This window comes from Miniopterus schreibersii (genome assembly GCF_964146895.1).
Source record: "Miniopterus schreibersii genome assembly, chromosome: 5".
Lineage (NCBI taxonomy): Eukaryota > Metazoa > Chordata > Mammalia > Chiroptera > Miniopteridae > Miniopterus > Miniopterus schreibersii.
In genome coordinates, this window is record NC_138106.1 from 18,381,522 (window position 1) to 18,525,700 (window position 144,179).

Consider the following 144,179-nt stretch of genomic DNA (forward strand, 5'->3'; position numbering starts at 1 on the left):
AAAAGGACAGGGAAAGAAACCTAGACAGACAGACGGACAAACTGACACCAACCCGGAGCCAAGAAAAATACACACCAACACCGGGGAGACGCATATTGGGTTACTTTTTTCTATAAATTGATTTTGTAACTCTCTGTCACAACTTTTCACCTGTGCTGTGTTCTTCAGAAATAACACTTTTAACTGCTACTCTTCAACAAAGGCTATTCACAATTTATCAACTCTCTGTATCCTTAAAATTCTTACAGCATTTGCCACTGTTCAACAGAACTTTGATGATGAAATATTCTATATATATGTGTGTGCCGTCTTTAGCAACTTGTAATTACTGAGCACTTAACATGTGGCCAGTGCGGAAAAAAAGTACATTTTTATTTTACTTCATTTTAACTAAATTAAATAATCCCACATGGCTATCTTACTGGACAGTGCAGGCCTAAGGAACATTTACAGTGGGAGGGAAATTGGTCTCCAGGCCAATGTGGAGATGAGTAAGCACAGATGAAATTAAACCACAGAATAAATAAGCATGCTGCACTGGACCACTTCGTTGGCTCTCCTCAGCCTCCCCCAACCCTTTGTTCGGTCCTCTAATTAGCTTCTTTCACAAATGAAAAAAGATGCTCTCTTTGAGGGGGTATAAACAAAGTGGCTGGTAGGCACTGGCTAAAAAACACTGGTCAGGTTCAAGTGTCCGGGGTACATCTATTTACAAGACTTCCAGCGCTCTGAGGAACAAGGCTTTTAGAAGGGTTTAGTACTTGGTGCTGTCATTTTCATTAATAACCGCCATCAATCAGCAGTCTCACGACTGCTCCATCAATGTTCTGCATCATTTGACCACTTCTCTAAATCTACGTTTGAACTCATTTCCTTTGTATTCAACCTTACTTCATTCAGTAGTAGCAAGTCTCTTTCCCTGTCAGCGAGCAGCAGGTGTTTTTTCTTGGAAGAGCTGCCTTTTGTCCCTCATATAGCCTTCAAAACGGAGAGGTCGGCCTGTGACCGAGTGCCCCGCTAAGCACGCCCGCGGCTGCCCCCCGGGCGGCTGGCCGAGCGTCGCCCGCGCCGGTGCGCAGGCCCCCGCCGGCGGACTACCAGCGCACACGCGCTCAGGAATGGAGGGAGCGAAGCCGCGCGCGTGGGCAGGTGGGCGGTCTGCTAGAAATAAACACGCTGCGGCCAGGGGGCCTCGACACCTCGAGAGCTAAAGGCTTCTTCTTGGCTACTCTTGGACTAGGATGAAAACTTGACGAACGTCCTCCGTTCGCTCAGTCACTGAGACCACAGCTTCCCTTTTACACCCTTGACCTCTCCGGGCATCTCTCCCCCTCCCGCTCAAGGTCAGTCAGGGCCCACGGCGCTGTCCTCCACACGGGCCCTTGGGCGGGCTGAGGACCCCAACGCCGGTCACAGGGCCGGGAGGGCTCCCTGCGCCCCACAGCGGCGACTACGGCTCGAGCCGCCCTCCCCCGCCTCTCAGCGCCCGGAGTTCGGTGAACCCTTGGCTCGGACCCCGCCGCCGGCTCCCCGCTTCCGCCGCGCGCGGGGTAGACCGGCTTCCGCGTTGGCGAGAGGCGTGGGCCGTGACGCCACCGCGCCCTGACGTCACGCCGACGCGCAGCACGGTCTCCCAGGAGACTGGGAAAGCCGTTTCGCACCCGGCGGCGTCCTGGTCTAGGTGAGAGACAGAGAATAGCTTCCTAGAGCCGCGGGGGACCCGGTTCTCCGGACGCAGTTCCGGAGCGGAGGCGTGCTGGCCCCGGGAGCTGCGGGAAAGCGGAGCCGGAGCCCGGCGACGGGAGGGGGCCCGCGCCCCGGCCCCGCCCCTCCTGCGTCCCCCGAACGCTCCCCGCCAGCCGGCCCCGCCCGCTCGCCCCTTCCCCCCGCGGGACGCAGCCCGGCCTCCCCGCCGCCGCCGCCGCCTCCTCTTCCGGCCGCGGCGGGTCCCGAGGGAGCGGGGTTAGACAGGGACAGGACTCAGAGCCCTTCCCGAAGCTGCGCGGCCTTGTGGTCCGTTTCTGTGTGGAGAGTCCTGCCGCTTCGGGAGCGTCTCCGGGAGCACTCCCGCTTCCCGCCGGCCCTGACCTGCCGGCTCGCGGGTGACTCACGCCGGGGGGCCCGAAAGCGGAGCGCGAGTTAGCGCCCGTCGTGACGCGGTGTGAGGAAGGGAGTCGGAGGGGAGCGATCGGGGACGTTTCTGTGTGTGTGACATTTCCTTCGTGACTGGTAGAGAACAGGTTCGGAAACACCTCCGTGGCTGCTGCCAGTTGTCCCCGCGCCTCTCGCCCAAGGGCAGTCTACGCGTGTGTCACGTGAAAGAATGGAAGGGACTCATTTGATAAAACACGCAAAATAATGTAAGGGTAAATTAAAACTAACGAATTTCCCTGTTGCCAAAAGGGAAAGAGACCTTTCCCCTCCCTTTCCTGAGAAACCTCTTATTTGTTAACTCTCCCACTATTCCTTTAATATGTATGCAAAGCTTTTAAAGATCCAGAATGTTTTGTTTGAGGACCTGGGAGTCATTTCTTTAAAATGTAAATATCAAGGGAGATAGTCCCCCTATTTCCATATCTCCTTGGGAATTTTAGTTTAGGTACCTTCTAGCAACAACCCACTTTGTCACAGAGACTTGCTTTTCTTAGGACAAACGCAGTTAGCTGGCGTAGATAGCTAGTTGGGTTACCAGGCGACTTAAAATGAGCTGTGGACGAGTGATTATCAAGCTGTGTTGAGAACAGGCTACCATTTATCTTGAAAGCATGTATGTAATGAATTGTATCTGCCCAGCTGTATAAAAAGTGGGGTTTCTTTCGGTCTTTGTAATCTCATTAGCAGATTGATTGTGATGTGCCTCACAGTCTACTTAAATGCATATTCAATAATAAAATTGCCATCTTTCTGCTCTAGAGAGATTTTCTGAGTTGGCAGAATATTTTATTTTGACTTTTCCCTCGATAATTAGAACCTGCCAGTTCTTCTCCCTTGGTAGAATAAGGCCACAAAGTTGGAATAGATTTATAGACAACGAAGGTTCTAAATAAAAATGGTCCCACTGGTGCCTTGTTTATACTGTCACTAGATCCTTGCTCTCAAATTTGTGGGTGGAATTTTTTAAAAAGAGATTTAGTTGGTAATTTAGGAGAAGAAATTCTCCCAATAGAGTTTAATTAAGCCATGCCACCTTATTTTACTGTTGGCGAGTCCATTGTAAAATGGCAGAAATGAGAATAATGAGCCTTCCGTGAATAATGAGCTCTTGCCATGTCCAGGTGACAGTCTGCCAAACATCAGATTAGTATGTACTTGGCCATGTGGACCTATGTTAACCATGTCAATTAACTTGACCAAACACACACACGTATTGCATTTACATGGGAAGACAGATCATTAGTTATTTGCTATAAACAGCAGCTCATTAAAACAAGGGGTTTTGTGTTAACAGGATAGGGAGGGAATCCTCTTTTCTACCAATGGTTGCATAATTAAAAAAAAAAATACTGCCCCTACAAGAATTTTTGTCATCTACAATGTCCCTGCTACCTTGGCAAGGCTGGGGTTGCTGCCTCTGATAGAGTACTGTTCCTCTGCTGTCTCTGTCAAAATCCTACCCTGATCAAAAGCAAATAACCTCAGGAAGCCTTCACTAGTAATCCACTCCTGGACTATTCCTTATCTACAACTTTTGGCCCATAGGCCGCCTTTCCTGCTGTGGAGTTGGCCTGTATCATCTTACTCGGCTGCCCCTCTTCTGCCCCTCACTCCTTGGGTATATATAAACATTTCTCACTCACGAAATTGGATTGTCCATTCTTTCTTCATATTTGGGAAAGTTAAAAAAAACAACCCAAAATCAAAGTGCTCCTCCATCCTGTTTGGTTTTATGAAAATAGTGATAGAGCTTTATATTGAATTGTTTTCTTACAAAATGAAAATCTATTAAAAGTAAAATAGCTGCATAAAAATTATAAAAATGTCCACTTATAGGTAAAATTGGCACTGGGCTTCTCAAGCTTTGATGATTCTTCAGGGCCTGAATGTCATATTGAATCTGTTAACTGAGTATTTTCTCTGTACATCATCATTTATACCAGTATTCATGTCACAATTGCTTTTGTCTGCTGAACTAAAATACCGTATTTAGACATTTTACTAGTAGCTTTTCAGAAAAACAATAACTGAACTAAATGCTTCCAGTTGAAATTGATCCTTATTTTGTATTTGCATAGCAAATAATTAATAGTAAGCCACCACAGAAGTTACAATTGGACTTAATTTCTAAAGAAAGAAAATGTTTGCAGCTACTATTAGTAGTCTCTCTTTATAGGTCTTTCCTGTTCTATTGGCCTAATAACTGAGAAAACCTCTCCTGTACCGTTTAACACTCAGTTGATGAAATGAACATCTGTTGAAAATTGTCAACATTCTTCTTCAAATACCCGCAAGAATTTGTATCTCAATTTGAATTTTTTTCACATTATTTCAATTCTGACTATTGCCATCAATATTTTTAGATTATTTTACTTCGGAGCTCCGTCAGTATATTTTGGGAAATTATGGATCGTCACATTCCCATGCACGCATTACCTGAAGAAATCCAAAAGGTATGATATTATATTGTGTTATTACAACATACCATTAGAAACCTTTTAACAGGTAGATAATTCTAAAACCTGGGGAAGTAAATTCAGAGGTTTTGTATTTATTTTGGTCAGGGCATCTGGAATGAATTAATAGAGTGGGGAAGGGAATAATCCTAATGGTTAGAATTGTGGAATTCAATTCAGTAGTGTTTGACTTGCGAAAGACGACAGATAAACAATTCCAGCACAGTATTTGATCAGGTGTGTGTGGGCCTTGGGAAAAGAGGGCCCCAGAATGTCCCAATTGTATATTTAGATATTTTCCTAGCAGCTTTGTAGAAAAAGAAAAGTTTTTTCAAAAAAACTGAAATAAATGGGTCTGTTTAAAAATTTAAGTGATCCCTATTCTGCATTTGTAAAACAAATAATTAGTAGTAAACCACCACAGAAATTTCAATTAGTTTGTAGCTTTTTATGATGCTAAATTTTTAAGTCTCTCTCTCTATGAGGGTCTATTTCAATGTCACCTTGATTCTTGCACCAGGCACTGTTTTAAGTCCTTTCATGTATATATCAACTCATTTAATCTAGTTAACAGTTCTTCAGAGTTTCCATGCTACTCTCCTCCCTGTTAGCTCATATCTGTCCTCAGGCAAACGCATTTGTCCCATATTTAGTTTGGCAATGCATACATTGTTAATAGTATAATTTTAAAAATATCTCTTTGAAACTGATCAACAAATTGTGAATTAAAACCTTAGCTATCATCAGTCATTCCGGTTTTTCAGTAAATCTGCAGTCAACTCTTAACCAGCAGTCTGTTACTTTTTAATTTAAAAAATTGCAGTCAGCTCTCAGATATGCTTTTATCCTTTGTTCGTGTTGCTTTGGGCTACCTGTTAGCATTAACCATGCCATTGATTTAAGTTGATGCTTACTGTTACTGCATGTTCTTCAGATTTATGTAAACTGCAGCCTAGCAGGAACTGGAAGGGAAGTCCAATGACCAGAAAAGACCTTTTCAGCCACTGTGTTTAATTTGCTTCACCTTTTATGTTAGGTGTAAGAGAGAGACAGCACAGAGAGAGCTCAGCTATGCTATGCTTACCTAAGAAATGGTGCTTTTATGTGTGTGTAGACATGGAATGTCCTTCCTCTCTCCCTCAACTGAATTCCTTCCATATACCACCCTGTGTGGTAGAGGTTGAAAGAAACAAAACAAAACCATCTGCAAGAAGCAATACCTACACTTCAGATCCAGTCGTCTGTCAGGAAGAAGGTATATAAAGACCTGAAAAATAACTCTAAAGGACAGTGTGTGATTTAGATGCCATGTAAGACGGTAGCTTCTCTCCAAGAAAGGAGAAGGTAGGGTGAGGGATCCCCAAGTATTGTGACAGGCAAGGGAGGAGCTTTATGCAGGAGGTAGAACTGGGATTGGCCCTTAAAGGAGGAATATTTCTCTAGACAGATAGGCAATAGCGCATGCTAGACCAAAGGAACAGAAGCTTCCTGGTGAGAAAAAGCTGGTCAAGTTAGAGAATGTTTAGAATGTAAATATTTTGAATATATGAGAAAGCATGTATTTATTTTGACAAGGTTTTTATGAGAGCTGTAGAATGTTTTTTCTCATGTTTAAGGTACTTTATAAGTAAATTGTTTAAAAATGCTAAAACCAAGCATTTCATAAATCTGCAGTTATATTCTCAAAGCAGGAATGGCAAGCAGCTGTCCATACAGCGCAGAGAAGTGGTGACTCCAGGAGAAGGTCAGCTGCCTACGGCCCTGGCCAAGTATTCTGATTGTAGCCTTTGTCCTGCCGAATGTTTAGAATATAAAGTGCAGCTTTGCACTTCTTCAGACTCAAGTTAGATACATTTGTACAACAGATACCCAGTGCCTATATGTGCCAGACATTGTTCTGGGTACTTGGTTATAAAGCAACCAAAATGTGTACATGCACCCCACAGCTCATTAAAGCACGGTCTAAGAACAAGTCAGTTGTTTGTTTTCCATAACTTCTTACCTGTGTTTGATCCATCTAGATTGTCCATAATGTACTTGTTAAATTGCCTAGTGATCAGGCAGTATATCTATGTAGTCAGCTTGCATACATCATTCTATACAGAATCATGTTAAATAGATACAGGGCAGGGCAAAAGTCGGTTTACAGTTGTTGGTATGGAAGATAATACAATAATTAATAAACAATACAAGAGTAAACTCTGTGTTTTGCTTACTCACAACTGAAAACCGACTTTTGCCCCATCCTGTATATAGCTTATAATGGTAATAGGAATACTTTGGATTAGAATTACTTAATAATACTTTATTATTAAAATGAAGAAAACGAATCTTTTTTTTTTTCATAATGTCTTGGAAATTGTGCTCCATTTCTTTATTGGGTGGAAAAAGAACATGAGGTGGGTGGATCAGTGCCCACCGCTTGTTCTGTTAACTTTTTTTATGTTAATTTTTATGCTGGCTCTTCTTTCTAAGGAAGCCCTTGCTGTTTTCTTTTCTTTTTTTTTCTTTCTCTGTGTAGGCAAGGAAGGTTAGTATAGAAATCAGGGAAGAGAAGGTGAGGGGAGCCCTTCCTCTTTATTTCTTTCCATACTTTTGCTATGTGATATGGAAATGGGATGGTTGATAACTTACATGAAAGGTACTTGATAAAGGACATGAAAATGACTGCACTGCACTGTGCTATTAATAGGAAAATCGGTAGTAGTAGAAAAGTTGCAAGAACAAGTAGAGGTGGTGGGGCAGATGGCCACCAAAGGGAAAGTATAGAGAAGAATGCTGATGATAAGCTGTAATTAGAGAATCCGTTGCCTGACTAGAAGGCTAAAATTGTTAAATCAGCTGCTCCCTGGCCTCATCTTTTTAGGGAATCTTAGGGAAGCAAGAATAAGAATCTTTTGACTTTTGTTCTGAGATCTTTTTGCTTTTATCACAATTTCTGACTGAGCATAAAATATATCTCAAACTTCCATCTCCCCAAGTCACACAAAATGTAAAACAGGCCCGTGGGCTGGACAGCAAGACCACACTCATCCCCTTTGTCTGCTGCTAGACTCTACAGTTTACTTCTATATGTACTTAGATCATATCTTTACGTCTGTTCTCCCTCTAGATTGAGCTGACTCATACCTGTCTCTGACCTCCAAAAACCAGCAGCTTTGCTAGAATTTTTAGCTTTCTGAAAGCAGAATGCACTTGTACTGATAGTACAGTTCTGTGTTTAGGATTTTATTGCCACAATTTAAAATTAAAACACTTATAGATCAGCAAAGTAATAATTCTATATGTCTTCCCCTCCTGAATGTCAGCCTATTTTAGAGACATACGAACTCCCTCATTTTAGGAAAAAAGCAATGAACAACTTTTGTGTTTTTTTTTTCGCTTGGGAACATACACAGAAATCAAAACAACTGCAACAGATGAGTGGAAAAATCAGTTATTTTGCAAAAGTAAAGCTGATCTCTTTTTTTAAATGGTGACAAAATGAGCACTTGTAATAGGGTTTTAGCTCCAGAGAGGATATTTATTACCAGAGGACACAAAGTAAAATAAAGAGACCAGAGTTGTTTATTTTATAAAACAGAAGTGGTGGTGCAAGGGTTGGAGAGCACACTGTTCTTTCTGGGATAACAGTCCCTTTCTCTAGCAGTAACAGCTCATTTTGTCCTGTTTCAGTATAGTAATTTTAGTACTTTGAAACTTTGAAACTTATTCAGAATAACAGTTTTATATTTCCAAGCACAGGTTGTCATTGCCAGAAAAAATAAACCTAATTTTCCAGGTCATTTTGGGCCACTGTGGCTAGGGTCAGATTTTGTGTTGAGTTAAAGTAGAGGGGAAAAATAGAGAAAATGGTCACAGAAATGTTAACATTATTATCTGGGAAAAGTAATGATATGTGTATGTGGGTATGTATTTAAGCAATTGCAGTTTTAAAACCTAATGACAGAAGAAGTAGGAAGCTGTGTAATTCTTGGAGAGGTTATTCACTTAATATTGTTATCCAAGACAGTTCATTAGGAAAAAGTTTTTAAAAAAATGTTACTGTGAATCTTGAACAAAATCTGCATTTGTGAATTTGTAGTCCAAACTACTTTTGCTGGCTGGCCATAGAAGGCCATAGAGTTTACTTAGGTGAGGTTTCCTAGTGGAAAAGTAGGTATTGGAGGAAATATACTTTGGAAGTATATGTAGATAAACATATGTATAATTTATGTATGAAGCCAGCATTTCTTGAAATTGCTCAATAAAATTTGTTTATGGATTACTCTTTGGTATTTTAGTCCCAGATTGATTTATTTTTATTTTTATTATTTTCTTAGTAAATGTCTTATTTTGAGATCATTGTAGATTCATATGCATTTGTAAGAAATGACACCAAGAGATCCCATGTACTGTTACCCTGACTTACCCCAAAGGTAACATCTGGCAAAACTATACTATAGTATCACAACCAGGATATCAACATTGATAGAGTCAAGATATAAAAAAGTTCTGTTACAACAAGGATTCCTCCTGTTGAGCTTCTATAATTACGTTTACCTCAACCTCCCCATTCATACACCTCCACCACTTTATCCCTCACCCCTAATCTATGACCCCTGGCAACCACTGATCTGATCAACAATTTTGTCATTTTCAAGAATGTTATATAAATGGAATCATGCAAGATATAAACTTTTGGGATTAGTTTTTTCATTCAGCGGAATTCTCTGGAGCTTTATTCAGGTTGTTGCATGTATCAATAGTTTCTTTTTATTGCTGAGTAATATTACATAGTATAAATGTACTACAGTTTATTTAACCTGTTGAAGAACATCTGGGTTTTTTTCCAGTTTTTGGCTATTAGTTATAAAGCTGCTATAAATATTTGCTTATAGGTTTTTATGAGAACATATGTTTTCATTTTCCTGGGATAAATGCCCAAGAGTGCAATTGCTAGTTTGTACAGTAGTTACATGTTTAGTTTTTTAAGGTACTGCCAAACTTTTTCAGAGGCTGTACATTTCACATTCTCACCAGCAATGTATGAATGACCCAGTTTCTCTACATCTTTACCAGCATTTGATATTGTCATTAGTTGTTATTTTAGCCTTTTTGATAGGTGTGCAGTGATATCTCATTGTGGTTTTAATTTTCACTTTCCTAATGATGTGTTGAGTATCTTTTCATGTGCTTATTTGGCATCTGTATATCCTCTTAGGTGAAATATTTCTTCATGTCTTTTGACTGTTTTCTAATTGGATTTTTTTAAACTGTTGAGTTTTGAGAGTTCTTTATATAATCTAGATACTATCCTTTGTCAGATATGTGGTTTGCAAATATTTTCCCCCAGTCTGTAACTTATCCTTTCATTCTCTTCTCAGGGATTTTGTAGAGAAAAAGTTTTAAATTTTGATGAAATTTAGCTAATCAGTTTTTCTATTTATGGATCATGCTTTTGATATAAAGTATAAGAATGCTGCCTAGTATAGATCCTGAAGATTTTATCCTAGAAATTTTTTCTTCTAAAATCATAGTTTTATCTTTTATACTTAAGTCCATGACTCATTTTGAGTTAATTTGTATAGGGTGTAGGTTTAGGTTGAAGTTCTTTTCTTTAAACCTATGGATATCCAATTGTTCCAGCACTGTTTGTTGAAAAGGCTATCTCTTCATTAAATTGCTTTTGCACCTTTGCCAGAAAAATCCTTTTGGCATAGTTATGTAGATTTATTTCTGGGTTCGCTAGTCTATTCCATTGACTTTCCTTCTGCCAGTACTACACAGTCTTTATTACTGTAGACTTACAAGATGTCTTGAAATCAGGTAAAATGATTCCTCCCACTTTAGTCTTCTTTTTCAAGATTGTCTTAGCTCTTGTAGTTTCTTTGCCTTTCCCTATATATTTGAGAACAATCCTGTCTATATAAAAAAAAATCTGGCTGGAATTTTGATAGGACATTATATATACATTTGGGGAGAAATGATATTTTTAATATTTTGAGTCTTCCAACCCATAAACACAGTATGTCTGTCCACTTATTTAAATCTTTGATTTCTTACCATCTGTGTTTTTTAATTTTTAGCATACAAGTCCCGTGAACGTTTTGTTGGATTTGCACCTAAGTATTTAATTTTTTGAGGAATTATAATTGGTATTGTAATTTTAATTGCACTGTCCATGTATTCACTGGCAGTATATAGAACAATTGGTTTTTGTATGTTTATCTTGAATCATGGACCTTGCTGAACTTAATAGTTCTAGGAGTTTTATTGTGAATTCCTTGGGGTTTTCTATGTAAACAATCATGTCATCTCAAATAGGGTCAGTTTTGTTTCTTCCTTTCTGATATGTATGCCGTTTTTCCTCCTCTTGCCTTATTACTGTGGCTAGAATCTCCAGCATTGTGCTGCGTAAGAGCAGAGAGAGTGAGTACCTTTGCCCCGTTCCTTTTCTTAGGGGAATCATGTACTCCCTCACCACTGAGTGTGATGAAGGTGGGGGTTGTAGATGCCCCTTTACCAAATTGAGTGTTAAATTGGTAGTCCAGCAAGTTGACTTATTGATGAGGACGGGTCCTAATGGCCTTATGAAATGGTCAAGTGGTCTTTGCGACTCAAAAGATCCACTCTTCTGTCTCAAAATGTTTCTCCTAATTTGAATGAAATTCTCTAGCTAGACACTCATTGTTTTTGAGTAAAGTCATCTTTTTAATGCAGATCCTCTTGGAAGGGTTTACAGTTTATACGGCTTTACAGAGCATACAGCTGTTACTCTTACCTTTGTGGAATAGTTTACCTGTTCCTTTTCTCCTTAACCAATCATAATAAGCATGGGACAGGGTGGGCAAAAAAGGAGGAACAATTTTTGGAGCAGAGAATGCCTCAATTGGGCAGCAGGGGTTCCTGAGCGCCCTTTCTAGTTGAAGCACAGACAGGAGCTTTGTAAAGGACCCAAAGCCTAATTTAACCTTTAAAAGATTTTTGCATCATTTTAATATTGAATAACTGTAATTTAAGAAGTACAAATGCTGCAGTTGAGAAGTTTATTTTAAAATTTATTTTTAAATGGTTTCGCATTTGTTTAATATACTGCGTTTGCTAATGCCTCTTCCAGAGTACATTGAGAAAGCAGAGACATCCTGCTTATAATAGCTGTTTTGTCAAGAATGACAGCATGTCATTATTTTACTTACAAAACAAGGAGATGTTATAACACCAAGTTATAAGGATGAAGCACAAATTATATTGCACACCAAAAAACCAGATAACTTTTACTTACTTCATTTGGGAACATAATTATAGTATATCATATCTTTTCAAGTTTCACAGAAATGCCCAAAATAATTAGCCTGTATAGACAGACACTAAGAATTTGAAAGTGTTATTACGCTTTTTCTGTTGCAGTTTTACTTACAGAAAATTATTTACAATTTAATAGCATTGAAGACTTTTGTTCAATATACTTATTTAATATAGATCACTCAGTGATTCAGGTTGTACTAGATGAAGTCTGGAGACTTCTCATATGGACCTTTTATTTTGTAATTTGATTGTCTTGTTTCCTAGATCATAATGATATTATATTTTGGCTTTCTTTGCTGAACTTCCAGAAGACCTTTCCTATAAAATGTTTTACTTCACTTATTTTAGCTTCCCCCCCATAATTGCTAGGATGGAATAACATTCTAATAGCTTTCACAATTGTGAAGTTTATGCTCTTTGTGTTTTGTACATCAGCCTGCAAAGAAGCTTCACCCAGGCAAGAGTTTCCATTAGACTGGGGTTAGGGTGCTTTGCCCGAAGCAGGGCAAAAACTGTGATTAATAGGCAGAAGATTAAGGACGAAAGTGCTTTGGAATAAAGCAATATAATTTTCAAATTGATGAGAAGGGACCAAAACTCATGATGGGCAAAGGGATTGTAAGAAAATACCCATCTTCTCTGAATTAGTTTAGGTCTCTTGACATGGATGGATTATATTCCAGGGGACTGACAGTACCTTTGAATGGGATTGCAGAGCCACTCTTGGTGATCTTTGAGGACACACAAAGAGTAAGAGGATAACATACAAATGCCACTCCACATATAAAGTGACCATAAACTACAACCAGTGAACTCAATTTCAATTCCAGTCAAGATTCCAAATTTTTTATCAAAGGGAGATTTGTGAGGGTATATTAGAGAACCAATAAAATTGGGCCAATTTTGTGTTCATTAAGAGAACCAGCAGGTAGACCTTGCTGTATTCCATTTCGTGTAGAGTTACTAGATCCAGGAACTGTAGTAGGCATCAAATATATATGAACCTTTCAAAGGCATTTGATGAATTTCATTGTAATATTCCTGAAGACAATGTCAACAAATGTAGGCTGGTTACAAAGATAATTGGGTAGTTAGCCCTAAGGGTTTCGTAAATGTCTGGGTCTTCAACACTTAAGGGCTGGTTGGATCATTCCCAACTTAAGGCCTGGTTCTTCCAGGTGGGATGTCCAGTCCTTTTCTACCAGTCAGCCATGGATAGGGTGGATGGGGTTTTGGTCACATTACCACATAGAACAGCCAGGGCTGTGGCAGGTAGATCTCTAAAAAAGGTGGAAAGGAATGGGTTGGTATATTCAGTATAATGAAACTTGGTTTTGCACTGCAGTATTTTTAAACAGGGTCTTTATTTAACATAAAAGACAGTTACAGTACATAATAGTAACATAATTGCTACAAATGCAAGAGATCATTATAATCTAAGGTTGCATTAGAAGGTATTACTAACAATACTAACGAGATACTAGGATGTGGAAAGTTTGAGTACTCTTATTCACACTGAAGTATTCAATTCTGGGTACCATACTTTGAAACCGACGTAGAACCGAGGAACAAGTTCAGAGAAGATTATCTAGAATGAGGAAGAATGTCAAAACCATGTCATATGGGAAACAGCTGAAGGAATTGGAAGTGTTCACCTGGAGAGGATCAGATAGGGAGTGTTCCTGACTGATAGCTGTGTTCAAATATTAGAAAGAGCCTGTGGTGGTTCCACATGGTTACTAGGAGGTGTAGGACCAGTGGACGCTCCAGGCAGGCAGCTTTGGGGTCAGTGTGAGAAAAAATTTCCTGACAAACTTTAGAAGATGCAACAAGCTGCTTTACAAAGTAGTTTTCCATCATTTGGGATATTGAAATAGAGTCTGGGCAACAATTTGTCTAGGTTATAATAGACTCAGTGAAACCATCCAATGTTTCAACCAGGTTATCTTTATGATTTCTTTCAAATCTGTTGTTTTATAAATCTGTATTTTTGGTACCAGTGTCATTCATTGGCATTCAATGATGTAGTCATTCATTGGTTTTCCACAGTATTATATTTTGGTTTTGCATTTGAAAAATTTTTAAGTTAAATTTATTGTAGTATCATTGGTTAATAAGATTATAGAGGTTTCAAGTGTACAATTCTTTGATATATCAATTGTATATTGCATTGTGTGCCTACCACTCAAAGTCAAATAATCTTCCATCACCATATATTTGACCCCCTTTAACTTTTACTCTGCCCCTCAGCTCCCTGTTCTCTTGTAACCACCATGCTGTTGTCTGTGTCTATGGGTTTTTGTTTGTTTTTTTTGTTTGCTCATTTGTTGCTTTCAGTTTTATATCCCACATATGAGTGAAATCATATGGTTCTTAACTTTTTCTCACTTAATTTGCTTAGCATGATATTCTCAAGATCCATCCATGTTGTTGCAAATGGCAGTATTTCATCTTTCCTTATGGCTGAGTAGTAGTTCATTGTATATATTTTACCACATCTTTTTAATATAATCATCTATCGAAGGACACTTCTGTTGTTTCCATGTCTTGGCCACCGTGAATAATGCTGCAGTGAACATAGGGGTGCATATCTCTTTTTGAATAAGTGTTTTCAAAATTTTGGGGTAGATACCCAGAAGGGGGGTTGCTGGGTCATATGGTAACTGTATTCTTAATATTTTTTGTTTTTTTAAATCCTCACCCCAGGAGTGAGGATATTTTTTCCATTGATTTTTTTTTTTAGAGAGAGTGGAGAGGAGGGGGAGGGGGGAGAGAGAGGAAATGGGAGAGGAGAGGAGAGAGAAACATTGATGTGAGAGACATATCGATTGGTTGCCTCTGCTTGTACCCTGACAGAGGGCGGGGATCAAACCTGTAACCCAGGTATGTGTGCCCTTGACTGGAAATGGAACCCGAGACCCTCCAATACTCAGGCCGCTGCTCTAACCACTGATCAACACCGGCCAGGGTTGTATTCTTAATTTTTTGAGGAGTCTCATACTGCTTTCCATAGTGGCGGTACAGGTTTACATTCCCACCAGCAGTGAATGAGGGTTCCTTTTACTCCACAACCTCTCCAGCACTTATTATTACTTGTCTTGTTGATAATAGCCAGTCTGACATTTGAAATTTTTATTATTGAAGTTTAAATGTGCAAAATTTTACTTTATAAAAATTTATTATTAGTTTGCTTTAACCTACTCTTGTGTGATAGCACTGATAGACAGACATGGTGCCCTCACTCTTAGTTGGAGGAGCCATTTCTACAGTGTTAAGGGAGGTTACATTAAGAGTAAGTACTTTTCTAGTAATCCCAGTGTTGTTTTCATTTTAGTGCCCTGGAGCAAATATTTAATGAAGCTGTCTCTCTTTTTGTCCTTTGTGAATAGCAAGACAAGTAGAGGCTACTTGAAGAATATTTATGTACTTGAGACAGAAAAAATAATTACCTCTCTCTTGACTTTGCCAAAATTCTATTTTTCACTGCCTCAATGTTGTCCAGAGATATGTGAACATTATATCTGAAGAAAGTAAGAGGATTTAGCTGATGTACACATTGTAGATAAATATGGTACGAATGGCTACAGGCATGGGTATTGATTTTAAATAGACCTGGGTTTAATCCTAACTTCCCCATTTACCAGCTGGTTATTTAACGTCAGCGGCCTCCCTTTCCTCATCTATAAAATGAGTATAACCTTAACTCCCTGAGGAAAAGAACTAATTTAGGGAGAAGAGATTGGGTTCAAAGTGGTTTTCCTATTTATGGTTTTATGACAGAATGTAAAATTCTGTAAAAATCGTAAAATGTTAAAACTGAACAGGAACTAAGAGTTCAATGCCCTAATTTTATAAATGAGGAAAATAAGATCTGAAAAAGCCAAGAGGCACCTGCAAAATCACAGTGCAGTTGGCAGTGAAAAGCCAGTGCTTTCTTCCCACTCCATGGAAAACTTATCTTAAAATAAGAATTATAACGATGTTTTCATCATTTCTGTTTAATTGTATGGAAAAAAAATATTTTTAATATATCTTTAGTGATTTCAGAGAGAGGAAAGGGGGAGGAGGGAGAGAGAGAGAGAAACATCAATGATGAGAGAGTCATTGATGGGCTGCCTTCTGCACGCCCCCTACTGAGGATCAAGCCCACATCCTGGGCATGTGCCCTGACCACGAATCTAACCGCAATCTCCTGGATCATAGGTTGAACCTCAACCACTGAGCCATGCCCAGCTGGGCTGGAAAATATTTCAAGAGTAAGTTTTTCTTAGAGATACTGTGGAGAAATAATTACTCTGAAAGACCCTTTTCTAACTCCAAGATTTTGTGTCAGAGTCAATATCATACCAATTTAAAAAATTTTATCCAGATGTAAGCAATGTCATAATTATCACTCCATGATATGGAACAGTATACATTTACTTCATTTGACAACATAGTAGCAATAACATCTTCCATTGGACTTCATTTTTTCAGAATTTAAAAATATCATTTCAGTAATGCATATTCTGTTTTCTAGATGTCCCCTGATGAAAAAGTTTGTAAGTACTGTGGAGTCAGCTATTTAATTCTACACGAGTTTAAAGCTATGGAAGAAAAAGTGAAAGCGATGGAAAAAGAGATGAAATTTTATCAAGGAAGTGTAGAACGTGAAAAGATACTTCAAGAAAAGCTGCATTCTCTCAGCCAAGATTTTGAACAGTACAAAATTAACAATGACTCCAAAACAGAAAGGTGGGAATATGCTATTCTCTTCTGTTATTTGTTTAGTTTGAAAGAAAAGTACAGAAAATAGACTTTCAGTGTTCTTCTGGAATTTCTCTGTATCAGGTATAATTTATTCTTGAATACATTTCAGTTTGTTTCTTAATTATTAATAATTACTAATGTAATTATCAGTTATAGTTTGAGCATTCTTTGAGACATATATTTACTCTCTGAATAATTAGAAACCAGTTAATTCAGTAACTATAAGTCGAGATCCTGTTTAGTTTTATTTTTCCCCAGGTATATCTTAATTTTATCATTAGGAAGATTTGTCTGTCAAAAATCAGGTGAATTTTTGTAGTTTTTGATGCCTAACATTTGTTATAAATGGCCTTGAAGATTTAGATTTATAGGATAAGGTTTTCATGTTTTGAAAAGGATGCCAAGACATTAAAATTGGCATATGAATCTAAGTTACTGGAATTGGAAAAAAAATTAAATAATGGGTTCCTAATGCTATCAAATCTGATCAACAATTTAGTTTGCCTAAAGACACTTCAATGTACTTATAAAGGCACTTCTATGGAAGGGTTTTTTGCTGGAGTTTTATGGTGTTACCTTTTTCCTATGAATGAGTATTTCTTCATTTAAAATATCAACAGTTGATGTTAGTAAACCTTGAATTAATGAATTTAATGAATGTCATGTCTTTACAAAACTAGAAACTTTCTTAAGTCTCTCAGGATTAAGTACTTCTATTACATTTTATTACAAATTTTAATAATTATGTTAAATGTCAATTGGGTCCAATATTTCTTAGTCCTTTACCAAGAAAATTTTGTTATAGTTTTTAAAATTTCAAATCTGAATAATAAAGTATTTCATACTGTTCAAGTGGAAAAAATAAAAAAAACCCTGAAGTATTCAGTTTAAAATTTTAAATTAGGTGTTTTTTTTGCCTGTCAGAGATTCTTTTGTTTGGTGTTTATTTATACTTTCCTTAATAAAATGTTGTATTATTTAAGTACATAAACACACAAATATAGAAGAAGAGGCAAGAAAGTCCCCGTTGATCCTGCTGATTGCTTTCTTTTTACTGGAGATAAAACCACTTTTAATGGTTTGGTGTATATTCTTCATTGTGTCTTTACCTTTATTATAGGTATATTTTTAACATATGTAATATATATAAGCCATATAGTTTCAAAAATGTTTATCTTTTAATAGACTAGTTTTTCAACATAACCAATCTGTTAAATTTATTGTTGTGTGATTTTTGCCACTTAACTATATATCTTGAGAATTGTTCCGTGTTATTGCATATAGATCTACCTGGTTCTTAACTGCTACAACATTTTCCTTACTAAGAATATGCCAAAATTACTTAACCATTTCTATTTTCAACATTTAAATTATTTTCAATATTTATTATTACATGTAGTATTTAAATTTATATTTGTGTACACATTTTCCATAGAATAAATTCCTAGAAGTGAAATTGCTAAAGAGTGTGCCTTTTAAAAATTTTGATGTGTATATTATATCAAATTGTTCTTTCAGAAGATAGTGTTAACTTTATTTTTGGCCAACAGTTTATAAAGTGGTTATTTTCCTATAGTTTGTTAATATTGAAGTCTTCGCAATTTTTTTCAAATTTTTACTTTTTTCTTGAGTGAAAAAATGATACTTCATTGTTATTTCATTTGTGTTTTTTGTTAATGAGGTTGAAGATTTTTCATGTTTACTAGATATTTATATTTCTTCCTCTATTACCTATTCATATATGTTGTCCAAATTTCTATTTGGTTATTTATTTTTGTTTATTTATATGAGTTTTCAATATAGTATGAACATTATACTTTGTTTATATATGTTGCTAATATTTTCTCATGGTTGCTTATCTTTTTGTTTATTTTGTCTGTATTGATTTTTAATATCCTTTGCCAAATTCTGGTCAGAGTTCTATATCAAGTTCTTTTGGTTACAAGCAACAGAAGCTTCTCTGACTAACACTAGCCTAATGGTAGATTCAGGCAAATTGAAAAAACAACATACAGTACATTTGAGTTTCCTCCATTTCTTTTCACAGCTTGATAGCTCATTTCTTTGAATAATATTCCATTGTCTGGATGTACCACAGTTTATCCATTAACCTACTGAAGAACGTCTTGGTTGCTACCAAGATTTGGCAATTATGAAAAAAGCTGCTATAAATATCCATGTGCAACTATTTGTGTAGATATGTATATTCAACTTTCGGTAAATACCAAAGAATATAATTACTGGATCACATGGTATGCATAGTTTTTTAAGAAACTACCAAACTGTCTTCCAAAGTGGCTTTCTCACTTTACAATTCCAGTGCCAGTGAATGAGTGCTCCTGTCACTACATCCTCACCAGCATTTGGTGGGAGTGGTGTTTTGGATTTTGGCCATTCTAATAGGTGTGTAGTGGTATCTTTTAATTTACATTTCCCTGGTGATTTTTCTCTATTGATTTGTTTTTGTTGTTGTTAATCCTCACTCGAGGATATTTTTTCCATTGATTTTTAGAAAGAATGAAAAGGAGAGATGGGGGAGAGAGGGAGAGAGACAGACAGACATTGACTTGAGAGAGACACATCGATTGGTTGCTTCCCACACGTGCCCTGACCAGGGCTGGGGATTGAACCTACAACTGAGGTATGTGCCCTTGACCAGGAATAGAACCCGCAATCCTTAGGCCCATGGGGCAGCTCTAACCACTGAGCCAAACCAGCCAGGGCTCTATTGATTTCTTGTTTCAATTTCATTGATTTCTGCTCTAATTATTTATTATTATTTTCTAATCATCACCCAAGGCCTTTTTTTTTTTAAGAGAGAAGAAGGGAGGCGAGGAGAGAGAGAGAATCATCGATGTGAGAGACACATCCATCAGTTGCCTACCGTACACACCCCTCCTGGAATTGACCCTGTCACCTGGATGTGTGCCCTGACCTGGAATTGAACCTGCAACCTTTTGATGTATGGGACAGTACTCCTGGCCAGGGATTTGCTCTAAATATTATTATTTCTTTCCCTTTACTTAATTTGATTTAATTTGCTCTTCATTTTCTAGCTCCTTAAGGCGAAAGCTTAGATTATTGATTTTAGATCTTTTCTCTCTTCTAACAAATGCATTCAATGCTATACAGTTCCCTTTAAGCACTACTTTTACTGCATCACACAAATTTTAATAAGTTAAAAATTTCAATCCATTTTCCTTTAATTCAAAGTTTTAAAAATTTCTCTGGCATTTCTTTTTTGTTCCTTTTGTTATTCAAAAGTGTGCTGTTTATTTAGGTCCTCTTTTTTTCTTTATGAGTCTGGTTAAAGTTTTGTCAATCTTGTTTATCTTTTTAAAGAACCAGCTCTTGGTTTCATTGATCTTTTGTATTTTTTATTAGACTATTTCATTTATTTCTGCTCTGATCTTTATTATTTGCTTTTTTCTTCTCAAGTTTGGACTTTGTTTGTTATTCCTTTTCAAGTTTCTTTAAGTGTAAAGTTAGATTGTTTATTTGAGATTTTTCTTGTTTCTTGAGATAGCCCTATAATGCTATGACTATCCTTCTTAGGACTGCTTTCACTGTGTCTCATAGATTTTGAGTTATTCTCATTTTCATTTGTTTCATGGTATCTTTTGATTTCTTCCTTGATTTCATTGTTAACTCATTTATTGTTTAATAACATGTTATTTAGCCTCCATGTCTTTGTGTGTTTTTCAGTTTTTTTCTTGTGATTGATTTCTAGTTTTATACCATTATGGTCAGAGAAGTTGCTTGATATGATTTTAGTCTTCTTAAATTTATTGAGACTTGTTTTGTATCCTAACGTGATCTGTCCTAGAAAATGTTCCATGTGCACTTGAAAAGAATGTATATTCTGCTGCTTTGGGGTAAAATGCTCTGAAGGTATCAATTAAATCCATCTGATCTAGTGTGTCATTTAAGGTCACTGTTTCCTTGCTGATTTCCTGTCTGGAAGATCTATCAATTGATGTCAATTGGATGTTAAAATCCTCTACTATGACTGTATTACTGTCAATCCCTCCTTTATGTCCATCAATATTTGATTTATATGTTTAGATACTCCTGTGATAAATGATGTTGGGGAAAATGGACAGATAATATGAAAAATAAATGAAATTAGCTCACCTTCTTACACCATACACAGAGTAAACTCAAAATGGATTAAAGATAAATGTAAGACTCAAAACCATAAAAATCCTAGAAGAAAACATAGGCAGTAAAATCTTGTAGCAGTATTTTTTCTGATATATCTCCTCGGGCAAGGGATACAAAAGTAAAAATAAACTAATGGGACTACATCAAACTAAAAAGGGTGTTGCACAGCAAAGGAAACCATCAACAAAATGAAAAGACAACCCACTGAATGGAAGAAAATATTTACCAATGATACATCTGATAAGGGTTAATATCCAAAATTTATAAAGAACTTATAACACTCAACACCAAAGAACAAACAATCCAATTGAAAAATGGGCAGCCCAGCTGGCATGGCTCAGCAGTTGAGGATCAACCTATGATCCAGGGTATCGCCGTTTGATTCCAGGTCAGGGCACATGCCCAGGTTTCGGGCTCGATTCCCAGTAGGGGGCATGCAGGAGGCAGCCAATCAATGACTCTCATCATTGATGTTTCTATCTTGCTCTCTCTCCCTCTCCCTTCCTCTCTCTGAAATCAATAAAGACATCTTTTTTAAAAACATGGGCAAAGGACCTGAATAGACACTTCTCCAAATAGGACATACAGATGGCCAAGAGACATATGAAAAGATGCTCAACATCACTAATTATTAGAGAAATGCAAATTAAAACTACAATGAGATATTACCTCAGACCTGTCAGAATGGCTATTATTAATAAATCAACAAACAACAAGTGTTGGCGAGGATGTGGAGAAAAGGAAACCCTTTTGCAGTGTTGGTGGGAATGCAGATTGGTGCAGCCACTATGGAAAACAGTATGGAGTTACCTCAAAAAATTAAAAATAGAACTGCCTTATGGCCCAGCAATTATACTTCTGGGAGTTTATCACAAGAAACCCAAAGCACTAATTCAAAAGAAGATATGCACCCCTATGTTCACTGCAATGTTATTTACAATAGCTAACATCTGGAAGCAGCCCAAGTGCCCATCAGTAGATGAGTGATAAAAAAGCTGTGGGACATTTACACAGTGTAATACTATTCAGCCATAAAAAACAAGGAAATCTTACCCTTTGCAACAGCATGGGTGGACGTAGAAAACATTATACTAAGTGAAATAAGCCAATTAGAGAAAGACAAATATCGTATGATTTCTCTCATATGTGGAATCTAATGAACAAAATAAACTAACAAACAAAACAGAGACAGACGCATAGATAGAGAACATGCTGACAGCTGTTGGGCAGGGGCTGGGTGAGGGATTGAGCACAAAAGAAAAAAGGAGAGAAAAAACTCATTGACACAACAGTGTGGTGATTACCAGAGGGAAAGGGGGATGTGAGGAGGTAGAAGACGGTATAGGGGCATAAATGATGATGGAAGGAAACTTGGCTTGGGGCAGTGAACACGGAATACAGTGTACAGATAATGTGTTGTGGAATTGTGCACCAAACCTGTACACTTTTGTTAACCAGTGTCACCCCATTAAATTCAATAAAACAGAAAAAAATGTTTGTTGTTTAATCTCCAAATATTTTGGAAGTTTCCACCTTTCTGTTTGATTTCTAGGTTAATTTCACTGTGGTCTAAGCACAGGCATTGTATAATTTTAATTTTTTAAAATTTGTTAAGATGTGTTTTGGACCCAGAACATGGCCTATCTTGGTGAATGTTCCATGTGAGCTTGAGAAGAGAGTATATTCTGCTGTTGCTGGATGAAGTAGTCTTTAGATATCAATTATATCAGTTGATTGATGATGCTGTTGAGTTCAAATATGTCCTTACTTATTTTCTGTCTAATGATTCTCTCTGTTGCTAGGAGTAGAGTATTGGAAGTCCTCAACTCTCATTGTGGATTTGTCTATTTCTCTTTGAGTTCTATAATTTTTGCTTCACAAAATTTGTAGCTCTGTTATTTGGTGTGAACACATTTAGGATTGTTATGCCTTCTTGGTGGATTGATCCTTGTATCATTATATAATATCCTTATTTGTCTCTATTATTTTTCTTTGCTCCGAAGTCTATTTTATCTGATATTAATATAATCATTACTACATTTTTAATAAACTGTTTACATGGTATATTTTTTCTATTCTTTTACCCTCAACTTACCTATGTTATGAATTTGATGTCAGAGTCTTGTAGCTATCATATTGTCAAATCATGGGTTTTTTAAATCCACTCTGCCAGTCTCTTTTAATTGGTGTATTTAGAACATTCACATTTAAGGTAATTATTGATATGTTAGGGTTTAAGTATGCCATTTTATTATTTGTGTTTAGTTTGTTTCCTCTGGTTCTCATCCTCTGTTTCTCTTTTCTTACCTTTATGTTGGTTTCTTGAACATTTTTAGGATTATATCTTGATTTCTTTATAGTGGTTTTTAGTATATTGCCTTGCATAGGTTTCTTAGTGGTTGCTCTAGCTATTGCAATACAGGTGCATGACATCATAGTCTGTGGCTTAATTATGATGTGTCTTGGCATGAATTTCTTTGGGTTTATTCTTTTTGGATAGAATAAGATCTTTCCTATAGCTTGTTGGAGCTGTAGGTTTATATCTCTTGTCATATTTAGGGAGTTTTTCCAAACATATGAATGTTTGTTCTTTTGCTATTATCCCACAGGCCCCTGAGACACCGTTAATTTTTTTCTTTTCTGTTGTTCAGATTGGGTGAATTCTGTTGATCTGTCCTAAAGTTCAGTGGTTCTCTACTCTATCATTATACTCTGCTATTGAGCCCATCCAATTAGGTTCCCCCTCACCCCAATTACTGTGTTTTTCAGTTATATGATTTCTTTTTTTTAATGTAATTTCTGTTTCTTTTTGAGATTTTCTTTTGTTTCAAGAGAATTTTTAATTCCTTTTTAAAGGAATTTTCGTGATGGCTGCCTTCTGATCCTTGTTTGATAATTTCAGCATCTGATTCATTGCAGTGTGGGGTCTGCTGATTATCTTCTCTTGTTGATGTTGTGATTTTCTTGGTTCTGGCATGATGAGTAATTTTCCACTGAGTCCTGTTTATTTTGGAGGTTATACTATGAGACTTTGAATCCTATTTAATATTTTTTTAGCAGGTACTCCCTCTGTTGAGGTATAGCATGATAGCCAGATGGATATGTTTTTTTCTGCTTCCCACTATCCTGCCAATACTGTCTTGTATCAGACTGGTAGAGTGAAGCTCACCTATTCCCCTTGGCCCCACTCACATCTTCCCAGCAAAAGTAGATCACCAACTTACAATGCTGTGTGTCTGCACGGGTATCTAACATCAGCTCCCTGCTGCTGAACTCACTGTCACCAGGGAGGTGGGGATTCAGACAACTAATTCGCACTGCTTTGTTGCAGCCGGGTGAGGGCAGAGGCTTGGCTCCTGTCTGTGCCCCGCTGACACCAAGAGATGGGAGAATGCCAACCAGTGCTGCCTCCCCCTACTTGATCTGCCTTGCTGATGTCAGCTGTGGGTGGAGGCTTAGCTCTCTGCTGGTCTCACTGGCACCAGGGATAGGGAAGCAGAGTGTCAACTCCTGTCTCACTGATGCAGGGTGGGGCTGGAGGCTTTCTACCTAGACCCTCTGACACATGATGTGTGTGAGGAGCAGTATGAGGAGTGCTGCTAGTCCTGTTTTTCACTGCTTTATTTGGCCTCTTTGCTGCCAGTTGGGTATGGAGGTTTAGTTCCCCACTGGGTCTCCCTGACTCAAAGAACAGAAGGGAAGTAGTAGAGTACTTACTTCAACCAACTTGTACTGCTTTGTTTAGACTCAGTTGGTGCAGGGTTGGGGTGGAGGCTCAACTCCCCACTGGCCTCACTGATACCACCCTGGTCAGGGAGTTGGAGCATATCTTGCTTCTGCAATAGGAAAATGAAAATCAGCTCCCAGCTCACCCCACTGACAAACCAGCCAGGTGAACTGGAATGCACCACCTGTCTCTGTGGGGCAGGGGCCATAAGGTGTGGAAGATCACCTCTGCTCAGCTGCAGCCCTGATGAAGCTATGGAGTTTTACAGTTGATATTTAGCTGGAGAGTATGTTGCCAAGAATGTTTTCTGCTGTTTAGCCATACTTTCCCTGATAAACTAAGTAGATCAGACTTTTTGGGAGTTTGTTGTTGTTGTTGTTGTTTTAAATGTGGCTGTTGGTAATTCTAGGTTGGAGACTTTTGAAGCACCCTGTTTGGGACATAGGAGAGGCACTAAGGAAACTCAGGAATCTTGTTGTGTTGGTGTTTTTCAAGTCCCAAGGCCATTTGCCTTCTTCCCACCTTTCAGAGCCTTCCTTTGCTTGCATTGTGTTGTGATCAGGATTTTTCAGTTGTAAGAGGGAGAACCTGGGAGTAATGGGGCCACTTCATTTTAGTTGTGACCTTGAGTTGATTTTTAGCACATTAAATATTGCTTTGAATAAGAACATTTAAAAAAATCATTTGATTAAATTCTCACAAATGTCAATAGGTAGCTTACAAAAGTCAGCAGTTACATAAATGCTAAACTTTTCCTCTTTGACTTCTGCTCATGCAAAATTGAGACTGTGCATGGAGATATGTGCAGCAGGATAGACCTTTCCACGAGGAACCAGACTTAAGAGTTTTGTTGGTTATGGTTAGCTGTTCTCATAAATCAGGTGAGCCATATAAGTAAAGTATAGAGCAGTCATCCCATGGAAGGGGCACAGGTAGGTACTAAAGGTTCAGAGAGACAGATTGAGTCCACAGTTTGGGATAAAACAGAGAGTGTCTCTGAGTTTATAAATGAGAGTCGGAGGAAATAGGTGTAGCTGGCTGGAGTAGAGGGTGAGGGGGCAAACAAGGCAGATTGTGTTAATCATCATCTTCTCGTGCCAAACTTACTTTCCACATAGACCAGTTATATCAGTTAGGAACGCAGTCTGCAGAAAGAGGTTTAAATGGACAAGGGTTTATTTGTTTCTTGAATCAAGAAGGGATATAGGCAGCTCAGCCATGCCATGTCACCAGGGACCCAGCCCCTTTCCTCCTCTCACTTCATTTCTCAGTAAGTAGGCCTTCGGACTCACGCTGGTTTATCTTATGATCTCAAAATGGCTCATGCACTGCCAGAAGGCAGGAATATGAAGGGGGACAGTTGGGGAAGTGCCTGTATTGGGAAATCAAAAGCTTTCCCACAACTGCAGGGGAGTCTGGGGAACAGACTGCAGGGAGTTGGCTCACTGCTTCCTGAAATAACATCAGGCTCTGTTTGAAGGAAGAAGATGCTAGCAGGGCCTGCCTCACCTGAGCATTACATTTTCCTTAAGAAAATAATGTGTGCATGCTTACTGTAGTTCCTTGAGAGGAAGAAAAATAGTATCTCAAAAAAGGAATATATGTTTTCTTACATGTCTTTGTCCAGGCTGTGCTTTTTCTGCTTTTGCAGTGCTCTGATGTGTATGGAAGTAGTGTAAGAGGCACAGATGTTAAAATGTTTGGGACAACTGAATTTTGAATACTCAAGATTTTGTAGAACAAGGAACTGATGTAAAAGTTCTCATGGGGTGGGGCACACTCCTTAGGGAATCACTTCAGATCTCTTGGGGCCTTTTCAAACCCTTACCTCTCTTCCAAAATTCTGATTTGTCCCTTTTGGGGAAGATTGAGAATCTGCGGTGAAATGAGAGCTGCCACCGATGCGAGGGTGATGGGCACATGGGGAAGGCAGGAAAAAGGGTGAGTACTACTTGGAAAAGCATTTATTCTTTTTCAGGGCACTGAAAATTGTCTCCAGTGGACACGGTTGTTAACAAGTTATTTAACCCTAGAAGTTTATATCATATTTTTCTCAGTCTAGAAGTACAGATATGCATTTATTGTGTCGTATGTACTACTTAAACTTTGAGAAACCTAAGCAAGTTGTATTCCCACTGTGGAGCTCTGAGACCAGCTAGTCCTTTTACCTATTACCTTTTCCTTTTTCTCCTGCACCAGCACTAGATTACGTTACAGACCAAAGTTCTTAGGCATAGAGGATACTGTTTTCCTTTATTCCTTCTCTCTGTGGATACATGCAAACAGTAAACAGAAGTAGACAGATGTTTTTACTATTGGTACAAATAATGTTTACATGGGTTTCCTTGCTACTAGATAGGGAGATTGATATTTATTCAACAACACTGATAGACCTATGTACACATGTATATCTTTTATTACCAGTATAACTTTGAAAGCCCTTCTGTGTATCATTATGTTGTTCCTATAGCAACATGGTTACCAAAACAAGGTACATTTTTTTCTGCTTTGTATTTTTAAAGGAGATCTTTCCCCCTCCAGCTTTAAAATCAGCATTGTAGAGTTTCAGTCCCAGACATTCAGTAGTCTTTTTACTTATAACTCGTTATTTATCACTGTAACATAAAATACAATTTTTATTGGACTAAATCCTAGTGGGAATTATGAGAATGGATGAAGGGAAGCAGTGTATGGTATGGTATAAACAACAGAGGCTCTGCTGTTATTACCTAGCCCCATGACCTTGTCTCGTCTTCTGTTACTTCGTCTATAGAATGGTCAGAGAAGCAGCTACAGGAATGATATTCCCATTACTCTGTGCCTGGCAGGAATTCAGTTATGTTTCACCCTTTTTCCCGTTTTCATGCCTGTTAACTAAAGTTATTAGCATACAGTGTTTTCTTCCATACATATCATCACATTCCCACCTACCTTGGATCTCCAAATATTGCCTAATATTACAAGGGAAATTTGAGTCTAAGAAATATCCTGATCTCAGTGCTACCACAATAATTCCAGTTATTTCTTTCATGGGTCATGTCTTTGGTGTTGTATATAAAAAGGCATCACCATACCCTATGTTTTCTCTTATGTTATCTTCTAGGAATTTTAATAGTTTGCATTTTACATTTAGGCCTGTGATCCATTTTGGCCAAATTCCTTGAGGTAAATCTCCCAATATTGTTGAGGCCACACTATGACTGGTTTCCCCTGGAGTTTTTAACTCTCAGAATTGTCTGCAGTGAGCCTTCAGCAATTTGTAAACTACAGTTCATGCTTTCCTACTCAATAATTATTCTTTTCTTTTTTTTTAATATGCCTTTATTGATTTCAGAGAGAGGAAAGGAGAGGGATAGAGAGATAGCAACATCAATGATGAGAGAGTCATTGACTGGCTGCCTCCTGCAGCCCCCCCCTTGGGATCGAGTCTGCAACCTGGGCATGTGCCCTGACTGGGAATCGAACCAATATCTCCTGGATCATAGCGTGCTGGCTGGGCTCAATAGTTATTTTTGAACAATAAGGGCAAACTGGAACTATTCTAGGACTTATGATTAATTTTAAGAAAATAATATTTACATATGTAAAAAAAGTAAATAAATTTTTTTTTTACTAAGTCTTTTTCCTTTTATTACATTGTTTTGGGTGGGAGTTCTCCCCTCCCCCCAGCAATTTGTGATTTAGAAATCATTGCTTCCATGGTCAGATAAACAGATGATGAAGACCTGTATTGGTTTTCAATAACCTGTGTCCTCTAAAACGTCTTTTGGGTGACCCTCATGTTCATTTCTCCTCCTGGTCACTTTCTGCACAGGCAGTCCCAGTTTTCCTCCTGGGTCTGCTTCTGTGCATTTGTGGCTTCCCCTTTCCATGTAGAACCTTTGGTTCTCCTCTGAAAGTATTGTTTTCTCCAGTCCATGTCAACATAGACAAGTAAATTACATTTCAAGGTTTTCTTCAAATTATTGTGGTCTTTCTTTTTAACAATAAATTACAAAAGTGTTTAATGGTTAAACAATTTGTTGGTCTTATCTAACTTTCCTGTCGCTGTGGGCATGTGAGCTTCCTTTTTATATTATTTATTCCTCCCAGCAACCTTTTTTTCCTTTGACATGATTTTTATTTATTTATTTATTTATTTTTACTTTTTATTGAATTTATTGGGGTGACATTTATTAATAAAATTATATAGACTTCAGGTGTACAATTCTGTAATACATCATCTGATATTGTTTTGTGTGTTCACCACTCCATATAATTTTGATACAGATTTAAGTTAGTATAAGACTTTCTGAGGCCATTCTCATTTCATTGTGTTTGTATGTTGTTGTTGTTTTCTCCCCCTTAGCCAAACTAAACTGCCAATTTTATTTCTTCCTTTGTGGTTAGATTATTTTGATTAAGACCTTTCTTTTTTATGATGTTACCTCCATGTACTCTAGTCCATAGTGACCTCTTTTGGATATCATATAGCATTTATACTTTTTAAACAAACCATTTGGCAGTTGAGTATATACTGCCTTATTTGTGTTTTTGTTGGTGTTTTTCCTTAAGTCTTTCCTTTTTAATATGTCAAAATCCTTGAGAACAATAACTGTCTTTGTCTTCCCTTGTATCACCCATAGCACCTTGCACGGTGATATGTACATGGCAGATGTTTGCTAATCTACTGAGTGATTGAAACGTATGAAATGAATCTTGAAGTCGAGGTTTTCATATGACATTTCATTTTGATTTTACCACTGTACATAACATAGGAATGTTTGCACACCTCCTGCAAGGTACTCGAGCTTATGTGTTGTTCTATATTATAAATGATATCTATGTCAAGAATGAAGTGGAATGGTATATCTCTTGCTGCCACCTCTGTTTTCTATTAACAACAAATGTATGTAGGCCTAGAGATGGCTGTCTGCCATGAATTGCATCATTTACACTGGTTTTTAATATGCCTCCTGGCATTTCAGTTTCTGTTCTCAGCAGGCAACCTCCCTCGTGCTGAATCCTCTAATATTTGTACGCAGATAAATGCTTAGAGAGCTGTGAAAGATATTCTGGCTTTGCTTCTATGTGGTTTTAGATGAATGTCAAAGACACATTGGAAAGTGTATCATTCAAATGTAATTTAAAATATTGAATCATAATAATTTCCTGGAGCTTATATTCCATTTTTCCATTAATGGACATGAGTTTTTATATTGAGTTTTGTCACTGTGTATGATTACTCCTGGGTTTGTAATCATCTGCTCTCAGAGGAGGAGGGATGTGTCTCACCTGCTGCCAGCCAGCAGGCACTATGCCTGAAGATACTGTGCCTGAGGGGTGCAAAGAAACAAGAGAGAGGAGAAAAATGGAAAATAGTTTATAACCTTTTTCTTGCCCTAGTTGGAGGGACAGTGTGGCATGAGGCTGGGAAGAAGGGAGATGCATATTAAATGTGTTACCAGCTTTTAGTTAAGGCTCAGAGGAGGAGCTTAAAATATTTACTTTGTAATAATTATACATTTTTGTTGTATCAATAATCATGTCGATGAGTTTAACAAACAATTTTTAAAGCTTATTTTCCCTTCAAGACCCTTTGTGTTCAAAAGACTCATACCATACATAAGATAAAGGTAAAAGAAAATCAAATTTATTTTCATAGAGAACATTTTTTCACAAATTTTATATTAGTAAATAATAGATTGATTTTTTTAAAAACTGGGGACAAGAGTTCATATTTAGTAACATCTATTCATAAATATTATGGATTATTTTTTAAATATTTTGTGTGGCCATCAGAATGGTAGCCTTGAAATCTGAATTCTCTTTTGGAAAAATATTTCAATGATTAATTTATACATTTTGCTTTATTGGTATATTGATGAATGTTTCCTGGTAATTGCTTAGGGGGAAACAATCAAACAGTAACTCATGTAATCATATGAGTTTTAATCCTATTATTGATCTAATTTAGAGTCATTTTTATCTATAAGAAAGTTTTGAAATAAAAACTGGGACATAATTACTGTATTAAGGTGCTAGGGTCAGAGTAATTCTTCTGATCCTCCCCTTGTCATCTGAAAAAATTCTGTAGATAAAGATTTAGGTTAACTCACTCATTCACTTATTCATGAATGATATCATTTTCTAACTTTGAATATCTTGAGAAAGACATTTAAATATGTATTTTTATATCATTCTGTTACTATTTTGACAAACTCAAGAGAGTTGTTCAGTTCATATTCTGTCATTAAACATGCAAATAAAATAATGATAACAGTGAACATAATGATATAATTGGGAGGGAATGAATGTTTACGGTTTTCAACATGGAATTTTGTCTAATGTGGTCTCAGTTCACCTCGCTTTTCACTGTGTCTGATGAAGCTATCCAGCTGAATGTGATCGAATAAGAGATGGGCAAGGAAGTTAGAGTTAGGAGTGGAAAGAGGATTGGGATAAGGAAGGGGGAAAAAGTAAAACAAAGCAGTTGATCTGCACTTCTGTTAAAATGCAGATGTACAGTTGGGAGAGATGGTAGTATTTATGACCAATTCTAACAGCAAAAAATATTTCAGACTCACACTTAGACTGGAAGCAGAACACTGCCAGGTAAAGAACTAATGCCAAATCCACAGCCTTTCTCACTGAGCACACGTAGGCTGACGACTTAAGTTTTTCTTCTCCTTTTGTTAATTATTTTGTGTTTGCAAAATAAAAAATTATGTAAAATTAAGCTATTGGCTTTCTCTGATATTAAGCCAGACGGTTTTGGAGAAGCACAGAGAGAAAAATAAAAGGATTGAAATACTAAGCGTGTCCAGCATATTTGGAGGGCTGCTAATCTGAGGAAAGAGATAACTACTTGAATGTGCTAAGCTCTGCTGCACCTTTTCTTTTGCTTAAGTTTGTTTATTTCTCTTGTAACCTTTTCCTTTTAGCCTGTCTTTATTTTTTGTTGTGTGTGTTGAAAGCAGCATTTTCTTGGAATATTTGTGACCATTGTTCTTCTCTATCAGACTTTGTCCAGTGTTCTTAGGTATTTCTCACCAGTATCACATCATCACATTCCAAACACAATCCTGTTTCCTTTTTCTTTTTTTTTAATTTATTGAAAACTAGATAGAATATGAGTTGAAATACATAACATACTACATTTATGCATCTGAAAAGTTAATGTTTGCATAATCTGTCTTCTAGCTCTTATTATCTGAAAAGGAAAGTTTATTTTCTTGTAAGTGCAAAACCACAGACTTCTTTACTAACGTTTTCTTTGGTCAGATATTTTACTCACTCATATCTTTATATATGGACAATTAGGTTATAATTTTCTCCATTTCCTATCCTCTTTTAAAGGGGGTGGGGGGAGTTGGCTAATGAAATAAAACTCAAAATTGTCCATGAGTTAAAGCCAGTCATTTAGTCCTTCGTTTACACTGTAATGCGGGCCTGGTATTCGATGCTACTGTGGGAGGGAGGACAACTAGGGAGCTTTCTAGGGTTGACAGTGAGAATTATACTAAAAAAATTGTGTCACATAATTATAAGCATGTCTTGTTTATCTCAGTGGGGGAAAAAAAGCAACATTCACCCCTTCGCTTCTTTTCTTCAGTGCCTTTCTCTCTTTTGCCCAAATCTGAAGTCAGTTTGGAGGCAGGAGGAGATGAAAGCAATTTGCTGTGGAAGCTAGAATATTAAGTGCTCTGGCAAGCATTCGGATTTCTCTCTCAGGAGGAAAGGAGCAGCATGCCAAATTCTTACCATGCTGAAAGACAGAAACTAACTGGGGTTGATTCTGAAAACATTTTAAGCCCATGAAAACAAAGGTTTGTGAGAATTACCACTGAACTCTTTCCCTCTGTGAACCTCTGAGTTTTGCGAGGGGATTTTGAAAAGCACACACAAATATTTGGAAATATGCATAAAGTTAATCTCCTGCTTACCTTTTCTTCAGCATATAACATTTGTGGTTTTTAACTGCTGCTCAATTCCCTTTCTTCCTAACACCATTCCACACTCCTCAATTCCTGTCAATCCCTATTAAGTATCAGTTTAATCAAGGCAGAATTCAAAGTACAAAATGCAAATAAAAATCCATCTTCTAAAATTATGTGCAAAGAAAGAATCAAAAGTAAAAAGTCAGAGCAAAGTACAATCAACTTCATATTAGTAGCAGGACAGTAGTCAGGCTGCCTGGGTTCGAATCCCAGCTCTGCCACTTGCTGTTTGCATGGCCTCGTTCGGCTTGCCTGGCTCTCTGCTTCTCCATCCCCTCATCTGTTAAACTGGGCCGACACTTGATCTACATCATAGGAATATTGTGATGTTTAAATGTGACAGCTCATGTAAATTATTAAGCACAGTGTCTGTCACTTGGTAAAGGCTCAGCAGAGTTCATTATTATTTTTGTTATTGGTATAAAACTTAACTGTGGGAAAGTATGATCTTGAAAAATTAACATTGTAATATCAATGAAATGCTAACATATAAAGTAGCATGCTGACCTAATTCATTTATTTAAATGCCAAAATGAAGTAAGATCTGAGAAGTTATAACATAATTGACCCAATATATACAGTATGACCTCACAATTCAGCATTGTTTGCCAAGAGCAATCTAAATCTAAGTGATAGAATATTTTATAAATGCTCAGTTTTAATTCATTTAAGTGTATATAATTAATAAACCAGGACAACAGAGCATTGTGTGATTTAATGCTTAATGAATTTGTTTTAATAAACCCTTAAAGCTAATATTAGAATTTGTAATTATTTTTAAATACAGATAATTCATACTTAAGTATTTTTTTCTGAGGCTTTTAAATAGGTATTGTATTAGTATTTTCATCACAAATAATATAGACAAAATTTATCTCAACCTTTAGTTCTATCAGAAATTCTCTGTTAGTATATTTGGAATCAATCAGATTGTAATATAGTCTTCTATTTCCCAGGCAACTCTGAGGCTTCTCTGTGCTGTTAATTGAGATCAGCATGATCAGCCTACCCCAAAGTCATGCTAATATCAGCATGACTTTGACAGACAGGTGGTTAAGAAAAGAGGCAGCAACCTTTTCTCAAGATATGGGCAGTCATTTTCTGAAAGCCGTGTTTTTTTTTAACAAGAGGACTGAAGTATCTTTGGGAAGCTAGATAAGCATCTTTGTGTTTGTTTACACTATTACACTCCAGGAAAATTTTCATTTTGGGAATACAACCCAGGATTACCTAAGGGTAAGCAAAAAGTATATACATTTACCTTTTGGGGTTACACAGTTCCATACTCAATAAATTATTAATACTACAAGACAGGCCCAACACTGTTTAGTTTCTACAAGTAGAAAAATGGAAAGGTTTATAAATCTTTTTAATCTAGATAAAGGAAGGAAGGAAAGTCTTAAAGGATTATTAAGAGATAAGCAAAAGGTGGTTGTTTTAAGGCATGCAGCATAAGATTAGATGTCAGTGAGGATCAGTTCTCGGGGCCATGTTATCATCAGAGAATAGTTAGAATAAATTGTACTCATCACTTCCCTGAACTCACTGAACATGGCTTGGCTTCTTATGACAAGTACAGAGCTTACTGGAAGGGACTGGGACCTGGAATTATACCCATCTATTGGCTAGAACAGGTGCTAAAGAGAACAGCCTCAGCCTTATGTGTTGTGTAGGTATAGTCTTTTACTATCACCCCCACCCATATACACGCCCTTTGAATTTTTAAGAGGGTTGATGTGTCTGGGAAAGTTGTTAACAAGAGAAGTTTATAATAATTTACCCCAACAGATAGCAGAGCTCGTGTTGGAGATAAAAAAGTCTAATTGCTCAGTGACAACTAGAGAAGCTGAATTGCAAGGCTGTGGTCCTAGCGTAGAAAGAGGATATTAAGGATCTAGTCTCAGGTGGGGTTAACCAGGAGAATACAAGGTTATAAGAAACGAAGACAGAAGCCTGCTTATTAAAGAAGAGCAAAAAATCAACAAGAATGAATTGGCGCAGAGTTGGGCAGGGGCTGTTGAACTGGGGCCTGAAGTCAGAATTGGACCTAACAGGCAAGGGCGAGGAGAAAGGCATGAGGGCAGGAGGCTGAGTGTCCAAGGGGGGATGTATGGCCACAGCCGTGAGGTAGAGCAAGCCCTGCAGCACTGAGGGGAGGTCATTGATGTCCTCCGTCAGCGAAAGCGTCCATACGTGCAGCATTCTGAAGGAAGGGACTCAGTGGGAGGGCAGACTGATGGGACAGGGAGGCCTCAGGGACACAGATGTTCCTGGACCTAAATCTTGGTGGAAGTTTCTTAGGTAATTCCTGTGGAGCAATCCTTCTAAAGTGCAAGTCTGATTCCTGCTTCAAATCCTCCAGGGGCTCCATGGCACTGAGGGGAAAGTGCAAATTCCATAACATGGCTCAACGCGATCTCATTTGCCTTCAACTCCTGTCACTTTGCATGAACCATTAAGAATTAACTTTCTGATACCCTATTTAAATGAACACCACTTTAAATAAAAGTGGTCACATAGAATAATTATTAAGTTAGCACTAAAAATAGAACATTGCTCCTCAAAGTACGTTCCAAGAAAGTCTTAAGAAGTGTCATTGAAAACGTATTCTATGGTCAAGTTTTAAGTTTGGAAAGTATTCCACATTCATCTTCTCTCTGTGATTTACTCTACACAGCAGCATAGTAAAAGCTCTGAGGAGCCTTAACAGGAAAGAAACCTGTTATTTCCAATCCTAGTTTACTATGCAGCCATTTTTAGGGTGTTGGTGGGGGGCTTACTGTAGAACATACTTTGACAGCACTAAGGTAAGGATTAAAAAAACATTTGATACGGCGAAGAAACTGCTAAAAATCAGGCAAAAATCCCTTGATTGGAACCAAAAGGAAATTGAGACACTTGAATGAAGATTCCCCAAAAAGTTTAAATGAGAAAACATCTGTAAAGCATGTTACATTGGGCCTTTTGCATAGTTGGGGCGACGTCAATTTGTCATTGCTGCTATTATTGTTTTGTTGCTTAATGGGGAGGGAGATGAAAAAGGCCTCTTCTTGCCAGTTCTGTGAGAGACAAGTTGCTGTCAGTAGGGTAGATATCAGCTAACCCTTCAGCTAAGGAACCACTGCAATATTGGAGCAAATAGTTATAGTTTCTTCTTGCTTTCAAGTTTTAGCCTGTTGGTAACTGTTGTTATAAATTCAAAATTTTCTCTGTGATTTTTACAATTCTCTCTGTCTTTCTTTCTCTCTCATGTGTATGTCGTCCTTTCTGCTCTTCCTCACTGTCTGGCACCACAAAATGTTCTAGGCTCATCTTATATTTTCCCCATATATATATATAATGTTTCTCTATTTGTGTGTGTGTGTGTGTGTACATATAAAGTTTATTGGGCAAAATGAAAATAGAATTCATTTATAGAAAGTTACAAAAATAGCACAGAGTTCCCATGTACTCAGTCAGCTTCCCCTAATGTTATTACCTTACATAGTTATGGTACAATTATAAACACTAAGACATTAACACTGGTAGAATACTATTAACTAACCTACATGCTTTATTTGATTTTATCAGTTTTGCCACTAACATCTCTTTTTACAGTCCGACATTCCACCTGGAATTGTACCTTGTGTTTAGAACTCGTATCTTCTTAGTCATCTTTGATCTGTGACAGTTCCTCACTCTTTCTTTGTCTTTCATGACCTAAGGCTTTTGAAAATAATGGTCAGGTAGTTTGTGGAATACCCCTCAATTTGGGTTTGCCCAGTGTTTACTCATACTTATGTTGAGATGGTTCATTCTGGCAAGAATACCTGAGATGCGACGTGCCCTCGTCCGTGTACCCCATCGGGGTGTATGCGATGGTGACGCCAGTATGTCTCTTTACAGGTGTTATTAACCTTGATCACTTGTCTACGGTGGTGTTTGCCAGTTTCTTCCACTGGAGTTATTTGTTTTTCCCTTTTCAATTAATAAATAACTTGGGGGTAGATACTTTGAGAATATTCAAATATTCTGTTTCTCCTCAGACTTTCCCCCACTTTTTAAGCAACTGTCAGTAGATTTTGCCTGCAGTAGTTTTTACTGTGCTCTTTTAATGATGGTTCTCTTTTCCCCCTCATTTCTTCTCATTTATTAATTGGAATTTCTCTGCGAGAAAGAGCAGTTCCTTCTCTCCCATTTATTTATTCAGTCATAGAGATGCATAGTTTTCTTTTATTTATTTTTATTAAAAGTATATTTAAATATTCATTTAAGAAAGTACTCATGAGGGAATACTTAGGCTTGTAATGGACGTCGTTTGTTTATATTTTTAGAATCCAAGCTGGAAGCATGCAATTAAAAAGTCAGCAAAGTGAAATTCAGAGATTACAGAAAGAATTGAGTCAATTGCAACATGAGTTAAAAGTGAAACAGAGACAATCACAAGTCTTCAGGTAAGATTATCTTTAATTAATTGAAAATTATAAAGATTGAAAAGATACATTTAATACTAACTTTATAAACATCCAAACCCAATGTAGTAGTATAGTTTCTATAGTCACTGTGATTGAAAAAAATGGAAATAACTTCACTTTTTTTTTTAACCATTATCACAACAATAGTTTTACCAATAAAATTAAAATCAGGCAAACATGTTGTTCTTATTTTGCAGTGACATTTAGATTGAAAATACAGTAACTAATGCATTTTCCTCTTGACCAGTATTTCTTGGTGTATTTGATCCCCTGGCACACACACAAAAAATAATAGAATGGGGAAACTTTCTAAATATAGTAATAAAACTGCTAAATTTAGAAATCGTCAATATAAAAGGTGTGAATTCTGTTTTTATATCATCTTTGGAGGGTTTATAATAACTAAAGGTAAAACCCCATGTTCTAAAGAAACTAGAAAGTACATTTTCTTTTCTAACTCTAAAAAGGGAGTTGAATATACAGAGAATATTAGAAAGAATTAATTTTTAAATTGAGTAACTTCTAGCTCTTAGAAAAGGGAAATAAGTTAAATGAGCATTACAAATAGACATAGTTCAGACTAAAAAATATGCTGGATTAATAGTTTAAATGTTAGGTCCTTTTTCTTTTTTTCAGTCTACTGCTTACTGCCAGAAACATTGTTCTGGGCTAATATTTTTAATTGATTTTAGAGAGAGTAAGGGGGAAACAGAGACAGACAGGCAGGCAGGCAGGCAGGCAGGCATTGATCTGTTGCCTCCTGCACCCTGACTGGGAATTCACTGCCACCTTTTGGTGTACGGGATGACACTCCAACCCACTGAGCCACACTGACCAGGGCTGGGCTAATAATTTTTTATACACCATTTACCTTTCATAAATGTCTTGCACATACATGATGCTCAATAAGTAGTCTTTGAATGAATGAACGATTCTACTCACAAAACAGATGACCATTTCTGTCCTGAGAAATCTCTGCCATTTCCTAGAAATCTGCTGTTGAGCCAGCAGGTGAACTGAGCTCTTCATTTTAGTCAGGGTGATCACTAGTCAAGCTTGGCTCCTACAGTAGCCTTGGCCCAAGTCTGCTAAGTTATCTATATTTATTTTTAGAAGATTCCTATTGTGAATCTTTCATAAATTGTTTGAAATATAAAGTACTTGTCCTTTAGTTTTTCTTATTTGTAAATCTATCTAGACTCTGTCATCTCTGAAACTTCCCATGCCAACTCCCAAAAATTTCTCCTCCTAGCTTTCTTAATTTCTCTTCAACTCTTCAGCATCATTAAGGTTTCCAGTATTTTCTCTGATTCTTCCCAACCATTTTTTGGTTTTACTTTGTTTCCTAGCCTTGATGCCATAGTGACTTAACTGTGACTTCTTTAAAAACAGCTTTATTGAGACATAATTACATACTATAAAATCCACCCATTTTAAGTGGAAATGCAATGATTTTTAGTAAACTCACTGAGTTGTGCAACCTTTACCACATTCCATTTGTGACATCCCACAAAGATCTTCATATCATTTGCATTTAATCTCTACTCTTAGCATCAGTCCTAGGCAGCCTTCTTCCTGTTTCTATAAATTTTCATTTTTCTGGACATGTCAGGTATGCAGAATCATACATATGTAGTCTTTTCCATCAGGCTTCTGTCACTGTTTTTGAGGCTCATTCATGTTGTGCCATGCATCAGCACTTTGTTTCTTTTTTATTACTTAATAGTTTCCATTGTGTGGATAGACCACATTTTACTCATCCATTTCCCAGTTGATGGGCTTTTGGATTGTTTCCACTTGACACTTAGGAATAATGCTACTCTAAACATCCACCTACAAGTCTTTGTAGGGATGTATGTTTTATTTCTTTTGGGTAAATCCCTAAGTGTGGCATTACTGAATCATACGGTAAATTTAAATTGAACTTACTAAGAAACTGCCAAACTATTTTCCATGTGGCTGCATCATTTTATATTCCCACAAGGAATGAGGATTATAGTTTCTCTGAATTCTTGCCAACGCTTCTTATTGTCTGTCTTTTTTTATTGTAGCCATTCTAGGGGTGTGACATGGTATTTCATTGTGGCTTTGGTTTGTGTTTCCCAAATGACCAACGATGGTGAGCACCTTTTCATGTGCTTATTAACCATCTGCATGGTTATTTAGTGAAATATCCATTGAAATATTTTGCCTAGTTTTTCATTGGTGTGTTTTCTTATTATAGGATCGTAAGAGTTCTTAATTTGCCTTGGGTGGAGTCCTTTATTTGAAGTATGATTTGCAAATATTTTCTCCCAGTCAATGGCTATGTTTTCATTTTTGTAGCAGTCTCTTTTGATGAGCAAAAGTTGTTATTTTTAATAAAATAAAATTTATCAATGTTTTCTGTAATGGATTATGCTTTTGATAATGTGTCTAAGAACTCTGACTAATCACAGGTCACAAAGATTTTCTCCTGTAGTTTCTTCTGAAAGTTTTATAGTTTTAGCTTTTACATTTTGGTCTATGATTCATTTTGAGTTAACTTTATGAATGATGTGTGGTAAGGATCTAAATTCATCTTTTTTTCATGAGGATGTTCAGTTGTTCCAGCATCATTTGTTAAAAAGACTTCTTTCCTTGTTGACTTGTCTTGGTGCCTTTATCTAAAATAAATGCACCATGAATATAGGGAATTATTTCTGGACTCTTTTTTATTTCATTGATCTGTATGTCTATTCTCTTGAATACTGTAGTTTTTAGTAAATTTTGAAATCAAGAAATATAAGTCCTCAAAATTTCTTTGTTTTCAAGATAGTTTTGGCTATTCGGGATCAGCTTGTTAATTCCTGCAAAATAGCATGCCAGGTTTTTGATAGGTATAGCATTGACTCTGATGATCAATTTGGGGAGAATTGCCGTCTGAAAAATATTGAATCTTTCAACTCATAAATGCAGTATGTCTTTCTATCAATATCTTTACTTCTCTGAGAAATGTTTTGTGTTTAGTATATAAGGCAGCACTCCTTTTACTAAATTTATTTCTAAGTATTTTATTCTCTTTGATGTGATTATGAGAGGGATTTTTATTTTTTTATTTTGGGGATTGGCCATTGCTGTTATGCAGACATAAAATTGATTTTTGCATATGGACCATGTATGCATGTGACCTTGATGAACCCACTTATTAGTTCTGGTATTTGTGTGTGTGTGTGTGTGTGTGTGTGTGTGTGTATAGGATGTTTCTGTATAGAGGTTGCTTCTACTTAGAGGGTGTTTCTACTTAGAGGATGTTTCTGCCTAGAAGAGTTTACTGACTCCTTTTACTTCTGCTCATATAGTTGTAATTACCCTTAAAACCCCTCAGTCTTCATACCTATGCACAGGTTGTTAAACACCAGGCCCTCAGTTCCTCCAATACTATTCTAAATTCTCACTATTTTGTTTAGACTTCCCTGTGCTACTCATCTCTCAGAAGCTATGTGTCTTGCCTCATATTTCACGGAGAAAATTAAGGATATCAACACAGGCAGATTTACTGCAAATAAAATGATGTTTAAGATTCAGAACCCCTCACTCAGGACCCCCTTCCAAGTTTTTACAGTAATTGGTTTAAAATTCTGTCTTTTTCTACTCTGAGTTCTCCTCTCTTACACTTCTTCTTTTTTTTAAAAAAATATATCTTTATTGATTTCAGAGAGAGGAAAGGAGAGGGAGAGAGAGATAGGAACATCAGTGATGAGAGAGTCATTGGTCGGCTGCCTCCTGCACACCCCTTGCTGGGGATCAAGCCCGCAACCCGAGCATGTGCCCTGACCAGGAATCGAACCATGATCGCCTGGATCCTAGGTCAATGCTCAACTGCTGAGCCATACCCAGCCGGGCTTTCTTACACTTCTGATGTCAATATGCCATTGGAGTAGTCATAAGCATTTGGGGGATCTGAGTAGGGGAAAGATAACTTGGGAATACACCATTATGACTGCCATTTAGAAAGACATTTTAGAATGCTTCAATAGCACAATTAAGGAATTACAGACTTGAAATTTGGATGTACATGCATTTTTTAAAATTAATGGAATAAAAGCAATTTCTATTGCTTAAATTGCAATAAATATGAGCAGTTTAAGCAATAGAAATTATTCTGGCATAAGCAAATTGTAATGATTTTTTTCATATTACATCACAAGAAAATTAAGAGAGACATATTTTCAATAAAAGCACTTAGATTATTTCATAATCCATTCAATGAAGAGGAGTTAATTATTTAAATACTTTGGAAAAATATTTAAGTTTCTTGCTGATTTGACAAAAACTGCTAACATCACTGAATATAATATAAAAGTCATATTATACCACTTCAAGGACATCTAAAATAAACTAGTTCATGAGTTTCATTATTTCAAAGATAATTTAAAACTAGTCATTTTCCAAAAAAACTTGAAATGCCAAAAATCTTATAATCATATATGAAAAAAATTTGATAAGGATTTTTCCAAATTTAACACCACTTAGTATTAACATTACATTATCAGTAGTGAGTTATGAAGCTGAAATAATTTTTCTAAACTATCAATAATAAAAATACTAATAGCCATGTTAGATGGAAGGCTGTATAATCTTTATATTTTCTCCATATAAAGTATTATTATAAAGTGTTTCTCATATGCTTATAGAGCATGTAGCTAAAAATTATAGGCAAAAGTATTATAGAACTGTTTTTTGTTTTTTTTAAAATATATCTTTATTGATTTCAGAGAGAGGAAAGGGGAGAGAGAGAGAAACATCAATGATGAGAGATCAAGCCCGCAACCCGGGCATGTGCCCTGACCAGGAATCGAACCCCAGTCGCCTGGATCCTAGGTGGACGCTCAACCGCTGAGCCACGCCCGGCCAGGCTAGAACTGTTACTCACTAAAAAGTTATATTGTTTTCCTGTATTTCGTCATGCTGATGGAATTTATCAACTTTAGAATTCTTATATTTAAATTTAATGTTTTTTCTCATTCTATAAATAATTGCACACTTTTAAACCTAATCTTGTAAGTCATCAATTTTGTATTCTTTTTTTAAGAAAGCCCTCTCCTCAGCCACCACCAATCACATAAGATTTAGGCCTCACAAAAATGGATTTGCTTCTAACTAGTAAGTTTGAGTTTTCTGTTTCCTGCCTTTCTCCCTGCAGAAGCACCTGCATCCCCACCCAGTCTGTTCTGTTGAGCACCACTCTAGGCCCTGTACGTGGCTCACTTCCAGCGGCTGCCTTTCACAGGGCCCATTAGCCCTCAGCCTTGACTTGGTTCATAGGTCTTGTCTGCCTCCTGGCAGTTTCTGGCTCCACATTCAGACTTCCCTTCCTCATTTTTGGCTTCCTTCAGTTAGGGATCTGTTTGGACTCTTTCTCTGCTTTTCTGAAATCAACATCTCTCCTAGCTCCCAGTTCTGCCTTCTGATTGAGCCATCCTCTGTGGCTTCTAATCACTCTGGTGGGCCTTAATTACCACCCAGAATGACACCACCCCTCTTCTTCCTGGCAAAGGCTAATTTTTCAGCCTCTGCTTTACACCCTTCCTTTCTAGGACTTTGCACAAGAAATGAGCACATCTCTTGTCTGTGTTTAGCCTCTGTGACTGCATTCATACTGTGTCCAGCTGTGCATACATGTTCAGGTGTCTCCCTTCCTAACAAACCATTCTGCTCTGTATCTGCCACTTTCCCTTGCCACTTCAGTCCGTGTTCTCAATTGTTGCTACTGCATAGCTCCCTGTATACTCAGTTCTGCTTTACTGTTTAGTTCTTTCCTACCTATTGCCTCTCTCTAAGACACCTAATGCCCCCTTAATACCAGATGCAATGGGCCCTGTTCAGACTTTATCTGGAGCGTCAAACACTGACCACTACTTTCTTCTTTAAATTCTCTATCCCCTGGCTTTTCTGATAGTATTATTTTGGTTTTTCTTCTAGCCCGCTGGTTGTGCCTTCCTAGTCTCCTTGAGGGATTCTTTTCTTTTTTAGTCCCATAAATGTTAGTGTTGTCCTGTGTTTTAGTCTCAACACTTTTCACTTCTTCATTCCTCCGAGTGATTTATTTTTTTCCATTCATTCATTCATTCGTCAGTGTTTGCTGAGCACATACTATGTGATAGGTACTGTGCCAGGTGCTAGGGAGATTGTGATGAACGAGACAGACATATATAGTGTCTGCATCATAGATCTTAGTCTACTCAGGGAGATAAATGTTAACCAAATAATTACAGCTCCATGGCTTCACTCGTCATCTTTTTGGTGATAACTCCCAGGTCTGCATCTGCATCTTGCTTGATTATTAGGTAAATTATAGCCAGGACATCTGAAGTAATAAAGAATCACTGTGATTACTTTGAACTGTGGTATTTCATGAAGCAAAAGCACTGGATTAGTCATTTTTAAAGGTTTTGTTTATTATTACCCCAGGTTTTAAACTGCCTGTAGAACCAGGGTATGCAGGAAGAACACTATCTAAGAACCTGAGATTCTCATTGAGGCTCCGTGACTAAGCCATTTTTGACCTGATTTTCTTCACTAAATGTTTGCTGTTACATTCATTTAAAAAGATTAATAGAATCACTGTGTATTAAAATAGCTATCTTTCTTTATAGTTAAAATGATAACACAATGGAAATGGGCTAGGATAACCATATACCTAGATTTTCTGGGATATTTCCAGTTTATATCTATCACCTCAGCAAAATACAAATAGCACCTCTTTCACTTTCAAAATTGTCTCCATTTAGACAGTAGATTATGTGGTTACTCTAAACCCATTTTTTTTAAAGAAGGCTATTTTTTCAAAGAAAGTTTGTTGTTATTGCTATTTTTAAAAATCCTTTTTTATTTATTTATTACCTTACAGTCAAAGATTGATGGAGTACAAATATTTCTGGAATAAGACTCTTTCATTACTTACTTTTACTAAAAGGGAGATAACCAGTATTAAAAATGAAGTATATGATCATTTTCAAAACTGGACTTCACTGAAAAGAGAAGTTTTCCTTCAAATTAAATCCATAAGTGAAGCAGCCTTGACAGGTGTGTTACATATATAGAGAGTGTAATTGTCTTTTTTCTTTGTAAATAGTACATTGTAAGTAATGAAATAATGATATTTCATTTTATGTGATGGGACTTATGATTAACTTTTAAACCTGTTATTGGTTGACAAACTAGATGGTCATTATGATCTATTGAAACCCTGAAATTCAAGAAATATAGACTGATGTAAGATAAGCTATGTTACATCTATTCTTGAGCTGTGATCAGCAGTCTGGTTATTTCTGTTAAATGTACCAATTTGCGTTTTAAAACTTTTTCTTCTGTTAATAGCTGAGTAGCTCATATTAGATCAACTGTCCCAGAGATAGCAATGATAAATTTGGGACAAAATAACTACCTAAAACCAGGTAGAGTGACCAAAACCAGGCACATATGGAGAAAATATCAAAAATTGAGAGAAGGTATATTGCTAAGTGAAAGAAGCCAATCTGAAAGTCTGTACTGTAAGATTCCAACTAAATAACATTCTGGAAAAGGCAAAATTATGGAAATGGAAAAGGGATCAGTGATTGCCAGAATTGGAGGTGTTATCGGTGAAAGTGGGGTATCCCTTTCCCCACTGAGTACTGGGGTTCGGGTCCTTATGATATCTTGAGAAAAAGAATTTTCTGAGACTCTCATGGGAGGATGAGTGATTTTTATTTGCATGGAATTATATCCTTGGGCTAAAGTCCCATTTCCCTTAATCTAGTTCTGGAAGAGGTGCAGTTGGGGGTTCAGTAGAGGTAGAAGCAAAGCCAATGTCCAAAGTTTCCTTTCCGTGGCGGAGTTGGATCCAGTACAGCATGAGGCTAGTTGCAGTCCATTGGTCCATTGTGTGGGGTCCACATGGTCATGAGCGATGTGGGCGAATGCAGGGGAGCCAAGTGAGTGCCAGGAGCCAAGAGGGCAAGTGTGCAAGAAAGTGAACCCCTTTGTTGAGGGGATTAAATATCTCGAATCTTTCTGTGCTGGCAGTGGCCATGCCTGCTCTGGCAAATGACCTGTTCCCAGGTGTGACTGGCAGGCAAGCATTCTAAAATATCCTATTAATGGCTGAATGCCCCTCCCAAATTCGTGTGTTGAAGTCCTAACTTCTATTCTCTCACAATACAACTCTATTTGGAGTTAGGGTTCTTAAAGTAATTATTACATTTAAATGGGTGGGCTCTGATCCAATATGACTAGTGTCCTTATAAGAAGAGGAAATTTAGAAACAGACACATACAGAGGGGAGATGAAGAAGAAGACAGGGAGATGACCATCTCTACACCAGGTAAAGAGGCTTAGAACAGATCTGTCCCTTATGGCCCCCAGAAGAAAACAACCCTGCTGACACCGTGGTCTCAGACTTCTAGCCTTCAGAACTGTGAGAAAATAAATAAATTTCTGTTGGTTAAACCACAAGAGTTAAGTACCGGTCTGTGGTACTTTGTTTCAGTTGCCCTAGCAAACTAATAAATATAGTAAACCCATACACATTACATACATTATTCAGACACTTCAAAAGATTTTCACATTAAAATGCATTTAGGTTTTGAAATCAAAGTCCAAAACAGAAACAACATTCCTGGAAAAATGCATTGCAAAATATTTTCTTGCTGACAAAGTATGCTATGAGTGAAACATTTCCTTCTCTTTTAATGAGTGAATATCACTTTATATAATCAATGTTTTTAAGTTTCAATGTTCATAAATTAGGTTTTCTTGAACCAGAGCATACCTATTTCAATAAAAGAAATTTCAGAAAAAAATATTTTACCAAGGCAGAATATTTTACCAAGTGTAGAATCATTTTGTTTTCACTCTCAAAATAGCTTTTGCTGAATAGCTCTTGAACTTTTAAAATTCAAGTCCTGTCCTGGACAGCGTGGCTCAGTGGTTGAGTGTTGACCCATGACCCAGGGTCACATTTCTATTCCTGGTTAAGGCGTGTGCCAGGTTTCAGGCTCAATACCCAGTAGGGGGCGGGCAGTAGGCAGCCAGTCAATGACTTTCCCTCATCATTGATGTTTCTATCTCTCTCTCTCCCTTCCTCTCTCTGAAATCAATCAGTCAATCAATAAATAAAATATTTAAAATTCAGATCCTGAAGTAGGCTTAGAAATGTTGTCTACGTTTTCTACAAATTGATACAATTAGGGATTAAATAGGCCTATTTGCTTATCCTATTAAAAGTGTTTCCTTGTTTTGTATGTGTGTATTTACTGCCTTTCCTAGTCTGACATTAAATGATCTGGGGCTCAAAATGCTTGCCTGTAAAGTGAAAGGTGAGGTGAGACAAACACATATTCAGGATCTTCAGCTAGCGGTAGTACTAGAAACTATTTAGAAGCTTTGCTCAGTGCTGCCTTTACTCCTTCAGGAGATATTTCTTGAGCTCCTGTTAATTGTAGGATATTATGGTAAAAATGGGGGTAATAAAAATAAATAAGATATTACCTCTGGCCTAAAATAACTCGTAGTACACTAGTAGATCACATGTATGCGTATAATAGAAATGGCATAAATTGCTGAGAGATCAAGGTCACTTCCAGATCAGATCAGAAGAGATTCCAGGCAGGTAGCATATGAGCTGTGGTAGGCCTGATGTTTGAGTTAGGAGGATCTTCTTCATGGGTGGTTCAGAAACAGGAAGCCCAAGGTGAGAACAATGGCTGGAATAGGTTGGTCTGGTAGAGATCTTAATTTCTGAACCCCAAATTGGGGCATATGACTGACAAGCATGAAATTGTCGTCATGATGAAAGTAGGATTGAGTATTTGACACCAGGATTGCCATACGGATATGTAGTTTGCTGTGGGTAAATTAATTCACCTCCTTTGAGTTTACTCTCTTAATTCCATGTTAGAAACATTGAAGCTCCTGCTAGTTTTGAAATCTTGCTGTACTTTTCCATGTGTTAGAATACATTTGACAAATGAACCTGTATTGCAGATTCTTACTTTTTTAATGTCAGGCAGAAAGTCATGTTGACACGAGTAGTTATTTTGGAGACAGACAGTAGTGTCCACTGAGAGAGTCAACCTGCTTACCTAAGCAGTGTCATTCTGCCAAATGGTAAGCAGTTGACAGCATGTGCTCCTCTGCAGTGTCATTCTGACTCAAACATAGATATGGTTCGAGTACAGGGCAGTTAACTCAGTCACAAGAAGGTACCTTCATGGCTGTAAAAATAACCAGGAAGGCTTTTTAGGTCTGAAGAGAAATTACAACGTTCTTTATGTACACAAGTGGGTGTATATCCATAAGTTTTTAGAAGCAAGCATATAACTATTCTTAAGAAAAATATTTGTGTTATTACTGGAATATGGTAAACCCCAATATTCTTATTTTTGGTTCCTGCTGATTTATTTCTCCAGGTTTTGTATTTTGAGCAGAAATTAAAAGTAAAGAAGATGCCAGACCCTTTGTGCTCATGACCTAGATCTGTCTTACATGCCACTTTTTTTCCGGACAGATGTTTTTCCCCACGGAAAGACATTTGCTTCTCTCTCCTTGGACCACGTTCCTGATCCTACTCATGCCCATCCTTAGAGACACGCCCCCATCTCTGCGCCCTGTTCCAGCACCCTGCTTTACTTCTCCTGTAACCATTTACTGGCCATTTGCCTCTTCTGCCATGCCTGTCCTAGTGATCTCCACTTCTGGTCTTCACTGGCCCATGGGGCTGCTGTTTTTTCTGTATTGGCTCCAAAACCAATAAACCAGACCAGCCTCCTTTGACATCTCTAATCACAGGCTACACCCATCACGTGGTCCAGAATGACCTAAGCAAGGAAAGTGCCAAGTGAACCCTCTGCAAAAGCAGGCTCTCCAGATTTTCACATATTCATCATTTCAATTAATTGTGGTTGTACAATTTTGTAGTTTTTTGTCATTATTGTGTGCATTTGTATATTTTAGTACTGTGGTTTGAGGCAACAGTGCTGAAAAGGCTGATGAAGGGAGAGCTTATAATTATCATTCTGCAGGATAACATGCTCCATCCATTTCTCATGAAATTATATAAAATTAGTACATTGAAATCTGCACCATGCTGTGAGGCATATTTTTATTAATCTAAGTAGATAGAGTAATGATAACTTATTGCTATGATGAAATTCTGGTCTCATTTTGAGGGGACAGAGTATTGTTCAAGTCATTAAGATATATTAACTAACACTTTATGTCTGTAAATTCATTAGTTTCGGACGCTTCATCCTTTTAGTTCTCTCCACCCCTACTACCTTTTTTCATAATTCGTGTAGATGTATCCTAGTTACCCTCCTAGAAATGCCAGCCAGCCAGCTCATGCTAGCACATTTAAATTTACTTTTCTGAATCATGTTCCAAGAAAACAATTTAATTTCAGTATAACCCAGAACATTACACAGATATGTTATTCATTTATGTGAGTATTTAAAAAGCAGGCCAAAATGCCATTTAGTACAATTTAAAGGCTAAAAAAAAAAACCCCACTAAAACCCTAAAACTGTATTATGCATAGTTTGGCAATACAATTATTTTTCTCATTTCTTTTTCAGAATAACCACTAAATTTAAATTTAAGCTTTTGGTTTTGTGTCACTATACTCTCAGAAAAGTGATCTTGGCTTTTAAGTATTAATTTTAATTTTCTAAAAGAAAATCACTGTTTTGAAAACTGTACTATGATTCAGTGTTGTATTTGTAAACTTTGACTTTCTTTACAGAAATCGAGATACTAAATAAAAGTTTGGCAGTGTCCCAGAGAAATAAGGTATGCCTTGAAGAGGAAATGAAAAACCTGAAGTTGTTGTCAGATGCAGCGGTACTGAGGTCTCAGCAGATGCAAACATCTAAACAACAGGAAGTGAACTTGCAAACCAGATGCCATGACTTGCAAAAAGAAGCACTAGGTAAAAGATTTTTTTTTTTGCAGTTGTTAGCAACTATCCATAATAAATGTCTAAATTTTCATTTTTCTTAAAATCACAACAAAAATCTTTTTTTTTATTATCTTGTGTTGCAGATATGCCTAATTATTAGTAACTGTTTCAGTGACTGTCTGTGATCAATGTTCACTGTCATCTCTTCTAGTCTGCCATTTAGAGTGGAAAGGCAAGTGGAGATATCAAAGATGTTTTAAGATTTCAGGAAAACGAAGTGCATTTACTTTAGTGGATCGTTACCCCAGTGGATTGGTGGTTTAACGCACTGAAGGGAAATGCAGCATATGTTGTTTATAAAGTGAATCCAAGTTTTTAGGGCACTCTCTCATTTTCCCAAATGAAAAGATTAAACTTGTGTTTTGGGCAAGATTAAAATTGTGTTTTGGGCACCTAGTAGAAAGGCCAAGGAGTATGCATTTTTCCCTGAAGGCAGTGTGGAATCACTGAAAATTGATAATCATGAGAATGATAGAATAAAAGCAGTGTTTTAGCAAAATTAACCTGTTAGCAATGAATAGAGATGTTCCAAACATCAAGTAATTTAGAAAATATCTTTACTGCTAACCCAGCCCCTAGATTAACCATAAGAAACTAAAGTAGGGAAGGAGACTAGCATTTTTAAGGCCCTGATATATATGCTAGACACCATGCTAGCACTGTATAGAAGGTAACTGTCAATTCTCAGAGTGACCATGGAAAGCAGGTATCAGTATCCCATCTTACAGAAGAGAGAATCAAAGCCCAGAAAGGTAACCTCCCCCCACCTAGCTGGTAAATAGCAGGGGGTGAAAGCAAACCAAAGCTCATGCTCATCTCCTTGGCCCTCTCCATGGCCGCAGTGGAAAGGCTAAGATAGAATCAGTGTTGAGAAGACTACCCAGGACCAGGGAGGTGAACACCTGGCTGAGTGCAAGGGAGGGAAGGGAGTCACAGAGAGCTCTGAACCTCTTTGCTTGGGAGCATACCACAGACTAGGGAAATCTAGAAAGAAACTGGTATTAGAAAAGAAGGACTCATCGCATGAGTCTGGAAGCAATATGATACCAGTTATAAATTTAAAAGTCATGTATTTTAATTTTCTCTTCTTTGAATTAGCTTTTCATATATTTTTGCCTATTTTCAATTTTTGCCAATTATTGGAAATTTCCTTGGTAATTTTTAAAGAGCAGTTTCTACAGTATAGTAATAATTTATCTTCTATATTAACTTTTTTCTAATGAATAATTTGTCACTGGTTTTTATGGTAAATTTCACCATATCAAAGTTTTTCATTTTGGTATGATCAAATTACTGTCTTATATTGTTTCTGGTTAGTCTTAGTTAAAACAGTTCCTCTCATTCCTAGATTGTATATATAGTCTTCTGGATTTTTTTTCCATTTAAGTCATTAATACGTATGGGATTTATTTTTTACATGGTGTGAGATACGGGGGTTCAGTTTTACTCTATTCATGTGGGTAGTCAGTTGTATCAGTATTATTTATTAAATAATTATCCTTTTCCCACTAAATAAAACTGCTACCTGTCATATGTTAAAATTTCATATAATAGTAGATACTAGCTAGTATCTATTATTGTGTTCTCTCTTCTGTTCCACTGATTTACTTGATGGAATTAATATCGTATTCATTTGAATATAATGACTTAATGGCATATTCTTATAGCTGGGTAAGTCTTTTCTCTCTCCAGTTTTCTTACTTTTTAAATATATATTTGGAGGTATTCTTCTATTTGAACTTTATGATCATTAATTTACCTCCAATCCAACAGCTCTGATATATACCTAGTAAAGCTTTTCTCCTGTAGTCTTTATACTGCTCTTATATTTATAGGCAGTTATTTTTCCACATAAACTTTAAGATAATTTTGTCTTCAATAGGGATTCTAGTAGGAATTGCATTATATTTATATACTAACTTTTGGGGAATTGACATTTTTTGTGATATTGACTTCTTAATATTCTGAAAGTCTTCTCATTGAAGAATAATGTATGCGTTTTCATTTCTTTAAATGTTGCGCTTTATGTTCTTTAATGCATTTTTACAGTTTAAATATGTTTGCCACTCATAAAATTAAATTTATGACTGTCATTTTGCAGCTACTATGAATGAACTATTTTCTTTCATTTTCTTGGTATTTGTTAATAAGACAGAGAAAGGCTATTTATTTTTTGTGCATTTATCCTATACCCATCAACTTTACAAAAACCTCATATTAATTCTAGTAGTTTTTTATTAGTGTCTCTAGGATTTTCTAGTTATACAATTATATCACCAGGTCCCATACCCTCCAAAAAGAGTTTATCTATTCTTTTCCAATGTTTATATGTTTTTCTAGTCTTGTTCATATATTAATTAAGTTCATTTGAATCTCTGAGACTGTGTTAAATAATAATTGTGACAGTGAACCTCCATATCTACTAATTTTAATTGAAATAATTTGATGTATTGCCACTTGGAATTGTATTTGATGTTTGTTTTTTAGTAAATATCCTTTTTTAAATTAAATTGTTTCTTCAATTTCAATTTTACTTGAATGTTTTAACTGGAAATGCTTTTGGATTTTGTTCAATGCCTTTTCAGCATCTATTGATATAGTAGTATGTAGTATGTTTTTTTCCCTTTAACCAACTGGTAAAATGGATTAGTATTACTAAATTTCCTGATATTGAAGCACCTTCGCTTTCCTGGGATAAACCCTACACCATTAACTTTTAAATATGTATATATTTAAATATATTTTTATTAATTTCAGAGAGAGGAAGGAGGAGAGAGAGAGAGATAGAAACATCAATGATGAGAGAGTCATTGATTGGCTGCCTCCTGCACGCTCCCAATGGGAATAGAGCCCGCAACCCGGGCATGTGCCCTGACCGGGAATCGAACCCCGATTGCCTGGATCATAGGTAGATGCTCAACTGCTGAGCCACAGCGGCTGGGCCACCATTAACTTTTTTATATATATTTTCTACTTGGTTATGTTTTATTTATAAGTTTAGTACATACATTCATAAGTGAGATTGGTCTAATAGTTTTTTGGTTGAGTATTTAGGATTTTCTGTATATAATATTGTATCATCTGCATATAGTAATAGTTTTACTTCTTCCTTTCCAATTTGGATATTTTATTTCTTTTTCTTGCATAATTACTCTGACTAGGATTTTCAATTACATGTTGAATAAAAGTGGTAAGAGTAAGTATTCTTGTGGTGTTCCTGATCTTAGAGGGAGAGCTTTCAGCTTTTTACCATTGAGTATGATGTTAGCTGTTGGCTTGTCATATATATCCCTTATTATGTTGAGGTACATTCTCTCTATAACCACTTTGATGAGACTTTTTATCATAAATGGATGTTGCATTGTGTCAAGTGCTTTTTCTGCATAAATATTGAGATGATCATATGATTTTTATTGTTCATTTTTTTTATGTGATAGAGCACATTGATTGATTTATGGATGTTGAATCATCTTTGTATCCTGAAACAAATCTCTAGGTTTGCTAGTATTTTATTCAGGACTTTCGTATCTGTGTTCATCAGAGATATTGGCCCATTATTTTCTTTCCTTGTAGTTTCCTTATCTGATTGGTAATCAGGGTAATGGTAGCCTAGTAAAATGAGTTTGGAGAAATATATTTCTTTATATCCTGAAAGTTTAAACTCATGCTGAATACTATATTATCATTGTATTTTCTTATAAATACATTTTTAAGTTGTTGTAATATTTTATATTGTATTTTATATTTATATTTATATTTTGTATTCCCATACCTGTTACTTTTAGAATTCACTTTTAGAATAAAATGATCTTTCTCTATTTTAAGCTATATAACTATCTCTCTGTTGTGTCTTCCAGCCTCTGCCCCCAATAATGTGGTATTAATTGAAAGCATTCTAGGCCAAGAATTAGAAGATGATGACCCTACATACACTAGCCAGATGACTCTGACATGTCACTTAGCCCTGATGAGTAATGTGTTCACACCTAGGCAACGGATATGTTGGACTATAATACACTGTATTTATAGTCCTCAGAGACCCCTTTAGGCTATAATACACTATAATTCTGATTCTAATTGTGATGCAGCCGGCTCGTTGCTAAAGCTAAATAAATGTTTGTATGTTTACATTTTTCTTTTAAATCAACATTGAACAATTTCAACTTTGATTCAGGTATATAATCTTTATGATCATTACTTTTCTACATTAAAAAACTTTTAACTTTGTTTTCCCCACATTTTCCCTTTATTAATTCTTTAAAATTAGACACTCAAAAATTTAAATACAAGTGATAACTGTGATGCATATAGTTTGATACTGCTTTAAGAGTAAATAATAAGCTGTCAATAGCAGTCTAATTCTTAATGCCAAAATTTAATCTTTTTTCATAGGAAAATAAACATATAAAATAAAATTTTAAAGACCAAATTCTTGGTTCCCTTTTGAAGATTTATTTACATAAGTTTTGTAATTTTATGTTTAGCTCACACTAATATAACCTCCAAACTGCACAATTTATCTCAATTGACAATATTCCTCTCAGAGGTCATTGTGACCCACAAATCAGTCCACTTAAATGATTTTCTTCCACCTCATAGAATAAAGTGTCCTTTACTTTTGTCAGTGGTCACAAATATGGGAAGACAGAATTTAGATAAATTACTTCAGCATTAATATCTCTCCAAAATTTTATTTGACCAACTTTCAAATTTATTCCAAGTGAAAAAAATTTCAGTGTTGCTGATTTTTCAGTATGCTCTTTGGTATAATAAGTAGTACACGAATATTTTAATATACCTATAATATTTTAACATCTTTATTATATTTTAAATAATAGCCTTAATGAGAAATAATTTAAATAGCATAAAATTCACCCATTTTAAGTGTACATACAATTCAATAATTTTAATATATTTATAGTTATATAACCATCACCACAATATAATTTCAGAGCATTTCTGTCACCTAAGAACAAAACTTAAGGTCATTAACACTCACTCTGCTTACCTTTCTGCAATTCCCCGCCACCCCCTCATTAATTTCTTTTCTGTCTATAGATTTGCCTATTCTGGATATTTCATATAATAGAACCATACAGTATGTGATCTTCCATGGCTGGCTTCTTTGACTTAGCATAATGTACTACATTCCTTAATTAGTGGCTTCTTTATCAAAGTGAAAAAAATCAAAATGAGTAGTGTTCAGTAGAAAAAAAATACTGATCAAGGAGTCAAACACTTCTGCTTTCTGGCCCTGTTTATGCCTTTTACATGCCCTTTGGGCAGTTATTAATATCTTTGACTCAGTTACTTCATTGGTAAATGGAAATATTTACCTTAGAGCAATAGGAGAATTAACAAGATAAAATGTAGGAACCCCTAAAGAACTATACAAATATTATACTGCATTTAAAGTGGGTTTTCCTGGTGTAATAGCAAACCAAATTCTTATATTTAGGATCAAAGTATTAGAATTTTCTTAAATGTTCCTGTAATAACAAAGGAAAACTATAAAATTTAATTCCTGTTTGCTCGGAGGGCTGTTTGTTTCCACTAATGTATCTTTGAGTTAGCCATGGTTATCTGTAACAGTCAGTCAGCCTGCTCTTAGAACAGGTTATTGAAAAAGAAGTGGCTACGGTTAATTTGAGTCATCTATTGTATGGTGGATAAAGGCATCTATGAACAGAATTCCACTGTGACCTTTCCTGGAAGGTGTGATTTTCAGAGGGAGCTCACTGCGGTGAATTGACCAGTTTTTATGATTCCTGTGAACCCTTGGACTCCAGTAGGAGTAATGTAACGTTAGCTTCCTGTAAAAGGGGAGAAGGTCTGATTTTACAAACAGGAAACCAAGGAGGCTTGTACTGATCCTTAATTATACTAAATCAGCAGCCCCTGAAAGAGACCAGCTTGATATGGGGACACTGCAGGCTGCTTCTGTACCCAAAAGCAAGGGAACACAAAAAATACACAGTTTTCCTAGGGTCAGTAGACAAGTTGCAAAACAGGTAGTGCTAACTGGAACCCAGAGTTCTTTTATAGGACCAGGTCACCACTGGAATATGGAATCTAATAAAGGGGTCTCAGGTAGCAGCTACTTGGTCTTTGATCAGTGAAGTCTTATAAGATTATCTTTGTTTCCTTTTTCATTTGCTCCCAGCTTGAAGTTCATGTAAAGTTACTTCTGTTTTACACATTATCTCCATTTTACGAATGCTTGAATCTCAGAGGAATTTTCTACAGTGATCTTTGGCGTGCACAGCTTGGGATGGATGCCTCCCCTCAGAGACTCCTCTCCCGCCTTTGGGATAGCTGTGCTCCGGGCTCTTTCTCAGCATTTCTCACCTGTGCACTCCAGCCTTCTCCTCTCCTTCCCCTCCAGCACGGTTCCCCCTTTCAAGGCTAGATCAAAGCCTTGCCACCTTCTCTGCCTTTTCTTTGACTGCACCATCCCCTTCTGGACCTTGGGGTAAGTTTTAGACTTCACCTTTTCTTTTCTTTTTCTTTAAAAATCCTGTGGACATATTTGCCCTTTCATTCTTTCTCCCATTCTGTACATGTGGCCTAATAAAACCACATTCCACTTTCGTGCCCCCTTAACATCAGTTTTCTTCTGCCCATTCAGTCACCAATCACCAGTTTTGTTCATTCAGCACTATCAGTTAGGCACCTATCATATGACGAAGTCTAGTCTTGAGCAAGAACACATCTCCTATGTCAGCCATGGCTTCTACACTAAGCAGTTGCATCCTCAGGTGCAGCTCCAGCTAAGCAGTGAGGGGAGGGAGCTTACATCTGTCCCATTCCTAACACCCACATGGCACACTCCTGCCTACACTCTCTGCCAGTCACTCTTTCACATGTGGACTCACCCAGGCATGCAGTGCACCTGCTGCTCATAGACACTTAAGGTCATCCACATTTATGAGCCAATAATATGAATAATAGCAACATTGTCTAAATTAGAAATGAATGATCCATCCCCCCACTTAAACTCCCACCCCACCTCATGTTCAATGTTTCCCAACTCTTCTCAGCATCTCTTTCCCACTAGCTAACCACTAATACTGTCCTTACATCATTAAGAAAACTCTTATGAGTTCAGATAACTGTCCTACCACAGTCTAACAAGCAGCTAACATTCATGAAGAGCCAACCATGTGCCAGGCACAGTACAGCCAGTGTACTCAACTCATTACCACTCTCCTGCCTCCCTACATTAAGCTCTGTTATTATCTCAGCTTACTAATGAGATCACTGAGGTTTAGAGAAATTAAGTCATTTGCCCAAGGCCATACAGCAACTAATCTGCAGAAGTGGAACCCAGTCCAGAACTGTGCTGCCAAAACTTGGGCTCTTAACGTCTGAACTCCACTGCCTGTGAGCATCAGCACATATATCATTATCATTAATCTATACCTCAAAGTTAGCTACTGTGCTAGGTCACTTCCAGTACTGGTAGTAAATACATTTCCATAAGGGGAAGGCAGAAGAGGTCCTAAGGACAGAAGACCCCCCTGTGATGGGTTTCTCGAGCCATCAATAGGTTATGAAATTGGTTATAAGATGGGTATGGGTGTGTTACATGGTTCAGTGTTAGGCTACTTTATTACGATTCTTTTGTTTCCTGTTAGCAAAATAAGCCATGTTTACTATTGACTAGGAAATTACAACATTCACATAGTTATAAATATTTGATGTGTATCCTCCAAGACTTTCAATATATATGTATGTGTGTGTGTATATATATACATGCGCACACACACACACACATATTTAAATCTTCACCTGAGGATATATTTTCCATTGATTTGAGAGAGAGAGAGAGAGAGACAGAGAGAGAGATCAATGCAAGAGAGAAACATCGCTCAGTTGCCTCCTATACAAGCCCCTACTGGGGACTGAACCTGCAGCCTAGGTATGTGCCCTGACTGGGAATTAAACCGGCAACCTTTTGGTTTATGGGACAACACTCTAACCAACTGAGCCACACTGGACAGGACTTGAATATGTATTTTTATTCAAATGGAATAATAGTTTTATTATCTCTAACCCCATCCCCATTTCCTCTATTATGAAACCTGTCCATGTCAAAAATATTCCTAGTATTCTGATTTTGGATGAATCCTATTTTATTTAATCATACCCAATTTTTGGACAGTTACTTTCACTTTTTTCTGTTAAAATGATGTTGTGATAAACATTCTTAAAGCTAAATCTTTTCCCATGTCTGTGTGTTGCTTTCAGATCTTTTTAGTCTTAAAATTATAAAATGTTTTTGTTTTGTGCTCATTACTTTTTAAAAAATTTATATATATCTTTATTGATTTCAGAGAGAGGAAAGGAGAGGGAGAGAGAGATAGAAACATCAATGATGAGAGAGTCATTGATCGAGCCCGCAACCCAGGCATGTGCCCTGACCAGGAATCGAACCCTGATCGCCTGGATCCCAGGTCGACGCTCAACCGCTGAGCCACACCTGGCGAGGGTGTGCTCATTACTTTTAAACTACGGAGTTGTGTGGTAGGATTTTTTTTTAATGCAAGTAGCACAAAGGAGTTTTGTAGCATGAAAGCTCTCTTTTGAAGACATTCTTGCCCTTTGCTTATTTCATTGCCATCCAGGCAAAAGGAGAAAGGGTGTAGTGTGAAGAATCGGTACTCTGTGTGGCAGAAGATGTTCTCCACCCCCTTCAGTTTTGCATAGAACTAGTCCTGCATACAGGGGTCTCTGCAAGCATTCTGATTGTAAAACACACCAATTCATTAATGAAAGTTGATGTTTACATGGTTATGTGACTGTTTGAAATGTCTTAAATATTTTTAGAGCTAAATTTCTCTATCCTCCATCTCTTTATTTACTTTATTATTAATCCTACGTCTTTTTCTTTTTATTCCATAAATGTTTTCAGCTAATATTCTGTTCATTGTAAGTCGCTGTCCCTTCCTACTTCATTAACTCTAGGCTTCCCATATCCATTACTAGTATTTTTCAGTCTTGAAAAATGTTATTGTATATGTGTGTGTGTGTATATATATATATACATACATACACATATACATATATATGATATATATGAGAATAGTTTTATAGTCTCTATCCCCATTTTCACTATCATGAAATCTATTATGAAATATATGTGATTGTGTGGATTAATTTATTTGTACAAATTTTTCAGAAAACAAAGTACTATTCTAAAGTATTCAGAAATTTCTAAATCCATGAAGATTTTTCCTATGAGATAGAAAAGGTGTTATCTTCATTTTGTCAGTTGAGAAGAGTGGTTAAATGACTTAACCAGGGGTAAAAAAAAAAAAAAAAGAATGTAAGACTCCTCCTATCGTATTCATCCATAATTTGCAATGTTTCATAAACCCCTGTAAATTACAGTTATCTTCGTGTTATAGTGGATTGGTTTAATGTTCAGAATCAAAAAACACAATGGAGGTTTAGAAGCATTTTTTGCATATGAAGTAAATTCTTGATCCTTAATATTAGAATATAATTTATTTCCAAATTTTAAATACCTGATTATCTCCTTAACTTGATTCAGTTCACTTCCCCACTCTCTTCTCTTCACACACACCCAGCTATATAATTTTCTGGTTTTCATATAACTGCATCTGGACTGAATTGCAACTTTGTAGCTGCACATACATTCACACCTGTTCTAGCATCTGATTTATGAAAATCGCCAAATGATATTTCAATCCCTTCTGGCATTATGTGGAAAATGTTAATGTACTTCAAGTATACTTGTTTCAAAATAGATGTGAATTGCACCTCTGAAATATAAACCCTAAAATGAAATGAATTTTCCAAGTGGCTGTATCACCATCTGAGCTTTGTAAAATGTTGGCTAGAGTTACAATATGTTAATTTGCAATTGATATAGTTGAATACTCATTAAAGAACTTTCTTCTGTTATTGGTATATATTCTTACATCTGCAAAGGTTTCCTCTGTTAATGCTCATTTTAAAAATATTACTTTTGTAAAGGGCTAAACTCGTCAAATTGTGGTACAATAATACATACATATAAATGTAATCTAAATGCAGCCTATTCTGTTCATTCACATCAGTTATATCTGATCAGAAATTCTACCATTTCAGCCACATAATTAACTAACCAACCATCCAACTAAATAAAATCACTTAAATGGTGGAAAAATGAAACAGGTTGAAGTTTAAAGTAGTTATTGATTTATCTAAAACATAATTTATCATTGATGAAGGCAAAATGAGGCACTTGATTATAATTTCTCTGTGAACAAAGGAATATATCTTATAGATATTTATACACTGAATCTAATTAGCATGGACCGTACCTAGAGCAGAGTAGGCAGGCACTCAATAAGTGTCTATTGAAATAAAGTAACATATTTATAAGATAGTTGAAGTGTAATGCCAAGATACATATTAGATATCAATGAAAACTGCACAACTCTTTCTGTTGCATGCATTTTAATCTTAGGTTAAATGCTTAACCATAATTTTAAACATTTATTTGCTGGGATTTTTATTTCTGACAGCTACAAAATTGCATTCATCCTTTCAACAATTATTTTTGTAGCACCTTCCATGTCTCAAACACGATGAATATAACAAAGTTCCTGCTCTCGTGGAATTTACATTCAGTTAGTTTACATTGTGAAAATTAAATGAGTATAATACACTTAGAATATAGCATCTGGCACGTAGTACCCAACATTTATTAGCTATGATGATGCTGATGGCCAACAGCTATATATAAATGCTATTCAAAGCCATGAGACTAGATATCAGCTAGGGAGAAAATGCAAGTAGGAAAGGCGCTAACGTTAGACTGAACTGTTGATGCTTCCCAATGTTTAGGATATATCTAAGAATAAGAATGATCCATGCAGACTGAGAAGCAGTAGCCAAGGAGAGAGGAGGGAACAAGAGAGTACAGCGTAATGGAAACAGGAGGAGCGTTTCAAACAGGAAGTGTACTATGTGTCAAATTAAATTTTGGAATTGCCGATAGAGAAAGGTCATTCATAACCTTGAAAAGAGTAATTTCTGTGGATGAGTGAAGAAGAAAGCTCAATGGGAGTAGGTAGAAAAGAAACTGGAAAAGATAGATCATAAAAAAGGGAAACGTGAATGACTAAGAAGTATAAAATGAGATGATCAACTTCAATAGTAATTAGAAAAACTGCAAATTAAGCCAACAATGAGACCCTACTTTGTACCCTACGGATTGGTGAAAAAAATATTTTTTTAAATAGCTCTTTCTAGTAAGTGTTAGGAAAGCAGGAACCTTCATTCGGTGATGTGGGAAGATAGCAGGTCCCCCCATCCTGGAACCATTTAACATTACTTAATTATGTGTATGCTTATGACCTCATGAGTTCATTCTGAGGTCATCCTGAAGAAAAACTCCACTATAAGTACACAAGAAAATGAATAAAAAGTTTTTATTGCAGGATCACTTGTAGTGACACAAAGTTGCAAGCAACCTAGGTTTGTCACTGTAGGTGTAGATAGATCAGTAAAATGTGGTATATGCACACAATTAAATGTTCCATAGCAGTCAGAAAGGAATGAATCATATCTATTACATAGCTACATAGATGGGTCTCAAAAAACATGTGTAGTGAAAAAAAATTAAGAATTAAAATGAGATTTATTTGTGCAGTTTTTTGAACACCTATAAAAAGTGCTATTTATTCACACACAAGCAGGTTAGAAGGGATACATTAAATTTATAAATGTGAGTGCCCTCTAGAATGGATTATTCCCAAATGCAAACATGTCCCAATATTTTAAAACAAAAACAGAATCAACATCCCTCTTTGTTACTATATCCCCCTCTAGCTACAATTGAATTTCTATGCCCCCGTCACAGAATCGAAGGTGCTGTCGTTCGTTACAGTCTCGAGCTCATCCATCCCCACCAAGCTCTGTCCCTTGTTTTCTTTTGTACCTTGAACACGCAGAACTGAGTTGATTAGACTCAGTGCAGAACATGCTGTCATCCTTGACATGTACAAGCAAAACCCCACTCTAAACAAAGTATTTGTAAGGTATGTCAAACACAAAATACAAAGAATACTTTAACAAATGTGTGACATCATCCATATTTAACTAGTTTTAACATTTTGCCATAACTACTCTGTAGATTGTTAAAGGAAAATGCACAGTTAAAACCTTCATTTTCCCTCTTCCCCATACAAAGATAACCACTGGTGACCCTGGCCCCAGCGGGTTCCTCAAGGGGACAACTGATGCGATTCAGAGCAGAAGCCGGGAGGGTGTTTCTACCACCACCAGTGATAATAGCTAGCAGTGGCCGGTTCTCCTTAGGTGCCCGATGCTCTTCTCCTCCTCTCATGTATTGAGTCACTTCATTCTCAGAACAGTCCTTTGCCATGATAACCATTTTATAGGTAGGAAACTCAAGTGCCTGAATTCTCATGGCCGGTAGGAAGCAGAGCCAGAATTTGACGTAAGGCATTCTGGCTTATTAAAGTTCATGCACCACAGCTCTGTTACCGTCTTAGGAGTGTATTAAAAGAGTAGGGAGCTTTTGTTTTTCCTTTTCTTCAATTATTTCCACCATTTAATGTGTATATTATTGTGGAGCCTTCAATTGCTCATTGGAGAAAATTCCCCTGGATCTGGATCTCTGGGTGCCAGCCCTTCTGCCTGCTTGTCTTTCTATTCTGCTGCTTGAACCCGAAATCATTTCCTTCCATATAGCACTTTGACCCAGATTTTTTATTTTTAATGTCCAGGAAGTTTTAAGCTTGAAAAATCTCCCCACTGTAAAGATTTTCTTTGTTGTTGTTTTTTAAACGTTATACTAACTTAATATACCCTCCAAATGACTGCAATGTTTTATATTTTCCTATAAAATAACTCTGAATACCTTTTGTATTTGTAGGTTCTAGAAACCTTTCAGAATAACAGGATTCTCTTAAGTGACTAATTACCCCAAATCTGATGCCTCCGTAATGCTATCCAGCAAGCAGCTGGCTTTGTATGAAGAGAGGCTAAGAGCTCTTTTTGTCTTGTTCATTGAAAATCATTTGCTTATTTAATATCTGCAAAGAGCGCAGTCCCATCACAGTAGAGTTTGATGTTGTAAATTTTGGATTGTTTCCATGGGTTCCGCCTTACATCTGCATGGTGTTTAAAGCCAATGCTTCCTTTCTTCTTGTAGGCATTCAGGGCCTTTTGCCTCATAATCCAATGTCATGCTGAATGACAGAAAATTGAAGTTGAATTTATTTAACTATAGAGGAGGACTGCATAGAACAATACACTTACTTAGGAACTCCTTGCCTCAGGAACTGAAGGAGCTGTCTAGTGCAGGTGGCTTAATCTCTCGGCTGCTTATCCTAACTGTGTTCCTTTATTTATAAAGGACAGGAACTGGGCACTCCGCTTCCAAAAACAAAAGGAACCCTACCAGTCTACCAGAACCAATTATAAACCAATAGGATGCTTAACGCCTCTTTCAGAACAGTAAACATATGGCCTGTGTGTTTTAAAAACAGTTCTTAGCCCTCCTTTATTAGAGAAAATATGACCAAAAGTAAAAAAAAAGAAAACAGCTGTGAAAATATATTCATCAACCCCTAATTATACACTGGTAGGCTGTTTACATTATGGATTATTCATTATGAATAATTTTTCAATTCTCTGTGATATCTTCTCTGCTCATATAAAATGATTTATTTGTTGACTTTACTTGTATTTCCTGTTTCTATTTACTTCATATGACAGTCTTCAGAGGTTTCTGTGTTTTGAAGTAAAACGTTTATTTGCTTTCCTTATTTTTACTCAGAGATTCTATTAAAACGTAGTGAATAGCCTGAAGGAAGTGGCTTCTCTACTCATTGGGTGTTGTGGATTAAACACTAAGCTGTCTATGCTTATCTTGAAATAGGGAGACAGGGAGATTTTCGGTGGGTATGGAGAGAGATTAATACTGGAGAGTATAATAGCTTTTCCTTCCTTGAGTTGGACATGATTGTGTAGTTTCTTTTCCATTAAACCTGGTAAATTCTGGAACTGTGATGCACAAGTATATTCAAATGTGAGCCCAAGGATTATTCCAGTGCCATAAAAAATGGTTCTGAATTAGCTGCCAGTGTTACTGTCTGCTATTCTAATTATGAGGTAATAGAGAATTGCATAAAATTCACATATCGAGTATCAATTCTTTGGAACTTTTAAGATAATCAATTCTCCCTCTTAACCATAGCTGCATTTAGAAGTAATAACTTAAAATTTGTCTCATGGGCTCAGACCCATGCTTCATCTAGTTTAAGATTATATCCTGACAGAAGCACCAAGGGACATTTATCAGGAAGTCATAATTGTTGTCTCTGATTCTAGTCTCATAAACTTGGTCCTAATGACACCATTTTGTCTTAATATCTTCCATTAAGTATAATATGTTCATTTTTAAACTTTCAAAAATTAAAATATAAACCACCTCTTGGAGTTAGAAATTTCACTGATTTATTGCATATTTTACATAAAGTAGTATTTTTCGTCTTAAATATACCTCTTTAAAGATTTTGGAATGTGCTAAGCAAATCTATACCCACTCTTCCCACACTTTCAAGGACAAATATCGTGTCCCCTTCTAGCTTTGATATTTTGAATCAACGTAAGAGAGTTGGAAAAATAAGGCCTGTGGAATGAGGCCAACCCAAGTTTGCGTCACAAGATCACTTCTAACCAGCTATGTGACCTTTGATAAGTTAGCTAATTTCTCTGATCCTCAGAGTTTTGACTGTGAGTGCAGTGGTGTAGGGGAAGCACTCTGCACTGTGCCCGGACATGGTGCACCACCAACAAGCACCAGCCTCCTTCCCTGTGTCCTCTTCAGAGGGTGGGCCCCAATCTTTCAGCTGTGCCCATGCAAATAGAACCCTTCTGCAGGCCCATGAACTTAATAACGAGGAAACACATTGTGCAACATGCATGAGATTGCCTTGTTTCCAAATCGAGGTTATACTAAAAAATGATTTTAAAGTTCATTTTTTAAGATATGTTATTAAAACACCTGAGAAGAAGTTACATAGAAACATTATCACTCCAGCATTTTAAATATTTTTTTCACAGAAACCAGTTTGTCTGTTTAAGTTTGTTTTTCACTTTATTCCCAAAAGGAGCGCTAACTGGGGTTGTCACTGAGGCTGGGATCCAGATCACAGTTTCCACACACAGGCCGATGGCTGGACTCAGATCATTGAAGCATTTGTTCTTTCTGCTTTAGTTTCAGTTCTGCATCCACACATATTAGACATGGCTGTTGGAATAAACTTCCTTAAACACTGTTTGAATTCCACAGTTCAAGACGCTTTAGAAGCCAATTTCTTGCTTGCATTTTCTTGCCTTTGGAAGTCATTAAAACGCCTATTAGATGCTGCTGAGAGTTAACAAATTCTTTACCTGGAGCCTTGCACATGGTTTGTGTGTTTCAGTTCTCAGCAAAACTTTGCAGATCCAGGCCTCAAGAGCTAGCTTAGGCAGTCAGGTGTTTCACAAGTAAGCCACATGATCAGAAATTCATATGTGTGTTGGCTACATTAATTTCCTTTGAAAACATTAGTAAAACTTAGCCTATTAGCTGTTTTAAAATAAGCATGATGTTGGGGCAAAAAGAGGCCAATAAGCTGGATGTCAAAACCCATGGGGTTTCAGAGTAGGGGACAAGCTGTGTGCGGTCGGTCCTCCAGGCGAAGAGGAATGAACAGTTGCATTATTCTTGGGGAGTTGAGCGGCAACTCCAAAAGAATGTGGTTTACTCTATGACACTATCTGGACACTTAAAATTTCCTAATCAGATGAATACATTGTGTCATTTCAGATTTACAATGTCAAGTAGAGGCACTTGGGCTAAAACTTCAGAAGGCACTGACTGAGCTGGACAACTGTAAAGAAAAGCTCATGTAAGATGGTGAACTTTAAACCACCTGTAAGAGTTTAGAAAGATCCCCGGTGTTCCCTGTGGCTCCTCTGGCAGTGCTTCAGCTGTGTGGGTATGGTCTCCTGCTGCTTTTCTTGGCTACTTTTCTGCCCTAGATTGTATATTGAAGGACCTGTAAAACATTTTTAAATACATGAAATGTTTCTTTCCCTCAGTAAGAAATTTAGCTATCCGTGTATTAAAGCTTTCCCTAGTTGTTCAAATTAGTAACTTAATGTGAAATAGTCTCTGAACTTTTTCTCTTATCGTTGTCTTTATGGTATCTGCCCAGAAGAAACAACATTAAAGTTGTTTCTTAAAATTATCAGTTTTAGGTTCAAAAAGATAATTGAAAATTCTTGCAGTGTTGGAATACTTATGTTTTATATAAGTAATAAATAAAATACTTACAGACAAATGATAAGAAAATGCCCTTGCAAAATATCCAGAGAACTATTTCTTTTAAAAAATGAAGGAATATGTTCACTACAGCATTATTTACAATAGCCAAGATTTGGAAGCAGCCCAAGTGCCCGTCAGTAGACAAGTGGATAAAAAGGCTGTGGTACATTTATACAATGGAATACTACTCTGCCATAAAAAAGAAGACAATCTTACCCTTTGCAACAGCATGAATGGACCTGGAGAGTCTTATGCTAAGTGAAATAAACCAGAGAAAGACAACAAGTACCATATGATTTCACTCATATGTGGAATCTAATGAACAATGTAAACTAACAAACAAAATAGAAATAGACTCAGATAAAGAGAATAAACTAGCAACTGTTAGAGGGGAGGGGGTTGGAGGGCTTGGTGAAAAAGGTGATGGGATTAAGCAAAAACAAAAACAAACTCACAGACACAGACAACAGCGTGGTGATTGCCAGAGGGAAGAGGGTGGGGGAGGTTGAGAGGGCAAAGGAGGGGTAAATGGTGATGGGCGGAGACCAGACTGGGGTGGCGGACACACAATGCAATATACTATGATGTGTTATAGAACTGTAGACCTGAAACCTATATAACTTTGTTAACCAATGTCACCCAAATCAATAAATGTAAAAAAATCTTTAAAGAAATGAATTTCAGAGATTTCAGAAAAATACATTGCAGTATAAATATAGCATATCTATAGTTATAACGCTAAAATAGAATTTATATAATCTTTTAGAGTAAGTAAATTTTTTTACTTTGTGGTAGATAATATGGTAACTCTGGTTTTTAGTTCCTATATTTTAGAAGGGTGAACCTTATAAGAAATATAAATATTTAGAATGCTTAGCAACCAAATGTTGTATTGACCATGAATTACTTCTAATAACAGTGTTAAAACACTCAATAAAATGAGTATAGAAGGAAAGTACCTCAACATAATAAGGCCATATAAGACAAACCCACAGCTAATATACTTGGTAGTGAAAAACTGAAAGCTTTTCCTCTAAGATCAGGAGCAAGAGAAGGGCGCCCACTCTCAGCACTTACTCAGGGCAGCCTTGGCCATCGGGCAAGAGAAAGAAATGAAAGGCCTCAACTGGGAAGGAAGAAGTAAATGTCCCTTTTTGCAGATGACATGATTCTTTATATAGAAAACCCGAAAGACTCCACCAAAACCTATTAGAAACAATAAACAAATACAGTAAAGTTGTAGGATACAAAATTAGTGTAGAAAAATCCACTGCTTTCCTGTAGAGTAACAATGAAATTTCAGAAAAAGAAATGAGAAAAAAAACCCACAGCTCCTTTTGCAATTGCAACCAAAAGGACAAGATACCTGGGAATAAAGTTAACAAAGGATGTGAAGGACCCATTTACTGGAAGTTACAAGGCATTGTTAAGAGACACTGAAAAAGACACAGTGGATGGAAAGATACTCGGTGTTCATGGATTGGGAGAATCAACATAGTTTAAATGTCCCTGTCACCCGAAGCAATGTACACACTCAATGTAATCCCCATTAATAAGATTTTTCATAGCACAAGGAGGAACAAATTCCAAAAGTGCCCTATCAAATTAATGTGTACTTGGATTATTTATAGCAAAATAATTTGGTTTTGTAAAACAAGAAAAACCAAATATTCGTACTTTCTAATATTGTGGTTAATAGGACAGTAAGTACATAGTTCAGTTTCTGCGTATGGTTGCTGAGGGTGAGGGAATGAGTGGCTCACTAGGTTCAGGAAGTAATTTTCTGGGTAGGAAGAAACACAAAAAAGAGGAGCAAGATAGTGATGGCCAGAAAAAAAAATCATCGCTCCCACCCCCTGGTAACCTCTGGGAGGGCTTTGGCCATGTGGATGCCGCAAGTGGAGGCGACGCTCGTCAGGCCAGAGCCCCTGCGTGACTGGCCTCTTGGAGCTCAAGAAGTGACAAGGAAACAGCCCAGGAGCAGAGAGGTAGGGCTGGCACCTACCAGCTAAAATGGGGTTTGTGAACACACCGAAACTCAGTAGATCGAGCGGAGTCCTGGCGAGTTAGGAGAGAAGCTAGGCCAGAAATCAGCTGCCGAGGGAAAGGAACAGTCATCGGCTGGGATGCGACCTGGCTGCTACCGAGCAAGTGCGCGCAGGAGCCTCTCTGCAGGCCAGGCGCCCGCCCGTCTAGTATGAACACAAGCTGTGGTGGTGTTTTTTTGTTAATTGTATTTCTAACATAAGTTATAATATGAGTGCTCAGAAACAGTAAGAAAGAGAGGAGATTCAAGTTGGAGGGAGAAATCTACCGCCTCACTAACGTCCATCAGATGAATTACCTGGAGGAAATCACTCTACAGTTGCACAAATGGCAGAGGCTCTTGTTTCCGTTTATAAAGCGGGTGCTTCCTGTCTGTTTAAGAACTTCTTAAAATTAGAAAATAGGCACAGTATCCACTTTTAGAAAATGTGACTTATCAAAGATAGAGCCATTTAAATGGCCCCAACTGCTGGAGCCCCTTCTCCATGCTGGCTGTTCCAGCATTTCCATCTCTGAGCTGTCTACCTTCCTTTACTAAGGGAGGAAGCCGTAGGGTGGGTGTTTAGGATCAGAGCCTAGGACTGCTCAGGGCTCTCAGAGCCCAGGGGGTCCTCAGTAATATACAAGTACTATTTTATTTGTAGGCGAAAACCAAATTTGTAACTTGGCCATTGTTTTATGATAAATTAAGTTGGAAGTCAAAGTAATTCACTCATAAACTTTGATATACAATTTGTTAATGAATTGGATGTTTACTCTGTGTATCCAAACCTTCTGAACTTCTAGAAATTGGAAGGTGCTATAAAGTCAGGTTTTTTACCCTCATTGTTTGTGAGGGATGGGGTGGGAATGGGTTTCACATATCCAATGTAAGGTGCTCTTTTGTTTTTTAAAGATTTTTAAATGTTTTGATATAAGCTTTGTGAATTTTTACTTAAGGGGGAGAGGCAGTTTTTAAATGGATGAACTTGAGGTTCCTTCTTTCCTAAGGTATAGAAGAAAATATTTCCAAGGTCTATAAGAACTTGTTAACATATTTTACCAGTTAGGATGCTTTGGGCTTCAAGTAACAGAGGTGGAGTAGTTTCAAGTTTAGTCAGTCCAGCAGCTCAGCAGTATCTCCATGGATCTTGATGTTCCTTCTGTCTTCATCCTGCGCCCTCAGCACTGGCTTCACCCCAAGGCTAGGTCCCTTGTGACCATGAAGTAAGTACCTGCAGTTCCAGGTACCACATCCAAATGTAACCACCCCAGAGGCAGGAAGGGCCTGTTTTTCTGGTGTCTCCTTAAAGGTGAGAAAAAAAATTTCCTAGCAGCCACCAAACAGCGCTCTCTTTACATCTTGTTGGCTAGGACTCTTTTTCACACCCTCTTCTAAAGGACTCACTGGCAAGGGGGAGGAGACAGCCACAGTTGGTTTAGACCAAGCAGGATTTATCCTGAGAGCAGATTATAATGGGGCTCTGCCCACTGGAAGGAAGCTCTAGTGCATATTCAGTAGGTAAACAGTAGTGTTTGCAGAAGTGAAGTGTTAATAATGCTCTGAATAGGTGGTGATGAGATTTTCTATAAATTTTATTTATGAGTGTCATAATATCTAGATTAATTTGGGGAAGACCTCCCGGAAGTAACAAAAAATCTGGATGCTATAAAATGCAACTTTATTACCTTTAAAAATATATATGTATATATTTAGCTTAGAAGTGTACTTCAGGGCCAACATAATAAGACTAACAAGAAAGGCTGCTATAGATGGTGAGAAATTTTTAGGAATTCCTGAAAGAATACATAGAAAGGATTACAAAAAGGTCAACTCTGTGGAGGAATAAAAGAGAGGAAACCCAGTTGTGTGGAGGGCATACAACACGCAGGACATCACTTGGAATCAGTTAACACAAAAAAGAAGGGAGTAGGATCTGGCAAGTCGTCAGAACAGTGGTTCTAACTCCAGTCTGGGGAAGGATTCTGGGGGGCTTTTTGAATCTATATATTACTGTATGACCTTCCCCACAGACTCAACCCCAGGATCAGTTTCTGGGCTCCATTCCCACGCATAGTCTGATTTTACATTTGGATCTGGGGTGGCTCTGAGCAATCTGCATTTTTTATGCACTCCCCACTTGATTCAGATGCAGGTGGTCCAACAAAGCCCACTCTGGGGAACTATTTTTGGAACATTGAAGCCAATGGCCCCTCACCAAGCCCCTCCGATCAACAGGCCCTGTGGGAAACAGCATTGGTGAGGCCTCTGCACCCAGAATACAGCAATGAGTATGGGGACTGGAGATGGGAAGCCTGGCAGCTACTAAACCCTGGGAAAGGCTGGGGTCCCCACATCCCAAGACAAACCTTCAGTGCCCCCACCATTCCCTGTCCCTTCATCACAACCTTCAGAAACAACCTAGGGCAAAAATAAACAGCAAAGCAGACAAGTAAACAGAGAATCTACACGCTGAGGATGAACATCCAACCAAAGGTTATGAGAAAAACCTCCCTCCCAGCATCCCCCCCAAAAAAAACAGTGGCTCTGAACTCACACAGGAAAAATTTAACATCCAAGGAAATTGTTAAATAGCAAACAGAAGATGTTTAGATAAATTTTAAAAATTAAGATAACCTCCAAAGTATTCCAGGATTGTAACCATAAAAGAATAGGCAGTTATGAAAAATAAGCTATTAGGAATTTGAGAGATTAAAATTTTGTTTAGAAAAATGATTCCATTCATGTTAAAAATGTATATGAGTACACACACACACACACGGATTTAAATATACTGAATAAGTGACTGGTAGGATTACAATAGTTCCCTCTGCAAGTGAAAGTGGGGGCGTATAGAGACTTTTATTTGACTCTATATACTTATGTATTGCTTAAATAGCTTACATTGTGAAAGTCTTCACTTTTATGTATGTAATAAAAAGCACAGAATTCACTTAAAATGATTTATATTTATCAATTACTAATGAATATGTCTGGAATGATTATACAAAATATATTTTCTAATTTAGGGACCCTTTTAATCTACTTACACTTTAATTTTATTTGCAGCCACCACCTCCTCATTTAATTATTAAATTTGAGCAACGATCAGTTTATGACCATCATAAATTACTAATTTGTTAAACTCTTACTTGACCTCTCATCAACATCTGAGAGAGTTGACCAACCTGTTCTTGGAGCTTTCTCTCATTATTGCCTTCTGAGATGCAATGCTCTGATTTTGCCCTCACCTCTCTGGTCACTCATGAAAATTTTTTCCCTGCAAGTAGGTGGCCTGGTGGCATTCCAGTGTCTGTCAGAGTGTAGATCTGCTTTTCACATGATCTTAAATTGAATAGCCTGGTATCTTCATTCATTCAATACAAGATGCTTACTGAGTGGCAATTATGTGCCATGACTGTTGTGTACAGGCACGAGACACTGGAGTAACAACATTGACAAGCTCCAATAGAGCTGTTTAGGTGATTTCAGGTAATGTTAAGGGCTGAAAAAGTGTGAAACAGGCATAACAGAATGTGAGTGATGGGGAGGGGTGGTATACTTTTGATAGAGTGGCATCCCTGGGCAGATGGCCTTTGAGTTAAGATCTGAGTAACAGAAAAGAGCTAGCAATACTAAAACATCTGGAAGCAGAGAGATCACAGGCCCTAAATTCTTGGAGTGAGTTTTACAAATTCAAGAAACATGAAGGCCAGTTGTGGTAGACACACTAATGGCTTCCAAAGACACACTAATGTCCGAACCGCTGGATATGTGAGTATGTTACCTTACATGGCAAAGAGGACTTTGCACACGGGTTTAAATTAAGGATTTTGAAACTGGGAGATTATCCTGGATTATTTGGGTCGGCCCAATGTGAACAAAAAGGTCCTTATAAGAGGAAAGCAAGAGGGTCAAAGTCACAAACGCTGATATGAGGATGGAAGCAGAGGTTGGAGTGATGTAATCTGATGGGAGGAGCCATAAGCCAAGGAACGCAGGTGGTCTCTACAAGCTAGAGAAGGGAGGGAGCAGGTCCTCCCCTTGGAACCGCCAGAAAAAACACAGCCCTAGCGGCATCTTGATTTTAGGACTTCTGACCTCTGAACCGTAAAAATAATACTCTTGTGTTGTTTCAAGCCACTAAGTTTGCAGTAAATAGTACAGCTGCTGTAACATATTAAGGCGCTGAGATGTCCAGAGCCTAGTGAGGAGTTTGGATTTATCCTGAGGGCAAGGGAAACTATGGGAGGGTTCTGGCGAGAGGGAACCCACCGGCTTGCTTCAGCAGTGGGCAGGCTGACGTGGAGAACAGGTGGAGCGGGAGTGCGGGAGCAGAGCGTGACTGGTGCGGGGTAGGGCTGTAGTGTGGAGACAGGAATATATGCAGGACGACAGCCCAGCAGGACTTACGGATGGAGGAGAGGCTGTGGAAGGGGACAGGACTGGAAAGGAGAGAACAGAGGACGGCGTTTGGGGGTTTCCAGCATCAGGGCAGACAGCTGAAAGGCAGTGCCGCATAGAGGCTGAGAGCCCAGACTCCAGGCCAGACTGCTGGGGTTCAAGTCCCAGCACTACTAGCTAGGAGTCAGGTCACCTTGGGCATGTTACTTATGTCTCTGGCCTCAGTTTTCTCAACTCTAAGAAGGGAATCCGGGCTGCTTTGAGGGTTGTATTAGATATACAAGGTGTTACCTTTCAGTATCATTAATGTGTTGGTGCCGTTTATTGAAGTGAGGGAATCTGTCAGAGAAATGGATATGGGAGTGAAGGAAATAAAAAACAATGCTTTTGATCAGTTAAATTTGAGATGCCTTTGGGCAACAAAGTAGAAATATGAAGGAGGCGGTTTGAGAATGGCTGTTTCATGTAAGAGTGGAGTGGTATTACCCTTGCCTTTCAAATTAGGGGGAAAGATCCAATTATTTCATCTGATTTCTTTTGCTTTGATTGGCAGGAGCACCAGGGGCCTTTCTGAAGGCTCATTCAAAGCAGTTGAAGAGAAAGGATTAACACTGTTTGCTGAGAGTAAAGGAAGGAATGCAGTGTGTAAAGAGATGTAGGCATTCTTTCTATTCCTTCCAGTTGCTCCCATCTGAATGAAGGTGAAGATGACAATTGAGTAGCGAAGGGCAGACCATAGAAAGTGGCTTAACTGGAGTGGGGGTGGGAGCTGACTGTGGTGAGGGGAGTTCTTGGGATGATAGGCTCTCTAGGGACAGGCTTTAAAAAAAAAAGGCAGCTAACTTCAATTGTCCACATAGTTAATAACCACTAACAGGAGTTCTCCTGTCCCTGCCTCTGGATTTGGAAAAGTATGTACAAGAGTCTGAACACAGAGTGAAAGTCGTGGTGGGGCTGTTGAATCTCAAAGCATTTTCAAAAGTAACATTTTTGTTTGATTTCAAAGCAAATATATAGCACTTGGAAAATACAGGAATATATAAAAAAGAACGTTGTAGTTATGTTATGATATACCCTTATAGTTCATTTTTGTAAATAATGTAATTTTTAAACATATTTTCACGTAGTGCTCTATGATCTTAGGATCTTTACTCAGTAATCTTTTCCCATATCATTACATGATACACTTATTATTGTTAAATGGCTATATAGTATTCTAGTCTATGAATGAACCATAACTTATTTACTAATTATTTGTTTTTTAGAATTTCCAAATTTTTTACTTTTATGAGTAAAATGCTTTGAAATTTATATAGATAAATCTTTCTACTCACACACAATTATTTCCTTAGGATTTTTGCTAGAACCAAACTTGCATATTTTTAAGGTTTTTAATGCAAAATGACTCATTGACCTCCAATAAGATTATACTGATTTTCAAACTTAACAGTATATGTAAATACCCATCTCTCATAGCCAGTACTGGGTATTATAATGAAAAAAGAAAACAAAAGTTACTTGTTTAATTGATAACAAATTGTATCCCTGCATGTCCCTCTTTGTATTCTTTCCTTTGTGACTTGCCTGCAGGGCCTTTTGCCCACGGTACTAATGGCATGTTAATCTTTTCCTGGTTCCTTCTTTCCTAATATTTTATCTGGAAATAATTTCCAAATACTCTGCTTCTCATCAAAACCTGTACCTAGCTATAGCAACCATTTGTGACTTTTGCCTTGTCCAATCTTTTCTGTAGAATTGTCCCTCAGCATTTTACTGTCAGCAAGAGCTTCCCTTCTTCCCATTTTAAAAAAATGTATTATTGGTATGGACCCATGAGTTCCTATTTTTCAGTGGTTTATAATTTAATACTAAGTTAATTTGATACACAGGTTTTCTTGGCTTAGCTACCTCGAACCCCTTCAAGCTGGCTTGGGGGCCGGGGAACATGATCCCATCATCTTTTATAAGCGCTTTCTTCCTTTTTGGTATAACAAGAGGTGTCAGATATACCTGCACTTTCCCACCCTTGGAGTGAGCCATTTCTCTGAGGAGTCCTTCCTTTGAATGGGGAATGGTATTAGAGACCAAGATCTATGTTCTATTGTATGCTCCTGAGCTATTTGATTCTGGTGATGGTTTCATTGGGCTTATACTTAAGTCCAACCTATCAAATTGTATGCAGTTCATTGTATGTCAGTACAATACCTTAATAAAGCCATTTTACAAAAATAAGATAATAAAGGAAGTAACACATTTTATAAAGACATTTTTCCCAAAAAAATACTAAAATATGTGTTCAGGAATAAAACTTGGATAATAAAACTCCAAAGAAAAATAAAGTGATAACCATAAAATTCATGAGAATGGCTTTTTTTAGGGTAAAGGGACTTTGCTGTGTTGGGACCAGGAATCTGAAGCTTCTAGGGTAGCTGGTAAAGTTTTATTTTTTGACCTGGATGGTAGTTATAAGAGTGTTCTTTTGATAATAATTATTATATTATGTATTTTAGATGTAATTTCATATATTTAATATTTTACATAAAATATTTTATATTTTACTATAAAAAGGTTTAAAAATAAATGAATGTTATTCATGTGCATGATGTTTTAAAATTATTTATGGGAAACTAAAGTCATTCTGCAAATAAGGCAAACTCATTGATAATCTAAGTAACATTTCATTGTACAGTGTAAGCTGTTTTACTATACATTCAGATAATCACTTGAGGAGTCTATAAAAACTTAATTTGGAATATTAATCATTCTTCATATAGCAACTTTTTGAGTATTGTTACAACACCCAAATTATATAAGATCAAGACAAATGTTTATTTTAGTTTTAGAATTTCCATTTACTTCTTTTCAATAGTTTCTATTTCTCTGCTAAGATTTTTTAAAATCTTTTCATTAATTAGAATAGATTCTGTGAACAGAATTATAATTGCCCCTTTAACCATCTTTGTCCACTAATTTCAATATTTGATTCATTTCAGAGCCAGTCCCTATTAACTATCTTTTCTCTTGAGAACAGGTTATGCTTTTCTGTTTCTTCCTATGTTGAGTAATTTTTATTCTGGACATTGTGAATATTATGATACGGAGATACTTGATTCTGTTCTATTTTTCCAAATAATAGTGGGGGTGGTGTTGCTTTAGCAAACAATTAATTTGGTTGGCCTCCCAGTTCAGTTCTTGTATTTTAACTAGGCTGGTTGGAATCTGCCCTGTGCACATGTAGTTCTGAGCTCAGCCAGACATGTGGGAGGAGTTTATATGCAGCATTCGTGACTCCCTCTCTCTGGCTCTCTCCTATTCAGGGTTTGCCCTTTACTTTATAGCAGCTGTGGTTTCCCCAAACACTGTCCTTTAGTTCTTCATGCCAGAACCACCATGAGTTTGCTACCAGCTTTTTTATCAGAATTTTAGTTTCCCCCACATGATGCAGACTGGAGCCTGCCCTCAAGTGTAAAAATCATTAAGCAAATAAATAAAAACATGATACTGTGCTGTCACCTCACTCCAAGTGTTAACTTTCCTCCAGAATCTGCCTGCTTTGGGTCACTTTCCAATACCTTCACTTAGGAGTCTTGTCTTTTCTTTTCTTTTCTTTTCTTTTCTTTTCTTTTCTTTTCTTTTCTTTTCTTTTCTTTTCTTTTCTTTTCTTTCCTTTTCTTTTCTTTTCTTTTCTTTTCTTTTCTTTTCTCTTCTCTTCTCTTCTCTTCTCTTCTCTTCTCTTCTCTTCTCTTCTCTTCTCTTCTTTTCTCTTCTTTTCTTTTCTTTTTTCTTTTCTTTTTTCTTTTCTGTCTTCTTTTCTCTCTCTCTCTCTCTCTCTCTCTCTCTCTCTCTCAACCTCTCTCTCTCTCTCTCTCTCTCTCCCTTCCTTCCTTCCTTCCTTCCTTCCTTCCTTCCTTCCTTCCTTCCTTCCTTCCTTCCTTCCTTCCTTCCTTCCTTCCTTCCTTCCTTCCTTCCTTCCTTCCTTCCTTCCTTCCTTCCTTCAGAAATGTTATCCAAAATTTAGACTTTTTATTAAAATGAAGATACATCTGATAGGAGCTTACTTGGCCCTTATAAAAGTAGATTAATGTCGCCCTATTCAGTGTGGCTAGGTGTTTAGAGCATTGGCCTGCACACCAAAGGGTCGGGGATTCGATTCCTAGTCAAGAGCATGCATCTGGGTTGTGGGTTGGATCCCCAGCCCTTGTCACGTGTCCCAGAGGCAACCAATTGATGTGTCTCTCTCACATCAATGTTTCCATTTTTATTTCTCTCCCTCTCTCTAAGCATGTCCTCTGGTGAGGATTTTTTTTTTTTTTTAAAGGAAAACAGTTATACTTTAACTATTTTGAAATAAAATATTTGAACCTCTTTTGTATTATTTTAGGAATAAGTCTAATGAAGCTGATGACTGTCAAAGAGAACTTAGAAAACTGAAGTTTGAATCCATTATTTCTGAATCAAGGTATACATTGCAAATTTTTTAATTAATATTTTTTTAGTAATTGAATTTGAAACCATATTTTAAATAACATTTAAAATGTACTTTGGTTTTCTTATTGTATTGTTTGCATATATATTACCAAATTCAAGTTTATAATATCTTGAAGCTATTTACTGATTTTTGCCTCTGCCTACCTGGGAAAAATTTAATATCACAGAGCTATCCATTTTCCTAGCATTCTTAAATTTTGTAAGGTAAAGTTATAGTCTATAATTTCAAATGAAAATTGCAATATCTTTGATAAACATGAATATATAGTATCTAATGCATGTCGATGAATTTTTTGACCTTTTTAGGCATACTAGATTGCTTAAAGAGAAAGAAGACTCTTTAATGGCTTGTCAACAAATATATAAAACTTTACAGGAAGAACTGACTGCAAAAGAAAGTCAAGAAGAAGACATAAAAAGGAGAATTAACCTTGCAGAAAATGAACTAGAGAGAACCAAAATTCTTCTGAATCAGACAAAAGAAGAGGTTATAACACTGAAAAGTGAAAGGTGCAGTCAAGAATAATTTCTCCCAAAAGTATTTTATGTTTATATCAGTATTCCATATATATTGGAAACATCAAAGTCCTGAAATCCCAGGATTAAAGATGTATTTCACCTGAAATGTCATTATATCCCACCACCTCACTTACAGGGATCAAACTGAAGCTTAAATTGGTGCAATTTCTTGCTTAAAGTCAGTGACAGTAGAGATAGAACTCACATTGCATTTGGTGTTAGATTTTTATTGAAAAGACTAAAAAGACCGTGTGTGATACTTTACTGAATTTCCCCTGGACCAGTAATTGGTGGAGTCTGTCATTTTCCAATAGAGAAAAATATTTTTTAATATATATTTTTTAATTTTTTAAAAAAAGTATCTTTATTGTTGAGAGAGAATAGGATGTGGGATGGGAGGGGATCAATGGAAGGAAAAGGGGGGCATCTGTAATACTTTCAACAATAACGATAAATTTTTTAAAAATTGTATGAAAATGTTCTTAGCAGCTTTATTTACAATTACTGTTCTACTCTTCTGTATTTACCCAAGAGAAATGAAAATGGATATACATACTAATATGGATAAGCAAAGGTTAATGGCAGCTTTATTGGGGCTATTACCTCAGATTGAAAACAATAAAAATGACCATCAGTTAGTGAGTAATCACGTTGTACAGGGTGGGGCAAAAGTAGGTTTACAGTTGTACATGTGGAAAATAATACAATAATTAATAATATAAGAATGAACTCTGTGTTTCGCATACTCACAACTATAAAGCTACTTTTTTCTCACCCTGTATATTTATAGCATGGAATATACTATTCAGAAAAAAAAAATTGATTTATGCAACAACATAGATGAACATCCAGGTCCATTAATTTTTAAAGGAAAAGAAAAGAAATCTTTTTAAAAATGTATCTTTATTGTTGAGAGAGAATAGGACAGAAAAAGGGAAAAACCTTTTACTGGTTCGTCTTCTCTTTCTTATGTGTCAGCACCTCTTACTGAGGACTTGCCATCAGCACAGACACCTCTGGTGTTCAGGTAGTTTCAAGGACGCTAAGAAGCAGATCATCCAACCTGCCTAGACATTTTTGCCGTTGATTTGTCCTTAAACTAACCTCTGTACTTAGCATCCCAACCCTGCTTGCTTGCTTTCTGTTTCCATTTGCCTGGCATGCCTCTGCTCGTTCTTTGTGGGTCCTTTTGTTTTAAATGCATATTTGATACATAGCACAAATTTGGGGGTTTGTGTTATTGGATTTTATCAAATCTGGGAGTCCTTTAATAGGAGATATGATCCCATTCACATTGATTGATATGATTATTACAGTCCGGAAGAACACAAGTTCCGTAAGGGCAAGAATTTTTGTCTTGTATTGTGCTCGGTGCGCAGAAAGCACTATCGGCTGTTTGGTTTTCGGCCTTCCTATTGTTTTGATCTTTCAGTTTATTGTTTATTTTACTCATTTCATGTTAATATAAGAAGAAGAATAGGAGAATGAGTGCTGGCCCGGACCCCGTAGTTGAACGCGCCTGCCCCGCATGCCCTGTCCTCCCCCGCAATGCTCAGGCTGCGCCGTTGGGGGAGCCTGCTCGGCCGCTGTGACACCATCCGACCCGACCTTGTCTTCACGCTGCCCGGGGAGGTGCCCGGCTCCTTCCGTGGCGCTCCGTGGGAGGAGCAAGGGGCTGAACGCCAGCCTGGAGTCTGCCCTCCCAGCCCCGTGCCGGGCGCAGAGGAAGGGGCTCACTGCTGTCCCCTAAGTCACCATCCTGCCACGGCCCTGATCAGGCCGTGGCCTTGGTCTGCTCCCACCCAGAGGGAACTTCTGATTCACCAACCAGCGGGGAAGCAGCTTGAAATCTGCGCTGGCTAGCAGAGCTGTGGCCCTCACCTGTGAGGCAGGTGTCATTCTCTACATAAGGAAATAGGTTAAGCAAGGCTAAATTTCTTGGTCAGGGTGCCTGTGTCTAACCTTTATAACCCATGTTCCCTCTCCTACGGTTTGCACAATTCCCTCAGCATCTGCCTTAAAAGACCCAGTTTTGCCAGCTTCTGCCATGTGACTTCTCTTTCTCAACCATGTTGTAATACGGTCTTCAGGGGCCTCCCACCCCTGCAGAAAGCAGAAAAACCCAGGGTGCCTCCTCTGTGTCCCCTCTCCCCCTCCCCTCACTCCCCCCCCCCCCCCCAGTCTTTCAGGACTCTCCCATTCACTATAAATATAACATGGTGAGTTTTGTCTTCTACTCTCAGGTTTCTTGGCAAAATCAGAAGTGGAGCTATAATATATACATTTCACAACACATTCTATAGCAAGAGACGATTAGGGTTTACTTTATTGAGGCTTGTCCTATTTTCATAGAGGCTAGAAGCAATAAGAAGTATGGAACATAGAAAGGGATTTGGAAACAATGTTTTAAGGTTCTGTGACCTTGTGGTAGTGTTGCTTAGTATTTTCAAAAATGGGCTTTATTTATTTATTTATTTATTTTAAATTTATCTTTATTGTTGAAAGTATTACAGATGTCTGCTTTTCCCCCATTGACCTGCTCTGCCCCACTCCCACCCCTTCCTCAGGCTTTCACCGAATTATTATCTGCATCCATGAGTTATGCATATATGCATATAAGTTCTTTGGTTAATATCTTCCTACCCCTCCTTCCTTCCTTCCCTCTGAGCTCCTTCAGTCTGTTCCATGCTTCCATGTCTCTGGATCTATTTTGCTTGTCAGTTTATTTTGTTCATTATATTCCACATATAAGTGAGATCATGGACTTTAGAGTTAGGCAAACATAGGTTTAAATTTCAATTTGATCAGTCTCAAGTTTGGACAAGCTTGAAGGTTCATTTTCCTTATCTGTAAAATGGGTGTATCACTATCTTCTTGTGAAGGTAGATGCATCTAGTATTGTGCCTGGTAGATTGTCAGTGCTCAGGATGTATTAGTTCCCTCCCTTTCATCTTTCCTTACATTGCTAACCCCTTGAAGATCATATCTTATTAAGTTTTATACCCTGCACTGGTGATGTAGATATTCAGTAAATGTCTGTTGAACTCAAGATTATCTCTCTGCCTTCCTCTTAGACTTACAGAGATTAGTCCATGGAGTGATTCAATTTGGATGCTATCCTATTAGTGTAAAGGATTATGAAATGAAGTGTCCTCAGTAATATCATTTATAAATAACAAACCTCGTCGGGGGTTATTCCCCAAGACTCACTTATTTCTCTGGTTTCCTTTCCATCAACAGCTCTTAGAGCAAGAGGCTGACTTCTTATATCATCACAGACTTACTGCTTTGAACAGAGGCAAGAGTTGTGGCAAAATAAGAATTATCTCTTTGATTGAAAATGTGAAGACATCTCTTTTAGAACAACTTGTGAAACAGAACTGAAAGCTGTCATTTGGCATTCTGGTTTGACATTTGCTTGCAGTTATGTTTTTAACTACAATTAAGGGAATCTGGATGTTTGCATGTATTAGATTCTCATTTTCTTTTTGGTCTAAGAACTTAAAAGTTAAAGTTTTAAAAAGAAATACTCTTAATTGCGAGTAGATCCTAGTTTGCCTATTGTACCAACTCCAAAAACATTATTTAAAAATACATATCTGGTGAAACTGCAGGGTAGAATGCTACAGATAGCCACCCCATCACCCAATATGAAAATCAAAGGCAGCGGAACATACTGCAGAGAGGCCTCGGCTGGTACAAGCTGGGGCCAGCTTTGCCTCCTGTGAATAACGTCACTTCAGAGAGACACTGATTACTCAGGATCTTCATTTCTTCTAAAAATTGGGGAACTGCATTAATGTATTTCCAAAGACTGGCAAGGAAAAACTACTGTATTCCTAGAGACTAAAGCAGTGCCTAACACTGGTAGGTACTCAATAAATATTTGTTGAATGTATGGACGAGAATGAATTTAATCCCAATCAAACCAGTGATCACAGGATTTAAAACTCAGAAGCTCCCAGTGTTTCTCTCAGGCTCAGAGAGTTTCTGACTTGTCAAAAATCAGAGCTGGGAGTACAATTCTATGTTCTAGTAAAAATCTTCTTGATTGGATTTTTAGTCAGTCTAAATTTAAACCCCAAATTTGTGTTGTTTCCAATCAATCTAAAGCAGCAAAATCTGTAGAACTGGTTCTAAAGAGGAAATTGGATACCTGTATGACATTCAAAACTAGCTGCACACTTTCAGCTTTTTATAACATGAAATGTGCCTCAACAAGTGTGTTTTATTTCTTATCATTCCTCTAGATTTCTAGCAGAAAGGCTCACTAGAGTACAAATGATAGCTTTTAGTTCTGTTGATTCTTTATAGGTTCTTTCAACACAGAACTGTTTTCCTTTATCAGTTTCAGTTTCTTAAGATGGTTTTGTATTCCTGAGCAAGGTGCAAGTTCTTCCGTGAGTGTGCTGTATAAATGTGGTTTTTATTTTGGGAATCAGGAGTATCTTTTTCACACATACCATCATCTCTGTGTGCATTATTCAATGCCCACTCCACCCTAATCAAGGACAGCTAAGTGTTTGTCACATCATGTAGAATTATTCTTTCTGCCTTATCCCATGAAAGGCTCACACTGAAGAGTTTTAGTCATGAACAGAGGTTAGCAGGAATCAAAGACATGTGGAAGTCTTTATTTCTGTAGTCGTAAGTATCAAGCAAACTTACCATCACAGACACAAGTTCATAATTTTTATAACAGTTCACTCAACACACCTTATACTTTGTACAGATTCATAAGGAACTTCATAATTCTCTGAAACTTCAGTGAATAATTATACTTGATTAACATTGTTTAAACCTTGGTCAAATATATTTTAGCTTCACTAATCTACTAGACTTTCACAGTTTTGTTCTAAAAGGATATACTTAACAGTGCTGTTTTGTACTGGGTACATCAGAGGAATATATATGGAATGGATTCTACTTTTGCGTGGTATCAAAATTATCACTATATCCAGGGAAGCTGAAATTTGAGCATCTCAAGTATTCAGTACCATCCATTTTATAGTAAAGGTAACTTACAATGTACTCACAGGCACCCTCTGAAAATGCTCCTTGGAATTTTCTAATCAGTAAGACCTTTTTTCAAATAGGAAACCTGACCTAGGAAATAAAGTGGATGAAATTGCCAGAATTTTGCCGTCTGGCCACTTCTAACAAGCACACAGCCATCCACATCCATTCTTTGATACTGGCATTTTGAAAACCAGGTTAAGTGCTGCTTTATTTCTATTGACCACTGCTCCATATTTAATCAAGTTTACTATTATATATTCTAATCTTATACCCAAAGTTTTGTAATATCACTTGAAGGCAAACCATTGTATTAGTTTCCTATTGCTGTTATAACAAATTAACACAAATTTAGTGGTTTAAAACACCACCAATTTGTTGTCTTATAGTTCTGGAGATTGGAAATCCAAATTAGTGTTAAGGGACTAAAATCTAGGTGTCAGTAAAGCTGGCTCTTTCTGGAGGCTCCAGGGTAGAATCCATTCCTTGCCTGTGTTATATTTTAGAGGCTGCTGGCATTCCTTGGATCCTGGCTCCATGAATCTAACCTCTGCTTCTGTCATCACATCATCACCTTCTCCCACATTAACTTTCCTCTCATATAGAGAACCTTGGTAATTACACTTAGGGCATATCCAGATAATCTAAGATAATCTCCACATCCCAAGATCCTTAATCACATCTGCAAAGTCTTTTGCTATATGAGGTAGATAGTCTACGGGAAGGATGGAAGTTGAGAAAGCTGTTTCCAACAGGGCAAAATCTAAATGCCCTTTTCTAATGTGGCCAACACAGACAAGTACATGTCAGAGAGGAAAATCAAGAGCTATGGAGAAAACTGGACTGAGGAATCACTTCCATGTGAAAGAACCGTAGACTAAGCAAAGAATGTTTCCCACCTCCAGGGTAGGAATCCTCATGGTGGCGTCCAGTGGAATTTCAGAGTTGGGATAGACTCCACCTCTCCATACTTAATTGACATCAGACGTGGCCATTTAATATAAGAGAATATTAAATATAAGAGAAGTGAGATATACCATTGAATATAAGAGAAGTGAGATGTACCAATTCTAAGCAGAACTTTAACAAATCCTGTGTTTTGGCAAGTTTTCTGTGAGTCTCAAAATCAGCATACCCAGGTAAGAGTTGCTCTTTCGGCTGCATCCTGGAACAAAAAGTGGAGCAGAGCAGAAGACGACACCTAACAAGCAAAAAGTAAACTAGTATTATAAGCCTCTGAGATTACAGACATCTTAAGTTTCAGATGTCTCTGAAATATAAATTTAGAACAGTCAGGTGGAGAGTTTGATACATGAGTCAGATACACAGGGAACAGATATGAGCTAGAGATAAAATTTGGGAGCTGTCAGCATCTATATTGCATTTTAATCATAAGAGTAGATAAGATCACCTAGAGAAAGAGAAGAGAGAAAATAAAAAGGTCCAAAACAAAGTGCTGAGAACACAAATGTTAACTGCCAAGAGGAAGATGAGCTTGCCTGCAAAGGCGACAGGACTGGCCCCAGCTTTGGAGGAAAGCCCTAAGAGGTTTGAATGGAGTCCCACATTTGCTGTCCTCACTTTTTGTTCCTTCTGCTTCACCTCCTTTTCTCCAGCCTGGAGACTGCAGGGCAGGCAGCACCTGCGAGGTCTCCTCACACTTTAAAAGATAAAGCTTCCTTTTACATTGCTGGATTTTGAGCACCACTTGCACAGGGACCCTGCCTTCCTAATTCACCTCTGTCCCTCCAAGGCCTGATGACGCTGCCTGGTCCATAGTGTGCATAGTGGTCCGTAAACCCCCCCGTATTACCCACCTGCCCGTTCTCTCACCTTGGTCTCTCCCTTTATTTCTCTTGAAATTTTACTATGGATACTCAGCGAAGTCTAAATTTAATATCTCAAACTCCTCGCAGATATTTCAAGGATCAAAGAACACTTGAGCTCTGATAGTTGCCATCCTGAAATACATTTTTCTCCAGTGTTCTGTTCTAGTCTTTTGTTAGCCCCATTAGTTACACATCGTCAGAACTATTCTTCTATACAGATGATATTTGTTTATAATTACCTACACGCAGAACTGGCTATATAATTTTCAGGGCCCAGTGCGAAGTAAAAGTGTAGGGCCCTTCTTCAAAAACTGGAAAAAGCTATTTCCTTTCCTTCACGGTCTTTCTCATCCTGTCATGGTGGTGGTTTTTGTTTGTTTGTTTGTTTGTTTGTTTGCTATTAAATGCTGTGCTCCCTTGGGCACAGGGAAATCATGGGGTGGGTGCAGGCTCTCACAGGCACCCAGGGCCGTGCCCCATGACTCAGCACAGGGAGCACACATGCCCCATCTCCACCTTCCCCAGGCCTGTACCCAGCCTGGATACCCTCCCAAAGCAGAGGATGGAAACAAATGATAAGCAAGGGGCAGGGAGCAGGGGGTTGAGAACCGTCCTGGGGAGTCAGAGAGGTGGCAGGATGTAGAACTGTGTGTGAGCTGAAACTCCACGCCCGGCACATGCTCAATTATCCCTCACTTATAAAACACAAATTCAAAGATAAAATTATTAAGAATCTCTCAATAGTGACCACAGAGCATTAAAGCAGAAGCACAGGGTCTTCTTCAAAGAATGGGTCCTGTACCTCTGGCTTGAGCATACACGCCCGGGAAGCCCTCCCTGCCTGTGTGTTTGTCACTTTGCTCACCATTTCTTCTTGCATGTCTGACCTTCCTTCTGAATATATTCCTTTCTGCAAAGTGTATTCTTTGAAGCTCCTTAAGTAAAGACCCTTTAGCTAGTGGTAAACACTCTGGTTTTATTTATCTGAGCATAATTATTTCAGCCTCATTCTTACAGATAGTTTTGTTGGGTACCCAGCTTTAGGCTGATGGTTATTTTCTCATAGGATTTTGAACATATTATTTTGCTGTCTTTGGCTTTTTTTGTTTCTGCTGGAAAATAAGTTTTCGGTTTGTTTGGGTTCCTTTGAAGATAATGTAGTTTTTTTCTCTTCGACTTCTTTTAAAATCTCTTTAACTTTCATGTTCTTCATTTACACTACCAGGTGCTTATGTGTAAGATTTATTTTTATTTGTCTTACTTAGAATCTATTGGGCTTCTAGATTTGTGGTGGTTGTTTTTCACCAGTATGAAATATGCTCTTCAGATATTTCTCCTTTTCTTCTGAAATAATGAATAGATATATATGAGATCTTTTCCCTCTGCCCTCCATATATCCACTTCTCTTTCACATTTTTATGTTCTTGACTCCCTATACTGCACGCTGTATAATTTCTTTGAATGTCCCTTTCAGTTTATTACTTCATTTTTTAGCTATAAGACCATTCACAGAGTTTTTGATTTCAATTATCATATTTGTCATTCTTACAAGTTCAATTTGGTTCTTTTTCAAATTTAATTAATCATTTAAAACACCTTTTTTTTTTTTTTTTTACTTTATTGAACATACTTATTTTCTGTATCTGAAAATTCAATACTTTGGGAGTTTGATTATGCTGTCTTTTGTTTGCTAATTCTTTCTCTTTTTGGCTTTTAAAAAATAGTTTTGTGATTTTAAACACTATGATCCCAGAGGTCTTATATCTTTATTGGTAGGAATTCTTTGTACCCCAGGTTTTAGATAGGTTTCTCCCCAAAATATTGGTGTTTTCCTACCAGACTAGGAGACAAGGTTAACCTAGCACCACATTAAGTTATCTTCTCAACATGAAGCTTTTGGGACCACTCAGGTAATATGAATTCAGGATACAAATTTGCATTAGGGTTGGTTTGTGTTTATAAATTCTTATGGGATATTTGTATTTTCCCCTCTACCTAGCACCAAAATTCAAAGCGAGTAATTTTCTTTTTGTACCTCGAGAAGAGATATTATTTGTATTTTACACATTCTGAGTATGAATTTCACACATATACTATCAGTAGCTCTTTGAGATGTAACTTCAATCAGGTGAGTTTCCTCGTAGACTCTCCTTTGTCTCCTGAGTCCTGTGCCCTTCATGGCTGTAAATCTTAAAGCTCAAGTTCATCAGATTTGGAAAGTACTTGCAAGATGAAAGTTCGCTTCAATGCTCTACTTAATGCTGGGGTTCTTCCATTCATTTCAGTTTTTTAACCTTTAGTTTGGAATAATTTTATATTTCTAGAAAAGTCACAAAGACAGTACAGAGAGGTGATGTTTCCCTTTACCCCATCTATCTTAACCATGGCATAGCCAGTTTTCTGTAAAACCTAAGAAATTAATATTGGTATAATATAATTAATTAACCTACAGATTTTTTTCAGATTCCAGTAGTTTTCCACTGATATCTTTTTCCATTCTTTCACATGAGTTTTGTTCTCTTCATTTTTCTCACTTTTTGTCCAGTTTATTGATGAATTTTTAGATTTTTTTTTATAATGAAAAAATGACTTTACTTATTTTTAGTAAAAAATTGTCAAGGTACCTAGTCCAACACATTGCTGGAAAGAGAAACCTGGAGAATTTCGTTTTTTCAGTCAATTTCCCTCAAGTGATATTTGTACTTCTGATTACCAAGTTAAATGTGTCGTCTTATGTTTGCATCTTTAAAATTTTCTAGACTAGAAATGTAGGCGGCACTATTTTCATTATGGTAAAAAAAAATTTAATAATATTATGAGTGAGACTAGAATAGAGATTAAGAGATAGAGTAGAGTCTGTTAAAATACTCTAGGTGGGAGATAAAGTCAAGAACCTTAACAAGTTGCTGGCAATGAGGAAGGAAGGGAAGAAATAGTTTGACACAGAGGAAGCAGAATAGGTAGGACTTGTTGCCGAGTGGATGTGGTAGAACATGGAGGAAGTCAGAGATAACTCGGGGTTTCAAGCAAAGATTCTGACTGTAAAGAAAGGTTTTCAGAAGTCAAAAGGAAACACAAGATTGCAGGAGATGACGGTGAATATGTTTTTTTGATGTTTGAAATCTTTGGTGTTTTTTTGTTTTGTTTTGTTTTGTTTTTAAATATATCTTTATTGATTCCAGAGAGGGGAAAGGAAAGGGAGAGAGAGAGAGATAGATAGAAGCATCAATGATGAGAGAGTCATTGATCGAGCCCACAACCCGGGCATGTGCCCTGACCAGGAATCGAACCCTGATCGCCTGGATCCCAGGTTGACGCTCAACCGCTGAGCCCTGCCCGGCCGGGCGAAATCTTTGGTGTTGATGGATCATTAGGATAGAGATGCCCAACAGCAGTTATAAATGCGAGTCACAAGTTTGAGAAAAGGGATCAGAGCTAGAAGGAAGAGATTGGTGATGGGAAACAAAGGGCTTACAAAGAGGAATAAGCAATGGAGAAGCATCATCTGCACGGATAGTAAGAAAAGTCATGGTGATTTTAGAAACAGGAAAGAGCCCTGAGCAAGAAACATGCTTTTGCCTCTACTTGTGATAGTCAAAGGCTTAATTTCAGTGCCCCTGGGAAAGGTTCTCATGAGTCGCCCATAGTACCTCCACCCAAAGGATCACACACGAAGCTTTAAGATCCATTTTTGTGGATTAAAATGTTCTTTGTGTTTTTAGTTTTCTAATACGTTTTGTGCTATACCATACCACATCTCAGGCTTTACCCTCTCAATTTGGTTTGTTTCTATCAGTATTTGAGGTAAGTAAAAGAAAAATAAATTTAGCAGACACCACAAACATGTTGATTTTATAGCACATCCCAATATAATTTCCTTTTTTGAAGAAACGAAATATTGTCTACTGTTAGAATTTAGTCATATACTTTAGAACCACAATGTATAACATTTTATTATGTTTGTGATTCCATATATGTTGTTACTATTTCATGTACAAATAACATTACTTATCACACAGAAATTAAGCCTGAGAAAATACTTGCCTTATATGCAGTGTTTGTGAATTGCTGTTAACATTTAAAATCATATCTAGTAGCAGTATATGTATTGTCAAAGAGAATAAACAGACTAAGTTGTGAATTATATTCTCTGAGTCAAGATGTACAACTTAGTAAGAGTATTAGGGGTGAGACTTGACTCATTTGTCGGGTTTATGGTTTTCAGAGAATTGATGCTGATTTCACATCAGAAAAGCATTGAGCAGCTGCAGGAAACCCTTAGACAGGAGCGGTTGGATAATGATAACCGGAGGGAGAAGGTAACGATAATGTAGCTTTCATCAGCATGTGTCTTATTTGCTTTTTAAACATTCTGTTTGGTTGCCAGAAGACTATTCCAAATAGATTTCTTTGCTTCTATACACACATTTGGTTCCTTCTGGAATTTCTTAGACCAATGCACAAAGCACTGAAGCCTTCCCAACTCTTTTTCTTCCCCATTAGCTACCTATCCCTACCACTAACCTCTGCCTTGGTTTGCTGATTATAACTTAAATTTGCATCTAGAACTAGAGCTAGCTACTAATTCAGACTGCTTGACTGAAGCCCTGACACCCTGTTTGGTTATTATCAGGTTCTTCTCTTTGGTGACTAGACCCTACACTTGTAACCTCAAGCAACAAGCAGTTGCCACATATCCACCTGGAATCCCTCACTCTGCCATCTACAGGACTGAAACCTTTTAGGTATTGTTGCTGGCTCAGGTCAATTATTAATCTGTCACTTTCATTTCCAATCTTCACACAGTTGGCCATACTCTCGGCTAGTACTGGCTTGCTATAAGTCATTCCTCCTTCCCTTGTCCCTCAGGGACAGCACATCCAGGCTGTAACAAAAATGATCACTACGCCAGAGGTTTCATATGGGCAACAATTAAATTTTAGAATATGAAATAAAGTTGCTCTAAGGTTCTCATTCTTATTTTGTTTAATTTTGTAGCACGGTGTTTTTCTTCTCTAAAGCTCACACTTCTTTAATTCTTTCTAATTTTTATTAGCCTCAGTGTGCTCAATTGGCTAATCTATTCTTATTCACTTCCCACCATCTTTACCAATCCATGTTTAAAAAAACAAAAAAGTGATCAACTTAACTAACAATCCAAAAAGTGCAAATTAAAACGAGGGATTCATTTTCGCAGACCCAGTTGGTAGAGTGGATTTTGCAGTATGCTAAAGGTCTAGTGAGATAGTCTTTCATACTCACTCTTCAAGGGACTGGAAATTACAGCCACCTTTTGGAGAGCAGCTTCGCAATAAGTATGAAGAGAGATTGTAAACGTCCCATCTTTGACTCAGAAATTTCACTGATGAAAGTAACATGGATAGAGACTTACAGGTCCTTCTTTTCCCTCAAACTCCTTAGCTCCTCTTAGACTGATACAGTGAACTTTCCTGCCTTTGCTTGTGTAGAAATTTCTCATCTCCTCAGCCACACCCCATGAAGGACTTTCAAATGCAATCTACTGGAGCACTCTCTGCTTTTACGATCCACTCTAGTATTACTGCTCACTGTACCTTGTCCCTGAGGGGCTAACACAGCAAGTCCACCAAGTTAGTGTTAGCATCTGACCATATAAGAGTATTATATTCTTGCTTTATGCTAAGTTAATTTGATGATGAAAATAAACCTATGTAGAATTCTGTAAGTTCTTAGTAAAACCATGATATCTTTCTGATAAATTAATTACATCATAAATGTATTTTGACAGTATACTTTTCTATAACATTTTATTTTGTTGAGAGGACATGACTTCTTGTTAATAAATCTTATCACTCAGCCCGGCCAGGCATGGCTCAGCGGTTGAGCGTCGACCTAGGATCCAGGTGATCAGGGTTCGATTCCCGGTCAGGGCACATGCACGAGTAGTGGGCTGCAGCCAATCAGTGACTCTCATCATTGATGTTTCTATATCTCTCCATCTCCTTTCCTTTCTCTGAAATCAATAAAGATATATTAAAAAATAAATAAAAATAAATCTTATCACTCAGCTTAGCAGTAGATCAAGATCCAGACCAGTAAAGCCAAGATATGATAATTATGTCTTAGCTGTGTTAGCTATTGAAACTATGAATAAAAAGTTCCCTAAAAGTCCTCTGATGAGAAAGAAGAATCACTAATATGACATTGTCATCTCTTTCTTGGGTCACTGTGCCTTTGTGTAGGAATGAAGTGTTCCCTTTATAAATATATAATACACATATTAGAATAAACTTCATAACTTAAATGCTTTTAACATTCAAAAAAATAGATAGCAATTTGTGCCTGTGTTTAATTATTTTAGAGTATGTAAAAAGTACATAATAAAATCAGTAGTTGCTATGCAACAATGATAGCACATTTTAAAATAACTGCATGTTTACTAATTGTCATAGATTTTTGTTTATTTGAAGTGTTGCTTTGATGTGAAGAATGGGAATTAATGTACATACTGAACACTTAAAATTGCTTCCAAATGCACAATGGTGTTACCGTTCAGTGACAATTGTGCAATTAAGAAATCTCCTATAGCCAGAATGCTTATAATAAGTGAATCATTTATTGACTATCACTTTGTAGTGCCACAAAAAAAAAATCCAACGAAGTATTTTCTTAGATTATTACTAAGATATCACATTTAGGAACATTTTAGAATTGCACTGTTGGCCTCATTTTAAATAGTACATAGATCTTTTAAAAACAAATAGTTTAAACAAACAAAATCTTATTTTCTGGCTGAGAAATTGGATTGATAGTGAAAAGGCAGGGGAAAAAAGTTTACTTTAGGAAATTGTCAATTCCAGCATTGAAGAGAGGCCAAAAACAAACAAAAAACGAAAAACAAAAAATCCCACTCAAATCCTTCTTTAAAATGGCCTATTAAGTTCTAATATAATTTTGTGTGCCATTAAGAAAATTAAAAAGGATTAATAAAATTAAAAAGGTTAACTCATAAAATGAAATTTGACAGGGATGAAGCTGTCACATACAAAATATTTTCATTTATGCATAAATGTATGGCTAAAATTAATATCGAGGGCATGCTTTAATTTTGTTGTTAATCCTCACCAGAGGATATTTTTTACATTGCTTTTCAGAGAGAGTGGAAGGAAGGGAGGGAGGGGGCTAGAGGGAGACAGAGGGGGAGGGAGGGAGAGAGAAACATCAATGTGAAAGAGACACATCGACCGATTGTCTCCTGCATGCACCCTGACCAGGGTGCAGGGAATGAACCCACAACCCAGGTACATGTCCTTGACCAGGAATCGAACCAGCAACCCTTGAGAAAAAATCATCTGACAGTCTTATGGGAGCTCCCTTGTAGGTAACTCACTGTCTTTCTCTTGCTGCTTTTTAGATTTTTCTCTGTCTTTAACCGTTGGCATTTTAATTATGATGTATCTTAGTGTGTGTCTCTTTGGATTCATCTTGTTTGGGAGTCTCTGTGCTTCCTGGACTTGTAAGTCTATTTCCTTCACTGGGTTAAGGAAGTTTTTCATCATTATTTTTTCAAATAGGTTTTTAATTCCTTGCTCTCTCTCTTCTCCTTCTGTTACCCCCATGATGCAAATGTTGATAGGCTTGAAGTTGTCCCAGAGGCTTCTTATACTGTTTTGTTTTTTGGATTCTTTTTTCTTTTGGCTGTTGTGATTGTATGTTTTCTGCTTCCTTCTCTTCCAAATCTCTGATTTGATCCTCTGCTTTATCTACTCCACTGTTGATTCCCTGTATTGCATTCTTCATTTCAGTTAATGTATTCTTCATTTCTGAGAGGCTCTCTTTTGTGTTTTCTAGTTTTGTTTTTATGTTTCCTATCTCTTAGTTGAAGTTCTAAGTTCATATACTGTTCCCCTAAGTTCATTGAGTATCCTTATAACCAGTGTTTTGAACTCTGTATCTAGTGGATTGCTTGTCTCCATTCTCTTTAGTTCTTCTGCTGGGGTTTTGTTCTGTTCTTTCATTTGGGACATGTTTCTTTGTCTCCTCATTTTGGCCACCTTCCAGTGTTTGTTTCTACATGTTAGGTAGAGCTGCTATATCTTCCAGGCTTGTATGGAATAGCTTTATGCACTAGGTGTTCTGTAGGGTCCAGTGGCACAGCCTTCCCAATCACCCAAGCTGGCGGGGTGCACCCACCCTCCTGTTGTAGTTGAGCCTTCATTGCTGTTGGCATGTCAATGGGAGGGATTGATCCCCCCCCCCAGGCTGATCAGCTACAGGGACTGGCTGCAACCACCATGGAGGATCTACTTCTGCAGGGGCCCGACCCGCAGAGCAGGACTTATTTCAGCTGAGCTCTGGTGCCCACTAATCTTGCCCCTTAAGTGTGTTGCTTGTGGAGGTGGTTGAATGGTGCTTCGATGTTTTCTAAAACTGTCATCTAAAATATTTTAAACAAACAGCTCCTTTCAACATGTAAAAAAAAAACCATAAACATGACAATTTGGCATGAATTTGTCTTCTCAATGACAAATAATGTACTGGCTTAAGCAAATTATTCTGTTTGGGGGCTCATCAAACTGTTCAGATCATGGAGGAACCAGTAGTGTCATCTCTCTGTGCTGCAGTGTCAGCACATTGAGATGGTTCTTGGCATCTCTTTTCAGCTTCCTAAAATGTTTAGAAATGCCACCTGAAGCTCATCATTTACTTCTCTTTCTCAGGTTGTGCAAATTGAAAATCAAATCAGTAATAATAAATCACTCTTGTCCCTTCTATTTACAGTGCTTTTTCTTTCCCACCTTCCATTTACCTCTCCTTACCCATAATAGTTCATTCCAAGGAATAGTTCAAGGGTAAAAAGATCTCCTTGCTTCCTGACTCAGGTAAAATAGAACATTCTACTCATATAAGTAGTCAGCCACCCCCTTTCCTTCCCTGGATGCTTCCACTTTGTTTCATCTTCATCAGGAGACTCTACAGATCTCCTAAATGGCCTCTTCCCCATAATAAATTAAAAGAACTTTTTAAAAAAATCCTTCTAAAATCCTGTAATCTAATTTACAGTTTGTCCTGTGCTACCTAGGTTACGTGCATTCCTAACTTAAACAATCTGTCCATGTTTTGGATGATGTCTTTTTGTCCTGAAATAACTATTTGTCTCTCATCAATTAACCACACAAGAATTTTTTTTGAACAATTGATATTTTAATACCTCAGCATACATTTTTCTTGAGCATCTAAAAAATGTTACTTAGTGGGTTGTTTTTTTTTAATAGTGTCAAGTTATTTTGTGGGCCATTAACTCTGAAAGTTATACCTTGCAATCTTTCCAAATGTTTTGCATTTGATTTCCTTCCTGACTTATCTATCTCAGTGTGGCTGGAACACAGAGATCAAATGAGGAAAGTGGTGAAAGTTAGGTTGGAGAAGTCCAGGATTGCCTAGATGGCATTTGGGTTGTACCCTGAACAATAGCATAGGCCAAGGGAGAGAAGGGGCCTGGAATCCAGACTGTGCTTTGCTCACCAAGTACTGTGCCTGGCAAGAGGCTGAATTTATCTAAGGAAGGGGTGCTTTGTTGATTCACACAAAGATGTCCTATGAGCTGGCAGTATTCCTATAGAAAATCATGTAGAGGACTTTTGATTTTATACTAGTGCATTGAGAAATCACTGGAGGGAATAAGAGAATCCAATTTATATTTTGTCAACAACACTCTGCTGTTTGTATCATGGATTGGAGAGATGGAGAAAGTAAGGAAACCAGTCAGGAGGTGATGGTGGTCAGAGCTGGGGTGTTGGAAGTGGAAATACAGAGAAATGGATGGATGTAAGGCATCTTCTGAAGACAAAACAAACAGGATTTAATGCTAGATTAGGTGTGGAGGGTAAGGGAGAGAGGAGAATGAAATATGGTTTCCCAGTTACTGACTTGAATAACTAGATGGATGGTTGTTCTGAGTCCTGAGATGCGGCAGGCTGGGGGCAGAAGAGGTGGAGATGGGGTTGCAACAAGATTTCTGGTTCAGACACTTCATTTGAGACACTTGTAAAGTTCCTAAAAGACTACTAGGAGGCAGGTGGATATAAGTACCTGGAATTCAGAAGAACATCTGTTCCTTGTCTTTAGCAGTCCAGAGTAACACACCTGAACAACTCTATCATGTTTCTAAATGATCATCAGCATCCTTTTCCCTAAACAATCCAGAAATTTATTTTGAGAAAGCCAAAATAAATTTTTTTTTAAAAGTCTAGCAAGTTACTTTCTGTTTTTTGTTTTTTGTGGGGTTTTTTTTAAATTTATTTTTATTGATTTCAGAGAGAGGAAAGGAGAGGGAGAGAGAGACACAGAAACATCAATGATGAGAGAGTCATTGATCGAGCCCACAACCCGGGCATGTGCCCTGACCGGGAATCGAACCCCGATTGCCTGGATCCTAGGTCGACGCTCAACCTTTGAGCCACGCCCGGCCGGGCCCAAAATAATTTCTTGCATTGAGTGTAAATATAATTGTTTTCCCTTGGGGCAAATACTCAGACCTGTGCCCAGTATAATAAACCCAATGACCCCACACTAGAACTGGTCTTCTATCTGTATTTTATTTAATTTAAAGGGTTTCCCACAAACCTTCTTAACAAACTTTCTGTTTCCTGGTACCCTGGTTTCAGTGTTCCCTTGAGAAGTTCAGATTGACATCTTTCCTCTGCTTATAGTGACCTCAACCACAAGTCAGGTTTGACAGTTTTTCTCCCAATTAATCTGGCATTAACTCCCTCTGAGAATTTATAATCATGGCATAGTGTAAATCTAGAGCCAGCCTATCACTGGGATCCCTTCTCTAATCTCACTAGATGAACTCCCAGGCCTGAAGGACTCTAGGACTCTCTCTCTTGCTCCAATAGCAGAGCCAAAACCAGTGGTTAAAAACCACAGGGAGAGAGATGTTGGCTCAGCAAAAGGAAAAAGTGCCTAATGCTTTGTGCTGTCTGAAAATGGAAACGCCTCCTGAGGAAGGAGTGAGTTACAGTTTCTGGTGGTGTAGAGGCACAGAGCAGACAATCATTTGGTGCAGATTCCACGGTAGAGGCTAAGGGGTTGGAGCATAGAATTAATCTCCACTGACTATTGAATCCCTGCTCATGCTATAGCTTTACACAGATATTTCGTCCCATTTAATCCTCATAAGGACTCCCAAGGGAACGAGTCATAACCCCACCAGGAGAAGTTATGGTCACAATTTAGCATCACACAACTAGAAGGTGTCAGACCAGGATTTAAACTTAACTTCATCTAAATCCAAAGTCTTTGTTTATTCTTTCCACAATTCATGGAAGCTTGAGAAATTGAACTAAGGGATTTCTAAGGTCCCTTCCAGCACTGTGATTCTGAGTCAAAATATGGATATAGGCATCATTGACCTATGTTTTCCTTAATCATCCTTCTGGCCTCAGTCACATTAAAATGATCATCTGGGACTCCAACACTTTCTGTGGTCTCCATCAAGAAAGGACCATTAAAAACTCAACATTTGTACTTTGTATCCCCTCTAAGCTTTCAGCAGAACTTAATCTAAGGGCCTTAAAAATCTTTTTTTTTTTTTTTTTCTAAATAGGGTTGCTGCCAAGGACTGAGCTTAGAGTATAAGTGTACAGAATACATAACTTTTAGTATTTCTCAAAACTGTCATAATATATTGTCCTAACTTCTCTACTTATTTTTCAGGTCTTAGAAGATCTTGAAATATTTGACCCAAGGTCAATTTTTCTGGCCTAAGTTCTGAGCCACCTTTTTAGAAATAGTAGAATTTAAAAATTAGATTAACTTTTAAAATTAATTTTAGAATAAGAATTTTAAAAAACATTAGAGTCTGAAAATAAGTTTAATTTACTTTCTGTAAAGTTAAATGGCGTTATATGTGTGTTAAATGCTATTTTCTAGGTTGAAGCTGAACTCGCCAGGGAAAGAGCCCAACGTTTAATTGAATTTGAGGAGCAAGCTCTTTTCTTTAAGGAAGAAGCTAAACTGGAACTTGATATTGAAAAGGAGAAACACCAAGAAATAATCCAAAAGTATAAGGAAAAGCAAGAGGAGCTGCAAATGAAGGTCTGTCACTATGGTTATCATTATCATTTAAGGGTTTAAAAACTACAGATGTTGGTTATTTCCTCCTAACAATGCTACAGTATCTATCACTCTAGCAGTTTTCCTCATAGTCACTGTGCCTTGACTTCAACCACATAGGTAGAATGGTTGGGATAGTCTCCAAAAGGAATAGCTGAGATAAATCATACAAGCATGCAATCTAGCTATATATGAAATTTTTTATAAAAATAAACTTAATTTTTTAAAACAGCACAAATTACATAACCAATAATTAGCGTGGTTAGATATTCCAACACATCAAATATCTAACATCAAAAGATAATGAGGTGTTTTACATAATTGAAATTTTTCCAACAACTAAAGACCACCTTCTTTAATTGTAAGTCTTTTCAATTCTAAATATTTTTGAATGAAGGGAAATATTTTTAAAATGTAACCACCTCTATAATTTCTGAAAGAATGTATCCTAAATATAATTTAAGGTTTTGTTAAGGTTCCCTATTTTTATAAGGCTTGAGTGTAGTAATGTGCATGTGTTCGCGCATGTGTGTGTGTGTGTGTGTGAACCAAGATGCAGTGGGGAAAACTAGATCTTGAATAAAATGATTAACAGTCTGTGTAAATTAAGCATCACTTGAGACTTAATGGCCTCTGCTTTGGTATACAGGGATGTGGTGCGGCCTTCTCAACAGACAGGGCCAGCTACATGGGTGTACGACAGGTGCAGTGTCACAGGGCCACACACTCAGAAAGGGCCCATGCTTTGGGTTTAATGCTCTGCAGATGCTGTTTTGAAATTCTTAATAATTTTATCTTTCAATTTGTGTTTTTTAAGTGAAGTCCTATTGGGACAATAGAGCACATGTGGGAAACTTGGAACCTTGGCTCACCCAAGGTTCTGCCTCCCCTAGTCAGGTCGTCTCCTAGACAGGCCTTTTGCTTACTAACCCCCCCCCCCGGCTGCCCTCGGCATGCCCTCCTTTCCTCCCTTCGCCTCAGGACTGCTGTCCCATCTGCAGGGGAATGTCTAAAGGCAGGCCCCAGCTTGCCATGGGTTACAGTTTTTCAAGAGAAGTCATAGGTCCAGATTTTTTAAGTAAACTCTCTTGAATTTTAAGTTGTTGACTCCCTTTTTAAAAAAATAAAACATATTTGTGGCCACTGTGAGTCTCCTCTCCCAGGGATAACTGCTCTATTTCAGTGTCATGTCTCCTCAGGGTGATGGAAACTACTGTCCAGACCCAGCAGTGACCCTCTTCCTTCCTGGATTAATTGGAGATAATGGATAATATTAACTTAATTTATAAAATTACCAAGCGTGATGAATAGATTTCTTTCAGAAGTTATTCTTAATGTAAATTTAACATTTGGAACAAATTTCAGATACTTAACTCTTAAGTAATACTTCACAAAATCCTTGGAACTTTGGGCTCTGAACTTTCTCCAGATTCTCCATGGGTTGGTTTCTTGTTGTACTAATATTTATTACATGACAATCTCTGTAGCATAAATAATGAGGATATGTTTCATCAGAAGCAACTTTGTTTTCTGTTCCTTGTTTTGTTTTTTAAGGCGAGAGAAAAAAACAAGCAGCCTTTTCCCTTTGAAGACTTTCATGACTACAAGGAAAAGCTTCCCCAAGTTCTCCTCTTTATCGAGGCACCACCTTGAAAAGCAGTATATTTTAAAGTATTCTGATGTCCTCTAGAACTGCACTGCATAACGTGGTATACATATGTGGCTACTTAAATTTTAATTAATTAAAATGAAATCAAATTTAAAATTCAGTTCCTCAGTCGCATCAGCCACATTTCAGGTGCTTATTAGGCAGTACTGGCAGGCGAGAGCCTTTGTGCTCATCTCTTCCCAATTCAATGATCAGTGATGTCACCTTGGTAGCTTGGAATTGGCATTGGTGAGAGTGTTTATGCTGTGGAGAGTAGATACAGATCTGGTTTGTGTGTGTTTGTGAGTCAGTTGTTAAACATTTACCAGCACACCATTGTCAATAGCCTCATGTGGCTAGTGGCTACGTGCATCCCCAAGCATCAGGCACTTTAGCTCACAAAGTTACCCTGTAGTGAGCAGACAGGCACCTGATCAAAACTTGAGCTATTTTTGGTAGCTTAATCCAGTTACAGAGATTTACATATTTCCAAGGATGCCCAAGTGACTAATTCAATTCCATTTAAGGTGGTAAAAACAAAAGTTTTAGTCTTAGCTTTTAAAAAGAAAATCCTGGAGGCCTACATATGTCATAGGATTGGTTTTCATCTGATCAGCAGAGTACACTGATTATTTAGAATAAGCCTCTTAAAACCATAAGAACTCTGTGGCTACCTAGAGATATTGCCTAGAAACTAATACAAGATTTATCTTACAGATACCTGACTTAATCGCAGGCGCTACTAGAGATCTAAGGCTGGAAGTCACCACTCTTGAAAAAAAACTCCATGAATCCCGTGTCCAATATACCAAAGCATCTGAGTCAAAGGAGAAGGAAATTGAAAACCTTAAAAATCTGGTTGCAGAATTTGAATCTCGCTTGAAGAAGGAAACTGACAATGGTGATTTTGTTTCAGAGGACTTGAGGAAGGAAATGAAACAGAAGTCAGATGAACTGGAAAGAGTAATGCTGGCACAAACACAACTGATACAGCAATTCAAGCAGTCCCAGGAACAGGTAGGACCCAGACGATGGCACCATTGCAATTAGAGAAAGAGCACAAGTTCCTTCAAAAAACAAACAAACGAAAACATAAAAGGCAGCTTGATGTCCTGCAAGAAGTTCTGGACTGTTAGTCAGGGACTTGGGATCACATCCTGGTTTTGTCCTTAACTAGACAGTCACTTAACCTTCCTGGACCTGGCTTCCTTTTCTGTAAAATGAATATATTGAACTACATAATCTCTAAGGTTTTCTCAGCACCTGGTTCTCCTGTGTTGCAAATGACCTTTTAAAACCTCTGAGACTAACAATCTTTATGTCTTGCTCGTTTTGACATTAAATCTTTGCCAAAAAACTTTTAAAGCACTTGCTGCTTTCATTCAAATAATATTTGGATAATATATCTTCAATGTAATTTTCCTTTAGGGATTTATCTTTCTGTCAACGTAAAGTTATAAGGTAATTTACATGTGTTGGCCTTCTTTCTTATGTGTGATTATTTTAGCAATGTTTTTAGTTAAACTGGAGTAACATATTTTGATTAAAAAATTTTTTTCTAACAAAGTCTTATTTCTGAACTGCTAAGCAGTTTAGAAATGGTGGATGCTATAGACTGGATGTTTGTGTCCCCTAAAAATTCATGAAACCTAATCCCCAATGTGATTATTATTTAGGGGTGGGGACTTAGAGAGGTATTTAAGTCATGAAGGTAGAGCCCTCATGAACAGGGTTAGTGCCCTTATGAAAAGAGAACCCAGAGAGCTCTCTCATTCCTTCTGCCATGTGAGGACGTGGGGAGAGGCCATCTGTGCACCAGGAAGCAGGCCCTCACCAGACACCGAATCTGCCTGTGACTTGATCATGATTTTCCCAGCCTCTAGAACCAGGAGAAATAAATTCTGTTTATTGTTTGAGCCACCCAGCCTATGGTACTTTGTTATGGCAACCTGAACTAAGACAGAGCAGTTAATCTGTTCTCTAATCACCAGAGTTATGTCACATCAGAATATTTGATCCCATTATGACAGGATAGTGAATAAAGGCAAATGGAGGAAGATTCTGAATGTTAGTGACAAGTTATACTTTTGTTGGTTTTATGGGCATCTTAATAAAGGAATTTTAAAAAGTGCTAGTAATAACGTCGATTATTAACAACTAAATATACCATGTTCTTGCTATATTTAAATTATCAAGCAGTCGAAAGTATATTCCATCATTATAATTATGAAGTGAACCTATTGCAGAGGAGTCATAAAAATAAGTTGAAATGAGGAAAGAATACTGAAACAAGAGCAATGCATAAAAAACCCTAAAAAGTAGAAATTATTTCCATGTTACAGATGAGGAACTGACTCAGAAAGGTTGAACAGCTTCCAGAAGGTCACACAGCATGGTGGAGCCAACATTCATTGATAAAAGTGTTTCCTCTTTCAGGAAGCCTGAGTTATAGCGATTCTGCTTCTAAATTTCAGAGTGACCCCTAGTCTTAGCACTCATCTCCTGGCTCCATTTTTTTAAAAATGACAATAGACACACGACTTATTCCGCCAGATGGTTAGGGGTCAGATGATTGAGTGTCTCCTGTTGGAACACAGCAGTACAATTTCCCTGGTCAAGGGCACAGCCTCTCCAGCCAGTGCAGGCAGAGGTGGGAAGGGAGACACTCACGGACTCAGCTCTGCTGGAGAAACCCTGAGAGGGAGAGAGTCAATGCAGTTTTGCTGCAAAGGAAACAGCAGTGCTGAAGTTCTAGAGGAGGGACAGCAGGTCAAAGGAGAGAAAGGTCAGGGCAACTAGAACAGCAGGTTTTCTAACTCTTAAATCCCAAAAGAAATGACAATATGGAAAGTGAGGAGTAGCTTATAAATTAGACAAGTAGAAAAAGACAGATGGTTCAAATTCAGAAAATATATATTAAGCATCTATCCAGGTGCCAGGCCCTGTGCTGGGCACTAGATATGGCATTATGAACAAGACTGACAATGGCCATTCTCTGCTCTCAAAGAGGAATTTAGAGAATGTTTTATATGAGTAATTAAATTGACAGGAGAAGAGGAAAGAATGACTGAAACAGAAACCTATCATATAAAAAGCATAAAGCTAAAAATTTGGCTTTAAAGGCCTGTATTAGTTTTCCATTGTTGCATAATACATTATCCTTAAATTCAGTGGCTTCAAACAACAAACATTTATTATCTCATAATTTCTGTGGGTCAAGGATCTGAATGTGGCTTAGCTGGGTACCCCTGGCTTAAGGTCTCTCATGGGGTTGGTGTCAGGTTTTTAGGGGTTACAGTCTCATCCAAAGGCTCAACTAGGGGAGGACCAGCTTCCAGGCTCACTTTGTGGTTGTGAGCCGGATTTATTTCCTCATGGATTCTTGGGCTCAGAGCCTCAGCACCTTGCTGGAGGTCAGAGGCCTCCCTCAGTTCCTTACAACATGGACCTCTCCATAGAGCAGCTCACCCCACGGTGGCTGGCTCCTCTCAGAGCAAGCAAATGAGCAAGAATGAGAGAGTGCAAAAGAGGGTGCCCAAGATAGAAGCCGCAGCCTTTTTGTAATCTAATCTCAGAAGTGACATCCCATTGCTTCTGCTGTACTCTACTCATCATAATGAGTCAATAAGCCCTGCCCACAGTCACAGTGAAGGGATTGCACACAAGTGTGAATGGCAAGAGGGCAGGGGTATAGGGCCATTGACGGGCTACCAATCTCAGGGCCGCAGGAGGTAATTCTGGGAAGAGAAACTAGACTAGAAGTGAAGAGCAATGTCATTTTCAGACAAAAGAGCTACATTTGGAGCTCCTCCTACTCATTAGTTGTATAAGGAAGCCACTTAGAGATGAAGTGTGGTTTTTTCTTTAAGCAGACCTTGGAAAGATGCAGGATGCCAAGGTGGTACATAAGTGATTATGGATCATCACTGGGGAGCAGAAAGGGATCGTCCTACAGGGAAAACTACCTAAGGACATGCCAGGGAGCAGATTTCCTTTTGCTTGGCTGAGGAAACGGGAGGCTAGATTTTCCATTAGAAGTTGAATAATTATAACTGAATAATAAGAGTAAATAATTAAGGCTGCTTCTCTGATTAAGCATGCCAAAATCCAGAATTTCTCCTAAAAATAGGAAATGAGCCAATAAAAGTGATAGGAGTATGAGCCAGAAAGAACAGAGGCTGCAGTACATAAAGTGCAAAGCACCGCCATTTGGCCGTGCATCCAGGCACTTGAAATGCCGTAGGTCCCGGGGAAGAGGAGCCACATTTAAGTGGAGAGCAAATTCCCATTAGAACGAAGATAAACTAATGGTCTAATGAGAAAGCTAATTAAGGAGAGGCAAGTCCTGCTCTCGTTCAAGAGGCAAAAGAATGGGTGGACTTTGTTTTTCATTGTATGAAGAAAGTTCTCAAGGTTAGGAGGAAAGCCCTGGCCTCTAAAGGGCAAAATGGGCATTCCTGTGTGCAGCGGGGATTATTGAAGAGCAGCCACAGAAACAAGGGTCAGGAAGGTGAAGCCACAAAAGGCACAGGTCAATAAGAGAGAAAATGGAAAATAAGACTGTATGGGAAATGCAAATGTGAAAAGGGGGCCCTCTGAAAATTCCTAGGGAGCAGACCCACACATAAAAAACTGCAACATTTTAAAAAAAAGGAAGTCAGAAAAGAAACATAATATGTTAGAGAATAGGACATTATCATTTAAAAACAGGTTAAAATAGAGCACGTGCTTTTCGAGGCCAGGTTTTCTTCCTACTATCTCCACGTGAGTCCTGTCAGGACAGTGTGGCCCCGCTGTTACGGGCCTTGTTGTGATCCAGAAAAAGAATGTGGTAAATTAAAACAAAGCAAAACAAAAAACCAGCTCACAGATAACCACCGAAGGAAAACCAGTACAGAGAGTTCAATAATTTTGTTGCCTTAAGACTATAGATAAAGAAAACAAAGGGGCAGAAGTTTTAAAGTCTACCAGTTCCTATAGCCATCTCATGAAGATGAAAGATATTCAAAAATAGAAAGGAATGCTTTTGTTAAACATGGAAAATTGAATACATATGTTTATCTTTGCTTCATCCCCAAATACCACTAAAATGACAGTAAATTAATAAAAAGTGAATAAATTCATAAGGAAAAGAAAACAAGAGAGGAGTTGACACTAGATGAAAAAGATGTCAACTAGATTCTGGAAAATGGAAAGCAAAGCATGGGTGAGAGGCAGTCAGCAGACTATAGGACATTGAAACCTGATGCCTCTGGGGAGTGGAGGAACGGGGTGAAATCCTAAAGGGAGCAAGCGCAGTTATGTGCTGTGACAGTGGAACGGCCCAGGGATTAGAGACACCAGGAACCTCTGAAAGAAGAGTGGATTTGAAAACAGGACTGTTTGAATGATTGTAAAAGGAGCAGCTAGGTACCCAGATACCCTCTTTAAACCCCACTATCCTGGCAGGATACCAAAGGTTTACACTCCAGAATAACTGAATGTGAGAAGCTTTGGATATAAGGATACATAACAGCAGAACAGAGTATGGAATAAGGCTAGAGTGAAAATATATATATTAAAGGGTGGGGCATCCCAATCCATTTCACCCACTTACTTCCCAGGACAGGCAACCAGGCCTGTTATATGCATCAATAGCCAGGAAATTGGAAGACCCCTCTCTCGAGAAATGAGCTGGGTCAAAAGAAAATAATTGTGGATACTAGCAATTGGGGTCTCCCAATGAAATGGCTGCACCCCTGTCCAGTCTACCCCCTGAGAAGTATGGTAGTCAGTGAGCCTTTACCTATGTACACAGAGCTCCCGGTAGCATTTCAGAGACTCAGAAAGGCAAGGACCTCCGAACATTTGAGAAACACCTCTGATATGAAAGATAGAAACCAGAATCAAATAAATAAGAAGAAAAGAACTTAGAAGGAACAGAAAGAAAACAATGTGGGAAGCAAAAATGAACTTCAAAAAAAAAGCATAATTAATATCCTTAGAGAGAAAAGAGAAGGTATTGCACAGAACTGGAGGCTATGAAAAAGAACACACATGTGTGTTAAAATATAAGAATGAAAGCAAAAAAATTCAATATTTGAGTTAGATAATAAAGATGAAGAAATCTCCCAGAAAGTAGAAGAAAAAGCAAGGAGATGAAGAGAAGAAAATAAAATTAAAGGATCGAGCCAGGATATCTAATACCCACTAGTGGGAGTTCCAGGTGGAGAACACAGAAAACGGCAGGGAGGAAACTGTCCAGGAACTAGTTCAAGAATATTTCCAAGTACAGAAGGGACATGTGGCTCTGTACTGGAAGGGCCGCCCAGCATAATGGGTGGCAAAGCAAGCACACCAGAGCACTTCATCCTGAAACGTCAGTACCTTAAGGATAAACGTAATTATTTCAGAGCTTCCAGAAACAAAAAACGGTCACTTAAAAAGGATCACTAATCCAAATGGCATCAGAATTCTTAACAGCAACAGTAGAAACCAAAAGATAACGGCTTCCAAATTCTGAAGAAAGATTATTTGCAGCCTAGAATTCTATATCCTGCCAAACGACCAACCAAGTGCAAGGGTCAAGTAAGGATGTTTTCTGACGTCAGAGTTCTCAAAAATGATGCTTCCCTTGCAGCCCTCCTCCGGAAGCGGTTAGAGATACTTGACGCCACAGTGAGGGAGCACACCAAGGATGGAGAGGAGAGAGGAGTCAGGAAATGGGCCCCAGCACGGGAGAGGTGGAGGGGATCCCCAGGCCCGGGGGGAAGAAGTCCAAGGATGCAGCACTGTGGCAGATTTAGAGAACCAGGTCGAGTTCAGCAGAAGAATGGAGGGTCTTTAGGAGCAGGTCTCCAAGGACAAAGAGAAGCTGATAGATTAGATGGAGTGCTCGGACATGTTGAGGGTATTCACACTTCTGTAAGTGGGTTTGGTGAAAAAGTAGTAATCAACACATAGAAAACTAAGCAGAGGGATCAATCCAAGGATTATGGCCCTGCTTCTAGTTCTGATCTGGTATGTCTGCCATAGTTGCTTCACGGTGTTCATTATGTTTGCAAGCACCCAAATAAATTTTAAGAACAACTTGCTTGACACCCATCATACTAACCTCCTGGAAATCTATTCAGGTTCTTGTTCCTGCCTTACCAAAGGGCAGTTTCCACTGTTTTTGTGCTTTGTTTTGGTCTGCTCAGATTAGTTGAGCAGAAGCCTTAAATGGCAGTTCGGGCACATCCTTTGCTAACTCCCACTCATCTTTCTGGTTTCCACACCTTTTCCACAGTTTCCTTTCACCTCAGCTCCCCACCGAGCTGGCTGGCCATCCACTCGCCCTGGGATATATATATCAGGTTTGGGTTGGTGGAAACTGTAATCTAACTGGTTCAGACCTCACTGGGCATCAGCACAAACAAAGACACCCATCTGTGCTTATTCCTCACTGAGGACTTGCTTTCCTAGCATATTCCCCCAAAATTATGCCAAATGCAGCAGATTTCCATCACAAATAGGATTCTCACCTTCAGAATGATCAAGTTGCCCAGCAAAGCCTACTCTGCTGCTTCCACTGTTGAAAGCAATCCAGCTGTCTCTAAGGATAAAAATGAAAACAAACATAAAAATAAACCACCCCTACATTGCATAGAGTGGAGAAAATTGGCCATATTAAAAATTTCAAACAGATGGTGAGCCAATTTATATTTTTATTTTGACATTTATTTGCCCAGTGGGAGTACAATTGCGCCATTTTCAAACCCATTCAAAGTGGCCTTTATCTGAAAATGTTGCAGACTATGTATAGATAATGTTCTCCACCAATCGGCATGGCTTAAGGACCCAGGAACTCTAGGTCTCCCTCCCCTAACCAAGTGCCTCTCAGGATAGGAACCTTCCCCATGAAAACTTTGGCCTCCTGCTATGCTCCCTTCCTCCCATCTTGCCCCACTCGAGGCCTTTTCCACAGAGCTGGCAAAGGGATCTTCCTTTCATTTAAATTTGACCATGCCAGCCCCCTGCTTAAAATCAACCTTTCAGTGACTCCATATGGCGCTCAGAACTAAGTTGAAACTCTAGTGTTAGCATGTTACCAAAGTACCAAAGCTGTCCTTGATGAGACTGTTCACTCCCCGCTGCCTCAGTCCTGGTCTCTCCTCCCCTTGTGCACACTGCACTTGAGTCATTCTAAGCCATGTGTCATCCCAAGACGTGCCTCGCCCTCTCTCACTGCCAGGTGTTTGCACTCACTGCCCGCTCTGCCTGGAAACCCCCGCGGCCCCTTCGTCACCTGCCTCAGGCCTCCCTTTTCATCTTGACTCAGCTTAGTTGCAATCCAGTGATGCTGTTTCACCACCACGCTGAAATATGGCCAGTGATAGCTCTGCCTAAACATTTAGAATGCTGTGGCTTCACGGACCATTCTCATGCTTGCCCATGATTTTTAAGCTTACTGAATATATTCCATCTTACACATTTTCCTGTAGTTGTTCAATAAAAACATATTAAAATTCTAAAACACAGCTTTCTAAAAAGACAACTAGAAGAGAGAAACATTTTGCCTAAATTGCTGAAAGCAACCTAACCACGAGTGAATGATTCTTTTCCGCATATGATGGAATTTTCCATCAATGTGTCTTACTGATTCTGGCCATGTCCACATGTGCTCTGGTCATGCCCTGTCACACACACTCCACCCCTGAAATAGCTGTCCCCTAAACTTGATGTGTTCTGTTTCCATTTCTTTTACTCCATGATTGAATAAATGATAATATATATGAACTGCTTTTTGCACAAAACTGAATTATAATCTCAATATGAAAGGAGGAGATGATGGTGGCAGAGAATATGCAGCTATTGTGGGGTTCACCTGAGATTTTATAGTGTTTGCAGAACAGACAAAAATAAAAGTCCTAACTTTGGATCCTGCCTTCAGTTCAGAGGTCCTCCTCCCAGTTTGGGAAGTAAGAGAAGAAAATTCATCTTTTTTTTCTGGAAGCTAATAGCCTTGAAGAAGGATGAGTTCCAGAGCAGTGGGCCCCGGACCGAAGTGGTCCGCAGCTCTACCAAAGTTCGATCTGGAGCTGGCAGGCACTTTGCTTTCATTCTACCTGCTATGGGGACATCTTTGGGTTCATTTCACCTTTCTACTTCCTCCTTTAGTGGCGTGTCACTTGCCTGAAATAGCTTTTAAGTGATTTGCTTTATGGATGTTTTCTGTAGAGTACTACTCCTTTCCTTTGAGATCGGAATTTAATTTTAGTAAATGGATTGAATTTTATGTTTCTTTTAATGAGAACTCTTATCATCACATCACCCATTACTTTGCCCTTCCATATTAGTGCACCTACTATTCATCTCACCAATTTATGAACCTCATTGTTAACTGCTACCTACTTTTTATATAGTCAAATAAAATTAATTCTTTCTCATAGCTTTCTTAGTCCAGGGAATTTTTATACAAATTTATTGAATTATTTGTCTAATCCACATTTTGGCAGCTGACTCTACTAGTACACAGGAAACATACTACATTGATGCTTTCTCCTTTTAAAAGAAAGTTTATATTAAATTTAGAAAACTTGGGCAAAATCAAATTAAATGTCTTACTGATTTTTATTGCTTCAGTGTCCTGGAACAAAATGGCCTTACATGCTTGATATAATTAATTTGACAATTAATTTAGGCATAGGCACCTCAGAGCAGGTCTCTGGAAGCAGGCAGGGCCCCACCACTTACAGCTGGGTTACTCTTAGCAAGTTACATAACCAGTCTGAGCTCCAGTGCCTTTCTTTGTCAAACATAGTTGTTGGGATCAGAAATGAGATGACACCCAATGTAATACCTTATTAATCTTCTCTAGCCCTCCTTCCCTTGCTCTTTCAACAAGTATTTCAGGTAGAGTTCATGAGAACCAGATAATAAAGGCACAAACACAGTCCTTGGTCTACTTTTTCTGGAAAGAAAGAAGGAGGGAGGGAGGGAGGGAGGGAGGGAGGGAGGGAGGGAGGGAGGGAGGGAGGGAGGGAGGGAGGGAGGGAGGGGAGGAAGGAGAAAGAAAAACTAGAAGCAAGTGATTAACTCTCATGATTTTTAAAAACATGCGGATATATGAATCTTGTATGTATGTTAATAATATATGTAACTGTGAGGCCTTGTGTCATCCAGACATGTGGCTGATTTGATGGAAAATGACAGTGCAACTGTTAATCTGGAATTGCTCCACATTCCTCACTATTGATTACCAAATTTGGAATTGAATGGAGTTCTGACCATAATCACAAGAAACTCAAATACAGGAAGGTGATACTTTCCCTGATGCTCTGTTATTTAGTTCCACTGACAGAAGATTAGTCAGTAAACCCTTAGGAGGGTGCTTTCCACTGAGAGTCAGACTTGGGAATGTCTTGCTGTTTTTACAAACAAGCTAACCTGATGGAATTCATTCTGAGTCGAAGAATCTTACGCCACAGTCCTTTTAATTGTATTTATTTTTTCAGATACCACTTTGAATTGTTACATTTCAGACCCTTTTGACAACCTACAGACATAAATGTCAGGGCATTAGGGAAATCCAAAACCTAATTCTTACCATGGTCCTTGAAGTGATTTTGGTGAATTCCCCAGATGAAAGATGGGTAACTCTTCAGCTAGAAATGTAGAGTCTCCGAATTGGAAAGGGCCTAATGATCTCTAGTTCAGTCACACATCTGAAGCTTAAATTTGCTCTGATATATCCAAGTCAAGCGGGATTTGACCCTTCAGAGAGCTCAAACTATTAAAAAGTCCTTCCTTGACTTAAACCCCATAGCGTCCACCCTTTGCTCCAGATTGTTTTGGGGACATAAAAAGCAACTCTGCTCAAACTTATGAGGCTGCTGACTTCTTAAGGGCAAGAACTGCTTCCACTATAGCTTCTAGTAACTTGATAAATGATTACTGGGTGGAGTTAAAAGCAGGGAATGTTGTACTTTATTTTGATAAATATCTTACAGAGAGCAAATGATTAATATATTTAAGTTATATTGAGATGGCATCATACCAAGTATCTGATTTTACTGTTTAAATGCTATAGCTGACATCTTTTATTCTTTCCATGTTAAAATTCATCAGTTTTATCTGTCTTCTGTATTGCAGTTTACCTTCATTATAAAATGACACGTTTTAATAACTATAGATATTAACTGTTAGGCATCACATGTGCAGGACAGAGTGTCTGAGACACAAGGCACAGGGAAGATGAAACCCCACTGAAGTAGGTGGCATTAGGAGTTGTGGGTTCCAGCCCCAGCCCCCCCACGGCCATCTGAGTGAGCCTGGCTTTTGGCTCCTCTTCTGCAAACTGCCACGGTTGAATCAATGGTCTCTTCAGGTTCTTTCCAGCTTCGCAAATCATTTGGGTTTTTTACTTTTCTGCCCCATGAGGGTAGAGTATCCACAAAGATAGTCCAAGAACGCAGACCTCTGATTTCCAGTTCCGTCCTCAGTTTATATCGCCGAGGGCTACCCTGTTAACGCTGGGATGCTCCCCCTTCTCGTTTCAGAACACCTTTCTTCAGGAAACCGTGCGGAGAGAGTGTGAAGAGCGCTTCGAACTGACGGAGGCTCTGAGTCAGGCCCGGGAACAGCTCCTGGAGCTCAGGAAGCTCCGGGGAGGGTCGCCCTTGTCGTCCTGTTTCCCCAGCCCGCGCAGCCTGCCCGCCACCGCCGCCGCCAGCAGTCGGGGAGCGAGGGGCGCCGCGGCACAGAGCTCAGCGCAGGGAACCGGGGTGCCCGGCCGGCCCGGAGTGCCCCGGCCGGCCCCGGCCCCCGCCCCGGCCCCCGCGCGGCCCCGCAGCTCGGGGCTGCCGGCTCTGCGGCCGCCGCCCAGGGGCCGCGCGGCCTCGGTGGGCGACAGCAGGCAGCGCCTGGCCGCGCTTCTGCGGCGGAGGCCGGATCCGCGCTGACCGCCCCGCCGCCGGCGCACCCACGGCGCCCGCCTGCGCTTCCCGGGCGGACGCTCTGTGGCTGAGATGTGAAGATCAGATTAGCATCTCAGGTCAAGAATGCACGTCTGTAGGTTTAACAAGAGAACTGAGGAAGCTGGGAAATGGGGAAGCCACATTTTCCAAGAGGCCTTTGAAATTGCAACAAATAATGAAATGGTTGGGATTCCAGAGGGCCGGTTTCTGTATTTATGGATTGTATGTTCAGATGTGTTCTACAGATACTATGCCCTTTCAGAGATCATAGGTTAAATTTTTCAAGCAAAGATATCTCCACAAAAATTAGATTGTAGTGGTTTTGTTGGTGTTCTTTCAATTTGTTTGTTCAGCTGAATAGGTTATTTAGATGTAATTAGTATTCCAAATAGAAAATAAAAGTACTAGTCCTTAATTAGGTAAATTCCAAAATGCTTAGTTCAAATATTGACAACGTTCATCACCACCACCAGCACCACCACCATCATCATCATCACCTTCTCTTTGCACCTCACAATCTAATTGATTAGTCTAATTTCTTTTTAGGCTAGGTCGGAAGAAATGGTAGGTAACCTTTAGGAAGACATTCTTCCTCGTGAGGCTGGGGATCTTCTGAGAAAAGGGACAGGCAACTCCAAGGAAAAGCTAGTTTACTTCCCAAACTATAGAGCTTATTTTAGAAAACAAGGCCTGGCCGTGAAAATATTTCTCCATGGAGACTGAATGCTTTCTGGCACTCAGAGTGAGGTTCTGATTTGAAGTTGTATGCTCAGGCCGTTGAGAAGAGAGCTAACCCGACAGTTCAGTAGAGGCACGTAACACTAATTTGGGGTTCCAGTTATGGGTAATACGTTTTCTATTTCCAGAGCGAAAAATTAAAACCAGAAACTAGACAAGCTATTTTAAGTTATCTTAAAGCTTCAGGCTCCACCTGTTTCTAAAAACACAGCTCTTAATCTTGAGCTGGAGCTCACCTCTCTGCCTCTCCATCTAATAGAAGTGTACTTTTCTCCCAAGACTGGCTCTACTTAAACCCTTCACCTGACTGCATCATGGACATTCAGGCTTCTTACTCCCAGTTAGAATGATATAAGGCATGTGGAATGTTACAGGCAAAACTCTCTGGTATTTGGCTATGTATTGATAAGAGAATCCAAAGGTACTTAAAATCCCTCCACTGGGCAAAAACAAAACAAAAACAAACAAAAAAATTAAAGTTACTAAGCAAAATCAAGTTTATCTCCAATCTTTCAAAGTACTGGTCTGATCTACCAGTAGTAGATATATTTTTTTTGTTTTAACCTCAAAAAAAATTCCACATTAGGTTCCTCTAATCCCCTGACTAGTTTAAATGGGCACATTTTGTGTTAAGGCTTAGGAATGCTTATTTTTGTTTTGTAGAGATTGGCGTTCCTTATAATGGCCTTTGACAAGAGAAAATAGCATCATAGAATAGTGGTGCTGGGGTGGACCTGAGATGCCCAAAGAGGTCTGGCTTATCAGCCAGTTAGTGACAGAGCTAGAACCAGAGCCACTGTTACCTGATCCCAACCTTCTCACCTCAGTTTTCCACTCAGCAGAGATTCCCTGGCCTCCACCATGAGTTTTATCAGAAGCACCTACATGGAATTTACCTAATGTTTTCTTTAAATGTATCCACATTTTAAACTTAAATTTATGTAAAAAGGAAACTTGACCCAAGGAAGAATAACTTTAAAATAATGAGGTTGATTTGCTAGTTATATTTTTTTCCTAATATGTTTAAAATAAATACGTATCTATTAAAATACTAAATATTAGTTGGTATACCTTTAAAATTACCTTGTATAATGTCAGCAGTAGTCATGACAATTCTGGGGACCACTGCACTACACCTCGATGTTTCTGATCTGGTGTCTGTATGTTAAATTGCAAATACTCATCACATAAGGGAGATGGCAAAAGCTAGTGAAAGCTTTAGCAAAAGCATAGGAAAATATTTGGGGCAACAGTCTTTGTTATCTGATTATACCCGTTTTTCCAGTCATGTGATTGTAGCTTTCTCTCCAGAAACCATAGGGATACATTTTCCTAAATTATGAATGTATTTAAATTTGTAAAGAAAGTCACACATAAGCTTTTATAAAGTGATGTAAAGACTATCAGTGCAAAGCCTGGTTCTCAGTTTGTCATACTTCTTGTTTTACATGAGTAATTCTGTAAATAATTGTTCTGAGAATAAAGTCATGATCTGCAGCAAGTAAGGCTGATGCAGTAAGTAAGGTTGTGTTATATTCCACAAGTATATCAGAGAAATAATTTCCATGGATAAACAGAGAGACAAGATTTACATTTATTTCAACCTAGACCATTTGAATGGTACAATCTAAGCTATGTGTTTATATCTTTTTTAAAAAGACACTTAAAGAAAAGAGAAGAACGTTAGAGTATGTAACCTGGGGATTAAGAACACATTCAAATTTTCCTTGATTTTCTTATCATGATGAACAAATTCCTGGCATGGAACAGTATCAGAAATGTTTAAAAAAAAAAAAAAAAAAAGTAGTGATTGTGGCAAAATAAGTCTCTCAAATTCATATAATTGACATTAAGTCTAAAAGTTTTAATTCTTTATAGACATGCATTTTCCATGACCACCTTGGAAGGATTTACAGGTGTCAAAAGAATATCACAGAAAATATTTCGTAGAGAATCATAACCCTATTTGTTTTTCTTCTTAAACTAATACTGGTGGGCAAAGATGGGAGAGTTCTATAGTTCTTAGATTTTTCAAGCAATTTTTAAAAGTCTTCAATTAAGTTGCTATATTTATAGTCAGCACTGCTTTAATGTTATATTTTTAGGAATGGAATGGATGGGAAGAGACATTAATATTAAAAATTATGTTAGACTAAGGTTTTTTGGTATTTTTCACTGCTCTCAAATGTCCTTTTTATTGATTCCATTTTTTTTTTCCATAGCTCAATTCAAAGTAGTTTAGTAAGACCGAGCTGTGAACGCTACATATTTCCTGCAATTCTATTTTTCAGTCATTACTGAAGACTAGTACCACTCTAACAAGAAGTGGGTGGAGGAAATCAAAAGTATTTTAGCAGGAAATAAAACTATACTCTTTTGTTTTTTCACTTTGCAAGTAGGTTTGTATTATTTTTTAAATTTTATTTTTCAGTTATGGTTTACATCCAATATTATTTTGTATTCGTTTCAGGTGTACAGCACAGTGGTTAGACAGTCAGATACTTTACAAAGTGATCCCCCTGAACTTGTGATCCCCCAGTACCCACTAGACAACATACATAGTTTTTACAGTATTATTGACTATATTTCCTATGCTGTACTTTAAATCCCCGTGACTATTTTGTAACTACCAATTTTTACTTTTTCCCCAATTTGTACTTTTAAATCCCTTCATCTTTTACACCCAGCCCCCCAAACCTCCTCTGCACTGGCAACTATCACAGACTAAGATCTTTTAATGTTCTGTTGGTCTAAAATGTTTTTGTAATATTACAGATAAATTATAGCTAATTTCTTTGATTGTGGAACAAGTTTTCTCAACCTTCAGTTTTAAAGTTCTTATAATCATTACAATATTGCACTGATGGGACAACCTAGTATCCTAAAAGGGTTAATGCACTGCAGCTGAAAATTCCTTGTCGCCGTGTTGTATCTTATGGAGCACAGGGAATCAATTTGGTATGTGCCCAAGGTTCACGAATCTTAAAATGAGTTTGGATTTTTAAAATTTTTTTACTTTCATGTTTTAAGAAAATAATTAAAGTACCCTGTATCTTGCACAGGACACCTTTAATGGTTCCAAACCATGATCAACAATAATAGGATAATTCCTGAAGTGGTGTCTATGGTATCATAAGGAAGAAATTCTACTCTTCTTTTGAAATATTAACACTGTGTAGTAATAAATTGTAAAACCAGTGTAATTGTGTGAAATCTGTAGAATCTTAAATATGAGTATATCATGTTTGTATATTCTGAATTCACATATCAGATTTTCTGAACAATATAGTAGTTGAACCTGAAACACACTTATCCTATGACAATATTTACCATGATCCAGAAAGTCAAGCAATTTCTTTCTTCTCCAGCATTTATATAGCAGTAGCGCTTTACTTATTGAGTGAGTAAAAATTTACTAGATATCCCTACACCCCCAAATATATAGAGAGTGAATACTGGGTCACAGAGACTTAAGTAATTTGCCTAAAATAAATACTAGATAAGACTAATGAATAATTTTTAAATTTTTGCAGTTCTTGAACATTTGATCTATAGATTAAAACTGAAGCTACATTATACATTTCTTCATTTCTTCAACAGATACAGAAAATTTAAAAGGCACTGTGAGAGCTGCAGAGGTAATTATAACATACTACGGATGCCTAAGAATTGTACAGGAAACAGCAGCGAGGAAGGATATGATGAAATTATAATATAAGGCAGCAGGTGCTGAGCAGAGGAGAGCCCAAAGCAAGGTGTTCAAGAGCTCATCTCGCTGGGAGAATCAGGGAACACTTTAAGCAAGGATTGGAATTTCTAGCAGGTCTTGAAGAGTGCAGTGGGGTTTTATAGGAGAAGGTATGCCAGGAGATGTATAAACAGTCACGGGTATGGGAAGTGTGGAAAATATTTGGTTATGGGAAGCAGTGGGCACCTGAAAAGGGCAGGTTGACCCCAAAGCATAACGGTGCTGAACAGGGGCCCGCAAGGATTTCCACTGCAAGTGGCATGTACTGTGTTGAAATTTGGAAACATTACTCTGGCAGGCATGTATTGAAATAATTAAAGAGTTGAAAGGCTGGAAGTGGAACACCAGTTGGTAGATTAGTACAGTAGTCCAGACAAGAATTAATCAAGTTCCGAATAGTGTTGATAATAGGACTACACAGGAAGCGGCTGACTCAAATTCTATTCAGAGAAAGGAAAGAATTTGTTCTCTGTTAAGTGCACCTCAAAACCATTACATGCCATTGCCCTTAGCGGGGGTGCAATGTATGAGACTGGCTCCAATTAAGGGTCATCCTCTATTTAAGAATATTACAACTTCTCTGAAAAATGTGAAATAATAAGAACTGTACTTTCATCCGGGCAGCAGATAACTAACCCCAAGGACTCAGTATTCAGAAGAAGTCTCCTTAAATAAAAATGCAAATCTGAATAGTGATCTAAAAAGTATGGGGAAAGAATGGGGAAAGTGACAGAAAAAGCTATCATCTTCGCTCAAAGAACACAAAGCACAACTGTGACCTTCGGAAGTAATACAATGCAATAGAATGTTTGGATTTTTGCTAACCATTTATGAGGGGAAATATAGATGATAAGAGCTAAGACAAAAATAAGGCATCCTATGTAATTGTGACGGGACCTGGCATACCAGTTGGTACACACCTGTAATTTTATAGGAGGTAATAAGTCTTTTAGAGGTTAAATAAGTTTCCATTCTTACAGCTGCTTAACAGCAGACTGGTTGAGGATCCTGGGCCTTCAACTCTTGGTCACACATCGCATTTCTGCTTGGAAGAACAGTATCAGTGCTCTAAGTTTCTGCTACTCCAGAAACTGTTAGAAATGCAGAATATCAGGCTCATAACCAAACCTACTGAATGAAATCTTATTTTAATGAGATCCTCAGGTGATTTGTGCATACATTAAAGTATTGGAATCACTGCTCACAGTGGTGCCATTGTCCCTCGAGTATTCCACCCATAGGGCCATGCATTAGTGTTGAACAGAAGTAGCCTAACTAAACAGTGGTGCTATGAGACCCTTCCCCACCCCCCACAGGTAGACCCATTCAACACCTCAGCTCCCAGTGCACACAAACTCTGTCTCTTCTCTTGATTGTGAATCTGAAGCTCTCCAGGAAACTAGTGAATTAAAGGAAATCTATATTCGATTAATATTCATGAATATCTTACATCATCACCCCAGGGTTCTGAGGCTGCAAAGAATTGGAGATTTGTTATTTTTTTAAAATCCATTTTGTTCGTTGGCAACTCATTGAATAATTGTAATTTTTAATCCCATAAAAGTATATATTTGGATATCTGATTCCCAAAAGAAAATTTGACAATGCTGGTTGTCTTTTGAGGCCTGTGAAACTTAGAATATTAGATAACTTATTAGAATTATGAAGAAAATATTAGAGTAGCAGTATTCCCCTAAAGGTAGTTCTTTTTTAAAATTTATCTTTATTGTTGAAAGTATTACAGGTATCCCATTATTTCCCCCCAACTGACTCCCTCCACCTCGCTCCCACCCCCTCCCCAGGCCTTCACCCCGTCATTGTCTGTGCCCATGGGTTATGCATATATGCATATAACTTCTCTGGTTAATCTGTTCCAACCCTCCACCCCCCTTCCCTCTTCCCTCTGAAATATGATTGTGTTACATGCGTCAATGTCTCTGGGCCTATTTAGTTCATCAGATTCTTTTGTTCATTAGATTCTTCTTAAAGAAGACCCTTCAACATTTCCTGTAGTGCTGGTCTGGTGGTGATGAACTCCTTAGCTTTTCCTTGTCTGAGAAGCTCTTTATCTGACCTTCAGTTCTAAATGATAGCTTTGCTGGGTAGAGTAATCTTGGTTGTAGTTCCATGTTTTTCATCACTTTGAATATTTCTTGCCACTCCCTTCTGGCCTGCAAAGTTTCTGTTGAGAAATCAGCTGACAGTCGTATGGGTGCTCCCTTGTATGTAATTAATTGCTTTTCTCTTGCTGCTTTTAAGATTCTCTCTTTGTCTTTAACCTTTGGCATTTTCATTATGATGTGTCTTGCTGTGAGCCTCTTTGGGTTCCTCTTGTTTGGGACCCTCTGTGCTTCCTGGACTTGTAAGTCTATTTCTTTCCCCAGGTAGGGGAAGTTTTCTGTCATTATTTTTTCAAATAGGTTTTCAATTTCTTGTTCTCTTTCCTCTTGTTCTGACACCCCAATAATATGAATGTTGGGCCTCTTGAACTTGTCCAGAGGCTCCTTATGCTATCTTCATATTTCTGGATTCTTTTTTCTTTTTGCTCTTCTGGTTGGGTGTTTTTTGTTTCCTCATGTTCCAAATTGCTGATTTGATTCTCAGTGTCCTCTACAGCCGATTCCCTGTAAATTATTCTTCATTTCAGTTCATGTAGCCTTCATTTCAAATCGGCACTTTATTATGTCATCGATTTTCTCAATTATTTTCGTCATACTCTTACTAATATCCTTGAGCATCCTTATAACCATTATTCGGAACTCTATATCTCTTAGCTTGCTTGGATCTATTTCATTTAGTTCCTTTTCTAGAAATTTCTTCTGTTCTTTCCTTTGTGACATGTTTCTTTGCCTGCGTATTTTGGGTGCTTCTTGGTGTTTGTTTCTTTGTATTAGGTAAAGCTGCTATGTCCCCTGGAATTTGTAGAGTGGCTTTGTGTAGTAGGTGTCCTGTAGGGCCCAGTGGCTCAGGCTCCCCAGTCACCTGAGCTGGGCCTTCTAGGTGCTCCCCTGTGTGGGCTGTGTGCACTGTCCTGTTGTAGTTGAGCCTTGGTTGCTGTTGGCATCCCTGGGAGGAATTGACCCCCAGGCCAGCTACAACTACAGCCAAAGAGCTGCTGTGCTGGAGACACCCCTGTGGAGCAGGGTTTACTTCAGTGGAGCTTTGGTGTTCACCAAGTGTGCCCCTTGAGTGTGTCACTTGTGGATGTGGTAGGATTGTAAGCCAGCGCTGGTCGAGTCTTACCACCAGGTGCACTGTCTCTGGGGCCTCCCGGGAGGTGCAAAGTCAGCCTCTGCCAGTGCCTTGCCCAGGGCCACCCAGCATGAGCTACACAGCAAACCATAGTTGGCTGCTCCTTGTGCTGGGCTTGGAGGTGCCCAGGAGAGGCCAAGCTATGAGCCAATGCGGCCGCTAGTGCCAGGCCTGGGCCACTTGTCAAGCCGTATGGGGCAGCTGCTGCTTGTTTGAGAGATTTTAGGAAAGTCCTAAGCATGAGGCTCGAGAGGCCACTTGTATAGAAAAGCCCCTGGAAATGGCCTGGATGAGCTGCAGGTGGGGAGGGGCGGGGCCTCCGGGAATCACGGGGCGGGGCCAACAGTGTGAGTCAGGTGCTGGCGATTCGAATATGGCGCCTGCCTGCCCGCCGGCTGTGTGCAGGGAGGACTCACCAAAGGAGCCATGGCCTCCGCCAGCCCTTCTGCCTGGGAGGAAGTCGCCCCTCCAGCTCTCGCCCAGATTTCAGGCAGGTTAGTTCCCCCCCGAGTGTCCCGGGTCCCTTCAGGCTGCTGCCTGGCGCTGGGCTCAGAGGGAGCGTCCGAGTGAGTCCGTGCGCGGGCCCTTTAGAGGAGCTGCTGGGGCTCCCGCAGCCTCCGCGACCCTCAGGGACAGTCCCCGCTGGTTTCAAAGCCCAGAGTTGTGGGGACATCTCTTCCTGTCCCTGGAGCCCTGGGCTGTGGGCCTGCTGTGGGGCCGGGACCCCTCGCTCCTCTGGGAAACCCCCACCGCCGAGATTCCCTCCCGGGTTTACCCCGAGGCACCGGGTGTGGGCCCGCGGCCGTGTCACTGATTCTGCCCTGATCCGCCTGTGTCTCCCCCCTCCTCCCGGTCTCGGTGCTGCTTCAGGTCCCTGGTTGTGGGGCTTCTGTGCAGCCAGATGTCTGGAAGCTCTGAGTGATGGTGGCTCTGTATTTTAGTTGTAATTTTGATGTGGTTGCGGGAGGTGGCGGGTGCAGCTGTTACCTATTCCGCCATCTTGTTTCTCTCTAAAGGTAGTTCTTAATTACTTAAATATAAAACTCTAACTTGCAGTATTACACCTAGAGCAATTTTTTTTTTTTTAATGTAGAACTAAGAGCAATTGAATGAGAATTAGACTCAGATTCTCAGTTTCAGTCTGTATTTAACACAGTAAGGCGTTATGCTCACTGGCATATGAGCTTGAAGTCAGTTCATCTCATACCACAGCGCGGCCCTATTCTTTAAATTTTTTGAATTCAGAAAATTATGAAAGGGATTGATTCATTTGCCATTAAAAAGCTTTCTGATACCTTTTATTAACATGCTTGCTGATATTTAGTTTGTATGGTTATTTGTTATCACTATTATTCTCATACATAACAATTCAAAATCAAGAATTAAAGAGGCCTATAATTTAGAATATTGAAACATTATTAAATAGAGACTTTCATAAGATTTAACTGGAGATATATTTGTTTTCTGAAAAATGTGAACATCTGGCTTTGCATTGTGCACCGTTGTCCAATATACCCACCTTTCTCCCAGGTGAGCTTGATATGATCTAACACATTAATCTAAAGAGTTACCTCCTATCTTAAAGTGAATAAATTCTAGGATTGTAAATTTTTATCTGGAACCTTAAACTTCTAAGGAATTAAAGTTACTGCCAAGATTCAAGTGACTTCTTTTCATGAACTTAAAGCAGAATTTCTTAAAAATCAGGGCATCCAAGTTTCTGTGTTCTATACCAGACTTTTTAAATGTTTGAGGTTTAAGCTGGGATATCATAGAATCTCAAAACTAGAATCTTCTTATTTTTCCCAGGGGTACATGGTACTCAGTATAGAACTGAGGTTAGTGAGACAGTGGGGTTAGGGAGAAAAGAATCCACTGCCTCATTTAATACGCTATTAGGTAAGGACTTCATCCACATGTTTCCTCCAGAATTGTCAGTAGTTTTGCCAATATACTCTGAAAGAAAAACTTTTTTAACCATGTACTTCTTGCACATTTTTGGGTTGACATCTAAAACATTTCACTCTAAATTTAAATAGTTGCAAAGGATGTTGTAAAGGTAACCAGTATATTATAAATATGGATATTTAAAAATAAAACTGTTATATTATATTTTTCTGATTGTAAACTTTTTATTGATCTCTTAATATCTTAAATTACTATAAAAACACATATATAACTTTATAAAGTTCTTCTGGATTGAGTTATTATTACACTTAATATAGTACTATTTAAAACAAAAATATTACAAAATTTGATAATTATTAAGTGTAAAAGTTAAATTGTATTGACATTGCATTTCTTGATGAGATAAATCAGTATTATTTTCCTTTACAGTTAACATAAAGAAGTAAATGCAGTAAAAAAATAATTGGTCTGTACATAAGATCTTACTTTTTATTAATAGGAGGTAGAAAACATTAAACATTTTTAAATGAAGATGATGATTTTACTGACTGTATCTGAGTCATGAATAACAACATTAAAACATGGAAAAAGATCTCCTTCCAATATATAAGGCTATCCCTCCCTACCAATGTATTAGTCATACTTTGCTTATGTATTCAAGACTCTTGGAAATGTTTGTCAAACCATTTTTAATTTGCTACTTAAAATTGGTCATGATGTGTTTTAGTAGCATATGTATATAGAGTGTATTACTGTTCTTTTTTTAAAATTTATCTTTATTATTGAAAGTATTACAGGTGTTCCATTTTTTCCCCCATTGACCCCCTCCACCTCCCTCCCACCCTCTCCCCAGGCCTTCATCCCATTATTGACTGTGTCCATGGGTTATGCACATATGCATATAACTTCTTTGGTTAATGTCTTCCCACCCCTCGACCCCCCTTCCCTCTTCCCTCTGAGATACAACAGCCGGTTGTATGCATCAGTGTCTCTGGGTTTGTCAGATTATTTTGTTCATTAGCTTCTTGTTAAAGAAGACCCTTTAACATTTCATGTACTCCTGGTCTGGTAGTGATGAACTCCTTTAGTTTTTTCTTATCTGTGAAGCTCTTTATCTGACCTTCAGTTTTAAATGACAGCTTCCCTGGGTAGAATAATTTTGGTTGTAGGTTCTTGCTTTCATCACTTTGAATATTTCTTGCCACTCCCTTCTGGCCTGCAAAGTTTCTGTTGAGAAATCAGCTGACAGTCGTATGGGTGCTCCCTTGTATGTAATTAATTGCTTTTCTCTTGCTGCTTTTAAGATTCTCTCTTTGTCTTTAACCTTTGGCATTTTCATTATGATGTGTCTTGGTGTGGGCCTCTTTGGGTTCCTCTTGTTTGGGACTCTGTGCTTCCTGGACTTGTAAGTCTATTTCTTTCCCCAGGTAGGGGAAGTTTTCTGTCATAATTTTTTCAAATAGGTTTTCAATTTCTTGCTCTCTTTCTTCTCCTTCTGGTACCCTGATAATATGAATGTTGGGCTGCTTGAGATTGTCCCAGAGTCTCCTTACATTATTTTCATATTTCTGGATTCTTTTTCTTTTTGCTCTTCTGATTGGGTGTTTTTTGTTTCCTCATGTTCCAAATTGCTGATTTCATTCTCAGCGTCCTCTACTCTACTGTTGATTCCTTGTAAATTATTCTTCCTTTCAGTTAGTGTAGCCTTCCTTCCTGACTGGTTCTTTATTATGTCAGTGATGATCTCACTAATTTCCTTCATAGTCTTACTAAAATCCTTGAGCGTCCTTATAACCATTGTTTTGAACTCTATCTGTTAGCTTGCTTGGTTCCATTTCATTTAATTCTTTTTCTGGAGATCTCTTCTTTCATTTGTGACATGTTTCTTTGTCTGCACATTTTGGCTGCTTCCTGGTGTTTGTTTCTATGTATTAGGTAGCACTGCTATGTCTCCTGGAATTTGTAGAGTGGCTTTGTGTAGCAGGTGTCCTGTAGGGTCCAGTGGCTCAGTCTCCCCAGTCACCTGAGCTGGGCCTTCTCGGTGCTCCCCTGTGTGGGCTGTGTGCACTGTCCTGTTGTAGTTGAGCCTTGGTTGCTGTTGGTATCACTGGGAGGAATTAACCCCCAAGCCAATTGGCTGTGAGGACAAGCTGCAACTACAGCCAGAAAGCTGCTGTGCTGGGGACACCCCTATGGAGCAGGATTTACTTCAGTGGAGTTTTGGTGTTCACCAAGTCTGCCCCTTGAGTGTGTCACTCATGAATGTGGTAGGGTTGTAATCCAGCGTGGTTGAAGCTGACCACCGGATGCACTGTCTATGCAGTGTCCTGGGAGGTACAAAGCCTCTGCCTGTGCCCTGCCCAGGGCCACTCAGCATGAGCTACACAGCAATCTGTAGATGGTTGCTACTCATGCTGGGCTTGGAGGTGTCCAGGAGAGACAAAGCTATGACCCAATGTAGGTGGCCACTAGTGCCAGTTCCTGGGGCCACTTATGGAGAGGTATGGGGCATGTTGAGACCAGTTGCTGCTTGTTTGAGAGATTTTAGGGAAGCCCTAAGCCTGAGGCAAGAGAGGCCACTTGCATAGAAAAGCCACTGGAAATGGCTTGGATGAGCTTGCAAGTAGGGAGGGGCGGGGTCTGGGAATCACTAGGGCTGGTTGAAAGGTGTGAGTCAGACTGCTGGAGATTCAGAGAAGGTGCCTGCCAGTTCTGTGGGGGGAGGGCTCATCAGAGAAGCAGTGGCCTCTGCCAGCTCTTCTGTCTGGGAGAAAGCTGTCCCTCCAGCTCTCACCCTGATTCCAGAAAAGTTAGTTCTTCCCAGAATGTCCCAGGTTCCTTTCAAGCTGCTGCCCAGTGCTGTAGCTCAGAGGGAGCGCGTCTGAGTGATTCCATATGCGGGCGCTTTAAGAGAATCTGCCTTGGACTCCTTCAGCCTCTGTGTCTCTCAGCCACAATCCCCGCTGGTTTTCACATCCCAAAATTGTACAGACTTCTCTTACCAGCACTGGGACCCTGGGCTGTGGGGCCTGCTGTGGGGCTGGGACCCCTCACTCCTTCAGGAAACCTCCACCAACCAAGATATCCCTCCTGGTTTTAAACCCCAGCACCTGGATGTGGGACCGCTGCTGTCTGCGATTCCTCCCAATTCCACCCACGTCTCCACCCCTCCTACCTGTCTGGATGCTTCTTCAGTTCCCTGGTTGTAGGACTTCTGTTCAGCTAGATTTCAGGAGGTTCTGAATGATGATTGTTCTGTATTTTAGTTGTAATTTTGATATGGTTGTGGGAGGCAGTGGGTATAGCTGTTACCTACCCCACCATCTTCTATATGTATTACTGTTCTTATTTTAGTTGCTGATGTCCTAATGTTTGATGCTAGTCTCATAGGTACACTCTTAATTATTAATGACCCTCAGATACCCATAGTTCCTGCAACCATCTCACCCTTAGAAGAAGGTAGGACAGCTGTTAGAGGGCGAAGGGAAGGGTGGGTATCCAACTGGGTCTGAGGGCACGTGACCTGATCGTATGAGCCTGACTATATTTCAGCCACAAAATCTTTATGAACTATTCATGAATTTATTTTTATAATGTATGTCTCTTTGGGCCTCCCTTAGTATAAAAGCTGTTAATGAAGAAACCATGTGTACAGATGCTATTGAAACTCATTCATTAAAGGTTTAATACAAACCTTGGTCCAAATGTAATTCCATGCACATAGCTCTTCTCATAAAGGTTCTGAATGAATTTTCCTGGAGACATGATAAGGATGCTGTCTCAGCATTCCCCTTGGCCATCTTTGGACTGAGTTTCAGCATTCCTGAGGGGATAATTTAGCCTCAGATCTTCTAACTTACCTAAATGTGTGTAAAAATGGGGCTATTATACTCCCTTAGCCCACTCAGGTTAGGGTCAGGGTCTCACTGCAGGTCAGACTGAGGGGGTTCCTTCATTACCAAAAGGATAGGAATGAAAAAGGCACGGAGCCCTCTTTGCTGGTGAAAGGACATCTTCACAGGCATCAGGCTTACGCCCTTACTTTGAGTTCCCAGTTTAAAAGCAGGGACTAGATTTCCAGTGCAAAATGGTATGGCATCTAACTAGCAGGCCTTAGTGCAGACCCTTCCAATATCCCATCAAAACCCTGTGGTGGAAAAGAAAAGGCACTTGTAGTACAGGGGGAACAAAGTCTCAGAAATAACCTGGACCTCCACGGCTGTGTAGCATGGGTGCTGCCCCTCAAGGCACCCAGGCCGCTTTGCTGGAACATTCTGAGATAGCAGGTCCTAAAACAAGGCCAAAGTGAGGGGTGGTGGGGAGGGAGAGACAGGCAGTGGTGGGTTATATTCTGGAAAGAGGAATTATCTCAGGTGCAGCAATGGCTCGGTGTGTCAGTGCCGACGCAGTGCTGGGAGAGTGTGCCCTGTCAGGAGAGTACAATTTCTCTGCAGTGCTGGCAGCAGCAGCAGCAACAGCAATAATATAGTGAGAGTAACGATGATAATAGTTACTTATTTTGTATGATGGGCAATGCACAGTGCCAAGGGCTTTAAAAGTATTTCATTTAAGAACCTATGTATTTATTACCTTTGTCAAACAGGTAAGAAAACCGAGGTATAGAGAGGTTAAGCAACTCACCCAAAGTCACACATCTAATAAGTGACAAAGCCTGGATTGGCAAAAGGACACTATTAGCTGGGAATGGACTGGGGACCAGGCACATCGTGCCCTCCAGCTGCTTCTCTGAGAAAGGATATGACCCTCACCCCAGAGCAAACTTGAGAGATATCCCTGTCCCCTACCTATTGACATAAAGACCTAGCCTCATTTGAGGATGAGCAACCAAGGAAAAAGAAATAAAGGGGGAAAACAGCTTAGAACCTATGGAAAAAGCAATTTAGAACAAAGAAAGAAAGTAGGATGTAGGAAAGCAAAACATACCTACCTGAAGGACTGACTACAGACCCTGAAAAGGAGCTTTGGAAAGCTATGTAGCATCCTGCAGAAGCAGAATATTATAGGCCTCATATTCCTTTTCTAAAATGTGTCATTTTCTATATTAAGTCTCTAGGTCCTGTGCTCTCTGATTTATTTCTATAATATGATGTCCTAGCTGTAGCCTTTAAAAAGCAGGTCCTTCTAAATACAGACAAAGGAGAAAAAGACTATTAAGACTGGTATAAAAGGAAAAAGAAATAACAAACGCAGCAGTTCACAAGAAAAAAAACTCCCCAGATAAAGTCAAAGGCCAAAATTTACAAGAATAAAAACATGTTCTAAATTTAGCAATCATAAGAGTGCTCCTAGACATCGCCTTATAAATGTCCATTTTTGAGACATAAGTCTTCAAAAGTTAAAGTTGCTTTTGTGGAATAAAGCCTTTATTCTCAAAGGTCATTTGTGCTCATTTTTCATTGTTAATATCAGTATGAAATTAACACCCGTCGTTTTAGAGTGTGTACAAACTCTCATGTTTTGTCTGAGGGCAGAGGATCTTAATACTGTCTTTGCTCTTCCTTTGATTTATTTCTACCATCTTTTTATGTGCTTCCCATTTCTCTATCTCCCCACCCCCCTTCCTTGCCATCTTCTGAATGGATGTTCTTTTTTCTTCTTTGCTGTTCCTTCCCCACCCCCCTACTTCTGCTCCTTTGGAAGCAATGATCTCTATGTCTATTTTTAGGAGTTACCCTAGACATTTTCACATGCTGACTTAACTTCCGCTGCTCCACCCAAACAATGCAAGAAGCTTAGCACATTTCAACTACAGTTTCCACCCCCTTCCAACTTATATTGTATTTTGACCAGTATTTGAATTGTATCTTGCTTGTTTAACCTCAGAAATTAGACATTATTATTATTGTTATATGTAGTCAACATTTATTTAGATTTACCCAACGTATTTATCAATTTCTTTGCTCACCACTTCTTCTTGCACCTCAGATCTTCCGCTACTTGGCCTCGTAATCTCTCTGCATTTTCATTTCTAAAAGTTGGATTCAATCTGCTTGATTTGTTTTATAAATTTCTCTCTTATTCCTTGCTCACAAACTTTTATTTATCTACCATACCAAACATGCTTATTTTGTATTCTGTGTCTGATCGTCTTTACAGATCTTATTTGCTGCCTATTGTTTCTGCCAGCTCTCACTCATAGTACTTTATTTTCTTGTGTGTGTGTTGGTGGCAGGGGAGAGGGGAGTGCCTATGTGTGTTTTTATGCTTCCAGAATGTTTGTATGATCAATTGGGAGGAGCAAATACAAATCTTTTCTGGAAGAAGGCAATCTCAACCCAGGTCTCAAAGAATTGCTATAAAGATGTAAAGATAGCCCAGCTGGTGTGGCTCATCTGTTGAGCATTGACCTATGATCCAGGAGATCACAGTTTGATTCTGGTCAGAGCACAGGCCTGGGTTTCTGGCTCGATCCCCAGTAGGGGTTGTGTAGTAGGCAGCCAATCAATGACTCTCATCATTGATGTTTCTATCTCTCTCTCTCTCGCCCTCCCCTCCCTGTCCTTTCCTCTCTCTGAAGTCAATAAAGACATAATAAAAAAAAAAGTAAAGATAAAATTCCATACACCGAAAGGTGGCAGGTTCAATCAATTCCTGGTCAGAGGTTTCAGCGATGTTTATCGCTCTTTCTCTCTCCCTTCCTCTCCCTCCCTCTCTCTAAAACCAATTTTAAAATATATATATATTGAAATAAAATTAAAAAAAAAACTTCACTCAAAAAAGCCCAGATTAAAAGGACAAAACTTGCATCACTGTCCCTCGTTTTCTAGGCATTTCCACACACTTTCGCTTATACTGCCACCACTGGCCAGGGCAAGGACCAGCTCCCAGCTCTCTACTGTTCGCTTTTCCCTCTTGGTGCACATGGATATGTTACCTGTGAGTTGGGCTCGGTGTGCGTGTTAGCAGAACTCCCTTTGCTGTACCCCAAACAATCTGCAGCTGTGCAGCATGTATTTCTAATTAAAATTTCAAGTTAGTCTCATACAGAAACACCCTTTGAAGTCACTGGGAAAGTGTGGCCCAGTTGAGAGTTGACACTGTAAAGCTCTCTTTTGTTTGGAATCAAGATCAAGCCCTATATCTGTCATCAGCAGAACAATAGTATTTTGACCTTTATCTCTTTATACGCCATTTAGGCAAGAACTTACTGGGGAAAGATTTTTTTATCACACCCTGCCACTTCCTGAGCTGGATAGTTTTTAAGTCATGACATCAGTTTTACTTACAATTATTCTTTAATCTTTATGTCAATAACTTATTCAAACATATTGAGTCTCCTTCCGTAGTTAGCATGGCCTGAATTCCAAATCTACTGCCTGAGCAACTTCCTGGGGTCTGCTTGAAGAGGACAATTCCCAACTGCCTACATCTTCTGCTTTGTCGTGCCTGGGAGAAACAGACTTTCTTTTATTAATCTACGAACAATTTAAAAAGAATAAAAATCAGAGTTTACCAAGTTCAAGTTTCTATCTTTACATAGTGGCATTTGGAAATGTCTCTATCATTGTTTTTCATTATCACTATGGCTTTTAAAGCCTCCACTATAGTCATTTAGTCAAATGAGTGAACACCAGTAACTGCGTGGAAACAATGGGCCTCCCTTTGTAATGTGATGTGGGGGAAATATTTTTTAATTTCCTAACAGGTGCAGGGCTATGAGTCTGACTCATAAAGATAGTAATTATACCTCGTTTCTGAAGTGAACCAGCTGAGGGAACATACTAAAATTAATGAAGAAAACAAGACTTGGGTTCGTTTTATCTGGAGAATTCATGATCCTGACAGGTTTTTTAACATGAATCATTGCTTCGTGAAGTACAGCGCAGGAGCGGGTGTTTGTCTTTGTGTCAAATACAAGGACTTAGTAAATTGAATCTCTTCCTACCTTTAGACAACTCAAGAAAGATAAAATCTTAAGGGCTTTAGAGTGTTGAGCAGGGATAAAGACTTCTTACAGATTGGAACAAAGTTCTTACAAGTTTCAACTGGCAGATAAAATGTGTTTCAGAACTGACTTTCACCTAAAGAACTTTTTAATGTTAGAACACTCCTTACAGGCCGGTGGTCATTGTGTAAATGTGCGACATTGTGTGAGAATGGGAGCTGGCAGATCCCTATGGCGCGTGCGCATTAGTGATCACGTAAATCTGAACAAGAAATGTTTTCTTGTTCCTTAAGTAGTGAAATAAGGTGGAGGGAGAGGTGGGAGAAGGCGGCTTGACAATAGGGTAGTGTGACAAAGACGAGCTGAAAACAAGGGGCAAAAAATGCAAAATAGGTGCACTTTAATTTCAGTTGCAAAGGATAAATGTGTGACCTTGAGTATTTGCTCCAAGCTTTATTTAGCATTTATAGCTCACAGATACCAGCAGAAAATAGTCCCCAATCCAATTCAACTCAGTAGAAGATTGTGTTTTTCGCTCTCTCTCTCTCTCTCTCTCTCTCATTTTTGGAATATGATAAATGATAAAAATAGACATTGACGAACAAGGAAATTGCTAGAAATTAATTTGATAAGAAAATTATAAAGAGCAGTTACTAGTCACCCTAGCTCCTGGCACTCCTGCATGTCCTTAAATCATCCTCCCACTGCTTACAGCAATTTCTCTCCCGAGCCCTGTACCAGTGCACTTCCTTCAGCTTCAGTAAACTGACAGAGTTGTGATGGATGAATGCCGACTTGTACACAGCGACGTGTCCTGCGTCACTTTGCAGTCATTGCTGTATTGTGGCTGACAGTGTTACTGAGGAAGATTTGTTTGAGGTTTCCTTGAGCATCAAACAAAAAGCAAGCAAACAAACAAAACCTACCTGAAATTAGATCTGTCATTGGCTGTAGAGAAGGGCAAGCTGTCACAGACTTCTCTTACATAAGCAGGCCATTATTTAAAGGGGCATGAGAGCAAGGATAACATAAGCCTGGAACTTACAACCGGGAAAGTGTTTATGGATAGAATTTGGATCACTGAATTCATTAATTTTTTTCACTGATATCTACAACTACAGGGAGAGTAAACATCACCAAGAATTCTCTGTGTCCCTTGGTGTTATGGACTGAATCGTGTCCCTCAACTACCCCAGATTCATACGTTGAAGTCCTAATCCCTAATGTGACAGTATTTGGAAATCTAACCTTTAAAGAAGTAAATGTAAATCAGGTCATCAGGGTGAAACCCTAATCCAATAAGATTGGTGTCCTTATAAGAAGAGGAAGAGACACAAGGGATGTGCAGGCACCAAGGAAAGACCCTGTGAGGACCTGCCAACTTCAAGCAAGGAGAGAGGCCTCAGGAGAAAACAACCCTGCCAACACTTTGATCTCAGACTTAATTTCTGATGTTTAAGCCACCAAATCTGTGGCATTTTGTTATGGCAGCCCAAACAGACTAAGACACTGGGATGGTTTGCAGGCATAATGCCATCCCATTGTGATATCCAGTTGCAGCCCAGAAACATGGAGACAGCCAGAATTCCATGGAAGCCTGACATACACACCAAATTCGGCTTCTCTGTCAATTTCCATCTCTTTTTGCGCATTATGCCAATAGCAAAAGGAATAGGGGGACCATCAGTTAGATTCATTGTGCTGGGTATTATGTGCTAGGTTCTCCGAGACACAAAATTACTCAAGGAGTTGCTTCCCTTAAGGAAAGCATCATGCCCTGGAGAAAGAGAAGATGAGTCAGGACACTGACATAGGTGTAAAGAAGGGCTTTTGGAGACAAGAATGACTAATTTTAATTTGGGGCTTAGGGCTGTGGGAAGGACAGGAAGGATCAGGGCAAGTTTCACAAAGAGGGAGAAATTTGAGTAAGACTGTTTTGGCATCTGCGGCTGTCTAACAAACCACTCCCATCTTATTGGCATGAAACCACCACCGTTTTCTAATGCTCAGGGAGTCTGTACATCAGGAATTTGGGTGGAACACAATGTAGACAGCTTGCCTCTGCTCCATGCTGTCTGAACCCCAGTTGACTGAGGGTGACGCTTCCTGGATGGCTTCTTCATTCATGTGCCAGGCACTTGGGATGAAAGACAGGCTCAGTTGGAATATAGACCAGAGCACCCCCAGATGGCCTCTCCAGCACAGCAACCTAGGGGCTGTCAATCTCCTACATGGAGATCAGGGCTTCCATATCAATGCTCTTAGCAAACAAGGTGAAAGCCGCATAGCCTTTTATGACCTAAACTTAGAAGTCACATAGCATCATTTCCACTATGCTGATTGGTGGAAGCAGTTCTATTTAAAGGAAGGAGACACAGACCTCACTTCTCTGTGAAAAGAGTTATAAAAAATTTGTTGCCATGTTTTAAAACTGCCACAGGACCTTGAGGCATGCATAGGATCTCGATAAACCTCATGCACCAAAGTTTTATTGCCTAAATTTTTTTTTCTTATTTTACATGGAATGCACATTATTTAAAACTACAAAAAAATATCAAGAAACTCATTCATTATATTTTACGAGCAAGCTATGTGGCTGGACCTGAGCTACGAATTACAGCTATAACCTTAAGTAAAACAGAATTCCTACCCTGATGTTGTTTACAACCCACTAAACTACCCATGACACCCCATCAAGGGATGCTCTGCCATTACGCTGACGCAGTCCTTTCCGGTTTGAATAGAACAAATTGGAATTACCCTGCACATACAGTCTTGTGTCCTGTTTGTTTGCTTCCCCCTGGTGCACAAGAGAGTGTGAGAATTTTCTTCACAGTATTAAATATTCTATAAAACTGTGATTTTAAGCGGATCATATGAATAAACCATTTCCCTATTGCTGGACATTTTTTGCTACTACAAAATAATACTGTAATGAATACGCTTACTCATCTTTAAACTTGTCTGACAATTTTCTTAAGATAAATTCCTGAGTTTGTTGAGTTACCAATTCAGAAAAAAAATTTTTTAGAAGCTCTTGATTATAGTTTTCCAATTTGGTTTGCAAAAATGCTGTCCTAGTTTGCATTTCCACAGCGTGTGTTTGAGGAGCATCAAACAACAGAGCCATGAGAAGCCAGGCTGTTTCCCAGGTACAGGGTGGAGGGACGTGGCCCAGTCTGAACTGAACTTAAATATCCTGAAAAAGCCAAAAGGCAAGTTATAAACCACAATCAACTAATGACTAGCATGGGCTTGGCAACTACAGAGGTGGATTCTAGGAAATAACTACTGCAGAGTCAGGGTAAATGAAAGACTTCACTGGCTTCTAGCACAGCTTTGGGGCAACATTCTAAAAGTGTGACTTAAGGGACACTCAGAAACACAAATTCATTGTGGGTGTGAGTTAGGGCTCCTTGGGCTATAAGCAATAGAAACCAACCCTGGCTAATCTAAACCAAAAAGGAATTTACTGGAAAAACAGCTGATTTCTTAATGGCTTGGGAACCAAGCTCAGAAACCAGGACAGAATGGGCAGGAACTGGGAACTCCATGGGTGGGAAGCAGCATAGACTCTAGGGTCTAAGACACAGAACCCCTCACCAGTGTCACCTGGATGTACCACTGGGAATAATGAATGAATGAGCTCAGTTGGTTTCTGCCTTTTGATGACTCTGCTCATGTTTCAGGTTACAGGGAAGGTGGATCTGACTGACCTCAAAAAGTTCTAATGCCTACCCTTGGGCCAGGGAAAGGCAGGCACTTTAACAGCTTCCCATACATGGGAGAAGTAATTCCCACCAGAAAATCAGGGCACAGCCAACCCAAATCAAAAACTATCTACCACACCATGTTACCTGGCAGGGGAGGTGCTCTGATACTTAACTATTGTTAATCCCTGGGCCCAGATTCATTTGCTGTACTGAGCCCCTGCCTCCCCACCTCACCCCACCCCACAAGTAGGATGCTGTGGAAATGAAGAGAGAACCAGGGACTGCTAGGCTTTGATGAGAAATGAATGAGAAACGAAATATGAGCCAGGATGTATGAGGTGCCATGCTGGAAGTAGGTATGAGTAACTAATTAAATTAGATAAACCTGCTTTAACTTGCCCTGAGGCTTAGCCTCTTCGCTTCTCCCCATCTTTTTTATCTGGAACTCTGGGCTTTGACTCATTAAATGCAACCAGGGAGCAAGTGGGCTGGAAGGACTCTTGATGGAGAGCCAGAGCCAGGCCCACCAGCTGCCTTCTGATCTGCTTGAGTCACCGCCTCCACCCAGTGAGCATGAGGTAGCAGAGAGAAGCCAAAAAATATCATCACCTGGTTTCATTAGAGGGAACAGTCAGGGCATGGGGTAGGCTCAGGAGGCTGGCTTTCCCTGGTGATCTCCCAGCCTTATCTTTCCCCACCAGCTGATAAGTCACTCCTCAGGCCAGTGGGCAAAAATGAGGCCATGGGCCCTGAAGTTCCCTCCAGTACTTGGCAACAGGAAGAGACCAGATCCCTCTCCCCCCAGATATCCCCATCATTCAGCCAGGCAGTGACAGAATGAAAGAGGGGCACGTAACTCTCAGGGACAGAAGCCAGTTAACACTCATTGTACTTGGGGGACATGGAAAGCCACAAGGTCAGGGAGGCGTTTCCAGGTGGGAGAGCGTCAGAGAGGGGCAGGGGTGCCCACGAGGATGGGAGGGTGGTCAGGGGATGGCAGAACCTGCTCCTGGACAGAGGCCAGCAGCTCTGGTCTCAGGTCCCCTTGCTCCCCTTACTTGGAGACTCACCTTAGGGTGGGCAGATAAGACTGATCAAAATACTCCCTTCCTGAGAGCGATCAGGCCGTTAGGTTTGCTCCTCTGGGAAGCGGTGTTGGGCACAAGGTGGGGAGAGTGGTCGGCACTAGTTGCCTTCTGCCATCAAGATCCCATTCAAGGAAAAACTATGGGATCTTTACATCTGCGGGGCGGGGCGGGGCGGGGCAAGACCCCAAGAGATCCTGCGAAAGGTCCTCCAGGGCCTGGGAGGGAATGGGGAGGCCACCGTTTGTTTGAAGGCCCTGCTGAGTTGAGGGTGCCTTGTCGACAGTGGGGCCAGGGTGAGAGCAGGACCCAGGGGAGCCGGGCCCAGTGAGGGTTACAGTGGCCCCCCCACCCCATGCAGAATTCAGAAGCTCAGCCACAGGGAACGTGCGAGACAACGTTCTGATTTTTCCCACGAGGGGCTCTTCAATCATCTGTTCTTAAGTATCTAGTTCTTTCCAACGTCCCGCGTGTTGTCTGCTTAGTGCGCTCTGGGGGAACTGCGTGGGGTACCCCACCGGAGGGACTTGGCGAACTGGGCGGCGGCAGCCAGGCAGCCCGGGCGTCGCAGAAAGAATTACACGTGCAGGCGGAGGCTCCCTGCCTTGGCCTGGCGTCGGGCTGCGCTCCCACGGACCCCCGGGGTCTGGGAAGCTCTGCAGGGGCCTCTCGGGGAACCCTCAGCCCGCGTGGAGGCCGGAGGGCCAGGAGCCGGCCACGCGCCCAAGGGGCACCGCGGATGGAGAGTCTCCTTGGGAACCTCCTCTCCTGCTGCACCCCAGCCCGCTCGAGGGCCCGGGTCCGAGGGGCCTGCGCCAGCAGCGAGCTCTGCAGCCCCGGGAGCCGGCTCTGCCTCCCGCCCCGCCCTCAGCCCCCGCCTTCGCTGCGGGGAGTTTCCCACTTCCGAATTTCGGGGGGCGGGGGAGCACTTCAGTTTTTCTGACCCCTCAGCCCAGGGTGTCTCTATGCTCCGGGAGGCCGCGGGCCCTGTGTTCCCGCTTCCCCGTGAGTCCGGCGCAGGGGGACACACAGTAGGTGCTCCTCTAAGCCCATTTCTCCCCCAAAATCTTTGCTGATAATAGCTTAATCTGGGGGTGTTTGCAGATATAGATATAGATAGATAGATATAGATATAGATACATAGATATATAGATATAACCTCGCTCTCACACAGTATCTGAAGCAAGCGTTCCCCGTCTGCTAAGAGCGACTGTGTCCTTTGAGAAAGAGCGAGGGCGCTCGCGCTCCCGGGAGACGCACGGAGAGCGACGGGCCAAGGCGCCGCTGGTTCCGGGCGCAGCCGGTGGAGCCGTCCAGGCGGGGACTGCTCGCTGAGCGCCTGCTGAACCGGGTCCTTCAGCCCCGCCGGCGGCTGCCACACGGTGGGCGTGGCCCTGGTGGGCAGGGACCCCTCCAGGCGGCTCTGCGCGGCGCGGGTTCCGGGCCTATTTCGGGGATTTGCCCTCAGAAGTGCAAAATCGACCTGGGAAACGCCCCTTCTGCCAGCCCTGCGGTCGGAGCAGACACTGCCGTCCCTGTCGTTCCTGCCCTGGACAGATGTTTGCCTTCTGATGAAACAGTGCTTAGCAAAGTCCAACTGCATCTCTTGCCAGGACTTAAGCGAGCGTCTCTGCTGGTTCAGAGAGGAGACCGCGATGTCCACAGCCCGCCCACTGCCTCAGATCTTCGATTTTTCTCATCAGACGCCCCCAGTTGGTTCCCCAGCGCGGCCAGCGGCTGTCACCGTCGCAGGCCGACCTCACCTCTGCAGCTGCCAGCCCTCAGAGCTCGGCCTGAGATGCTCTGCAGCAAACCACAGGCCCCACGGAGCCGTTCCCACGACTCTGCAGCCCTGGGCCTGCGGAGGGTAAATGCTGAGATGAGGAAGGATTCACGCATGGACGGGCGTGGAGCCCGCGCCTTACATAACAGGCCCAGTTTCCACTGTCAGAGCGCAAATGAAAGTCCCTGTGTGTGTCATTAATGCGCAGGCCTCAGTCACTGCCTGAAAAATCAATCTTCACTGCCTCTGTGAGGAAAGAAGCGATCCCACAGCTCCCCGGGGCCCTGGGCCCTGAGTCTATTTCGGCCACTTGGGCATCACTCCGACTCAGCCTGCCAGCGTGACAAAGTGTAACAGCTTCACAGGAAAGCAGGGGTGCGGTTTGCTCCCACACCGCTTGCCATATTTGAGCAAATGCCCTTCTTCAGAGCTCTGCCTGCCTGCGGGCTGCTCTGGAGCCGGTGGATGGCCCAGTCCCAGGAGGCGGGTGACGATGCAAGGGGGTTACCTCCCAAACCATCTACCCCCGCAGCTCCAGGGCTTGTGCCCAGTCTGTGTGCACCCGTGTATGTGTTCATGTACTGAGCAGTGATGGTCCCCCACAACCTGCTGGGGAAAATTGTGGCTTTATTTTAACTTTTGTTATTTTTCTGTCTTTGTGGTCTTCCTGCTGTGACCTCAGGCACCTCCTAGTAGCTGTTGTGCTGTCTCCAAGACTACAACCTCCCCCGAAGTTATTTGTATTTCCCAGTTCCCTGTTTCCCCACCCCACTTAAGAAACTCCAGTGTTTGATGAACACTGTAACAAACTGTCAGGCTAAAATCTTTAGCCAGAAAGGTGTAAGTAGCTGCCTTATGCTGATGTATTGACACAATGACTGCTGCAGTAAGGAGCAAGCCTATGTAGGATCCTTTAGGGCAACGTGTCCGATACTTCCTCTCAGCCTCCTTCGGGGATCGCCTACATCAGTGGTTCTCAGCTGGAGCCAGCTCTGCCCTGCGGCGACATGGACAATGTCGGGAGATATTTTCAGTTGTCACAACTTAGGAAGTGGGGGAGTGCTACCGGCATCCATTGTAGGATGCTGTTAACCCTACTACATTACGCAGGACAGACCCATACGGCAGAGAATGGTCCAGCCCAAACTGTCAACAGTGCCAAGGTTGAGGAACTCAGTGACATCAAATAAGACACCCCCGCTATCACAGGGCATTCCAAGTGATCTGTGTTATACACATGCACGTGGACTGGGGGAACTGTCCCTTTCTTCAGTTCACTTAAACTTCATAAAAATGCACGGAATGTGTCTAGCCTGTGTAAGTGCCCTGCCCATGGGGGAACGATGACAGATAGGATAGCATCTCTGCCTTCCAGAAACCTAAGTCCAGCGGCAGAGACAGACACATGTACAAACAACACAATGTAATTAATATAAGCCAGAGAGCTGTCTCAGCCAGGAAGGGCTGGGAACCTGAGAGGAAGAGATGAAGGAGTTTTCCAGCTTCGAAGAGTTTTCTGAAAAAAGGATTTGCACTGTGAGGACTTTATGGTTAAGGAAACCTCAGGTGGCAAAGCAGGGTGGGGGAGTCCCGAAGGCTTGGGGAAGACTGAGCAAAGGCAGACAGGGGCTGCAGGGTGTGAGAGGGCCAAAGGGGCTGTGCTAGTGGCCGGCCCTAGGCTGCAGAGTGCGTCAGAATGGAGGGTGAGGCTGACTTTTTCTTTTTGTTGCATTGACTTTCTTTAAATAACAGGCCACATTTTTCCCGTTCAGATTTTCATAGTCTCCCGCTTTGTTTGCTGTGGTAACATTAACAGTCAGTAGAGAATCTTGCCATTTTTATGCAGTTTAAGGGAGAAAAGAATTTTCACCTAAAAAAGTAAATCATAAAGTTCCTCCTGGGGCCAGAACTAAATAAGATTCTGTACTTGGCTCAGTCAATAGTAATTTCATGTGATCCACACTTTGTATATTTGGGAGGATCGCAGAACCATGGATTCTAGGGATGGGAGAGACCTCAAGAAATGCTCAGGTTTGGTGATGTCCAGTCTGGCCAGAGAAGCTCTGGTCATCACCATTTTGCACATGAGTTAATCACATTTCTGCACATTCAGACAGAGAAGTCTATATTAAGTGGCAGGATTTTTTTTATCAATGCATTTGCCAAGGGCTGTAGTTCTCCAGATTAGGGGGTGGGTGAGTAATCATTGTCCAAGCGGTTCTTCCCAGAATTGATTGCCCAGAGAACAAGGGGATGATCTTAGCAGTGTGTGTGTGTGTGTGTGTGTGTGTGTGTGTGTGTGTGTGTAGGCAGGCCTAAAGGGCAATAGGAAGCCATTCAAGCTCAAGATTTATGGGGGCGGGGTGTCCTCATTTCTGTACCAGTTGAGGGATCAGAGCCAGTGAGATTTCCTAGAAGCAGATGTGGACAACAGTCAAGATTGTTAGTAGTCAGAAGCCCAAGTCCATCTGGATAGAGTATCTGTCCAGGGACTCTTTGGAGATTGGAGCCATTTTAGGAAATTTCAGGCCCCTTGGCAGAGCAGATAGCTTCCCTTCAGTAGGAGTGGTGGGGATCTGTCTCCCCCAGGGACCCCCACTGCCTGTGGCCACCAAGACTTCCAAGTGCTCAAGCCCAGACTTCTCTGAATCCAGGCTCCCTGGGGACACTCCTACCCTGGTTCAGAATCTCTGCTTCAGTTACAGCTTGAACCAAGATGACCTCTAGTTTCCCTGGCAAAAATGCACCCCTTTTCATTTCAACATCCCCAATATGGGGCTCTGTGCTCCATCATTTCCCCTGCTCCAGGGCAGAGCCCTGCCCAGAGAGAGCACTGGTTTTCTTTCTAAGGAACCTTCCTAGTTTATAATAGCAAATGGATTATTTCCTCAGTACAAGTCCACTTGGCATGTGACTCGGAGAGTTTCTTTGGTTGGGTCATGGGATGAAGGAGGAAACTATGGGGAAATCCCAAGTCCTTAGCTAGCCCTGTTCCTAAAACAAGCCTTACCCTGAAGTCATTAAATGACTTTGGCAACCTTCTACCTGCAACAAATGAATAAAGACAGATGTGTAAAAATCAGATGCTTTTTGTGGGACAATATAAGTGCTTTACGAGATCCTTTTATTGCAGTCAGTAATCATTTACTTATCATTTGCTGGACCCAGGGATGTTCCCCTTCTGCTCAGAAGAAAGGCAATATCCTATAAAACAGGCTTGGGTGGAAGCCTTGGCTGGGAGAAGAAAGCAGTGAGCTCATAGATATTGGCGATATCCTCAGAGATAACACCAATCAGGGTCATAGCAATGCCTGGCAGCTGCCTCCCTCTCAGCCCACAGAAGCCAAGGCCACCCTACAAGTCTTCAGGCTCCTGGCCACTGGCCGTCTGCAGGAAGTTGGTTGTGTATTTGCACAGGAAGTGAGCGCTCAGAACAAATGCACCAGGCTGCCACTGGTTAATGTTTCATTGGAGCAGATGCAGGGACTTATCAAATCTGCTACATGTGGCCTTGTTAAAACAAAGAGACATCCCTTGGCCTGTGACATTTTGCCAAGTTTTCTAGCACTCCTGGTGACATAGGAGTGATTCACTGAAGGCAAAGGGCATCTGTGTTATGCTAAGGCTCCAGGTCTTCTTCTGGGAGTTGGGGGAGGGAGGGCTGCAAACTTGTTCTCAGAAACCATGGTCTCAGTGTTATCAGTGGCAGTGGAGTTCTTGGGGTGCCACGAGGAAAGAATTTCCTGAGGCCCCCACGGGATGATAGGGTTTCATGGAAAGCTTTATTGATGATGCAAAGTTAAAGGGGTTCCCCTCCAAGGTCCCATCTCCATCCTTCCTGCCATGGAAAAAGTCCAATCTTGTCTTTAGCAGGACCAGAATTAAGGCCACTGCCCAGAATGTCTGCTCCACATTAAAGTCCAGTCCAGTCCAGTCCAGTCCAGTCCAGCCCAGCCCAGCATCCTGCATGTGGAGTCTGCATGGCCAGGGCCATGCGGCTGCTTAAGGCCACATGGCTATGGAGGCAAGTGCATGGGTGAGTGTGGGTCAAGGAGCAGGAAAGAGCAAGTGAGCACCCAAACAAGAGAGAGGGAACTCTTTGGGGATTTTAACTTTCCAAGATTTTGCTCACTTGCAGTGGCTCCAACCTCCTAGCCAATGATCTTTTTACCAGGCTAGACTGACAGGCAAGCACCTTCCCTATGTCACCCAGCCTTCACTGCACATGCGCTCATCTCCCCTTTTGTTCATTTCCTTCCCCCAGTGATCTGCAGAGAATGAATGGGTGGTTCCCCAGGAAGCGTGATGCTATAGCTTCCTGGCGAAGCTGCCCAGATGACCATGCTTATAATGTCTGGTCTCCCCTTTGCTCTTTTCCTATCATTAATATTAACTAGCTAATTGCGACGATAACATCAGGAAGAGCCTTCTTCGTCAGCTTGATCCTCTAAGGAGCTCAGCTGCTATAGGGACCTCATGCCCGACTGTGACCATCACTCCTGGAATTTGGACTATTCATCAGAATCTCTGTGATGCCCTGAGCTACCATGTGTTGACAACCAAGGGCTGATTTCTTGCAAGGTGTTTACTTATGTCATCTAATTGAATCCTCACAAGGTCCTGTGCTCATTTTACAAGAAAGAAATTCATATTCACCACACCTGGGCCAGGTGGACTTGAGCATCCATCAAGGAGGTTGCTGTTTAAAACTCTAGGCCTCCCAGTAGGAAAATGACACCTTGGGGTGCCTTGGGTGTGGCTGTCATTAGGGAGCAATCTACCCAGGAGTGGGGAGCAGTGAGGAAATCCCAACCAGCAGAAGCAGCTGTGTTTCTAGTTTCCCAAGAGAAGTTGAAATCTAGGTTTTGGGTTTTTTTTGTTGTTGTTTATGGGAAATCTTCTAGTTTTAAATGTTGGTAATTGATTTTTAAAAAGAAACAAAACAAAACTTGTTTAACACCCTGCAGACAAAATAACACATGTTTGTGGGCTGCTTTGCAACTTGTAGGCGAGCCTTTCCACTAGGTATAAAAAGTCAAACACAGGATAGAGCAGGACCCTTTTTTAATGAAATATACTTTCTATTAGAATGTATTAAAGTTCTCCAAATTCAGAATGAAGTTCTAGAATATTAATGCTTAGGTATTTTTGTTACTATGTTCATTTTTTTTTATATTAATACCACCTTCTATTCATAGACAGTTTACACAGGGATTTGAGATCCAGGGTATTATCCTGTTGGTTGCTCACAGAGCTGTGAGGGGGGCACTGTCCTTTCCACGGTGCTCATAAGGACATTGAGGCTGAGAGAGGATAATGACTAACTCGAACTCACGTGACTGTACATTGACCGCCTAACACCCAACCAGGTTTCCTGACTCTGACTGTTCTTTGCATTCAGTGAACTTTGATTTTTAGTTTCTCCCACCAATAACTATTCTTCACTCCAGGCCAGATCATTTTTTCAAGTGAGCTCTAGTCATTAAATAGAAAAGAAGTTATGAATGTCCCTTTAATCTAGCACTTAGCTTTTTCAAGGGCCCAATCAGGTAGAAGGTAATGGCTCTTAAAGGGGTCAGGGGACCTCGGGGTGAATGGAAGACGGGAAACCTGAACCTCTTACAATTGTTTGCAGCATTGTGTGAGGAGGAGCACTGAGGTACGTCTTGGGGAGGCGACCTGTAGCTTTCTCCAGAGAGTGTCTGACTTCCCTGGGTGGGCAAGATCTGTGCAGGCTGACTTCAGCCCTGGATCTTCTCGGTCACTGAACTGAAACTTAGACAGCCTTCCTAAATCTGCAAGATGATTTCTCCCGCATGCCTTTGCTCTATCGGGAAGAACTCGGGTCATTTTGCATCAGAAAGTAGTCACCACCATCTAATTTGCTCATAATTCCTTATGACCATGGAACAGGCTGTGTCCCTGCAGGACAGGCCTCCACAGTGGTTACAACCTCAATCAGCCCTCAGACGCTAATTAATTCCTTCTTTTTTTCCTGTAATGAACGTTGCAAAACACTTTTGAATAAAATATAACCTTTTTATGAGGCAATAATCACTTCATGCTAACAATTACATGTTAAGAATATGTAAAAAGCAGAATAATGTAAGCAGTAAAGTAACAGGCATTTCTTCCGTTAAGAAGACTTTCTGGGCAGTGCAAGAACCTTTCCACAGGGGGGACTTCTCACTAGATAGTATAAGGAGCACCTGGGGCCTAGAAGCTCACCTACTTCATTGCCTTTATAACTGTTTGTGGGAGACAATGTGTGGAGGATTTTTATAATGGAGGGACCCCCCAAAAGACAACATCAAGGGGAACCACAGCACAGGTGTGGAGCAGAGTGGCCTGGACTTGCTATCCAGCTTTGCACCAGCTCATGCTGTGACTGAGGACAAGTCATCTTACTTGTCCAGGCCCTGCGCTCCTCATCTTTCCAACAAAATGACCTCTGGGGACAGGAAGGTCAGAAGGGAAAGGGAAAACAAGAATAACATCTTTTTTTTTTCCAATTCTCACCCGAGGATATTTTTTCCATTGCTTTTCAGAGATAGTGGAAGGAAGAGAGGGGAGGGGAGAGAAACATCAATGTGAGAGAGACACATCGATTGGTTGCCTCTTGCACACACCCCAACCAAGGCCAGGGATCGAGCCTGCAACCAAAGTACCTGCCCTTGGCTGGAATCAAACCCGGGACCCTTCAGTCCACAGGCTGACACTCTAGCCACTGAGCCAAATTGGCTAGGGCAAGAATAACATCTTACTGGGAACGCACCAGTTTGCCCGGTCCCATCCTCTCGTTTAATCCTCACAATGTGACCTTTGGATCCATGCCCAAGGCCGCACGACTTGTAGGTGGCAAGGCCAGGATCCAAAGCTGGGTCTGTCAGACCCTAAAATTGAGCTCTTTCCACAACAGTTCAGTACTTCTCCAACCTGCCAGTGAAACCCATCAGCAAGAAAAAAGACTGACTCCTTGGTTGAATTTGCTTAGAGCTCCCCTAACAAAGTCCACTCGCTGGGTGGCTTACACATCAGAAATGGATTGTCTCTCAGTTCCAGAGGCCAGGAGTCTGAGATCAAGGCATCAGCAGGGCTGTTTCCTCCTGAGGCTGTGAAGAAGAATCTGTTCCAGACCTCTCCCCTGGCTTCTGGTGGTTTGCTGGCAAACTTCAGCATTCCTTGGCTTGTGGACACATGACTCTCATCTCTGCGTCCCTGCTCACACGGCATTTTTCCTATGTGCGTGTCTGTGTCCAAATTCTCTCTTTTTACAAGTCCACTCTATTCCAGTATGATCTCATCTGAACTAATTCCATCTGCAATGACCCCATTTCCAAATAAGGTCACGTCTGAGGTACAAGGGTTAGGACTTCCACCTATTTGGGGTGGACGCAATTCAACCCATAATACTACCCACTCAGGAGTCTGAGGGAGTGGTATGGCATCTGCTAGAAGCACAAAATGATTTTTTGAAGCCTTGTGCATTATCTTAAAAAGTCATGTAAACTGAGCACTCAACTCTATTGTTACAGCAATACGTGATGTGAAAACATTTCCCAAGATTCTGTGAGCAAAATGAGAGGTTCGGAAAGCAGCTCCATGCTTATGCTGAGGATTCAGGACCCCATTGCCAGGCTCCTTTCATGTCCTTAGAGGCTGTTCCTACCATGTGTGGAAGCCCTGAGAATCAGAGACACTTGTGAGGAGGAAAAGGCGCATTTAGCCTCAATAGGCATGAGGAACACTGACTTAGGGCTGAACGGAGGCCACGCAGGTGAAACAGACAAACTTCGGAACGTGTCTGACCAAATTAGCAACGAGCCAGACCGGTGTGGACACACTTGCCGAGAGCCCTGTGGGAGCTGCGTGGCTTTTTCCCATTCTCCTCTCTTTCCTTTCTAAAAGAAACCAGCATCACACAAGCACTGTGCATCCCGTTTTCCCAACACAATGGCTTTTGAAGAACATGCTTTTGAAGGGCAGGTACCGTGGTGTTTGGGGACAAAGATGACGATTGTGGTAGTGATAGGCTTTGTAACACACTCATCAGATTCATATTTTTCTATCACAGTAAGTGTGCCTCAAGTAATAGAACTTACCAGCAACACAAACCATGGCTGTACTGTTTTTTTATTTCCTAGAAATAATGTTTTTGAAAGTGACAAAGGACTCTCTGACAGAGGCCCAGCAATGGAGGTGAGAATGACTCTAACGGCAAAAAGGCCTTCTCAGTGTGGTTAGCCTATCGCACCCACTTTATTTGTGACAGGCAAGCGAGGGGGGGGGGCACATCTTCACACTGATGACCTGCTTCCAAGAGCAGAGCTCCACTCCCGGCCCGGACCAGAGCCAGAGGGAGCCTTAGATGGACAGGGCTCAAAAGGCAGCCCCAGGCACCTTGAAGGCATGGAGAGAGAGAGAGAGAGAGAGAGAGAGAGAGATGGCCTTCTGCTTGCATTGGCTGAAAACATGGAGACCACAACCTCCCTCCCTTTTTCTCTGCCCCTCTACTAGGAGAAATATGAACTTGACAAAAGGCATTCACTGTCCACTCAGCAGAAATGTCTATCAAAGTTAGACTATGGTCAAGAAGACATCTCCTAAGAAGGGGTATCCCACAGGATCTGGCCAAGTGACAAGGATGAGAACACGTCTGACCTGGGGTTATGGCTCAGGGCAGCCTTGAGGCTGCAGCTCCATGCAGGAGAAATCCCTGCTGACCACTGGGTTCTAGAAAGCTGTACACAGAAGGCCAAAGGTCACTCCTGGGAGACTCAGTGTTAGCAAACGTGGGTGACCAGACCCTGGAACACAGCATGTGATGACAGGGGAGGGTGGTCCACAGGGAGATAGGGCAAGGAGATGGAGAACTGTAGCCTGCCAGGGGTGCTTGGCCCCCTCCTGCGAGGGCCGCTCCCCTGGGGCAGCGTGACTGCTCCCATCCCCAGGGAGACAGCTTTCCTCAGAAGCAGGGCTGTTTCATCAGGCTCTTCCACAGCCCAGAGAGAATATCTCCTGAGTCCCCTGACTCCCTCTGACCTGATTCCACATCTGCTCATTCCACATTCCGTATTGCCGTTTCCAGGGCGTCCTGATGGTGGGAGGCCACGCAGGAAAGGTGTCCGCTCAGGCCGAGGGATGAGCACTAGGCCTCAGGACACCAACATTTAAATGAAGCAGAAACTGTGAATAATTTCTAAAGACTGTGCACATCTTTCAGCTCTCACTGTCCTCTCAGATCCCAGCCTCGCCTCTCTCTCCCGAGTCAGCCCACAAGGATCACTCCCTTGGCAGCTGGGACAGACAGAAGGAGCCAGACACCCAGCCAGGGCCCGGAGCCCGCTGGCCCGGGGGCCCTGCGTGCACTCTGGGCCACATTCACGCTGCCTGCCCCGCCTTCCAAACCCCAGCTGGAGTTCTGGGGAGATGCACATTTGAAAACTGTGCTGTCATAGTCCAGTTCGTAGTCTAGTTTCTGGTGAGTTCAGCTTGTATGAATTATTGCTTGCAATGGTTAATTAATGCCCAGAAAAGAGATAAAAATCTAGTTCCTGTGTGGGCAAAGTGGAAGAGCAGATCCCCAAACACAGTGTCCTCGCAGTGCAGCATCCAGGCCTGGGGACAACAGGCGGCCCTGCCTGGCGCCTCCAGCCAGCTGCCTCTCCTATCGGTTCCCCTCAGAGTTTTCTGAAAGCCAGTGGGATTCCTAAACCAAGATGAAATCAAGCCACAGAAAGCAGAGCCCAATCCATTGATAATGGCCGAAGGGGGCGGGGGGGGTGGAGTGGCCCCCAAGAGGAAAACAGTGCCAAGTAAGTGGTGAAGTGCTATATGATTTGAATGTATTTTGAGAGACTCTCCCCAAACCAGCTAGGGCAGAACACCATGCTGGTTACATTAAAAACAAAAAACAAAAAAACCTTCCAAGGAGAGGAAGAAACCCTAGTTACGGTGCTCATCCCTCCCGCTGTGGCTGTGGCTGTGGCCTCCAGCCTCCATCCCTTAGGGCAGTGGCTCCCAACCAGCGTGTTTTTCCTCACAATGGAGACATTTTTAGTTGCCTCGCCTGGGGGATGCTCCTGGCACCTAGTGGGTTAGAGATGAGGGATGCTGCTAAACATAGCACAGAGGACAGCCCCCACGGCAGAATTATCCAGCCCCAAAAGTCCAAGTGCCACTGCTGAAAACACTGCCTTTAGAGAATAATTCTCATCTTCCACCAACTCACGTGCAGCTAAACCAAAGAAAAACTGTATGGGGGGATTCGTCGCAGGAGATCATCACAATAGAGACTGAGCACATACACAGTCCTGGACTAGTCAACGTTGATTGTCAGAGGACGAGTGATCGGGTCCAGTGATTCACTTCTCTGATTATGGCATTGTATTCTGAAGTCCCCTAACTGTGTTATCATCAAGTGACAAGGCAAAGGGAGTTCAACAGAACCCCGGCCCCCTGATAGTTTACAAGATGAGATTGTTACCAAAGATGACGCAGGGATATAGAGGTGAGATGGACAAATAAGAAAACTGAGAACTAAGGCCATTCCAATAGTGCATGGGGGAGCAGCAGATATTCTGAGGAATGGTGAGGGAGAATTGAGTTATCACAGGTGAGGAGGGTGGCATTAAAGGAATGTGAGCAAAGGCCTGCAGAGAGCGTCCATCTGCACCTCATTTATCCATACTTTCACTAAAATATGCACTGCGTGCTTCCAGGCATGCGAAGATACAGAAAGCACAGTCCCTGAGTCTAAGCACTTGCAGGCAAGTCAGACTGATAAGATTTGTAC

The 144,179-nt window shown here is 39.5% G+C and overlaps 1 protein-coding gene across 1 annotated transcript; it reads left to right on the plus strand.

The window, feature by feature from the left end:
* Nucleotides 1–1,935: 1,935 nt before the first annotated feature.
* On the plus strand, nucleotides 1,936–109,236 carry LEKR1 (leucine, glutamate and lysine rich 1; the record flags this gene model as incomplete). Its single annotated transcript, XM_081138832.1, has 13 exons — nucleotides 1,936–2,360; nucleotides 4,518–4,607; nucleotides 16,417–16,631; nucleotides 36,830–36,949; nucleotides 43,842–44,017; nucleotides 48,714–48,899; nucleotides 64,786–64,867; nucleotides 76,098–76,175; nucleotides 76,511–76,714; nucleotides 87,794–87,887; nucleotides 95,485–95,649; nucleotides 98,033–98,332; nucleotides 108,835–109,236. Exons 2-13 carry the CDS (start codon nucleotides 4,560–4,562, stop codon nucleotides 109,234–109,236), a joined length of 2,070 nt encoding a protein of 689 aa, XP_080994958.1. The 5' UTR covers nucleotides 1,936–2,360; nucleotides 4,518–4,559.
* Between the last annotated feature and the right edge of the window lie 34,943 nt (nucleotides 109,237–144,179).